We start from the raw sequence: 117,251 nt of genomic DNA on the forward strand, positions 1-117,251 counted from the left end.
CCTCCGGACAGAATTCTCACAGAAAATTCGTTAAGCATGATGATGCATCATATGAAAAGTGCTGTTTCTCTCTGCGTGGTCTCCTGTCTTCACTCCTGAGAAACTATTTCTTCAGTTTTGTGATGCCCACAGGAAAGTGCCTCCACCGTGCAGGGCCACTCTGAAAAGATTCACTCCAATGAGAGGTGGGGTTTTTTAACCTTTTCATTATCATTTATCTTGAAGAGTTTTCTGTAATAAAATTATTTTCCTAAGGATTTCAGAAAAGCTCTTGATGTATCCCACCTCAATGAGCTTAAGAGCTGGAAGGCACCAGAGAGACATCACTATCTCCCTCATTTCACAGATGAGGGAACAGAGGCCCAGCGAGGCCACGGGACTGGCAGACATCTCACACGGCAAGGATAGCAAAGCTGGCGCCACAAGAAAGACTGTGCTCTTCTCTGCCATACTATAGCCCCGGGTGCCAGCCACCATCTAGACACACAGTGAGAAAGACGAGTGGGGACACAGCCGAACAGGTACGTGAGTATTGTAACTATAAGCAAGAGTGGCTGGGAATAACACATCTATATTTTAACATCTTTTCCAAGTGGGGAAAAGGAGAGAATGCCTGCCAATAGAAAGGCATTTTTGGACCCACCAACGCTGTGCAGATCTGAAAAGGAAATTACTCTTTCTTGAAATATTATACTGCACTTAGCCACAAAAAATATTAGGCTGCATCGCTACACATCCCATTTGATCAGCCACAACAGAAATGATGGTCTTCTTGGTTGGCATGTGTGCACTTGGAAAGGCAGTCTACAGGAAAACAAGATCAATAAAAATTAGACTTTAGGTTGTTTTATCCGTCACACAAGGAAAATGCCCATGGCAGTTTCCTTTTGAAGAATTAAATGAGAAATCCTTAAAATGAAGTTCTAAATATATCCATTTACAGATGGAGAAAAAAGACAATTATATTCCAAACATCTAAGTCTCAAATACACAGAGTTCTGATGAACAGCCGCGTCATAGTACACCAGCCAGAGCGCATCAGCATGTTCCCCAATCATCAGGAAATACACATCCTACTGATTTTATAATTCACGGTTCCCTTTAATAAAGGCTGCTTCAACATTCCCCCCAGGCCCACTAGAGTCTGCCAGCAACACATTTCAGCTGGAGCTGTCAGATTTTCCAAAAAACCTTCTTTTTATAGAGAATGTAGGCAATGAGCACCCAAACAGCAGTGGCAACTATGTTCTGAGTTAGATGTTCTTTGTGTGACTGGTTGTCCTGCAGCTTCCACTGAAAGGGGAAGTAGTTCTCAAACACCTCGTGGCCAACGTACACCAGAATAGAGTTCATTCCTGGAGGAGAGATACAGAAAATAATATTTTCCTGAGTCACATCTGATCTATTTAATTCTTGAAATTTGACTTTAGTCCAATGAAAAATAACAAAAAGCACACACATTATTGGCTACTGCCCAAAATAAGTAATGCATATCTTAAATACTTAAGTATAAGCTAGATCAAAAATCAGAAAATAGGGCGCCTGGGTGGCTCAGTTGGTTAAGCGACTGCCTTCGGCTCAGGTCATGATCCTGGAGTCCCGGGATCGAGTCCCGCATCGGGCTCCCTGCTCGGCGGGGAGTCTGCTTCTCCCTCTGACCCTCTTCCCTCTCGTGCTCTCTATCTCTCATTCTCTCTCTCTCAAATAAAAAAAAAAAAAAAAAAAAAATCAGAAAATATTTATAATGATGTAATTCTTGATTAGTAAATCTACAAGGAGAGCCAAAATCATGAACTTATCTTTTCTAGACCAGAAATTTGAGGTCAGAAAAATGTAACTGTCACTAGAACTGGAGGGCTGAAGTGAGTCACTGAAATGACTGGGTCTAGGGCGCCTAAGTGGCTCAGTCGGTTAAGCATCCGACTCTTGGTTTTGGCTCAGGTCATGATCACAAGGTCCTGGGATCTGGCCCCGAGGTGGGATCTATGCTCAGTGTGGAGTCTGCTTGAGATTTCCTCTCTCAGTCTCTCTCTCTCTCCTTCTGCCCCTCCCCACCCTGCATGTACATGCTCTCTCTCTCTCTCTTAAATAAATAATCTTTCAAATCAACTCTGAGCTTAGAGGTTTGTTTACCTGGGTAGAAGAATGGGGTTCCCGTCCACAGTCCCTTCACATCTACGATGGGGTACAGGATAAGCAGGATGAAGAAGGCAAAGGAGCTCAGTGTGGTGACATACGAAATGGACCTACAAGGCGAATGAGGTGTTTCAGGGCTCCTGAGGAGTATATCCAGCATCAGCAACATCGACCCAACATTAAAATTACTCTGTTTTCTGTACCTACCACAGATTTTTGTTTATTGGAATAAAGCCTTCATTTTCGGAAATTTTCGTCAAAGCAACAGAAATAAGCCCCTACAAAAGGGGGAGAAGGATATTAGTTTTTTTTACATTATCTCAAAAAACAACTGTGTTTCAAAACTGGAAAATATGTTATTTAATTACTTAGGGAGGGCTGAAAATTGTGTCTTATATTTTATTCTTTTAACTGGAAAACTATTTTCAAGATGCATAACTAAAAATATTCTCCAAAATAAAACTCTCCAAAGCATTCTCTTGAGTCGAAGGTAAACTAGTAAATAAATTAGAGAGGAAACGTGAGGGATAAAATGAACAGCCCAACTTTCAACTCTCCGTCACCGGGAAATCTGGAAGCGGACTTCCGAAAGCTGTTACCCTGCTCTTCCTGGCCTGGCTCCCCACCGGGACCCACACTATTTCGTCACATTCCGGCTGGCCGTTAGGCGGCAAACACTCTTACTTATAAAGACATTTGCCTAAGAAAATAAACCTGAGAGTTCAGGTGTGAAGATGTGTTCCTCTCCTCCGCTGTTCTGGTGGAGAATGTAACTCCTGTGCTGTGGTCACAGCTGCTGTCCAGTGCTGCTGAGCGTTTTCTTTCTTTGAAACATGTATGGACGGGATTTTACCAGTTACTTACTAGAAAACAACACCAGGCAGTGAATCTGATCAGAATGTCTTTGGTCTGATCCTTGTAATACAAGAGTATTTTTCCTGCCTGGAGAAGAAAACACAGATTGACCAAGAGAACTGCTTAAAGTATATTCGTTTCGTGTTCATCCACTGTCCTAATCACTCAACAGACAGACTCATCTGCCAGGCAAGCTGCTAGATGCGGGGATTACCGAGAGGAATGGAACGTCACCCCTGCCCTTGACGGCTGGCCATCCTAGGGAGGATGGGAGGAGACGCCAGGGAGGAAGTGCCGTCCGGCTGAGGCTACGGGCAGGAAGGGCATCCTGGGCAGAATGGAACAGCATGCACAGAAACAGGTCAAATGGCTAAAAGACCATGCGTCCCTGAGCTGCAGGTCAGTGAGACAGGCTAAAGGGTTGGGAAGGGCAGGAAGGTGGGAGGCAGGTAGGTTTGTGGGTCTCACTGGTGAGGCATGGGCTTTCTCCCGTGCGTGAGAAGGAGCTGAGGAAAGTCACTTCTGCCCCACCCCAAAAAAACAGTAAGAAGGGACCAGCTCAGACTGGCCTGCTGGACGGCCCGGTCTGGCAGCAGTACAGAAGAGGGACCGGGACAGTACAGAAGAGGGACCGGGACAGAAACAGAAACAGTACAATCTGGACTTTGCCTAAAATCCCTTGAAATTAGGAATTAATTTCTGAAAAACATCAAAGAATAAGAAAATGTTCATAATAATTTCTAACTAAAGCTAAAATTTATGAATGTTTTCTATGTGCCAGTTCTTAGAATTTTACATGAATTAACTCATTCAATCCTCTCCACACCTTCCTGAAGTAGTTGCTATCAGAGCACAGAGGGATAAACATGCCCGAGGCTACCCAGCTGGAAAGTGGTAGAGCAGGGTTCAAGCCCATCCCGTGTGGCCTCAGGTCTGCACTCCTAACCCTACCCCAGGCTGCTCTTGTGGCGCAGATTCACCCCTGCAGATCTGCAGATGCAGGGATTAAATGAATATATGTGAAAGCACCCACTGTGAACTATAAAGTGCTACAGAGGTGAGTATAGAACAGTATTTCTAAATCTGAATCGCCAAAACTTACATGCCTTAGACCTGCACTACCCAATATGGCAGCCACTAGCCACCAGAGACTATTTGAAATTAAATTTAAAATTTCATTCCTTGGTCATACTAGCCACATTTCAGGTACTCAAAAGCCACATGGACATGAATATTTTCATCAGAGCCTTCCATCAGCTGCTTTACATGCTTTTCCCCCCCCCCAATTAGCTCTGCTCAAATAGTAGTTTCAAACACCAATAAGGAGAACTTTAGGGGGGAAAAAAATCTAGACTGCTCAGAATTTTAACAAATTTGCATGTGAGATAAACCAAGAACAACCTGTATTGACTTTGGCATACAATATGCATAACCTGAAACCATACAGAGTGTGCACAAAGAAATAAATGTGACAAGAGGGGACACAGGGACTTCCCAACACCACCAGTACGCAAACATTCTGCACACTCCAGCAGGGAGACCTTTTACCCAGAAACTACTCTGTCTCCATTGCTAAAATAAGCCATATAAACAAGGAGAATTGCGGGGGGCGGGGGGGAGATATAGGAATTATACCTAATTATTTCCATGTGCTGAATTTTAGCAATTTCTAGTTCTGACAATCTGTCACATGTAACAGAATTTATTAGACCATAGAAGGTATGTTTCCAATTACTTGTTTTAATGAAATAGTTTTTGAATTAGTGATGAATGAATAATCATGAACTGTCAGAAAAATGTACACCCTAATGAAATGAACAAATACCTGAATTCCTAAAAATGCCATCACAATGGAGTTGATGGTCCCTAAAATTCCCTCTGGATCATAGGCCACCTCAGTGTGATAAAGCACCTTAACAAAACAGAAAAAGAAGGCAGAACTCACCATGAAATGCATGCAAACAATTCGGAGATCAAATACAAACCTGAATACACTCCAGAATTCAATGTTTTTCATTTTTACTGCAGAAATTCATGGACAACTTGTGGGGATTATAGGCAGAATACTTCTAATCAACAAAGTGTGGGGTGTGTGATACCAGAAGGGAACACAGAGCCCAGGGATGAGCCATGACCCAGAGCAGTCACTTCAACTTCAGGGGCCAGTGACTTGAGGCATCCCTAACCGGTTCCAACACTGCGCATAATACCTTCCTAACTGTCAGGTTTATTCCCTTTGGTCAACCCTACTGTAACATCAAAAAGCTGTTCCTGGGATGCCTGGGTGGCTCAGTTGGTTAAGTGTCTGCTTTCAGCTCAGGTCATGATATCAGGGTCCTGGGATCGAGCCCTATGTTAGGCTCCCTGCTCAGCAGGAGCCTACTTCTCCCTCTCCCTCTGCCCCTCCTCCTGCTTGTGCTCTCTTGATTGCTCTCTCTCTCTTAAATAAATAAAATCTTAAAAACAAAAACAAGAAAAAAGCTGTTCCTTTCTAACTTTCTTTATGGCAAATAACATTTAAAAATATATCTGTATTATTTTGTTATAAAACAAACATTCATGTAGAAACTGCAGACATTTGGCAATGGACAGTGGTGGATCCCACAGTGCATTACTCAGATATCCCCCTGCCCACCCCTCTCAGGACAAAAGTATTCATTCCCTGAGCTGGTAGAAATATTAATGGCCAAAAGCTCTCAGCCAAGTCCCTTTTCTGGATCTGTCCTTGACTAAAGAGAGCTGCCTCTCCAGGAGTCACACTCCCCGGCTGAGGGCAGTCCGCATCCAATGGCCGGATGCCTCACTCCAATTCAGAACAACTCTAAAGCACCAGTCTACCCCCCAGGAGATGAGCTAAGGCCTTGTGTGACTACCAGCCAGTCCAGCTACCCTTTCTGCCCATTCCTGCTTCCTCTGATCCCCAGCAGGGGCTGATCCCAAAAGGACGGCCTGATAAGCTTCCTGCACACGAATCTCGGCCTCAGAGTCTGCGGCCAGGAAGTCTGACCTGAGCCACAGGGAAAAGCACGCCGCCACATGCTTGATCCACTGCATTTGCACTCTCAAATCCAAAGTAATGGATACACACGGCCCCATAATAAACATTACATTTCCTAACTCAGCGAACTTTTCAAATAGAAATTAGTTCCCATCATAGTTTGTTAAATGGACAAAGTCTCCAGTTGGCCAGCCCTTTCTGTTTTCCTTCACTTCAGAGGTCCCACGGGTCTAGCTCAAAGTGCAAGTGAGGCTCACTCACAGCCGAAGAAGGATGCTGGTAAATGTGGTCATCACCCAGAAGCAGGCGGTCAATGTAGCCAGCAGCTCCTCCGGTACAATTTGGATACTTCCCCAAATCTCCAATGCCACCAGGGCCGAGATAACCACTGGGAAAGTGAAAACACGTACTTAATTGACAAGACTTCAGCGGGAATAAGGCTTATCCTGGCAACTGTTGCAGCCCAACAAGGAGCCTCAAACACGGAGACCCCTCGGTGCCATGCACTCCTCACCGATGCTCTTCTGACTTGACTACTCCCCACAAGCTAAGGTGGGCAGCCCAACTTCCCTTCAAACAGACCCGGAAAAAGCCTCACAGAGACATTCCTCTGGACATACACCAAACTCCTCACCCATACACACAATGCCTCAAAGGAGAAGAAAGAGTGAAACCGAGTTCCTCTCCCTCGGGAAATCTGCAAGCTCTCACCCCAGAAGCTCTGACTTGACAGAAAAGGACATGCAAAAAGGGATTACCTCCGTGGGCTCACTTACGTAGGACATCCAGGAACAGGCAAGAAGAATGTCAAGCCCAGCCAAATGCTTTCCAGCATCAGAATGAAGAGCCACTGGGGCCAGCTGAAGATGATGTCTCGAAGGGAAAAGCAGCTTCTCTCCTGAGTGAGGGGTTATAAAAAAAAAAAACATAATATGAACTACATGTAAGTAGAAGAGGAAAAAATATGCAGTAAATGTATTCAGGAAATTCCTGGTGATTCTTCTGTTGGCCTTTATGGGAGTAATACAAAAATAGATGCATGTTTATTTCATATATATTATGTGGTCTACCTGCCCCTCTCCATGAAATATCATAGTAAAACATTAGTTAAAAATATATCACTGGATGGGATGCCTGGATGGCTCAGTCAGTTAAGTGTCCAACTCTTGATTTTGGCTCAGGCGAGATCAAGCCCTGCACCTGGCTCTGTGCTCAGCATGGAGTCTGCTTGGGATTCTCTCTCCCCCCTCCCTCTGCCCCTCCCTCCACTCATGCTCGCCCTCTAAATAAATAAAGAAATAAAATCTTAGGGGAAAAAAAAAAGAAAAAAGAAATCACTGGACAATTCTACTCCTATACCCAAGAGAACTGAAAACAGATGTTCACACAAAAACTTGTACACAAATATACATGGAATCTTTATTCATACTAGCCAAAGAATGGAAATAAGTCAAATGCTCATCAACTGATGAATATATCTAAAAAGTGGTACATTCATAAAATAGAGTATTATTCAGCAGTAAAAGGAATAAAGCACCAATACATGGCCCTTGAAAAATATGCTACGTGAAAGAAACCAAACAGAAAGGCACATATTGTATAATTCCATGTATATGAAACGTCAAAATAGGTAAATCTACAGAGACAGAAAGTAGATGAGGGGTTGCCTGGGGCTGGGGGGGTCGTGGAGAACAGTGAGTGACTGGCAGTGAGTACAGGGTTTCTTGTGGGGTAATGAAAATGTTCTAGAATTGGGTAGTGGTGATGACTGCACAACTCTGTGAATATACTAAATATCATTGAATTGCATGCTTCAAACTTGTGAGTTTTTTGGTATGTGCAATATATCTCAATACAGGTGTCATTAAAAAAGCTAAAATACATTTTAAAACATTGGGGAGGGTATGTACTATGGTGAGCGCTGTGAATTGTGTAAGACTGATGAATCACAGACCTGTACCCCTGAATCGAACAATACGTTATATGTTAATTAAAAAAATACATTTTAAGAAAGGAAAATGAAATTTAAACTTTTGGAGCTGTCGTGACTGAAGGAAGGAGGAGTACAGCCCACCTATTCTTGGTGGCCCACCCAAACCCTCACTCCATTGTGGGGGCGGCAGACGAATTCTCCACAGATCTTAGGTCCCATGTGACTAACCAAGCCTGCATTCATGTCTAGTCTCACTTCACCTCAAGAACACCCACAGCAGAGGGTACACATACAATGACACAGCGGACAGAGCAGGTAAATGAATAATCCAATGCACTCCAAGGACATATAACCAAGCCATCATTACAGGAAGAGCCAAGAAAATCTGGGGTTCAGTGATGAATCTGCTAGTTACATATACAGAAAGGAGCTAGAAAATAAATTCAGCAATATTAATTTATTAAGGACCCCAAGTGGAAGAATTTAAACATTTCTTCCTGAGTTTTTCTCTCTACTAGGGGGAAAAAGCTCCACCTGCGTTAATTCAACAGAGCAATTTATAGTAAGATAGAAAGCAATTGTGAAAGAAGTGAGGCTCTCACATACTTCCCACAAATAAGAAATATGAAATAGCCAAGGACAGCCACAGACGATACTGTCATTTTCCTCTACCCTACCTTGGCGTTTTTCCTCCAAGTTGAATCTTCACAGCATCTATACAGATACTGAAATGTTTTGTGAGTTTTCTATATATCTTGTACTATAATGCCCCCAAAGACTGAACTAGCAATCTAGATGATTCTGATATTATTTAATGCCATCAAAAAGCATTTGATTACTGGACATTTAAAAATTTATTAAGAGGGGAGATCTCATGTTATGTGTTTTTTTCCCCATAACAGAGAAAAGGATTGGTGTAAAGACTAAAGGAAAATAACTAACTGAAGGAAAAAAGAATGTACTTGACTAACAGAGTTAAGGAGTCTACTGAGATAAAGTACTGTGCTCAGAACTAAAGAGGGTTCTGAAAATCATACAGTGATTCCCACCCACCCTCAACCCTGTGTTTAAAAGCAGATTTCTCACCGAGGCACAACTTTCAGGGACAGGTTTAGCAAAGATGAGCTCTAACACAGCAACCACAAAATAGGTCACCCCCAGCCTCTGGAGCACGCCAGGAATTCGCACCTTATCCCAAGACACTGCAGAAGGCACAAATTAGGTGAAGTGTTAGCCAGCTTTCCTCCTCCTGCCCAAGACAACATTATTGTTTTCTAAGGGGGAAAACATACCTCCATTGCACTTAAGTTGCTTTCTAGGCTCTTGGAGATAGGCATAGGGGACTTGGCTCAAACTCCCAGCAGGAAGTGGCCAGCTGGGACACGGGGCTAAGAACACATGTGTTCCTTGGGTGTGAGGTAAAGCAAGGACTGCCTGGGCCCTGAAGTTCCTCTCCTGGCCCTTTGTCGTTCTGCGTACGGATTCAAGCAATTCTCACATCCACCCGCAACTTGCCTGGCCACCCAGCACAGGCCACCAACGGGACTCTCCCTATCTTACAGGCTACATGGCTACATCACCGGAAGAGTGTGACCATGTAATGAATCCTACAATGTATTCTCCTGGGAGCAGTGGCCCACTTTTTGGAGAGGCATCAAATCAACTATTATGTGACACCTTTCCTTCTGACCCCAACTGGAAGTGACCTCTACCTCCTCCCAATGCCTACTCTTAGTGCTTCTTGTCCAAGGGGACCATCTGGCTATTGTCCAGACAATTGTGTCCTGTTTTGCTAATGCCACTGGAAGCCCCTTGAGTACAGCCAACTACTGCCTTCCCTGACCCTGATGTGGGTTCCAAGCAAGGGGTGTGTGTCCTTCCCTCAGCCTTCCTAGCTCACTCACACTGCTAAAACAATAACAAAGATATTCCTTCCCAGCAACCCAGCAGCATACAGGCGATGACAAAGGTGGATTCTTGAACTACCACACAATCGCCTGATTATGAAAGTCGATGAATCCAAAGTGGCAGGAGGGCAGGGTCTAGAACCAGGTGACCTGATCTGGCTCTACTACTCTGTTGCTGCACTTAGAAGAACCACAGAAAACACTTCAATCTCTCCGGGACTCAGAGTCTTCCTTTGTACAGCAGAAGGGTCTGAATGGTCTTAGACGCTCTTCCCAGGTCTGAAGTCCCAAGACAGTAACAATAATGCCCGAAGTTATACAAGCAGGTATACATTTTTCTAATAACTGTTCTTTTTTGCAGGTACCTGAGATGGAGGAATTATATTTCTTTTAAATTACGACATGTAGCTTCCATATTTCAACCGGAATGTATACTAATAGTGGGGGGAAAAATACTTACATGGACCAAGGCAATAATTGGGGTTCACAATGACCACTCCTATACAGATTAACAGGAAACTCCTCCATGCAATTTTCCTCAGCAATCTGAATTTTGAACATCCTCGCTGCAGTATGGAAGTCATTGATAGAAAAATTGAAGACCCCATAATAAAGACAAACCTAGAAAAAAAGACAGCTATTAAGAGGTGGTCATTTCTAGGGTGGGTTTTTTGGTCTATATATCATTAATATTTTATAATCTACTACATAAAAGAAGCAATACATGATTTTTCTAAAGTAGCCAATTATTGAAATAACACTGAAGGAAGAATCAGAACATAACCCTGTTGGACTATAAGGTTTGTGCACCTTCAAGTCATATCCTAGAAGGAAAATTCTTCAGGGCTGACTGCAATTTCCAAGGACAAGTCTCTCATTTATTATTAAAGAGAAACAATGATAAAGATGCTAGAATCGAAACAACTGGACATTCCGAAGCATGCCCTCAAAGTCCCCGAGAAACAAACAACACATGTCAATCATTTCTAAATTCACTCTTTCTCCTGAAAGAAAAACGAAAGCTAGATTACTTTTTCTAATTTTGTCTGAGCCGCATACCTTTCTTCCCTTTTACTATACTAAATTAACTCTTTTTTAAAAAAAGACAGAATAGCAATCTTTCTGATGATTAAGCGTGGGGTTAATAGAGGTGAGAGTTTGCTCTTGCTACATTCCTTGATGTCCTCTGGCTTCCTTTCTTGGGGTCACCTAATTGGATAAAAGTGTCTAGTAACAGGAACGGGAACACATTTCCCATAGGGAACCTCGTAAAGAATATACATAAATGGGGAGCCTGGGTGGCTCAATCGGTTAAGCGTCTGCCTTCGGCTCAGGTCATGATCCCAGAGTCCTGGGATCAAGCCCCGCGTCGGGCTCCCTGCTCAGCAGGGATTCTGCTTCTCCCTCTGCCTTTGCCCCTTGTTCATGCACGCTCTCACTTCCTAATAAATAAAATCTTTTTAAAAAAAGAATGTACATAATTACCAGGTCTTCAGGCATGTAAAACTTCCTCCTACCCAAAAACCATCTCAAACTAGAACCCCAGCTCCCCGACAAGAAACCCTGAGTTCCTATTAGTGATGAAACACAAGGAACTAAAGACATTAACCAATAGCTAGTACTACCTCCTAAAGATGGACAAAGTCACTCAAAGCATCACAGGCAAAGACACAAATCCCACATTGTACAGGAATCAGGGTCCCTTAACAAGGTGAACAAGCCACAGATGATCAGAGACAGAGTGCATCGCTCCTGTATTACTTTAAATTTTAATTTAATACTATCATTGCCCTGTTACATACTTATCAGAATCTCCTGATGCCAATATACTACACTTCTTTTAGGAAATATGATTTTTATACTTATTTTCAGGATTAGTGGGATTTAACTACATATTCAGAATTTATGGTTTCCTACAAGATCCAGGATCTTGTATAGCATATCTACAATAACAAAATGTTCCCTGTGAAATCACTCATCTTTTATATGCAGGTTTTAGAAAAGCCCTATACCAAGTATAAGAACTATCCAGTAACACAACTTTTGGAAGGACCTGTGAGCAACATAGGCCGCACATAGTTCTGCGGCCCAGAACTCAAGGATGGTTTCAGAGAAAGGCTCCAGCATCAGCTGGACACTTGGATGACCTATGGAAGAGCTGGTGGTAGACTGCAACTCACCATGGGAATACGAGGTCAGCCACTGTCAGTCCTGGAGAATAACACAAGCACAAGAATAAGGAAAACGACTCTAGAATGTAAATACTTCCTAAATCTAGAATGGCTCCATTATATACTAATATATATGGAAAGTAAACTCACATAGAGAGTTCACAGGAAAACACTGTGAAAACACACAGACGCTCCCTGGGGACTCTGGAACCAGTCACCAGGCCTGAGGTATTTCCTAAGAACATGACTGGGCATGGGAGAGCCAGAGTAGAAGTCTGGACAAGTCTCTTATCTTCAAGCTGTGGTATTCAAAATCCATTCTTAAACCAACTACTGAGTCAGATTCACAGCCGTTACTCAGCACCACTCAGACCAACCTGAGTTCAATGGCACCCTGAGGAGGACCATGAGTCTTAGAAGGCAGAACTCCCATGTGGCTGTAATAAAAGGCATATCTAGAATATGACAAGAATCATTTACAACTAAATTCTTAACGGCTCTGCAGAGTCCCACAGCCCTGCAACAGAGACTTGGGCAACCATGTGTTATCACAGTGAAGCATTACAAGGCTACAGCACACGAAAGCAAGAACTAAACAAAAGGGTGAACAGTATCATCTAAAGGTCAGTCTGTGGGGGCAGGAGATCAGCACTCAAAGGACGCTGGTGGGGCCTCGTCTCTGAGCTCCTGAGGGGATGCTGAGAGATGCTCTTGTCCACACTTCTCTGAGGGGTCCTACGTAAGCAATACTACTTTTAGGAAATATCTTACCATTCCAACTTGAGTGTTTGAAGTACCAATATTTTCCTCCTCCATAATTAACGAAGACCATGAGGATGAGAGCTATCCTGTAAAGCAGCAAAAAAGCACACTTTCAGGGCTTGCCCATGTGACAGGGAATGGCCCAACGATAAGAGACACACATACTGACAGGGCAGTCACAACACAGATACACTTAAAGAGCAGGAAACTATTATGTCTAATCACTACAATTAGGGCCCTACACAAAGACCTTCTGTTGCCAACATTTCCAACATGATTTCTTTTTTTTTTTTTTTTAACTAGGCTCCACATGGGGCTCGAACTCACCACCATGAGATCAAGACCTGAGCTGAGATCAAGAGTCAGACGTTCAACCGACTGAGCCACCCAGGTGCCCTCCAACATGATTTCTTAAGAGAAATTTACTGACACTGAACTGTGTAACTTGAAAACAAAGCAAAACATTTCCAATCACTCAATTCTGTGCTAATTACTTAGATATTGCAAGTTAAAGAACCGCAGTAGAAGGCATACAGTCATTAGAGCTAAGGGCTCAAATCATGCACCCTCAACTCTTTATTAGGGCAACACTCTCATCAGTTACCTCAGTGTGCTTCTCTGTAAGAGAGGGAACACGCCCACAGGGACCCCCGGGACCAGTGAGGAAAATAATCTATATCATGGCGCCTAACCAGTGCTTGGCACATTTTAGGCACTTAATAAATGTTAGTTCCCATCTATCTGCAAACATCTCATCTCCAAAAGCGGCAATGGGAATAAAAAAAAAAAGAGGAGCAGGGACACCTGGGTGGCTCAGTCGGTTAAGCTTCTGACTCCTGGTTTCAGCTCGGGTCATGATCTCAGGGTTGTGGGATCGAGCCCCGCATCAGGCTCCACAGAGGGTGTGGAGCCTAAGATTCTCTCTCACCCTTTGCCCCTCTCCCCATCACTCTCCTAAAAAAAAAGAAAAAGGAATACGATAAAAAAGACTCTGAATATGCTACTATTTGATGCTAATTCTGTAGGATACTGAAGAATGAAGCCTTGAGTGTGTCATTGCAGTTATCTGTGGGGACTCTGGAGCCCAACTCCTGGAGTCAGATCCCAGCCGTCCCACATAGTCCCCGAGTGACCTCGGGCACATTACTTAACTCTATGGCCCAGTCTCTTCACCTGTACAACAGGCATATTAAAAGTATATGCCTCACAGGATTGTGAAGAGATTGAATAAACTACAACAAGTAAGAACAGTGCCTGGCACAGGGTGAGAATTCAAAAATTCTTAGCAATGGTTATCATTATTGCCTGGTTTCCAATATGCACCCCAGGAGCACTCAGTGTCTGGGAGGCTGGGATAGAATTATAATTATTACTGGAGTTTTAAAGCCCTCCATGAGGGGTGCCTGGGTGGCTCAATCAGTTAAGTGTCTGCCTTCAGCTCAGGTCATGATCCCGGAGTCCTGGGATCAAGCCCCACATGGGGTTCCTCACTCAGTGAGGAGTCTGCTTCTCCTACTCTCTCTCCCCCGTCTGGTACTCTCTCTCTTTCTCAAATAAATAAATAAATAAATAAACTTCATAAAAAAATAAAAAATAAAAGCCCTCCATGGGCAGAAATGGAAGGCCTAACACCAACATGTTTATTTTCAGCTATATGGTTTTATACTTTATTTTCAGAGTTGGTTCCTGGCCCTCACTCTTCTACCTGAACTCTAAAATAACAACTTGCGGGGCGCCTGGGTGGCTCAGTTGGCTAAGCTTCTGCCTCTGGCTCAGATCATGATCCCAGGGTCCTGGGATTGAGCCCCACATTAGGCTCCCTGCTCAGCAGGAAGCCTGCTTCTCCCTCTCCCACTCCCCCTGCTTGTGCTTTCTCTCTCACTGTGTCTCTCTCTGTCAAATAAATAAAATAAAATGTTTTAAAAAATAATAATAAAATAAAATAACAACTTGCTGGAGACGCCTGTATGGCTCAGTCGTTAAGCATCTGCCTTCGGCTCAGGTCACGATCCCAGGGTCCTGGGATCGAGCCCCGAATCGGGCTTCCTGCTCCACAGGAAGCCTGCTTCTCCCTCTCCCACTCCCCCTGCTTGTGTTCCCTCTCCCGCTGTCTCTCTCTCTATCAAATAAATAAATAGAATCTTTAAAAAAATAAATAAAATAAAATACAACTTGCTGTAGGACTCTGGATTTGCTTCCCAGAGGGCCTGATATTCAAGCTGTTTTGCTAGCAATGGGGAAGGGCCAGGCCTGATGCACGCTGGTGTTTCATTTGTCCGATGGGGGAGCCGGTTTGCAGATGGATGGGGAGGCCCCACCCGTGTGCTGCTGCCTGCCCACATGACCTTAATTCGGCAGAATCTACCTATCAGTGGAAACTGGTTCTGGCCTCAACCCTTGATTCCTCTCTAGCAACTTTATATTTGCTATCATGACAGTTTTCAAGTAAAAAGAGGCCACTGATTTATTTTTTACAGCAAGAAGTCCTGCCTACCCTACAAAATAAAAGATATGTAAAATACCAAAAAATGTGTTTATGTGTAAACATGTAATCCTAGACTACCTGTGCCCACAATGTCCCAAGGGAGCCCCACATACCCCCTGAATGTGTCTACGCAGCGGAGGCGCGGCGTTGCAGTGGGCGGACACCATGCTTCCAGTTGAGCATCACCACCGATGGAGCCTGCCCTGCTTGGAGACCCCAGCTCCTTCAGAAAAATGGGGAGAGAAACATGCCAGTTGATAATACTACTGAGTTAATTTCAGTTTTCTGTTTTTTAGGGAAGAAATTAATAGACAGAAGAGCTAAAAATCATTGTCCTGAACAATCTTTTAATTTACTTTTGTAAAGATCCCACCCAGAGGTTTAGTTTTTCACATTTGATTTTTGAGATGTCTGCTGAGCCACGCTGATGAACGACCACAAAGAACTGGTCGATAAGTGCGTCTGGTACAAGAGTATAAGCAAATATGTCCATAAGTGGACATATATATGTCCGTAATGAATTTACTAACAGAAGTAGTATGTTTAATCACCATAGGAGGCCATCGATTTGTAGATTTCATACTGATGGCTCTATTCTTTTGTTTTTATCTTGACACTCTCTACTTAACTGGATCGATTCAATAGTGCTGCCTGCAGAGAGAAAAATGTCTCCACACTGTGCATATAATGCAACCCAAAGTTCCAACCTCACCAAGAAAGAGAAGCGGGACGGTACCCTTCACCAGAGCTGAAGAGAATGCTGCCTGCTCTTTACTAAGGATACAGAACACACGACAGACCTGGCCTTCCACAATATAAATAAGATTAATTAAACCAGATAATAAAGATTATTAAATAGGGAATTACAAATTCCAAATCTAGAAAACCACCCAGAGCACACATGATGCATTCTAATAACTCACAGAATTGATAAGACGATCAGTTTCCCGGGAATTAATTGCTTTAGAAATCCAATTATGAAAGTCATCCAAACTGTAAATAAGTAAAAAGTTCAGTTAATTTATTTTCTTTGGCAGAATTTTCAAAACGATTGGATACTGTATTGAAAGAAGATTCATTTGAAGTTCATACTCTATACAAGTCAAAGAATTAAACATTTTAAAGTGTCTTTAAGTGTGGTAGATCTTACTTCATCCACACTCCCACCCCGTCCCCTTGCCTGCCCTTAGATTGACTATTTTAAAGAATCCCAAGCATGATATTATTTAATCCATAAATACTGAAGTTTGTAGCTCTAAAAGATAAACAGCCTCCCTTTTTTTTAACACAACTGCAGTTCCATTATTACATTTTAAAATATTATCAATAATTCCTTAGTATCACCAAATAGCCAGTTCAATCTCTGTCTTGTAAGTTTTTTCGCCAGTTTAATTGTTCAAAGCAGTCTCTAAACATCACCCACGTATCTAATTCATATATTCTTATTTCTTCTCTTTATTCCCCACAACTCACTCCTATTTCTACTTTATTCAGCACTGGTAACATCACCATCACATGAAAAATATTAAAATTGAGACATCTAAGGAAGGGCGAAAGGAGAAAATAAGATATTTAAAAATTGAAATTTTAGAAACGCACATAATTTTCTTGAACATGCTTGTCCTCCCAGCAAAAGGAGAGAGATCCTGTATTCTTACTACCGCCTCAGATTTTGTTCCAGTTCCGACATACCCGAACATCCCTGGACTTCCGGAGGCATGCTGGAAAGTGCTGGGGCAAGGGACAAGGGCTCCTGCTTTGCCAGCAGAGCATCCCGCCTGCAAGGCTGCAGAGGCAGAACCTCACACTACAAGGAGTTTCAACTCCACAGTGGAATGAGGTGGGATTTCTTCCCTTTGCAAGAGCTCGAGATCAGCTACCAATTACTTTAGAAAGCAATGCCATAGATCCACTGATATTAAAAGGAGCAAATGAAAACACTGTAATAAACTGGAATAGTATTTGCATCCTATCAAAAGATTGACAAGATAATCTTGATTCAAACAAACTCTTCTGCTGAAATTATACTCTGCCCCTAAAAAGCAGTTCGGTTAAAAATGTGCTTCTGAAGAAGATAACAGGAGAGGAAGAAAAGGGGAGTATGTCAGAGGGGGAGACGAACCATGAGAGATGATGGACTCTGAAAAACAAACTGAGGGTTCTAGAGGGGAGGGGGGTAGGGGGATGGGTTAGCCTGGTGATGGGTATTGAGGAGGGCACGTTCTGCATGGAGCACTGGGTGTTATGAACAAACAATGAATCATGGAACACTGCACCAAAAACTAATGATGTAATATATGGTGATTAACATAACAATAAAAAATTAAAAAAAAAAAATGTGCTTCTGAGCAAGAAGTAGTCCTTTTATCCTTACAGACCCTTGTATTTCTAGGATGCACAAAGGGAGAGAGTCAGAGTGCGTGAACTCCCCAAAGCTGCTAGGTTCCTTCAAGGCGGCACACTTAAAAGACTAGGTTTTCTTCCTCCCAGTTTGGAGACGGCTCACCCATAAAATCTTGTGATCCTTCCAGACCCTAACAGGTTGTACATGTAAAAATTCCGTCAATTTTACTTCTTTAAAAACATGAAAGAACTTTCCTTTGAAAGGTGATCTGCCAGGCCTGGATCTATGTGACTTTCTTTTTCTTTCCCCATCTATTCATTCACTTGCTCCAGACTCGTTGTTAACCAGGCAGAGAGACAAGAAAGAATCCCCTCGCCAAGCTGCCAGTCCCAACCAGGGAAAAGCAAGTGCACGCCAAGGTCCAGAGGTCCAGCACCCCATCCTCCATCTCTGCTGCCCGATGCCTGGCTGGCAGGAGCTGGGAAGCTGGGCCAGAGGGGTGGCCTCAGAGCTCAGAGCCGGACAGGAGGAGAGGTAGACAGCAATGCACAGATGCCTCCTGAGATCAGTCCAGGCCACTCCCACTCAACTGCAAAAGCAGGCTGTGAGATCCTTCAGGAAATAAGGACTTCTCAAGCATTTTCTTCTCTGTTTTCAGCCACTGGGGAAGATTGAAGGCAAAGATCCATTCGAACTAGGTGATCATTTCCCTGAAGTCAGGGACCATCTCTTATTCAACATCAATCCCTGATACCCCGGGCTGGAACCAGGCATGGTGGACCCAATAAGTATTTACTTAATCAAAGAATAACGGTCACTGAAAGGATCAAACCAGCCTTCCTGGATATATTTTTTCTATATTCTACTTCCCCCAATTGTGCCCCCCCTAACATCTGCTTACCTCAACAACAACCTCAGAAAGGATACTGCAATGATGAGCGCCACACCAACAAGGAACGCAATACACACAGCTATAAAAATCAAAAGAAAACACCCTATCACCAAAATGTCATCCTAAGCATCAAAGCTGTCACATCACTACATTTAATCTGTAAATGAAAAACGCAAACAAAACAAGTGAGGGAAAACCTTGTATTCTTCTGCTAACTTTCCTATAAACACTTGAGAACATTCATCATTAGGGGAGTGCTCATTTTCATCATGAAAAATATCAAACATGCATAAAAGAACAGAGATTTGCATAATAAGCCCACGTATACCCATCACCCAGATTCTAGAATTATCAAGATATTGTCACTCTTGCTTCTTCTGTTGCTACTCTGCCTCTGTGTCTTTGCCCGAGGTATTTTTAAGCAAATCACAGACGTGTCATTTCCTCCATCCATCTTCAGTATATATCTCTAAAACACAGGCCTCACAGAAGATGTGTTGGCATCGTGCAACCCGTGACATGGCCCACTGAGGAGGCTTCTGGAGTCTTCTACCAAAAATGCATGCCCTCTACCTAGGTGTGAGGAAATAGCGAGCAAGTGCAAATGACAAAATAACTGGCCGGTCCTCTTCAAAAGTGTCAAAGTCACGAAAGACAATGAAAGGCTGCAGGAAACTGACAATTAATTGGGCTGTGGGATCCTGGACTGCATCCTGGACCAAACAACTGGACTTAGAAGGGATAACGGGAGAAATCTGAAAAGCCTATACATCAGTTAATAGCACTATGTCCTGGTTTTGATCATTATATATGGGTAACTGCACTATGATTATATAGTTTAGGGGTTTAGGGGAAACTGGAAGCTCCTTTTTTGCAATGTTTCTTGTAAGTCTAAAATTATTTCAAAATTAAAAGTTTCTTTAAAATGGGTTTTATTATATAATCACCATGTCAGTAATAACTCCTCTCTGGCTAACAGAGTCCATATTCCAATTTTTCTAATTATTTCAAAAATGTTTTTTGTAGTTAGTGTGTTCAGATCAGGATACAAACAAGGTTCACATTTTCTATTTGCTCATTATGTCTCTTTAGTTGCATTCAGACATAAGCAGCCACTGACTTGTTTGAAGCAAGTCGTCTATGAGGACGTCTCATCTTCTAGATCTGTCAGTCAGCTTCCTCATGGTGTCACTGAACTTGTTCTATCCTCCAAATGTTCTGCAAATGGGCAATTAGCTGTAGAGGCTTGACTAACAAAGTTCAACTTTTTTGGGCAAGAATGCTTCACAGATGGTGCCGTGTCTTTCCCACTCCCCACATCAGGCTGGGGAAAGTGTGGCCCTCCCATGCCAGGTCTTCTTTCATGTGATGGTTTCATCCACTCATGACTTTTGCCTACATCAGTTCCTTCATTAAGAGTTACGAAATAGTCTGCCATTCTGCCACATGTATTAGCTGGAATCATTCCTTAAAGAATTTACCCTCATCATCTCAGACTACTTAGTTATCCTAAAATACAATTAAAACAAGAAAGGCAGGATAAATGCTTAGATCCTTCCTTTCAATTAACAATTTTAAGTCACTCCAGTTATCAGGTGTCCTTGTTACCTCCTAAGGCAACCAAAGTATTGTCTTTCTTTAGGGAAGGGGTTCTTTCTTTTAAGTTTCATAAGAGACTCATTGGTTTTTATAGATTCAATGTGTTTCCATCAATTACATTCATTATTCTTTTTAATGCTTAAACTGGCCCATGTTGGCCCTTTCAGGTTGGCTCTTCCATTCTTTTGACATGACCCTATGGTCTTCAAAAGCTTCACTGTGAACAGTACTTATTAATGTCACTGGGATTTATTATCTTATCGAATGGGGAGGCTCAGACTGACAGATTTTCTTTTTCTTTTTTAAGATTTTATTTATTTATTTGAAAGCAAGAGACAGCACAAGCAGGGAGAGGGGCAGAGGGAGAGGGAGAAGCAGGCTCCCCACTGACCAGGGAGCCTGATGCAGGGCTTGATCCCAGGACCCTGGGATCATAACCTTAGCTGAAGGCAGACGCTTAACTGACTGAGCCACCCTGGCACCCCTCAGACTGACAGATACTCTTCAGTGGAGTTATTGAAGAATGAACAGTCCTTAATCTAAGGGACTTCTGGGCTGTCCCTGTAAGACCCATACAGGGAATACGATCCTAAAACAAGGAAAGATACTTGACAGTCATTTGCCCTATTTCTAGTTTCTTTCTATTGCATTAACTTTTTTTGGCTTATTTATGCTTCATAATTAAACTAAATAACATCTATGAGAATATGTTGATCATACAATTTTCTTATATATCACATAATTTTCTTGGTATACACCAATGACACAATCATTATAAATATACCATAACTAAGTAAGATAGATAATCCAGGTTTTAAAGTACAGAGAGTGTTATAAACAGTACTCAAAAACTAAAACCTTTAAAACACAAATTTAAAAAAAATCAACAAAGAGCATATACGTACGAAGGTTACTGTCAATTGGATTCTTGTTGATAATGATGTCACAAGCAATTTCATTGACTCCGTTATGGGTGTGCTTTACCAAGAGTGAATAGTTTCCAAATTCTCCAAATTTGTATTTCAGCCTATAAAGACATGGTAAAATTAAGAAAAATGGTTAGATTAGGACATAAGGAGTTGGATTACGGTAATGTCATCAAGGCAGAGTGTGACAGGCATTCCTGAGGGCAGACTGGGAAAGATATTAAAAAATGGTTTTTTTTGTTGTTGTTGTTGTTTTTAAGATTTTATTTATTTATTTGACAGAGAGAGACACAGCAAGAGAGGGAACACAAGCAGGGGAAGTGGCAGAGAGAGAAGCAGGCTTCCCGCCGAGCAAGAAGCCCGATGCGGGGCTCGATCCCAGGACCCCGGGACCATGACCTGAGCCGAAGGCAGACGCTTAACGACTGAGCCACCCAGGCGCCCCTAAAAAAATGTTTTGAAGGAATGAAAAGCTAAAAATCAAATAGGGAACAACCAGACCGAAACTGCAGGCATCAGTAGGGTCACATCAAAGCAGGTACAAACCTACAAACTTCTTTCTCTTCCAAGGTGTCATTAAGCTGCAGGAGAGATCCATGCTGGGTGCTCACTGCCCCCGTGGCAATGCTAGGCTTCCCGGGTTTCCCACTCCAGGAAACATTTACCAGAACCTGAAACAAGCACTGTACAACAGAAACACAAGCAACTGTCAGAGGTGTCTGAAAGGCCGCTGCTTGTTGGTGCACATGAGTTTCCCCCTGAACTCCTGAGATAACTTTTCCATCATCCTTATAAAAAAACTTAAATTCCAATAACTTAGGTAAAATTTGCCTATATCACTATATGTAAATTTTTCACATAATTAACAAATACAGCATATACTGTCTTGCATTCCATTGTTTTATATATTACCTACAAGTAAATTTCCATGATTTCTTCAAAAGCTTCCCTGGGAACAGTACTTATTAATGCCACTGGGATTTATTATCTTATCTAATGGGGAGGCTCAGACTGACAGATTTTCTTTATTTGAATTTTTAATGGTTGCATTATAATCCATTAAATACTAAAATTGTGAGTATTTAGGCTGCTTTCAAAGCTGTTTTATCTTTTTGTGTATCATTTATATAAATTATGTTTTTAAAGACATAATATATATAATTATAAATAAATTATATAATTTATATAAATCATATTATATATAATTATATATAATTTATATAAATTATCTTGTTTTCAAAGATCTACACATGATGTTCTTATTCCTTTAAATTCTTTCCCTAGAATACATTTCCAAAAATGAGGTTACTGGGTAAAAAATAATCATTTTATTAGGGGTACCTGGGTGGTATAGTCTGTTAAGCGTCCAACTCTTGGTTTCGGCTCAGGTCGAGATCTCAGGGTCATGGGATCAAGCCCCGTGTTGGGCTCTGCACTCAGTGCAGTCCGCTTGGGTTTCTCTCTCCCTCTCCCTCTATGCTCCCCCTCAAATAAATAAATAAATCTTTTAAAAAAAATCATTTTAATGGTTCTTGTTACATGTGGCTGAAGAGTACTCAATAAGAAAAATTACAGTACATTTGTTTCTCATTAGACTTACCAGGATTTAAAAATCATTCCTCTTTTTGTTCACATACTAAATATTTATGATATCACAGCATTAAGATTACATTTTAAATTATCAGATTAAATAATTCAATATTCTTTTGTTATTTTATATGTCTTATGGTGTGAACCATCTCTTAGATACAAAATCCCCTTGAACATAATCTTAGAAATATGTGTTCACATATTGCAATATTAAACTTTTAACTATCTCAAATATTTCCCCATTCTAGTGCTTTCCTTTTCATCAAGTAGGCTCAGTTGGTTAAGTATCTGACTCTTAATCTCAGCTCAGGTCTTGACCTCAGGGTCATAAATTCAAGCCCCACACTGGGCTCCACCCTGGGCATGGAGCCTACTTAAAAAAAACAAAACAAAACAAAATCATCTCTTGACTCCTTTTAATTTTTCTATCATTTTCACAGGCAGGAAGTGACAGAGGAAGGATTCGGTCAGGCACTCTGCTCTTAACCAGTCCATTCTACCACTTTCTGGACTGGTTCAGTTTACCAGTTTAATCCTTAAACCCTAATGAGCTTGACCTATCACAGTCTGATGATAGTGAATGCTTATTTCTTACCACAGTTTTGTTTTGTAATTTCTACCATCAGTTTTTTTTTAAGATTTATTTATTTTAAAGATTTATTTATTTATTTTAGAGATACAGAGGAAAAGGAGTGAGAGAATCCACAAGCAGACTCCCCAGCTGAGCAGGGAGCCAGATGTGGGGCTCAATCCCAGGACCCTGAAATCATGACCTAAGCCAAAATCAAGAGTCAGCCACTTAACCAACTGAGCCACCCAGGCACCCTTTTTTATTTATTTTAGAGACAGACAGAGAGCACGAGCGAGAAGGGCAGAGGAAGAGGGAGAGAGAATCTCAAGCCGACTCCACGCTGAGTGCAGAGCCCAACGGAGGGCCCTATCTCACTACCCTGAGATGGTGACCTGAGCCGAAACCTAGTCTCTTGCTTAATGGTCTGTACCACCCAGGCGCCCCCTACCATTACTTTCTATGTATTGTAGGGGCCCATCTTAATTCTGAACCTTTTCATTTGGTGTGCTTCTGTTTTAGTATTAACATTTCATTTATTATTTATGCAAATGCTAATGCCTGACTGGCCCCCCTCTATTCCCCACATCTACCTCAGGAAAGAACAATGTATGTCTTTTTGTTTTTAATGTATTCTTTTTAAGTACAACAGTCTCATATTTTAGTATTTAATGTTATTAGTCAATGTATTTATGTATAACTTTTTCCCAAAATTTGAAATTAGTCACAATATTTTAATACAAATGAGTCTTATTTTTATGCAAGTTAATCCATTTGTATTTGTTGCAATTTGATGCTCACCCTGAATTCCTTCCTCTACTTTTATTGTCTTCTTTTGTCATTTATATATTTTCCATAATGTATATTCTTTTTTAATAATATTTTAAAGACACAGTAATATTAACTATTATGTTTATCATACTTAGAGCAGGTTTTTACTTTAAAAAATGAAATGGCCTTGTTTATTCTAATTTATGTCTGAAAATAATTAACAGTCAAAAGTCACAGATCACCTTCATAGCAATGAAAGCCCAGGATTCCTGTCTCCCACTCCCTGCTTCTCCCTTCTTCTTGCCACCTCCAGATCCCCTGAGGAATACTGTTCGGGAGGCTAAACAGCAATTTTCTTTTTCTTTTTTTTTTTTCTCATTTACATCTTACTTTTATTTAGTCAGTTATAATGATTACTCATAGTTAACATTACAATACTAACCTTCCTCCAATTTCTGACATATTATAGGTACCTCTAGCTGTCTTGAAGCTATGAAATCGACACGTTTTCAATGTTTATGTGTTTTTCACGTGTATGTATCTTTTTTTTTTTAAAGATTTTATTTATTTGAGAAAGAGAGAGAATGAAAGACAGAGAGCACGAGAGGGAAGAGGGTCAGAGGGGGAAGCAGACCTCTGCTCAGCAGGGAGCCCGATGCAGGACTCGATCCCGGGACTCCAGGATCATGACCTGAGCCGAAGGCAGTCGCTTAACCAACTGAGCCACCCAGGCGCCCTCACGTGTATGTATCTTAAGTGTTTCTACTTTAAGGGAAGAGAGATAAAGAGGAAAGGGAATTCTCAATTTAACCAGATAACTGATTTCCTTCACCTGTAAGTCCACCGTTCTCAGATATTTATTCAGTTTACAAAATACAAATTATTATAATTTGCATTCTTTTGAATGTGTGTCTCTATATTTGCTTAAAGATTTTTAAATTATCATTAATGTTCAGAATTATTAAGAGGTTATGTCTCGACAGCATTTTCAGGTTTTTAACCTTTACAGGCTCATAGTGTCTTTCCAGTTTCCGGGCTAAGGTCTTTTTTGCAATTATGGGACATTTTCTACAACTATGTTTAAGTGCAAACTCTACCACTCCTTTACTCATTTTCCTAAAACATAATTATCTCCATGCTCTTTTATTTTTTTGGTAAAGATTTATTTATTTATTTATTTATTTATTTGAAAGAGGGAGAAAGAGAGAACATGCACGCAGTGGGGAGGGGCAGAGGGAAAGAATCTCAAGCAGACTCCCCGCTGAGCGTGAAGCCCTATACGGAAGTTCTCATAACCCTGAGATCATGACCTGAGCCAAAATCAAGAGTCCGACGCTTAACCGACTGAGCCATTCAGGTGCCCACATGCTCTTTAAATAAATTAGCAATATTTTTCCTGAACTAGTCTCATGTAGCTAACTCTTCTGTTTTTTGATTCTCTGATCTGTCACCAGCATCACTGTTTTGTACCCATGATTTTACTTTTTTTTATTCTAAAGATGCTTTACTTGACCTATGGCTAACACCCTGGCAATGCACTCTTTTTTCCCCCTCAACTTGTTTTTCCATAAATTTTAGGCCATTATTATCTTTTTAGAAGACATTTTGCTCATTCTCTGAATTATCTGCAGCTTTGAAATTCAGTAATGTTTTCAGGTTTCTTTTTAAGTCCTTCTCATAGGCTGATATATCTTTTGTCTTTGCTATTTTTTTAACATTATAGATTTTCTTGGCTTCACATTACTTTATAGAGCTCTCGATGGGCTTAATGAAATAAAGGAGGGATCACGTATTGCTTCATCACCTCTTCAGTTGGTACCCATACTGGGGATTCTTTTGTTTGCTTTGTAAAGCTATTTACAGTAAACAGGTCCCTATACAGACAGTCCCTGACTGACAGGGATTTGACTTATGGTTTTTCAACTTTATAACCATATGAAAGTGATATGCATTCGGTAGAAATGTACTTGGAATTCTGAATTTTCATCTTTTCCTGGGCTAGATATATGCAGCAGGACCCTCTTTCATGATGGTGGATGGTAGCGGCAAGCCAAAGCTCCCAGCCAGCCATGCAGTCATGAGGGTTAACAACTGATATGCCATAGGCTAGTATAAGTATTCTGAGAGCATTTAAGGTAGGCTAGACTAAGCTATGATATTCAGTAGGTTAGGTGTTTTAAATGCATTTTCATCTTACAGTATTTTCAATTTACAGCGGGATGCAACCCATTGAGGGAAAACCTATATATTAAAATTGCTCCCATGGGGAAGCCTGAGTGGCTCAGCTGGTTGGGCATCTGATTTAGGCTCAGGTCATGATCTCAAGGTTGTGAGATCAAGCCCCGCCTCCAGCTCCATACTGGGTGTGGAGCCTGCTTAAGATTCTCTGCCCCTCCCATTAAAAAAAATTACATAAATAAAAATTTTAAAATAAATAAATTAAATAAAAATTCCTCCTCTGAAAGCAGTACATTCTAATGCTCAATTTGGAAATAGAGAATATTTTATTTTACATAGAGGAGTAGTCTTGTACTTAAAAAGCAACAAGGTCTAGGAGTTGTACCTTCAGATAAAATAAATCCTTTATCAATAAGCAAGCAAAGGAGAAAAAAAAGGAGATGCAAAAACCAGAAAAAGACTCTTAACTATAGAAAACAAACCGATGGTTACCAGAGGGCAGATGAGTGGGCGGATGGGGGAAATAGGCGATGGGGATTAAGAGTACACTTCATGAGCACTGAGTAATGTATAGAATTGTTGAATCAGGGGCGCCTGGGTGGCTCACGGTTAAGCACCTGCCTTCGGCTCAAGTCATGATCCCGAGGTCCTGGGATCGAGCCCCACGTCTGGCTCCCTGCTCAGCGGAGAGCCTGCTTCTCCTTCTCCCTCTGCCTGCCATTCTGCCTACTTGTGCTCTCTCTATCTCTCTGTCAAATAAATAGATGGAATCTTTAGAGAAAAAAAAAGAATTGTTGAATCTCTACATTGTACACTTAAAACTAATATTAGCACTGTATGTTAACTGTATTGGAATTAAAATTTAAAACTTAATAAAAATAAATACATCCTTTATCATCAGGAGGGCAGATCCCTGGAATAAGTGTCATACCTCAACCTGAGCCTGCCAGTTGTCCTCACTACCTTTGTCCTTGGAGAATACCCAGGTGTCTCACTCCTTCTTTCTCTGGTCCAGCAATGGGGTTATGCATCAGGCAGAGAAGTGAAATAAAACATCGCTTTCACTCATCACCAAGAACTGAGTTTTTAAAAGATGGGGAGGGGAAAAGATAAGAGACTGATGTTGCTCACTGCTAGGTATTCTCCCTGATTATCTGTCTTCTGATTCTTTCTACAGTCTATTTGTTTCCTTACCTATAAAACCGAAGTGAACATGTGAAGGGCTTCAGGTATGAGAGCATTAAGTAACATTTCAAACAGCCCCAAAGCAAACAAAATTGTGAGCATGAACATAATACCTACGTGATAACAGTGTTCGGAATTCCAGAAGACAGTCAGGTTTATTCCGCGTAGTTCATTGTGGATGAGCAGCAAAGCCTGGTCCATCTTCAGGTCTACATGCTTTTTTTTATCTAAGTCTGGTAAGAATTAGAAAAAAAAAGTTTTTAAAAAACAGACAAAGCATCTGAAAGACACGTTAGAAACAAAGGGCACCTGTGTGAACAGCGGCTTCACAGGCGTGCTTCTCAAATGCCTGCACTCAGGGGCTCTGCAGTCTCTCGTCCCTTACTACACAACTGCACGACTATGCACACATGTGCACACGCACACACACACACACGTGCCCTTTTGCACACATGCCTCAACTACAGACAAGGATTCTGTTAACACCATTCACATCCTGTGTGTAAACGGACCATGTGGGAGTTTATGTTCATCACATGCTAAAGTGTGAGGGGCATTGAATTTACTAGTTTCACATATCTTCTATTTGACAATATGCCAATCTCATGAGCTGGTATTTTCTCCATTTTGCAGATGAAGAAATTAAGGCTCGAAAAGATTTGATCATTGCGCATGGCCAGAGTTCTGTGAAATCACTGTGTGAACCCAGTTTGTGTGGTTCCAAAGCCCGAACTTTCCTGGACCATATTACTCCACTCTGAGTGCAGCTCGGGAGATGCCAGGATGCCCGGTCAGCAGGGCTCTGCAGGGATCTGCACACCCTTTAAAGTTGAGAAGCTCTGTCTTCTATCACTTGGGTTTGACTTCTGAATCTCCTTCTGGTTTCCACAGCAGATTTCAAGTAAGAAGAGAGGATGAGCTTCAGTCTGAAGGGAGAAAGACCTGCTGCTTTGTATTCCCTAGGCTTAGAGCTCACCACTTTACTAGATGCTCTTTGGATGACCTAAAGACCACGACCATGAACATTCTAAATTTCACCTGTCGACTTGGTAGGCAAACAAAGAGAACTACTATTGGGTAAAGTGAAAGCAAAATGTTTCATTTAGACCAACATCCCCGTTTATACTATTATATGAAAGAGAAATTAATTTGCCCTCTAGCTTCTAGGACAGAAAAGAGAGAGGGAAAGAAAGAGATACTATTTAATAACACAATGAGACAGGTAATAATCTAGGCTCTTTTTTTTTAAGAGGGAGAAGCAGATTCCCCACTGAGCAGGAAGCCCGACACGGGGCTCGATCCCAGGATGCTGGGATCATGACCTGAGCCGAAGGCAAACATTTAACCGACTCAGCCACCTAGGCGCCCCTAATCTAGCCTCTTTTATTTTGTAATATGAAAGCTTCCTTCAGGGCTCCCTGGAAAATCATGTGAACAGTTAATTGGTTAATTCAGGAAATTCTTCACTGTGGCCAGTCTAAATCCCTCATTTTATTTTATTTAAAGATTTTATTTATTCATTTGAGATAGAGCATGAGCAGGGAGAGAGGAAATTCCAAGGGGTTTAGCAGTCCTGTGCAAGAAACAGGGATGAAGACCAAATATATATTTCTTCATATAAACCACAGTTTCTCAAATTCTAATAGCGTGTACTTCATAGGACCGCTGGGAAGGCTACGGTTGACAATATATGTAATGCGGTTGGCAGAGAATCTGAAGCAAAGCAACAGTTCAACACATGATAACTATAACGTCCAGGCCACATCCAACCAACACAGAGCTTCATCGGGGTTAGGGATACATGGTTAAATATTTTCCACCGTTGTTTCTGCTTTTTTCATGTACTTCATTTCCAATTCCTTCCCATTGTAAGAAGTGATGCTATATACATCTAAAATTAACATGTTCTCCTTTTGACATAGTTCCTTAACTTCCAGGAGTGAAATTTTATAGCCTTTTAAATAGCTTTTGCTATGCATTGCCAAGTTCCTCTCCAATTCAGTTGTGCTGATTTATGAGGACACTGTGGTGACTTTTGCTCCCAGGGGATACAAATTACACACCTGAATGTGCACCAGGCCCCAACAGCCCTGTGAAATAGCTCCTGATGTCTCCATTTTCTGGATGAGGAATCTGAGGCCTGGAGAGGTCAAACAACTTGCCTCAAGTAACCCACCAGCCACCAGGACTTCACGCTGTGGCCAGTCTGACCAGCACCTGACCTCTGTGATCAGTCTCCTGAGGGTAAACCCTAGAAGCTAGGCCAGTGATTGTTAGCCTTTTTCTCCCTCACTTTTGAGCCTGATGTATAGAAAATATAATTTCCTTACTGCGTTAGGTTAGAAATAATGATTGGCAAGCTTGAAAATGTTTTCCAAATGTTTACCATCAGTACTTTCCTTTCATATTAATTGTTGGAATGTTCATTTAACCACTTAACCCCCATTAAAAAGGAGATAGCAGGCCCAGAATGGAGTCACATATGCTAAACCCCACCCAGACCTAAGACCTACCCTAACCGCTTCTTCAGCTTTGGCCAGTAATGGGGTCTTCAACCAGGCAATATGGAACTTCCTGTCAGCATCAGGAGGTAATCTGCTGATAGACCCTTTCTGTTCCCCCCCAGGAAGGTCACCTTGCTTAAAACAATGCAGTTTGGGGGAATAATTTCCTTTTTCCTCTCCCTCTCTGCCTTTAAAAACCTTTCCTTTTCTGCTGCTCAATGAAGTTCCTTTCTACACTATTTGCTAGATAGGAAGCTGCCCCATTCATGAGTTGTTGAATAAAGCCAATTTGATCTTTAAATGTACTCAGTTGTCTTTTTGTTATTTAACAGACTTGGTGGCAGCGGTGGGATTGAAGGAGACTTCCGATGACTCCAGGGAAAATGAGAAACATGGGCATGGTACCCCACAAACACTCTTGAGTTCACGGTCTCGCTCACCATGGCCAAGTGCCATGGGTAAGTTCTCTCTTGGTTCTGTGCTCTGCTCTCTGTATCAAGCCCTCGAACTAATTGCCTCTTCAGTCCACAATTCCAGGCTTTTTAAGTGGAAAACTCCAGCTCCTAATCTCGTCCCAAGTTCAATGTGGAAACTGTTGGAAGCAGTGCACAGTTCCGCACCATGGGGAGCCCCCAGTCTGCAACCCCCATCTGCTGGGGACTGCTGGTTCAACCCTTTCCCCAGCCCAAGACTCCACAGGGACTGCTGGTGGTGCACACAGGGCCTTCTACTGGCCATTCCACAGAAATTTCCAAACCCGGGATTTCGGTTCTGTTCTCAGATTCCACACTGGCAAGTGCCGGCATTTTAGTCTGCCGTTCTCCACTGGGAATCCTTCCCCAGATTCCATGTCTGTCGGGAGCAGGTGCAGTTCTCATTTGTTTGGAATCAGTCTACAGGCCCCATTCTTTGAGGTTTGCTGGTTCAACACTTTCCCCTGCCCCCAGTTCTTCAGTTACGGCTGACGTCCACAGTTTCAGTTCCTCAGATACTACTACTGGTTGCTGCAAATGTGCACATGATGGAAAGGTTAATTGTTCATGGGAATCAGGGAGGCCAAAAAAGCCACAAAAATTGGTAAGCACGAGTCAAGCATTTAAAAGCTGTTAAGAGTGCTCACCACTTAGCCCAAAGACACCTGAGTTAGGACGAGCTAGTCACAGAACCAGTAGGGTTGACACTAGGTCACCTGCCAACCTCAAGAAAAATTCTGTATGATGAAGTATAGCATGAAACACCACATAACCCCAGCCCCACAGCATATCCCTCTTCGGTATTAATCTGGCTCTGAGAAACTCAAAGGCCAAGCTAAAAAATAAATAATAAATAATAATAAAGATAAAGATAGGATCCTTAATTTCTGAAGAGTGAACTGTGCCACCATCTGGCACACTTGCTTATTTTATGCCTAAGAACTGTTGGTCCCAAAAGCTATAAATATCCACAAAAATGGCAAAATCGTACTAACGACAAGCTAGAATTACAGTGGCCATTTTGAGTAATGTTCCAATTAGATCAGCTCATTTAAGAAGTGCAGTTAAAAGTAAGGATTCCCAAATTAAACAAACAGAATGTGACACATAATTTTAATTGGTATGCAGAAGCCTCCAAAAGGTTTCAAAATGGCAAAAGAGCTCCACTAAAATATTTATTGTAAAAGACTAATGAAAAATTAAAAAACAAAAGAGGTACCTAAAACAAAAGGCTACAGAACTGAGTCAATCCCTTGCTGCTCCCCCATCCTCCTTTATCTGAGTGCTCATTCTAGTTAGCCTCTCTCTGAAGTAACTTTACATGACCATGAACAAAGTCAACCAAGTCTATGATCTTACAGGCATCCCCACATGTACCTTCAAAGGAGGGGCCCCCGTATGAGCTCCTCTCAGAGTTGGCAAGACTCAGGGATTTCCTGATAAACTGCTACATTATTCCCTTAAACAGCCAAGGGAAAACTAAAATTAAAAAACAAAACAAGAGGGATGTCTGGGTAGCTCAGCTAGTTGAGCGCTTGCCTCCGGCTCAGGTCATGATCCCAAGGTCCTGGGATGGACCCCGCATCAGGTGTGGAGGTTGCTTAAGATTCTCTCTCTTCCTCTCCCACTGCTTCACCCCCACGCTTGTGCGCACACTCTCTCTCTCCCTCAAATAAAAGGGAAAAAAAAGACAAGACTAAACAGAAAACCTTCCCAAATTCCAGTAAATTTCAGAGCTACAAACTCTCTGCTTTAAATCCCGTTCACAGCCTACAGATAGGATCCCGGAAAAACGGATAGAAGCTGGCTAAGTCCTTCTCTAAGCTAAATGTGGGAAAGAGAAGCATTCCCACATAGGTGGGTGGATAGGTCAGTCCTTCCACATCCAGACTATAACCTGAATCTTTGAGGAATTAAGAGCAACTGTCCTTTTCTTAAAAATCTTTACAAAACTAGAAATGCACATGGAGAGGCAATTCAGAGTGAACGGATTCCTTTCACTAATCTCCAAGCCTCCCCTTGTTTATCTCAAAAGGCTTGTAAATTATTGTCCTTAGAAAACCAAAGTTCTTCTTGGAGGAACTTGCATTCTTTCGCTGTGACTTTTGAGATGAAAATATCAAAAGTACAAACTCTGTGAGGTAATTCTTATCAGAAGTATAATGAAAGGAGTAATTTAGATAAATGAAATTTAGATAAATGAAAAATCATGTATCTTCTCCACAAATATTAGTAGAAAAAACTTTAGTCATCTGAGCCAGTAACCTTAACTTATTCCATCTGCCAGAAAAAAGTTAGGAACCAACTGTTCTTTTGTAAACTAGTGAGTTCTGCATTATCCTGTCTCATGGTAAAAATTGTAAAATAAAAACTACCAGGTTTCTGCTTGTATGTTAATGTCTGTCTGTCTGTCTATCTATCTATATGTGTGTATGTGTAGATGGGTGACATTTTCTACCTCTGGAAAATTGCTAAATTGCTAAAATTAATTTGTAAAATTTAACTGGCTTATAAATTAAGTATTTCTAAATCTCAGAAATCTAACAGAAACTAACTCAAATGCTTTTTCAGGTTCATATGATCTAGGAAGACATTTGGTATTAAAGATAGTTTATGTTTGTTGGTTTAAATAGATATGTCTTTAGAGTTTTCAACATTAAATACGACACTTTTATCCTAGCCAGGTTTCCTCATCAAATATGTTCATATTATCTGTTACTACATTTGTCAACAAGAGACAGTGGCTGTCTAATGTCATATTTGAGTTATGATGTTTTGTGGGTATTCTAACCATAATTGTTAAGAACGAGTAAATTGAATAGATAGAAGTAGGTAAAAAGTTTTTATGTGAACTTTTTAAGTCGTTTCCCCAAATCTTTTTGGTAACCCTGAAACCTTAAAGTTTTGCTAAATTAAGTTGAATTCACTGAATATCCAGATCATTTCCAAATAAGATAAAATGCTGTAACATTAGTTACTGAATATAGGCTTGACCACTTTTTGCTTCCTTTTACCGAAGAACTGAAGATATTTGAGTCTATTAGTAAACATGCTTCATGCCACCCCGAGAAATTTTCTACAAAAAAAGCACATTTCTAGAAGTCATGACATTTATAAGTCTGCCTGAAAGAGGACTTCAGCTGCCTCCATTTTGACCTCAAGCTTTCTGTTGGGTTCTTCTTTCCAGCTTGTCCCTTGGCTCAGGGGGAAGACCCTGACAGCAAAGCATCCTCTGCAACATCCTCCTCAAGCAATAAGGACTGCCCAGAGCCAGCAAGATACCACCCTTGATTGACTCGAAGACAGTGGTCGACCAGAACTTCACTGCCCAGCTGCAAGCACCCACCGACCTTTGCCCCATATTTTCTTTCTATAAACCTGGAAGTATTTTCGGCACTTTGGAGACAGTTTTTTTTTAAGCTTTTATTTATTTGACAGTGAGAGAAAGAGCGCAAGTAGGCAGAGCTGCAGGCAGAGGGTGAGGGAGAAGCAGGCTCCCTGCTGAGCAAGGAGCCCGATGCGAGGCTCAATCCCAGGGTCCTGGGATCATGACCTGAGCCAAAGGCCGACGCCCAACCAACTGAGCCACTCAGGCGCCCCACGGAGACAGTCTTTGAGACGCTGGTCTGCTATCGTCCCCGTGCTGGTGTCACTGAAATAAGTCCCTTTCTTGTTTCAACACCACTCCTCTCTCTGCCTGTGGATTCTGTCGACAGCAAGTGGCAGAAGCTGGTCTGTCCGGGACTCCCAGTGCCAGGCCCTCTTGCACCCCCTGCCCTGTTATATGCCAACTCAGAAGGCTAATGTAAAAGATAGTTCATGACTATTTACTTCCTAAAGTTCCTAAAGAACTCTAATTAATATGCAGGATCAAAGCTACGAGAAATAATAAGGGAAATATCTCCATATGCAAGAAAAGTAGGATGTGTGCTTTCACGAAAAGAAGGTATAAGGAATGGAAATGTATTTTTGTTGAAGGAAAAAAAAGGAATCCTGTCCTAAAATCAGGGTGGTTTTTTAAAGAGGGAATACATAGGGCAAAATCTGATGATAAGAAAGAAAGTTGTAGAAGATTTGTGGAAAAGGAATCTTTGAAAAGGAATTTTAATGTGTAATCGGTCTAGCTAAGATTAAAATGAATCTTTAAAAATGAGGGTTTTCTTTTTAATTCAATTAGCCAATATATAGTACATCATTAGTTTCAGATGTAGTGAGGTGTTTTTTTTTTAAAGTAATCTCTACGCCAACGTGAGGCTCCGACTCATGACCCCGAGATCAAAGAGTCACATGCTTCACCTACTAAGCCAGCCAGGCGCCCCTAAAAATGAGTTGAAATATCAAAAGTACACTGGTGCAATATTAGAGTTTGGTTTTTCTCTCCATTAAAAGGACAAAGTTCTTTTAGGTTACTGGTCTGCTCTTAATATATTATAACCAAAAGTTTTCTTCATCTTTAAAGATGTAATCTGCCTAGAAAACAAAAATTCTGTTTTGTGGGGCACCTGGGTGGCTGAGTGGGTTAAGCGTCTGCCTTCGGCTCAGGTCATGATCCCGGGGTCCTGGGATGGAGCCCCTCGTCGGGCTCCCTGCTCAGTGGGGAGCCTGCTTCTCCCTCTCCCTTTGCCTGCCTCTCTGCCTACTTGTGCTCTGTCAGAAAAATAAATAAAATCTTAAAAAAAAAAACTTAAAAAAAATTGTTTTGTTTTTATCAGGTCTCTAGTTAGAAAAAAAAAAAACCAGAGTCTTTTCAATATTAAAATAGCTACGGCTTTGTGCAACTATTTGACTTTCTGTATTTGCCTATGAAGTCTTTGTTACTTGGTGAAATGGAAAACTAAGCATTGTTTCACAGTGATCTATGATCCTATTTAATTTAGTACCCAAATCTTCTGTTACCTTAACAAACTTCCCCAAAATCAAATTTTTTTAAATGAAGTCTTCTTGACCTTGAACTAGCTTTGGGTTTTCCAGACGATCCCTTGGAATATCTCAAAGGATTTGTTCTCCTTGTAAAAGGGAAGATATTTAACTAAATAGGCTTATCTGGTATGTTAAATTACATAGGAAGCATTGTCAAACAAATGATGCTAAACCTTCTTCGATTATACTTGCAGGGATATATGTTATTAATAAAAGTGTTCCAGAAACTGTATGAAATTCCTGAAGATCCAATAGGTATTGATACAATGTTAACACTTGTAATTCTAGTTACTATATGAAAATGTACTCACAAAAATAACCAAATTGCCTTGTCAATTCCATTGTAATGAACTTTTATCAGATCTTTAACAACAGGCATTTTTAAGTCTTTTGCCATTTACAGTTACTGTTCTACTCAGATGCTTTTACAAAAGCTTCCTGCAAATGTGATTCATCTTCAGAGAAATTCATGGAAAAGAATCTGACAAGTACTCTAGACTACGGGTTTCTGATCACTTTCTGATCATGCAACTGAACTGGGTAAAAATTTCCAGAACTATGGGGCGCCTCGGTGGCTCAGTTAAGCATCAGACTCTTGGTTTCAGCCCACTTCAGGTCATGACCTCATGGGTCATGGGACTGAGCCCTTCCTTGGGCTCCTCATACAGGGGGAGTCCGCTTGAGAATCCCTCCCTCTGCCCCTCCCCCAAGTCACACGCACATGCATGCACTCTCTCTCTCTCTCTCTAAAATAAATTTTTTAAACCAAAGGGGGGCACCTGGGTGGCTAAGTCGGTTGAGCATCTGACTCTTGGTTTCAGCTCAAGTCATGATCTCAGGGTCATGAGACTGAGCCCCACATCAGGCTCCCTGCTCAGTGGGGAGTCAGCTTGGAACTCTCTCCCTCTCCCTACTCAAGCACACACTCTCTAAAATAAATAAATCTTAAAAAAAAAAAATGAATTTCCAGAACGAGTGGAAAAACAGTATTCAAGTAGGACAAGATTTAATAACATGGAACTAAATGAGCCAAGGAGGATGATAATGAATCTTTAGGACTTCTTGTTTAAAATGCTGCTGGTTCTCTAACGTTTTACTTTTCCAGATTTTAAGAAACCTTTTTCTCTTTTCTCTTAAGGTATCAACAAATTGGTAAGATATACCTTTGTGAGCAAAGATGAGACATTTACTTTTTCTCCCTACCTAATTCCTCCAGAATTTGAAAGCTCTTGGGTATTCTTCTCATAGCCATATTGTTATTTACAGAGATTCAGTGAGTCTGATCCTTGTAACCAGACACCACTGGAAACCTTGGCTAAAGCTCTGACCAGCATGTCATATTTGAGAGAGAGATGCATAGACTCAGATATGACCAAACAGCTTTAAAGAACTAAGGCTGAAGTGAAATGTTGGGACCCGGGAGCAAACAGTCAAGAAAGAATTCCTGAGACATCTTCAGTGCAAAAAGAATGGTTTTATTAAAGCATGGGAACAGGACCCATGGGCAGAAAGAGCTACACTGGGTAGTGAGGAGTGACTGATTCTATCCTTTCAAGTTGGGAGTTGGTTAGGGAATAGCCCAAGTCCCGAAGGAATTTGGAAGCAAGGCTTCCAGGACCTTGACGGGCTAGCTGTTGTCAGGATAAGGTCATTTACTACTGTCTAGTAAAACCTTAGTCATGAGACTCTTCAGATGGATTATCAGTGGGCCATATGTTTAGAGGATGATTGCTAACACGTATCTTGGCAGGGCAGGTAGAGCTAAAGTAAGTTTCTAAGGGATTATGTTTAAGATTTACAGGATCCTGGAGGTGGGGCTAATGTCAAGCTAAGGTTGCCTTTTGCCTCTAGCAAAGTATTAACATTGAGGCAGTTGAGTTCCTGGAGGAAGGTCACTCTGCCTGTCCCAAGTACTTGTCAATAAGCTATAAGTTATAGGGAAGTTTAATTTTTTTCCTGTATTTCTTTTGCCTTTGTTCTCTACATCAAGGTTGACTTTGCAGAGCTAATAAAGCCTCTTGGAAAAATTGACCTAACACCTTGCTTACAAGGTTCCAGCAAAGTAGCATTAAAAAGAGCTTATATTGGGGCACCTGAGTGGCTCAGTCAGTTTAGCAGGCCACTCTTGATCTCAGTTCAGGTCTTGATCTCAGGGTCGTGAGTTCAAGTCCCACGGTGGGCTCCACACTGGGTGTGAAGCCTACTTAAAATTTAGAATAAAAAATATTAATTTTAATTTTTTTTAAAAAAAGAGCTTATATGGTCCAAAAATAAATAAGTATTTTTTTAAAGAGGGAGGGGGTGTCTGGGTGGTACAGTCAGTTGAGCATCCAACTCCTGGTTCTGCCTTGGGGTGTGATCTCAGGGTCATGGGATCAGGCCCCGTGCTGGGCTCCACACTCAGCGTGGAGTCTACTTGGGACTCTCTCTGCCCCTCCTCCGTTTCTCTCTCTTATAAATAAATAAATCTTTAAAAAAAATTTAAAAATAAAAGAGGAGAGGGCAACTGGCTGGCTGAGTTGGTAAAGCATGTGGACTCTTGATTTTGGGTTCATGAGCTCAAGCCCCACAGCTTGCTTAAAAATAAATATTTTTTTAAAAATAGAAAAAAAACTATAACTAGCTTTTAAAAAGAAAGAGCTTATATGGTCAATCACTATTCTTGGTGCACTTAAGAAAATAATCAGGCAAAGTTTAATGCAAACAAATTAGTTTTGTTATTAAAATGAGGGTAATTATAGAGAGAAGAAATGTTTACCCCTTCGTCTGGATTAGATTCTAATCCTGTTAACTGTCTTTGAGGTTCTGTTATAAGTTGGACTGGATCCTGAATTATTCTAGTTTCCTCAAAAATTTGGCTCTGACTCTCCAAACTAATGTTTCTAATTTTCTCCCAGCCTTCTGATTTGAAATCACCAAGAACAAAGACTGCCCTTGAATCTCCTTGGAAGGGACTCCAGGTCCTCCTCACCACCCAGATGGCAGCCAGACCTCAGGGACTTAAGCCCTGGAAACGCATCTCACTGCTGAAGAAGGCTCTACCTGACATGTGGTCCTACACAAGCACCGGAGACTCCAAATTAAATTGAACAGGAAGAGGAGGAGGGCACATCAAAGTAGAGTGCTTCCTCCCAAGGTGCCAGATCAAGAATGCATAATTTTTTTTTTTTTAATGATTTTGTTTATTTATTTGACAGAGACAGACACAGCGAGAGAGGGAACACAAGCAGGGGGAGTGGGAGAGGGAAAAGCAGGCCTCCCGAGGAGCAGGGAGCCCCATGCGGGGCTCGATCCCAGGACCCTGGGATCATGACCTGAGCCGAAGGCAGACGCTTAACCAACTGAGCCACCCAGGCGCCCCTGTTTTGTTTTAATCTTTGTGAGATTCATAGGCCACAATTTCAAGGTTTACAGTCTTTAAGCTAGTCATTCTCTTCATTCCTTTCTGATGGTTCATGTATTAAGGAAATCATTTGCATGGTGGTTAGTGGCTGCAAACATGTATTGAGACCTTTTGAGAGAATATAACACACCAGGGAGACTACTATGATTATTACAAGCAGCATAATCCCAAGGTCTGGAGTGCATTTCAGAGACACTTGGGTCCCCAAGACCCAAACCAATCAAAATCAAAATCAACAAAGTCAAAGAAAGACCCTGTTGAAGGAGTCACCTCTGTAAGCCAGGTGGCTTGCTCAGTGATCTTATGTCCGAGTTTCAACTTCCCCAGAAGTATTAATTCAGATGCAGCAGGTTGGTTTGGCCATAGTTCAGATATCTCTTTTTTTGGCTAAAATATAACCAAGGGCTATCCTATTATTAAGAACAACTTTGGACAGAGAGTCTAAGGATCTTTATTGGGCAGCTATTGTCTTAACAATGGATTTTGCAATATCTTTAAGAGTTAAGGAGAGGCCCACAGTTAGATAGACTAAGAAGCATTTATAATGATAACCACCATAGACAAAGACAAACTCTTTGGGGGCACAAATTACTTCCTGCTAAGGTGGCGTGGTTAATGGATTCATTCACAGGGATTGTTTGTATTTGCCTGTTCAAGCCAAAGGGTCAGCTAGGTTTCCTCTTAGCCTAAAATAAAAAGTTGTTCTAAATTCCACAAGTTACCCACCTTAGCAGTGGCCTGGGAGATACAGATGATGGTGTTATCTTTCCAGGCCAGTGCCAGAGTAAAGGACAGAAAAGGAGGAAGAGTTTCATGTTTAGAGTATGAAGTCTTGGGGCGCCTGGGTGGCTCAGTCGTTAAGCACCTGCCTTCAGCTCAGATCATGATCCTGGGGTCCTGGGATCAAGTCCCGTGTCATCAGGCTCCCTGCTCCACGGGGAGCCTGCTTCTCCCTCTCCCTCTGCCACTCCCCCTGCTTGTGCTCTCTGTCAAATAAATAAATAATCTAAAAAAAAAAGCAAAAACAAATCAAAAAACAAGGTGCCTATGGATACCACACAAAGGATCAATAAAATTTCATGTAAAGCTCCAAGAACCACAGGGCTGAGAGCGGTGTTAGAGCCTTATACTTTGATCACACCTCTCGGTTAAGCTGAGAGTCTGATCAAAAGGTAGAAATTGTTAAAAAGGAGACATATGGCCCCAAATGGAATCACTTATGCTACACCCCACCAAGACTTAATACGTACCCTAACTGCACCTTCACCTCTCAGAAAAGTGACCTTTAAGCAGCCAACAGAACTTCCTCGTCAGCACCAGAAGGTAATCCACTGATGGACCCCTTCCATTACCCCCTAGGAGAGCATCCTGGTCTAAAAATGCATTCTTTGCTAATAATTTCCTTTTCTCCTCTCCCTCTCTGCCTTTTAAAACCTTTCCTTCTCTGCAGCTTGAGGGAGCTCCTTTCTATCTGCTAGATGATACTGGCCGATTCATTAATTATTGAATAAAGCCAGTTTGATCTTTACATTTACCCAGATGAGTTTTTGTTCTTTAACACCCCTTCCATCTTGAGGCTCTTCTTAGGATTTGTATCATTTCTTTACATAGCACAGATGTTAAGTCCTCTGTCATACCTGTCACGCCATGTTTTCAAATAGTTCTTTTTAGTTCCCCTTGTTCAGTTTTGATAGTTTTCATTTTCAAATTTATAGTCACTATTTACTGACCTTTTCCCTCTGTAATTGTTTTACATATCATCCCTTCATAGTTGGAATAAGTAATGCTTTTATTCATATTCCTAAGTCTTTAGTAGTGGGTTGAGTAAAGTTCTTGATTTATGCTTCAACTTTCATACGAATTTCAGACTTTAACAGGCCTTTTTTTTTTTTTAAGATTTTATTTATTTGACAGAGAAAGACACAGCAAGAGAAGGAACACAAGCGGGGGGAGTGGGAGAGGGAGAAGCAGGCTTCCCGCGGAGCAGGGAGCGCGATGCGGGGCTCGATGCGGAGCTCGATCCCAGCACCCTGGGATCATGAACTGAGCCGAAGGCAGACGCTTAACCACTGAGCCACCCAGGCGCCCCTTTAACAGGCCTTAATAATCATCATAAGGATGCAACTCCCAAGCGATCCACTATGACATCTAAATCGAACTTGATGCTCAGTTTCAAGAAAAAGCTGCCAATTTCTGATACTGATGACCTTAGAAATACCAGGGCAACACTCAAGGAGCATTATATTCAAAACAACGATTCTCTCCTCCTCCCCTGTCTACAGTGTCCTGATGAGGACATAACCCAGATAAAGTCACCTTTCAATAATGCCCGAGTAACTGTGCTGTTTGTATATTAGACTTTTATTTTGTTTCCAAATCTTTAATTTCTGGTTCTACCTCTCTGCTCATGAGTATCTTTGTGTGACAAATTTTCAAAGACATTGTCTTTTTTTTTTTTTCTAAGTAAACTTGGGTCCTCAAATCAAACGAAAATGGAGTTCTTAGCAGGAAGTTGTCCAGCCCAAACCTGGACTCCAGGTGGCACTAAAAGCCTAGCTGTCCTCTCAGCACAGCCTCATGAAGGTTCTGGAGTAGATCACTTAAGAATATTAATATGTTATTCCTCACTCCACAGAATTACTACTTACAAACCACCTTTTTCTAAAATAAATACCGCTATTAATTGGTGCTAAAATACAAAGAAAAAGCATTGCACGAGATCTGTCCCTGACAACTTATGATTGGCCTGATTACGTAACCTCTTAGGGTCCGTTTCCTCCAATACAAAAGGGGAGTAGAGGGGACAGAGTCAGGGGTGGGGGAGGCAGTAATACAAAATGTAATCTGCTAAGATGGTTTTTCAAAATTCATTTTGTCCTTGCCCTACAAGACTCTGTTTGGGAACAGGAGCATTCTGAACTACACGCACTGACGCCCAAACCCCCCTATTCTGATACAGAAAAGGGGATGGGGGCGGGGAGAGAGGCAGGGGATAGGCAGACCTTTCCCCAAACCCTGACCAAATAGTGTTTGGTTTGTTACAGTTGACTGATCCCACAATCCTTGAACAAAGCGTCCCCTGGGGAGGAGCGGGGGACTATCATCTCCTGGGGCCCTGGAATTCCCGTTTCGGGGGCTCTAGGGGAGTATTTTTCACCATTTCCCCCGGGGTGTTGGGGGACCAGGCAAATGAGGAAAACGCCAGAGGAGCTGAGTGCCCACACTCCCAGCCCCGCAGTAGAATCACCCGCAGCAAAGACACCCCGCGCCGCCCCTCCCAAGCCAACAACCGTGTGCCGTGGCTTCCCAGCAAACCGCAGGGCGCCAGCAAACCCAGGCCTCAACTGTCCCTCGCATCACCTTAGCCGTAAAACGTGCCGAAGGGCGCTCGAGACTGGGCTTCGAGTTTCGACAACCAGCTCCTGCGATCAACACCCTCCCCGCGCCCCGCTAGCTGAGTTTTTATTCTACGTCGGACGTTTACTCGGGAGTTACGTGCCGGCGCGGCGGGAGCCTTTCCCCCGCGCAGCTGCGGGTCGGGGTTGCGGCGCTGCGTGCCCCGCCACCACGGCCGCCTGGCAGAGCAGCGGCCGGGGCTCCAGCTTCCCAGCTTTCCCCCCCAGCGCACCAGGCCACAAGCCAAGTCCTCTGTCCTCTTCGCGGAACGGACTTCGTTTGCGCACAAGTCCCCGCAAACAGTAAGCTCGGGGAGGACTGGACATCGGATACACCCCTCTCTTGGCCAGCCCGTCTCTTATTTAGCTTTGCATTGGGGGAGTAACAGGTCTCCCCACCGAAGGCATTCTACTGTAAGACAGAAGTCGCCTGGAGACCTAGGTGCCCTGCTCGGGGCGTGCGGGCGGCCGGGGGAAGCGGGGAGGCGCGGAGCGGCCCCTAGGTGCCCTGCTCGGCGGCTCTCCCGGCGGCTCGCGGCCCTCCCGCGTTTCCCGTCGGGGGGGCGCTTTTTGGACGTGGGGGTCGGGCCCCTCCACGGCACCAGTCCCCCAAGGCCGCGAGGCTAACCCGCGCGGTGTCTGCGCCAACACCGAGAGACTCCCGGCCCGGGGGCGCACACTACAACGCAAAGGAAACAGAAACTAGTTCCGGAGACGGGCTTTTTCCCGAGCGCTCGCCCGCGGCACTGCCCCGGCCGGGAGGGGGCGGTGCGTCGCCCCGGGGGAGGGCACAGTCGCGCGGCCCGCAGCTGGCCGCGCCCCCCAGCGGAACCCGCGCGGCGGGAGCGGGGCGCAGCGGCGCGGTGTCCGCCGAGCCGCCCCGGCCGGAGCCGCGGCCCGCACTCACCTCGCGGCGGGGCGGTCTCGGCGTCGCGCTCCGGAGAGCCTCCGGGGGCCAGCAGCGCGGCGCTCAGCACCGACGCCGCCAGCAGCAGCGCGGCCAGCGCCCGGCCCGCGCCCCGCGGCCCGGTCATGCCGCCCGCCGCCGCCTCGGCCGCCGCTCCTCTGCCGCCGCCGCCGCCGCCGTGCTCCCGGGCCCTGCGCTTCTCCGCGGCGCACGGCCGCGCGCCCGTCATCGCCTCCCTCCCGGCCGCCGTCACCGCCGCCGCCTGACTCACCCGCGGGGGCGGGGCCGCCAGCGCTGGAGGGCCGGGGGGGCGGGGGGGGGCTGCCCCGGCGTCGGGCCGGGGGACGCGGGCACGGTGAAGAGCCGGATCCGCTCCCAGCGCGCCGTGTTCTTTGTCCCGCGGGGAGCGGCCGTCTGCGGCCCACGAGCCACGGCTCCCCGGTCTCTGGCCACTGCCCTGAGCCACAGTCTGCTCAGTTCCTGGGTCCAGTCACTCACCGTACAAACGGGCGTTCGTGTCCTCTGCCCCCAGTTCTGGAAATGCCATGGTAAGCAAGACAGGCGGAGTCCCAGCCCCCAAGGCGTTCACCCTCCAGAGGGAGAGATGCGCCGCCAAAGCCACCATGGGGTACCACCACTCTGAAGCTCGTCAGTCTCTGATACAAAGTTAGAGGCACTCCTGTATACCCGGGGAAACTGTCGTACGTATGAGACACGTTCAGTAATGCTTGCAGCAGGGTGCTGGGGAATTTCAAAAACCTGTAAACACTCTAAACGTCTATCAGTGGAGAAAATGGGTAAATTGTGGCATAGTATATACAGCTGTAGAAATGATCTAGGGTTACCTGTATCAACATGGATGAGTCACAAAAACAAGGTTGAGGGCAAAATGCAAGTTGGCACAAATAACCTTTGTAATAACTGATATGTAAAGGGTAAAGCCAAGAAAAACAATACTGTATGTTGTTTAGGTATATATGCACACGTAATAAAAGTATAGAGACATACATGGAAAGATAAACACTAAATTCAAGTAATGGTTTGGAGTAGGGAGGGAACAAAATGTCATCACAGTGGACTTCAGGGGGCAATGTTTCATTGCTTAACTGGGGTGATAGGCATATGGGTGATCCCTATATATATATATATATATATATATATATATATATATATATATATATATATATACATATTTTAAGGATTTTATTTATTTGTCAGAGAGAGAGAGCACAAGCAGGGGGAGCGGTAGGCTGAGGGAGAAGGAGAAGGAGGCTCCCAGTGGATGCTTAGCCAACTGAGCCACCCAGGCGCCGGCCCCCCATATTATTTTTTTTTTAAAGATTTTATTTATTTATTTGAGAGAGAGAGAATGAGAGATAGAGAGCATGAGAGGGGAGAGGGTCAGAGGGAGAAGCAGACTCCCTGCCGAGCAGGGAGCCCGATGCGGGACTCGATCCCGGGACTCCAGGATCATGACCTGAGCCGACGGCAGTCGCTTAACCAACTGAGCCACCCAGGCGCCCCCCCCCATATTATTTTTTTTATACTTCTCTGTATGTCTGAATTACCAATTTTTTAAAGCTACAATACAGTGCTTTGTACAATGAGTGCTATGTTGGTAGAAGAACAATATGCTAAGATAGCGTTAGTCTGGGAAGACTCCCAGGAAGACTGACATTTAAAGCAAGTTTGAGGGATGTTAACCAGGACAAAGGAGGAAGTGTTCCCAACAGAAAGAACACCCTTTGCACAGGCTCAGAGAAAGCAGGGCCCAGTGCAGGAACCCAGTGTGACTGAAGCAGAATTCTGTGACAGAGCTAGTCAACAGAATTGAGTTTGGGTGGGCACCTAGGTGGCTCAGTTGTTAAGCGTCTGCCTTCAGCTCAGGTCAGGATCCCAGGGTCCTGGGATCGAGCCCCACATCAGGCTCCCTGCTCAGCGGGGAGCCTGCTTCTCCCTCTGCCCCTTCCCCTTCCCCTTCCCCTGGTTGTTCTCTCTCTTTCTCTCTCTCTTGCAAAAGTAAATAAATAAAATCTAAAAAAAAAAAAAAAAAGAGTTTGGGCTTCTTCCTAAGGACCCTAGCAAGCTGTTGATGAGCTTTAAGGTGGAGAATAACTTTCAGGAAAATAATGGTCATGGACTGTCTCACAAGGTCAGTCACATTATTTTTCTCAGAGAAAACATGCCTCTATGCCTGAATGTCAGAAAAAAAAATCAGTTACTCCCTCTTTCTTCTTTGCCCCACTGTTCAGAATCTCAAGACTCAAGGGACAGTGCTTTCTAAGCCGTCTGGCAAGACCTTTGCCAACAAGTTGTCTACTGTCCAGCCGCTGCTTATGGTCCCCACAGAACCAGAATGGGCCACAGGGGCCACTGGATATATGTATCCTTCTCTCTCCTCGCCTTGTGGACAGCTTTTTCAGCTTTGTCCCAATCCTCCATGGCCAGGAGAGTCTGGAGTTGCTGTCTTAGAGCAGCACTTGGCTGTCTAACTGGAGCACCCTTCCACCAGATACCTCATGGCTCCCTCCCTCACTTTATTCGGGTCTCAGCTCAACTGTTAGCTTTTCAAGGAGGCCTTCCCTATTACCTTTATCTAAAGCTAAAACTTCCTCTATCCCTGTATCTCATTGTATCTGCTTTGTTTTCTTTGTTGTACTCATCTCTACCTGACATTATAATGTATATTTGTTTATCTGTTTCTCTTGCACTAGAATGAAGTCAAGAAGTTTGTCCTGAAGGCAAGATCTTCTCTGTTAGGCTATGATGCACTAATGAAAAACCCCTAAATCTCTTGGCTTATCTCAACAGAAGTTCATTTCTTGCTCACATTTATGCCCAGTGCTTCATTCCAACAGGAGCTTCTACCAGTCCTGCAAGCAGTGGAAACATAATGTACCAGATCCCACACTGGCTCTTAAAAATCCTTCCCTGTGACTTGCATTCACATTTTACTGTCCAAAGCAAGTCATATGGCCACAGACAATGAACATGTGCAGGAAAAAAAAAAAACAAAAAACAACCCACAGGAGGAAATTCAATACCTATCCAACTCTCAGCAAACTAGGAATAGAAGGGAATTTCTTCAATCTGATAAAGGGCATCTATGAAAAACAGCACTAACATGACACTTGGAGGACTGAATGCCTTCCTCCTATGGTCAGGAACAAGGCAAGATTGTCTGCCCTTACCATTTCTACTCAACATTGTCCTGGAGGTCTTAATCACTGCAAGAAGGCAAGAAAATGAAATTAAAAGCTTACACATTGTATTTATTCAGAGATGGCATGATTGTATATGTGGAAAATCTTAAGGAATCTACAAAAAAAAAAAAAGCACTACTAGAAATCCTAAGTGAATTCAGCAAGGTCACAGAACTCAAAGTCAATATACAAAACTCTATTTTTATATTCCAGACATAAACAATTGGAACTTGACATTTTTAAGTAGCATTTACAATAGAGTTTTTTAAATGAATACATAGCAGTAAATTTAATAAAACTTAAGACTTGAACATAGAAAACTATAAAACACTGATGAGGAAAGTTAAAGAAGACCTAACTAGTTGGAGAGAAATACCATCTTCATACATTAAAAGAATCATTGCTGTTAGGATGCCAATTCTCTCCAAATCAATCAGTCCCAATCAAAATTCCAGCAGGTTGTTTTCATTTTTTTTTGTTTTTGCATGTGTGAAGAAACTGACAAATGATTCCAAAATGTATATGGAAATGCAAAGGGCCTAGAATAGCCAGAATTATTCTGAAAAAGAACAAACTTGCAGGAATTGAATGAACTTCTGTTGAGATAAGCCATTTTCTGATTTCAAGATTTATTATAAAGCTATAGTAATCAAGATAGTGTGCTTTTTTGGGGGGGATGCCTGGGTGGCTCAGCTGGTTAAGCGTCTGCCTTGGGCTCAGGTCATGATCCCAGGGTCCTGGGATCAGGCCCCGCATCGGGCTCCCTGCTCCGCGGGAAGCCTGCTTCTCCCTCTCCCACTCCCCCTGCTTGTGTTCCCTCTCTCGCTGTGTCTCTCTGTCAAATAAGTAAAATCTTTTAAAAATAAAAATAAATAAAATAAATAAAAATTTAAAAAAATAAAAAAGATAGTGTGTTTTTGGTGTAAGGATAATACAGATCAGTGGAATGGGATAGAGAGCCTAGAAATAAACACACAACTGGCTTTTCACCAGGTGCCAAAGGAATTTAATAGGGGAAAGGATATTCTTTTCAACAAATGATGCTACAGTTAAATGATTCACCCTGACCCTTACCTCATACCACATACCAAAACAAAACAAACCCCCACAAAACAAACAAACAAATAGATTAAAGACCTAAACATACATGCTGAAACTATAAAACTTCTGGAAGAAAATATAGAGAAAATATTTATGACCATGGATTAGGCAAAGATTTCTTTTTCTTTTCTTTTTAATCCCCTCTGTATAGTGTTTATTAAAAGAAGAACCAGTTAGATATTGGGTGAAAGATTTCTTAAATAGTACATAAACCATTTTTAAAAAATTAAAGACCCTAAAAAACACACAAAAACTAAAGACACTGTCAAGAAAAAGAAAAGGAGGGGCGCCTGGATGGCTCAGTCAGTTAAGCATCTGCCTTCAACTCCGGTCATGATCTCACGATCCTCCGATCAAGCCCAGCATCAGGCCACAGGTCCGGCTCCCTGCTCAGCAGGCAGTCTGCTTCTCCCTTTGCCCCTCTCCCCCACTCCTGATTTCTCTCTCAAGTAAATAAATAAAATCTTAAAATCTTTTAAAAAAAGGTATATACTATATTGTATGGTTCCATTTATATGAAACTCTGGAAAATAAATTCTAATCTTTCTAGGAAAAAAGCAGAGTTCTATCCTGGAGCCAGCAGAGGGGGAAGGGCTGAACATGATGGGACACATAGGAAATTCCAGGAGATAGAAATGTTTTGTGTTTCATCTGTAGGGGTGGTGACATGAGTACATAAATGTATCAAAACTCATTGAGGTGTGCCTGGGTGGCTCAGTCGGTTATTTGTCTGCCTTTGGCTCAGGTCATGATCCCAGGGTCCTGGGATTGAGCCCCCCGTTGGGCTCCCTGCTCCACAGGGAGCCTGCTTCTCCCTTTCCCTCTGCCTGCTCCTCCCCCTGCTTGTGCTCTCTCTCTCTGTCAAATAAATAAATAAAATCTTTATTTAAAAAAAAGTCACTTTTCGGGCACCTGGGTGGCTCAGATGGTTAAGCGTCTGCCTTCGGCTCAGGTCATGATCCCAGGGTCCTGGGATCAAGTCCCACATCAGGCTCCCTGCTCCTCGGGAGCCTGCTTCTCCCTCTGCCTCTCTCTCTCTCTCTGTCTCTCATGAATAAATAAATAAAATCTTTAAAAAAAAAAAAAAGAAGTCACTTTTCAAGAAAATAAAAAGACAACCAATTAAATGTGAGAAAATATTTGCAAATAATATATCTGATAAGGTACTTGTATACAAAATATATGAAGAACTACAACTCAACAACAAGAACAACAAAACAACCTGAGTTTAAAATGGGCAAAGAAAAAAATGAGGGAAAGGGTCTGAAGAGATATTTCTTTGAGAAAGATACACAAATAGCCAGTGAGCACAGGAAAAATAATGCTCAATATCATTAGTCATCAGGAAAATGCAAATCAAAGCTACAATGAGCCCTGTTCATAGATTGGAAGGCAATATTATTAAGATGTCAATGCTACCCAAAGTCATCTACAGATTCAACACAATATCTATCAAAATCCCAATGGCATTTTTTGCAGAAATAGTAAAGGCCATCAAAAATTTAGGTGGAATCATAAGGGACACCAAAGAGCCAAAATAATATTGAAAAAAAGAACAAAGCTGGCGGTTCCACATTTCTGGATGTCAAAACTACAAAGCTATGGTAATCAAAACAGTGTGGTACTGGCAGAAAGAAAGATATAGACCAATGAAATGGAATAGAAATCCCAAAATCAACTTACATATTTGGTCAAATAATTTTCAACATGGGAAAGAGCAACGTTTTCAACAAATGATGTTGGGGAAATTGGATATCTACATGCAAAAAGCCTAGAAATTGGACCCTGTCTTACACTGTCTACAAAATTAACTCAAAATGGATCCAAGACCTAAATGTAAGAGCTAAAACTATAAAATTCTTAGAAGAAAATATAGGGGAATAGCTTCATGACATTAAATTTAGCAGTGAATTCTTAGGGATGACACCAAGAGCAAAGACAACAAAAGAAAAGATAAATTGGTCTTCACCAAAATTAAAACTTGTGCATCAGGGGACATGATCAGTAGTGAAAAGGCAACCATGGAATGGGAGAAAATATTTGCAAATCATATATCTGATAAGGGATTAATATCCAGTGTATATAAAGAACTCCTACAACTCAACAACAACAAAACAAGCAATCCAATTTTAAAATGGGCTAAGAACTTGGATAGGCATTTCTCCAAAGAAGACATACAAATAGCCAATAAATACATGAAAAGATGTTCAACATTACTAATCATTAGGGAAATGCAAATGAAAACCACAAGATACCACTTCATATGCATTATGATGGCTAATAAAACAAACAACAACAACAACAATAAGCCCAGGAAATAACAAGTATTGACAAAGATGTGGAGAAATTGGAATCCTTGTGTATACTGCTTGCAGGAATGTAAGATGGAGTAGCTCTATGGAATATAGTATGGCAGTTCCTAAAAAACTAAACCTAGAATTACCATATGATCCAGAATTCCACTTTTGGGTAAATACCCAAAAGAAATAAAAGCAGGGACTCAAAACAAATATCTGTACACTCATGTTTATAATTGCATTATGTTGGTGCAGGGACTCATGGAGGTGGAGAGGGAGTTGATGAGTTAGTGTTTGTTGAGTACAGAGTTTCAGTTGAGGAAGATGAAAGCAGGTTCTGAAGATGGATGGTGGTGAGGGCTGAACAACAATGTGAATATATTTAATTCTACAAAACTATATATTTAAAAATGGCTAAAATGATAATTTTTTTGTACATTTTACTATAAAAAGGGAGGGGTAAACCATCCTAGAAGAAAGCTATTTCTATTTTACATAGAAGAATTGAAGATCTGGGAGTGCCTGGGTGGCTCAGTCAGTTAAGCAACTGCCTTTGGCTCAGGTCATGATCCCAGGGTCCTGGGACTGAGTCCCACATCCAGCTCCTTGCTCAGCAGAGAGCCTGCTTCTCCCCCTACCCCCCACTCATGCTCTCTCTCTTTCTCTCTCCCTCTCTAAAGTAAATAAAATCTTAAGAAAAAAAAAAAGAAATGAAGATCTGTGAGATAATTTTCACAGTTAAGGACATTCAAATTGCAAGTTTGAGAGACCACCTCTAAAAATATATTAAATTAAACCCACCCCAAAGAAAGACCACAATAAGATGCCCATGTCATACCCATTAGGGATGGCTATAATCAAAAAGTCAGCTAATGTAGAGAACTCTGAACTCCCACATGTTGCTGAAGGGAATGTAAAGTGGTGTAGCTTCTTTGCAAAATAGTCTGTTTAATGGCAGTTCCTCAGATGATTAAACAGAGAATTACTATATGACCCAGTAATTCCACTCCTGGATGTATAGCAAGAGAAATAAAAACAAAAAATTTGAATGCAAATACTTTACCAGCATTATTCATAACAGGCCAAAATGGAAACAACCCTATCTATCAATGGTTTAAGGATAAACAATATGTGGTCTATCCATGCAATAGAATATTACTTGACCATAGAAAAGAATGAAATAATGATACATGCCACAATTTGGATAAACCTTGAAAACATGCTGAGTGAAAAAAGCCAGGCACAAAACTCCACATAGTGTATGAGTCCAATCATATGAAGTCTAGAATAAAGGAACTCATAGACATGGAAAATAGATTAGTGGTCACTTAAGGGTAGAGGTTGGGAGGAATGGGAGGATAGGGGATTATAGCTAACGGGTGTAGGGTTTCTTTTTGAGGTGAGGAAAATGTTCTGATTCTTTTTCAGCTTTATTGAGGTAAACTGACAAATAATTGAAAATAAAAGTGTATATGTTTAAAGTGCACAACATGATGATTGGACATATGTATACTTTGTGAAGTGATATCATAATCAGGTTAATTAATATATCCATCACCTCACATGGGTACTTTTTTTCCCCCCCTTTGTAGTGACAACATTTAAGGTCTACTCTCTTATAAAGCTTCAAGTATGGGGCGCCTGGGTGGCTCAGTCGGTTAAGCATCTGCCTTCAGCTCAGGTCGTGATCCCAGGGTCCTGGGACTGAGTCCCACATCGGGCTCGAATCTGCTTCTCCCTCTACCCCTTCCCCTTGCTTGTGATCTCTCAAATAAATAAATAAAATCTTAAAAAAAAAAAAAGCTTCAAGTACAGTATAGTCACCATGCCTTATATCACATCCCCAGGGCTTATTCATCTTGTAACTGAGGCTTGTACCCTTTGACCAGCATCTCCCCATCTCCTCCCCCCAACCCCCCCAGCTCTTGGTAATCACTACTCTACTCTCTGTGAATTTGATTTCTTTAAAATCAATATTCCACATACAAGTGAGATCATGCAGTATTTGTCTTTCACTGCTGGCTAATTTCACTTGGCATAATGTCCTCTAGATTCATCCCTGTTGTTGCTGTTGTAGGATTTCCTTCTTTCTCATGGTTGAAAATGTTACATTATATGTAATATATATGTTACATGTAGTTTGTTATGGTTACAGTTATAGTTATATATAGTTATTAATGGTTATACACACACACACACACACACACACACAATCTTCTTTATCCATTAATCTGTCCATGGATGGACAGCTAGATTGTTTCCATATCTTGGCTATCATGAATAACATTGCAATAAACAGGGGAGTACAAATATCTCTTTTGAGATACTGTTCTTGTTTCCTTCAGCTATATACCCAGAAGTGGGCTCCCTGGGTCATACAGTATTTCTGTTTTGAAAAAAATTTTTTGAGAGATAGAGTGCAAGCAGGGGTGGGGGGCAGAGAGAATCTTAAGCAGGCTCTATGCTCAGCGCAGAGACCAATGCAGGGCTCAATCTCACGACCCTGAGATCTGCACCTGAGCAGAAATCAAAAGAGTCTGACACTTAACCTACTGAGCCACCCAGGCGCCCCTCTATTTTTAATTTTCTGAAGAGCCCCCACACTGTTTTCCATAGTGGCTTCACCAATTTACATTCCCACCAACAGTGCACAAGAGTTCTCTTTTCTCCACATCCTCACCAACACATTTTATCTATTTCTATTGTCTGTTTTATAAAAACCATCCTAACAGTATGAAGTGATATCTCACTGTGGTTTTGATTTGCATTTCCCTGATGATGAGTGATGTTGAGCACCTTTTTATGTATCTCTTGGTCATTTGTAGATCTTCTTTGGAGAAATGTCTTTCAAGTCCTTTGCCCATTTAAAAATCTGATTATTTGATTTTTTTATTTATGTATTTTGGATATTAACGCTTTATCAAATACATGGTTTGCAAATATTTTTGTCCATTCTGTAGGTTGCCTTTACATCTTCTCAATGGTTTCCTTTGCTGTGCAGAAACTTTTCAGTTTGTTGTAGTTCCACTTGTTTGTTTTTGCTTTTGCTGCCTGGGCTTTTGACATCATATTAAAAAAATCACTGCCAAGACCAATGTCAAGGAGCTTTTCCCCTGTTTTCTCCTAGGAGTCTTATGATTTCAAGTCTTACATTTAAGTCTTAAATTCATGCTGAGTTCATTTTCATGAGTGATGTAAGACAGGGGGCCATTTCCATTCTTCTGCATGTGCTGGTCCAGTCTTCCCAACACCATTTATTGAAGAGACTCTCCTTTCCCCACTGTGTGTTCTTGGTGCCCTTGTCAAAGCTTAGTTGACCATATATGCCTTGGTTTATATCTGGGCTCTCTATTCTGCTCCACTGGTCTGTATGTCTGTTTTTATGCCTGTTCTGTACTGTTTTATACAAGTTTTACAACATAGTTCGAAATCAGGAATTGTGATGCCTCCACCTTTATTTCTCAAGATTGCTTTAGCTATTTGGGGTCCTTTGTGATCCCATACAAATTTCAGGATTTTTTCTATTTCTCTGAAGACTGCCATTGGAATTTTTATAAGAATTGCATTGAATCTGCGGATCACTTTGGACATTTTAACAATATTAATTCTTTTACCCCATGAACACAGGGTATCTTTCATCCACTCATGTCCTCAATTTCTTTCATCAGTGTCTCATTATTTTCAGTGTACAGGCCTTTCACCTCCTTGGTTAAATTTATTTAAGTATCTCATTGGTTTTGATGCTATCGTAAATGGATTGTTTTCTTAATTTTCCCTTCTGAGTTTGTTAGTGTATAGAAATGCAACTGAGAGTAACGGAAGCATCAACTCTGTGAAGGATAGTTGCTGGTGTCTTGGTCTTCCTGGCATCTTTACTGCCCTCTGGTGAGGCTACTGTGGTTTCTGCAATGAGCTCCCATAAAGAGAACATAGTCTGTTCCAGGCCTCAGGCACCAGGACATGCTTAGCTTCAAAAACGACAAGTTGGATAAGAGTGTCCAGACCAAGAAAATTAAGGCAAACCTTCACAATGGAGTATGTCAGCACTGTAAAGAAGTTCTTGAATGATGTGCAAAACACAGCAAATACAAACCATTTTCAAAGCCTTAAAAATGTGTTAAATGTTTACAAAATGAAGTATTCTTATAACGTGCAGACCATGTGTCTGTGAATGTGAAGTTCGCGCAAAATGTGTAAAAAAAGAAGATACCATTATTCTGTTTAATAAAGAAACAGAAAAGGGGCATCTGGCTGGCTCAGTTGGCAGAGCATGCGACTCGATCTCAGGTTCATGTGTTCAAGGCCTATGTTGGGTGTAGAGCTTACAAAAAAGAAAGAGAAAGAGAGAGAGAAAGAAAAAGACAAAACATATTGAAAATAATCTAAATTCCAACCATAGAAGAAACTGCAGAAGAAATGAAGATGATTTACATTTTGAAATGGAGCTATACAGACACAGATGACAATAAACTGATTAATATAACTATATTAAAATTTGAAAAATGAAATTCTGACCAACTTTTGATTTTAAGGGTTTTACAAAAAACAAAAACAGCAAAAAAACACAACACAACACTGCTAAACCCTAATGAGGAAATTGGAATAGCCTATAGAAAATAGGCAAAATTTATACATGGACAGTATAACTTGTGTATGATATTTGAATAATTATAAAACTTTCATCCAGAGTTTACTTATAATAAAGTTCAAAGTAGCATATGTTAGAATGAAATGAACATTGAATGCCAAAACGAATATGAAGCATTGTATTGTAGTTCGTGGGAATTATTTAGAAGAATAGACTACCTAACAGCAAACTAAGACAGAAAAGCAAAATGGAAAATGTGGGTGTACTTGCAAGAAGGGGTCCTGTTGACTCGGGGGTTTTGGGTGCAGAGCCAGAAATTTCAGTGGGAGGTAAACCTCTTACTTGGGATACAGTTTCTCTAGACAGAAATCTTCCAGTCCCCTAACTGGTGTCACAGTAATACACCTGGCTGTGAGCATGGCAGGGGAGGAGTTTGTGGAGTGGAGTGGAAAATGCCAGTGAGGGGTCTTACCATCCTTTCTGTAGAGTCTCAGGCAGTCCCTCCATTTTCATGATCGAATCTTAGATATGTTACATCTGGGGTTCCCATTTAGCTCTTTAGTGTGCTTTTCCCCTAGAAATTGTCTTTTCTTCCCATGAAGCATAGAGAGGTGGTATCCTGTCTATACGTCAGGTTTGTGAAGGCAGTCTGGAGTCTAACTCTTCTGTATAGGAACTTTCAACCAATTCCTGTGGCTTTCAGCCCACTCCTTACTCTCACCTTCCAAGGAAGTTGGCCTCTCCAATTTTAGAGCCTTTCCAGAATTCTGAGGCACAAATGGTCTTGCTTCATGTTTGGCCTTATGTGGCTTATACCTGTTTATTTCTTTACTATCATTCTGACTTGGTTTCAGAAGGAAGCAGAGATAAATGTGTGTGATCCATCTATAGTTAAACACATGATAAACATGATAAAAACCAACGGTCTCCTTTTTTTTTTTTTTAAGATTTTATTTTTAAGTAATCTCAACACCTGACATGGAGCTCAAACTCACAACCCCAAGATCAAGAGTTGCATGCTCTAACAACTGAGCCAGCCAGGCACCTCCCCCAATGGTCTGCTTTTATTTATTTTTTTAAGATTTTATTTAGGGCGCCTGGGTGGCTCACTCAGTTAAGCCTCTGCCTTCGGCTCAGGTCATGATCCCAGGGTTCTGGGATTGAGCCCTCGTCAGGCTCCCTGCTTAGTGGGGAGCCTGCTTCTCCCTCTGCTCTTCACTCAGGCTCTCTCTCCCTATCTCTGTCTCTGTCTCTCTCTCTCAAGTAGATGGATAAAATCTTTAAAAAAAATACAGGATTTTGTTTATTTATTTGAGACAGAGAGAAAGGCAGAGCGCAAGCGGGGTTAGGGAGAGGGACAAGCAGACTCTGTGCTGAGCATGGAGCCCAACATAGGGCTCAGTCTCACAACCCTGAGATCATGACCTGAGCCAAAATCAAGAGTCAGATGCTTAACGAAATGAGCCACCCAGGCGCCCCTTAAATTAAGAGAGAACATAGCTGTGCCTACCCCCCTGGAAATTTTAAATGATAATCTGCAAGAAAAAATCAATTTACTTGGTTTTACAGGAATATACCATTATTTAATGTGAACTATACACACATACTATATGCCTGTGTTTTATGATCCATGTAATATATGGTCACTTTACATAATTGAACTATATTAACTAGTAGTGATGGAGTGAATCCTGACATAATTATGCAAATACTAGTCCTTAAATAATCCAAATAGTCCTGGGGAAAAAATTATGAAATCCCTATTGGAGGGACATGGTGAGAGCCTTATAAAAGCCTAAGCTGCGGGCGCCTGGGTGACTCAGTCGGTTAAGCGACTGCCTTCGGCTCAGGTCATGATCCTGGAGTCCCGGGATCAAGTCCCGCATCGGGCTCCCTGTTCGGCAGGGAGTCTGCTTCTCCCTCTGACCCTCCCCCCCTCATGTGCTCTCTCTTTTTCATTCTCTCTCTCTCAAATAAATAAATAAAATCTTTTAAAAAAAAAAAGCCTAAGCTGCCTAATCTGAAAACAAAATAAGTAAAAATTAACCCTCAAAAATTTACTCATAAGAAAATTCTAGCACCTGGAACAGTTTGAATTGATTTTTGACAATTTATGACTTCCTTCCGTTTCTAAGAACCCATTTAAAAGATTAATAACAATTGTCAGGCTAAAGAAAAAAAAAAGAACACAGTCTAGCATAGGCTATAGTTTACATATTACACATATAGTTTACCCTTTATTTTTTTTTTTAAGATTTTTTATTTATTTGACAGAGAGAGAGACAGCCAGAGAGGGAACACAGCAGGGGGAGCAGGAGAGGGAGAAGCAGACTCCCCACTGAGCAGGGAGCCCGATGCAGGGCTCGATCCCAGGACCCTGGGATCATGACCTGAGCCAAAGGCAGACACTTAACGACTGAGCCACCCAGGTGCCCCAGTTTTTTACCCTTTAAGGAAAAAAATAAACCCAAGGTGAAGGGGGTACTCTGTGAGCTTCAGATTTGAGGTCCAGAGTTCCTGTCCTCTTTAGCTATCTGCCTATTTCCAAATTTCTGAATATAACCTTTGGCAATGATCCTGCTGCCTTTAGCCACCCTGTGGCTACAAGAACTTCTGGTCGTCAGAACTGCCTTTAGGGAGGAAAAAAAAAAAAAAAAGAACTGCCCTTAGAAACTTCGAGGGTCAGAGGTGATCCTGGAGCCCAAGAACACTCTAAAGGGCTCTCCACAGTCACAAACTAGTCCTGTCCATATATTATACAACAACAACAACAAAACTCCAGAAAAACTGTGCTCTTTTCATAGGCACTAGGTCCTTTGCAGAGGTAAAAATACAGTACTGTGCCTTATCCATGTGAAATACTCCATAACCAATCACTTGGAATTGGGAGTGAATGAATCAGATTTTCTTTCCAGAGGATTTAATTCCAGGTAGTAAAACTCTGATTCGTGCTTAAGGTATAAATAAAACACTACACTTGGATGCAGTGCTCTTGCTGACTTCCTTTCTCAGAGTTCCGATCCCAAACTGCATTGTCGAGCTCCAAAGAATCTGTTATTTCCTTCACTTTGTTTATCCTCACAAAACATTACAAAGGGGTAGGAAAGCATGATTCCACATTTTAAATTACCCTTAAATGATCAAAACTCAGGTGAGAATAGTGATTACTGAAATTGAGTGATGTTTATCACTCGGCATCAGGGAAATACAAATCAAAACCTCAATGAGATACCACCTCACACCAGTCAGAATGGCTAAAATTAACAAGTCAGCAAACAACAGATGTTGGCAGGGATGCGAAAGGAGAACCCTCCTAAACTGTTGGTGGGAATGCAAGCTGGTGCAGCCACTCTGGAAAACAGTATGGAAGTTCCTCAAAAAGTTGAAAATAGAGCTACCCTATGACCCAGCAATGGCACTACTGGGTATTTACCCAAAAGATATAAATGTAGTGATCCAAAGGGGCACGTGCACTCCAATGTTTATAGCAGCAATGTCCACAATTGCCAAACCATGGAAAGATCCTGGATGTCCATCAACAGATGAATGGATAAAGAAGATGAGGTGTATATATACAACGGAATATTACGTAGCCATCAAAAAAAAAGAAATCTTGCCATTTGCAATGACATGGATGGAACTAGAGGGTATTATGCTAAGTGAAATAAGTCAATCAGAGAAAGACAAGTATCATATGATCTCACTCATATGAGGAATTTGAGAAACAAGACAGAGGATCATAGGGAAGGGAGAGAAAAATGAAACAAGACAAAACCAGAGAGGGAGACAAACCATAAGACTCTTAATCCCAGGAAACAAACCGAGGGTTGCTGGAGTGGTGGGGGGTGGGAGGGATGGGGTGGCTGGGTGATGGACATTGGGGAGGGTATATGCTATGGTGAGTGCTGTGAATTGTGTAAGACTGATGAATCACAGACCTGTACCTCTGAAACAAATAATACATTATATGTTAATTAAAAAAAAAGAAATTGAGTGATGTTTATTTTTAAAATAAATAAAGGCGGGGGGGGTACAAAGAGGACCTTTCTGCAGAGAGCTGTGGCAGATGAGCTCTCCACCTCGCTCCCAGCTGCACGCGTCTCCTTTGGAAACAGCCCTGTGTTCTGTCTCTGCTGAATCATTAACAATCACTGGATGCCCCCAGAGGCTTGGAGTGTTTGTAGCATCACATGAGATAATGAGAAAGCCCATTATAAACCTATAGGTCGGTGGTTTGTTTTTTTAACATTTGGAATAGGTAAGCAGGGAGAGAGCCCTGAAGACTGGCTATGCTTTGAGAATGGCTCACCTCATTGGTCTCCCCTCCTGATAACACTTCTGCGGAGTGCCAGGCAGCTAATTGGGCAATGAACTCCCCATCTCGGCTTTAGCTAGGCTATAACTTGCTCTTAGGATTTTGCAGTTCTTTGGGTACTGAATTATGTCTGAGCACAAGCTAATGACTGAACCCTGACAGGCCAGATCCTGGTTGGCATCTGGGACTGGCATGATGAAGCATCGGAGAGAACTTAAGAGAAGCACAGTGGAGGAAATGGCTCCCACTGACGCTCTCATTTTAGAAATCAGTTAGTCTGAGGCCACACAATGAATCAGAGGAGGGGCTGGTATTAGAACTCCAGTCTTCTGGCCCTAACACAGTGCCCCTTCCCCCACACCATGCTGTTTATTTTAGCTCTACTGTCAATAGTTCAAAACAAATTTGTTTAGCCTGATGATTTCGCTCCAATGCAAAGTCCAAAAGCAAAGAAAAACCCTCATACAAGATTTACATCATGAATAGGGTAATACGACCAACAACTCCACACAATAACCACCTACACCAAGTGAAGAGTGTCATAAGGGATACACAGCCTTGGCACAGAGGTGGGTTTTTTTCCCTCAGCTTTATTGAGATATAATTCACATACCATAAAATTTGTCCTTTTATACAATTCAGTTACTTAATACATTCAGAGTTCTACATCCATCACTATATAATTTCAAAACATTTTCATCACCCCAAAAAAGAAACTCTGTACTCACTAGCAAGAGTACTCCCCATTCTTCAGCCCTGACCCCCTGCCAGCCACTAATCTACTTTCTATTTGTATGCATTTGTCTGTTCTGGACATTTCATATAAATGGAAGCATATATACAATGTGGGGCCTTTTGTGACTGGCTTCTTTCAATTAGAATGTTTCCAAGGTTCACCTATGTTGGAATATATATCAGTACTTCATTCCTTTTCATGGCTGAGTAATATCTTATTGTATGGATATACCACATTTTCTTTATCCATTTATCTATTTACCGGTTGATGAACATTTGGGTTATTTCCATCTTTTGTCTATTATGAATGTCACTATGACTATTCATGTGCAAGATTTTTCGTAGACAGACAGGTTTTCAATTGTCTTGGGTAAATACTTGGAGCAGAATTGCTGGGTCATGGCAACTCTATTTTTAACTTTTTGGGCAACTGCCAGACTGTTTTCCAAAGCAGCTGCACCATATGACATTTCTACCAGAGCGTTCCAATTGCCCACATCCTCGACAACACTTGTGGTTGCCCACCCTCTTGATCACAGGCATCCTGGCTGGCTGCGGCAGAGTTTTTATAACAAAAAGTGACAGTTAAAATACTCTAGGGAAGCATATTCTCTGATCAACCATATGACCCAATCAGCCCCACAAGTGGTAAAATAGGACATAATACTAGTTATACTGCCCTATCCTACTGCTTGTAGTACCCTCCCTAACAGTTAAGGACGGTGGCTCTCAAAATGTAGTCCCAAGACCAGCAGCACCAGTTAGAAATGCAAAGTCCCAGACTCTGCACCAGACCTACTGAGTCAGAGACTCTGCAGTGGGACCCAGTTCCCTATGGTTCTGGTGATTCTGACACCTGCTCAAGTTCAAGGGAAGGCAACATCTGTTGCAGGGCATCTTTGCCCCCCAATGTCAGCTTTAACCACCTTATTAGTGGTGATTAATACACACCAAATCTACAAATGAGGATGACAGTGACCAAGAAAGAACTTTCTAAAGGATTCCAACATGCAACTCAAGTGGAAGGGTTTGACATTTTCCAGTAATGAGTGATATTGATATAAATTGTTCACAATAATTAATTCTGGACACAGAAAACCTAGCTGGAAGGTAAACAGGAATTTCATAAGCACCATCCAAGGCAGTAACATAGATATAATTTCCCTCATACTTGCTGTCCTAAATATTCCTTGTCCATTCAAAACTTCAAATAGCATGCTCTCATAGTTCTTTAGGTTTTTGGAAAGAGGATGGCATAAGAATTTCACATTCGTTAAAATAAACATTTAAACAATCATTTAAAATACTAAAGATGGCCTCAACAATGCCGTGTGAAACAGATTGCAAATACTCCTGTGGCCCTGGTCATGTTGATTACCACCTTAAAAAATGAGAAAAACAGTTCTTTGGAAAGCTACTGCATGTTTCTTTCATATCCTGCCATTTAGAAACCTTTTCTATATACATATCCTATGAGCTTACAGACTCAGTAATTAGGGCAAGAAAAGCGTCTTTGTCGCTACATTTTTGTTACTTCCTTCAGCTATGGCTAGATTCACTGATTCTCTCCTCTGCAGCCAGGAGTGATCAGCGTGAGAGAGTGAGGCCGGACTTCAGCCAAAACCAGTGTGCCCTCAGCAGCTTCCACCCCGGTCCCCGGGGGGCGAACACCACTCACGTGTGCATGTGGATGCAGAGGAAGGACCTCTCCGTCAGAGCAAGAATTGCTATAACTCTTCCATTTGTTCCCTAAAACCTGTCCTTCACTGAGAAGGACACTGGTTTCTATAGCATTTCTCTTGTCTGGGACATCACGGTATCTCTGAGTAAATTCAAAACCTTCTTGTAAGTGTCTAGAATATCCTGTGCCGTGGGTCGCTCTGCAGGAGTCTGGCTCTTACAGGCTTTATGAATATCAAACAAATGAAACCGGACCATATCGCTCCCTTCAACGTGCCCCAAAAGGAAACTAGAGATGTCTGGAATCTTCCAGATGTCAATCTTCTCATCATAGGAGGGCATGAGGTCATCATCAAAAGGCATGTCTTCCCCATAGGGCCACAGCTGCTCTGGAGCCACAAAGTCCCCGTGCAGCTCCCGGTGGCCACACTTGACCAACGTCCTGGAGCTGCGGTTCACCAGGGGCAAGGCGTCCAGGTCGTTCACCACGAGGCTGAAGTTACTGGTCAGCAGATACTGCGACAGCGTCTTGGGCAGGTCGCTGGAGTCACACATGACCCGCGTGCCCAGGGGGCTGTGGTGCAAGTAGTGGATGATGCTGACATAGTCCACGGCCATCTGCAGCCTGCGCTGCCACGTGTTCACGTTCTGGTACTTGGAAAGGTTTAGCGTTGCTTCCAGATTGCTCAAGGAGCCCAAGGGGTGATACTCGGTCAGGACGGTGTTGTCGTCCTCACAGTAGCCAAGCAGGGTGACTACGTGTTTACTCTGCAGACCTTTCAGCATCTGCAGCCCATGCAGGAAGTCGTCTTTCATCTCCAGACTCGTGAGCCGCGAGAGCGCCACTTTGCGCTCCTTCCACTCAGACAGAAAGACCTGAGACAAAGCCAGAGAACATCAGCCCCGAAACCGTCCCCTGTGTCAGTGAGCCCCAAGCCCCCCAAGTGCCGGGGGTGGGATGGAGAATGCAGAAACGAGGGTGACACAGACCAGTCCCGGAGAGGCGCTCGGTCTGGTTCCAAAGGCTCACTGATGAGCAAACACAGGCACCCAGTGCAGAAGGCAGGGCAGGCCCGGGATGGAGGCAGGTGAGGGTGCCGACGGCCATCGGCAGAGGGTGCTGGAAGGCTCCTGGGAGCTGGTCTAGCGGATGACTAGGGCTGGCAGGGTGAATGTGGAGAATGGGAAGTACATCCCCAGGAGAGGGGCCTGCAGGATAAAGGCATGGACTGGCAAACTGACCAAAAGCTCCAAACACCTGCAGCACAAACGGATGGTGTGGGGGCAGTGGGAGGGGAGATGACTGGGAAAGTGGCGTGTTGAGCCCAGCCAGCCCATCATCATACATCACACTATTACCTCCTCATCTTTCAAGGTAGCACAGTAAACCACAAACAGGAATCATTTTAGGTCACCACAACAGTTTTACGTGGGGTGTGGTTCTGTAAGAGCAGAAGCCAAAGCACCCCGCAGACTCTAGACCCGCCCCTCCTGAGCACCTGAACGGGACTGCCTTGGACTCCCCATTTCTACTAGCTAGGAAAGGCTTGCAGGAAGGACTGTAATTAAGAACATCAGACCTTTTGCTTAAAGCTCCAAAGAGAAGGTGGAAGCCTGCAGAAGAGAAGACAGGATCAGAAGCGGGGGGCTGGCTGCCCAAGCTGCATCTGCCACCCGAGGGCTGTTTCTCTGCGCTTCTACTTACAGTGAGTAATCAAGTGCCTATAACATCAAATCTAAAATCTATCAAGGCAGTAATCTGAAATAGATAAAAAGCTCTAGGAATAAAAATCTGGCACTACTTATAAAAGCATAAACTGGAACTTATCCATCCATCAAAAAATGGGGGCTAGTTCAGGAATGGCAGGATCACTCAAAGAGTAGGATGTGGTCAGCAAAATGCATAACTGACAGTTTTCACAGATAACAGTAATGTCACAAATGAAAAAGGATACACAAAATTCCCTTTATGTTATTGTTCTAACTGCATTAAAACAAGACAAAATTACATGGAAATCAAAGGAAATAGGCTAATGTTTCTCTCCATATGTTTTCTTCATATGATAAGATTCTGGGTGATTATTTTTTTCCTTTATGCCTTTTGGTATTTTCCAACTTTTCCAGAATGAACGTATATGATTTCCACATTTAAAAACACTTTTTAAGGGGCGCCTGGGTGGCTCAGTCACTGGGCATCTGCCTTCGGCTCTGGTCACAATCCCAGGGTCCCAGGATCGAGCCCCACATCGGGCTCCCTGCTCGGCAGGAAGCCTGCTTCTCCCTCTCCCACTCCCCCTGCTTGTGTTCCCGCTCTCGCTGTGTGTGTCTCTCTCTGTCAAATAAATAAATAAAATCTTAAAAAAGTAAATAAATAAAAATACTTTTTAAAAGAACTCAAAAGTATATCAAATGGAGGTAAGTTAAAGACCTGTGAAGATTTCTGAGAGGGGAGGTTCATTAATAGAAAAACCCAGGTACCCACAGCTGATCTTTAATATTTAAAAGAGAAATCTTTCAAGACCTTTTCAAAAACCCAAAATTGAGAAATTTCACTATGGATCATAATTTTTTTTTAATTTTTAAAAATATTTTATTTGAGAGAAAGAGAAAGCGAGAGACAGAGCACGAGCAGAGGGGGCAGGGCACAGGGAGAGGGAGAAGCAGACTCCCCATGAGCAGGGAGCCCGACGTGTGACATGTGATGACCTGCGGCATGTGGCTCAATCCCAGGACCCTGGGATCATGACCTGAGCCAAAGGCAGATGGTTGACCCGCTGAGCCACCCAGGTGCCCCTGGATCATAATTTCTATTAAAAAGTCATTTTGCTTGTATGCCTAAAACTAATATAACACTCTGTGTTAATTATATTTGAAATTTTTTAAAAGCCATTTTGCTCTGGCTACTACATTCACTGAAAGTTTCATGAATATATACATTTATTTTTCTATGGAACACTTGTCCTCATAGACCTGAGTCAACACTGATTTTGACACTTTAACACAAAAATCGTATTTTTTGTTGAGACCCATCACTTCCTTAGACCCACCTCCTCATGGTGCCCACCAGCACTGGCAGGTGGTTTCGGTATCATAGGCCCATTTTTCACATAAAAATAGTGATCACTCTAGGGAAGCAGCTACAATTTATTGATACATACATTAATTCAACAATAAATGGTGGGAGAAACTCAACCACAGGCTTCATGACTTCCTCCTAAACTCCTGTTTATGTCGATTTTTTGTGCCTCAGATAAATGAAAGATTATTAGATACTATTTATTATTAAATAGTATCAGTGTTTGGGATCACTCTCAAATACCTGAAACCTTCAAAGTCAAATATTTGCAAGTCAGGGATTGCCTAAGAATCATTTCTCAGCAATCTCTAATTCAGTTGCTTTATAACACTTTCTAAAACTCTTACTTAGAACAGTTTTACCTTTTTTAAAAAATTATAAAATTAATCAAGAATACTCTTCTTGGCAAAAATTGAAATACAGGAGATTTCCTTCCCCTGCTTTTACCCCCCAACCCAAAGGAAAGCTGTTAAGTGGTGGGTAACCTCCCAGACATTTCTGTGTGCTCCCATACGTGTTCACGTACGCTTTACAAATAGCATTTGAGGTTGGGGTGACATAAAATGAGATTATAACATACATACCATACTGCAACTTGCTTTTGTCATTTAGCTGATACCTCAGGCTTTCCTGTCTGTGTAAATATATAGATCTAAGTCATTCTTTTTAAAGCTGTGCAACATTTCACAGTTTGGGTATACCACCTATGCCAGGGAGGTTTTGCAGATGATCATTTCTTTCTTTAAGACTAAAGTATAATATAATAAAGATTCATTAAATTTGTCATGGATGCAGTCAGATGCATCAGGTTCTTTCTCCCAAGCAGCTCTATAATATTTAATATGATTTTATGTGATCTATTTTTAAAGACCTGACGGACACTTAAATTATTTCCCATTTTTTTTTATTAACAACTATGCTACAATAAATAGCCTTATATTCCCAACTCTGCAGGCCTGCAAGCATTTCTACAAGCTGGATAAGGAGATGAGCGACTGAAGACTAACCACGACCCTCCCAAGTCTGTACCGCATGCACTCGTTCCACTCTTGCATGAGCGGATCTTAGGTTCTACAACCTGAATCACACTAGATGTTATCAGTCTTTCTACTCTGTACCAATCTGACGAGTGAAAAACATTTTACCATTCCAACTAATTTGTATGTCCCTGAGACTGAGCACTTTTCATCTTTGTTGGCATTTCTGTAGGTCTTCTGTGGAAAGTATGTTCATTGCCCTTTATCCAATTTTCTATGGGGTTGTTTTATGCTTATTAATTTCTAGGAGCTCTTTATGTATTATCCATGTGATCCTTTATTACAAATGTAAAGGATACATTTTAGAAAATAGTTTGTGGTCTTCTGTAGTAAAAAAAATTAACTGTTATGTAGTCAAGTCTTCATAAATTTAACAAGTATTTATGATAAAAAAAAAAAAACTGAAATTGGGGCACCTGGCTGGCTCAGTTGGTGGAGTGTGCAGCTCTTGATCTAGGGGTTGTGGGTTCAAGTCCCATCTTGGGTGTAAAGATTATTTAAATATAAAGTCTTCAAAAAAAAAACAAAACAGAGGGGCACCTGGGTGGCTCAGTAGGTTAAACGTTTGCCTTTGGCTTGGGTCATGATCCCAGGGTCCTGGGATTGAGTCCCACATTGGGCTCTCTGCTCAGCTGGGAGTCTGTCTCTCCCTCTCCCTCCTCCTCATGGTCTCTCTCACACTCTCTTTCTCAAATAAATAAATAAAATCTTAAAAAAATACAACAAATAAATCCCTGCCACTATGAAATTTACATTCTAGTGCAGGAGGCAGACAATAAAGAAAATAAACAGGGTATGTATAAAGTATACATAAATGTGCTTTGAAGAAAAATTAAGCAGGGAAGGGTTTAAATATTAAATAGGGTTAGAGAAGCTCTCACTGGGGTGACATTTGAGCAAGACCCTGCAGGAGGTAGAGGAATGAGCCACGTGCTACCTGGGAGGAACTACATCCCAGGCAGAAAGAACAGCAAGGGCAAAGGCAAAGGCCCTGGGGCGGCAGCATGCCCACAGACTGCCACATCAGTAAGGCCAGGGTGGCTGGAGTGGAATGAGCAAAGGGGAATGGAGTAGGAATAAGGATGCTATTTGACTTAGAATTTAATAGCAGTATTCTGGCTGTTGTGCTGTGAACAGACTGAAGAGATGGGAAGGGGGCAAGTGCGGAAGCAGAGAGCCCACTTGGGAGGCTACCAAAATAATCCAGGTACAGGATGATGGTGGCTTGGATGGAAGGAGGGGAAATGGGTAGAAGTCTGAGGAGTGGTCAAATTCTAGATTTCTTCTAAGTGCAGAGACAACAGAACTTGCTTATGGATTCAACATGGATGTGAGAAAAAGAGAGAAGTCAGGATGCTTCTTCCCACGTTGGTGGCCTGAGCAACTGGGCCAAGCTGTCATTAACCGCAATGCGGAAGAGAAAAGGAAAAGCAGGCAGAGGGGATGGTCTGGGACTCAGTCAGTGTGAGAAGCCTTTCTGACATCCAAGTGGAGATGTGGGGTAGGCAGCTATATAGAAGAGTCTAGAGAGTTCAGAACAGAGGTCTTAGCTGCAGATAAAGGCAAGAGGCTGAAAACCTCCAGGGAGTGATCATACAAGAATGACCCAAGGTTAAGAGGGATGAGGAGGTGGACCTTGCAAAAGGAACTGAGAAGTGGGCACTGTTATTTCATACTTTAAATACACAATTCAGGGGCGCCTGGGTGGCTCAGTTGGTTGAGGGTCTGACTCTTGATTTTGACTCAGGTTTGCGAGATTGAGCCCTGTGTGGGTCAGTGAGGAGCCTGCCTAAGATTCTCTCTCTCTGCCCTGCCCCCCACCTCGCTTGCGGGCACACCTGCATGTGCTCTTTCTAAAAATAAATAAATAAACAATTCATGTAACATCTGTTTTCCAGACAGCCTGAAGCATTAAAAATAGATCACATGAGGGCGCCTGGGTGGCTCAGTCGTTAAGCGTCTGCCTTCAGGGCAGGTCATGATCCCAGGGTCCTGGGATCGAGCCCCGCATCGGGCTCCCTGCTCAGGGGGAAGCCTGCTTCTCCCTCTCGCACTCCCCCTGCTTGTGTTCCCTCTCTTGCTGTGTCTCTCTCTGTCAAATAAATAAATAAAATCCTTAAAAAAAAAAAAGTTAAAAAAAATAGATCGCATGAGATCCTTCTAAATGTTACATAAAACTAGAGGGCTACAGAGTAATGTAAGATAAACAATCAAATCCATTCTTCTGACAGGATCCAACCCAAATTTTATGGCTTTTTAATGTACTATATTTTAATTTTAGAGGGAAAAACATGCAGTTATAAAAACACTAAAGTTACCTGTGATCTCTTAAAGTCATCACCATAGGCCATGGACATGGAATGACACATGAGGCCACACAGGGCGTGACCTGAACCATGCTTGGGTTGTCCACAGCAATATGGCTGGACCTTCTGCCTTCTGGAAGAATTGGTTCTACTGGAATCTTTCTTCTTCCTCAATAGTACTGTTGTCCCAATCCTCTCAGAAAATGGGCAGCCCCTTGAGATGTGGGTATTTCTGTCTTTGAGATGGCCGACGGAGTATGTACCTGGTTTTTGTTTTTTGTTTTTTTGAGAGAGAGAGAGACTGTGCAAGTGAGGCAGATGGAGAGGGAGAGAGAGAATCTTAAGCAGGCTCCATCTCACAACCCTGAGATCATGACCTGAGCCGAAATCAAGAGTCAGACGCTTAACTGACTGAGCTGCCCAGGCGCCACTGTACCTGATCTTTTTTTTTTTTTAATCTTTTTTTTTTAATTTAATTTAATTTATTTATTTGAGAGAGAGAGAATGAGAGATAGAGAGCACGAGAGGGAAGAGGGTCAGAGGGAGAAGCAGACTCCCCGCTGAGCAGGGAGCCCGATGCGGGACTCGATCCCGGGACTCCAGGATCATGACCTGAGCCGAAGGCAGTCGCTTAACCAACTGAGCCACCCAGGCACCCACTGTACCTGATCTTTTAATGTAATCTTGGATTTAAAAATCTAAAAGGGGGGGACCTGGGTGGGTCAGTCGGTTAAGCGCCTGCCTTGGCTTAGGTCATGATTCTCAGGCTCCCTCCTCCCCACTGAGGAGCCTGCTTCTCCCTCACCTCGCCCCCCCCGCTTGTGCTCTCTCACTCTCTCTCTCTCTAATAAATAAAATCTTTTAAAAAATAAAATAAAAATCTAAAAGGGATTATATGTTAACAATACTGAAATTAAAATTAAAAACTTAATAATACCTTAAAGTCTGGCATTATGATGCCCCCAGCTTTAGCTTTCTTTTTCAACATTCCCCTGGCGATTAAGGGGTCTTTTCCAGAGCTGGTTTGTTCCAGCTCTGTGAAAAATGTCAATGGTATTTTGATAGGGATGATTCAGGGTCTTTTCTGGTTCTAAAATTTTAGGACTTTGTTCCAGCTCTGTGAAAAATGTGAATGGTTTCTGATAGGGATTGCACTGAAAGTGTAGATTGCTCTGAGCACCAGAGACATTTTCACAATGTTTATCCTTCCAATCCAGGATGGAATGCTTTTCCATCTTTTTGTGTCTTCCTCAATTTCTTTCATAAGTGTTCTGTAGTTTCTAGAGTATAGATCCTTTACCTCTTTGGTTAGGTTTATTCCTAGGAATCTTATGGTTTTTGGAGCTACTGTAAATAGAATTGATTCCTTAATTTCTCTTTCTTCAGTTACATTGTTAGTATACAGAAATGCAACTGATTTATGTGCATTGATTTTGTATCCTGCTGTGTTGCTGAATTGTTGTATGAGTTCTAATAACTTGGGGGTGGAGTCTTTTGAGTTTTCCACATAAAGTATCATGTCATCTGCGAAGAGAGAGAGTTTGACTTCTTCTTTGCCAATTTGAATACCTTTTATTTCTTTTTGTTAGTTGATTGCTGAGGCTAGGACTTCTAGTACTGTGTTGAATAATAGTGGTGAGAGTGGGCATCCCTGACGTGTTCCTGACCTTAAGGGAAAAGCTCTCAGTTTTTCCCCATTGAGAATGGTATTCACTGTGGGCTTTTGATAGATGGCTTTTATGATATTGAGGTATGTTCCCTCTATCCCTGTACTTTGAAGAGTTTTAATCAAGAAAGGATGCTGTATTTTGTCAAATGCTTTCTCTGGATCATATGGTTCTTGTCTTCTCTTTTATTAATGTGCTCTATCACACTGATTGATTTGCGAACGTTCAAGTTATATTACAAAGCCATAGCCACCAAGACAGTATGGTACTGGCACAAAAACAGACACATAGATCAATGGGACAGAATCGAGACCCCAGAAACAGACCCTCAACTCTATGGTCAACTAATCTTCGACAAAGCAGGAAAGAGCATCCAATGGAAAAAAGACAGTCTCTTCAATAAATGGTGCTGGGAAAACTGAACAGCCACATGCAGAAGAATGAAACTAGACCATTATCTAACACCATACACAAAGATAAACTCAAAATGGATGAAAGACCTCAATGTGAGACAGGAATCCATCAAAATTCTAGAGGTTCTCCTAGGCAGGAACCTCTGTGACATCGGCCACAGCAACTTCTTTCAAGACAAGTCTCTAAAGGCAAGGGAAACAAAAACAAAAATGAACTTTTGGGACTTCATCAAGATAAAAAGTTTTTGCAAAGCAAAGGAAACAGTCAGGCAAACTAAGAGGCAATCCACGGAATGGGAGAAGGTATTTGCAAATGACATTTTGGATAAAGGGCTGATATCCAAGCTCTATAAAGAACTTATCAAACTCAACACCCAAAAAACAAATAATCCAGTCAAGAAATGGGCAGAAGATGTGAACAGACATTTCTCCAAAGAAGATATACAAATGTCTAACAGACACATGAAAAAATGTTCAACATCACTAGCCATCAGGGAAATACAAATCAAAACCACAATGAGATACCAACTTACACCAGTTAGAAGAGCCAAAATTAACAAGACAGGAAGTAAGTGTTGGCGGGGTTGTGGAGAAAGGGGAACCCTCTTACACTCTTGGTGGGAATGCAAGCTGGTATAGCCACTCTGGAAAACAGTATGGAGTTTCCTCAAGACGTTAAAAATAGAGCTACCCTATGACCCAGCAACCGAACTACTAGGTATTTACCCCCAAAAATACAGATGTAGTAAAAAGAAGGGGCACATGCACCCCAATGTTCATAGCAGCAATGTCCACAATAGCCAAAATGTGGAAGAGGCTGAGATGCCCTTCAACATGAATGGATAAAGAAGATGTGGTTCATATATACAATGGAGTATCACTCAGCCAGCAGAAAGGATGAAAATGCACCATTTGCATCCACATGGATGGAACTGAAGGGGACTATGCTAAGTGAAATAAGTCAAGCACAGAAAGACAATTATCATATGGTTTCACTCATATGTGGAACATAAGCAATAGCACAGAGGATCACAGGGGAAGGGAGGGAAAACTGAATGGGAAGAAATCAGAGAAGGAGACAAACCATGAAAGACTCTGAACTCCGGGAAACAAACTGAGGGTTACAGAAGAGAGGGGTGGGGGGATGGGGTAACCGGGTGATGGGTATTAAGGAGGGCACGTGTTGGGATGAGCACTGGGTGTTATACGCAACTAATGAATCACTGAACACTACAACAAAAACTTAAGATGTACTATATGCTGGCTAACTGAACATAATTTAAAAAAAAGTAACTGATAGGGGCGCCTGGGTGGCTCAGTTGGTTAAGCGACTGCCTTCGGCTCAGGCCATGATCCCAGGGTCCTGGGATCAAGCCCTGCATTGGGCTCCCTGCTCAGCGGGAAGCCTGCTTCTCCCTCTCCCACTCCCCCTGCTTGTGTTCCCTCTCTCACTGTCTCTCTCTCTCTGTCAATTAAATAAAATCTTAAAAAAAAAAGTAACTGATAAAATATTTCAACAATTTAAAAATGAATAAATAAATAAATAATAAAAAGATACACATGAAATAAAATTTACCAAAAAAAAAAAAAAATCTGGGGCACCTGGGTGGCTCAGTTGGTTAAGTGACTGCCTTCAGCTCAGGTCATGATCCCAGGGTCCTGGGATCAAGTCCCGCATCGGGCTCCCTGCTCAGCGGGAAGCCTGCTTCTCCCCTCTCCCACTCCCCCTGCTTGTATTCCCTCTCTTGCTGTGTCTCTCCCTCTCTGTCAATTAAATAAATAAATAAAATCTTTTAGAAAAAAAAAATCTAAAAGAGATAAATCTCCCACTGTTATCCTCAGAGAATAAGATCAGAGATGGAGAGTACAAGAGGTAGAAGGGAACTTTTTACTTTGCACTTCACCTCCTTCTGCATATTTGAATTGAATATAGTGCTTTTATAAATAAAGAAAATAAGAAAAAGCAACGGGTCAATCTGCCTTTCAGGGGCAGAGCTGCACACTGCTCCAGGAAATCCCAAACACAAACCAAAAATATACAGTCTGGGGAAAGAAGCGGGTGGCTGCATGCTCCCCTGAGGAGCAAAATCACTTCTGGTTGAGAACCGCTGACTTGAGAACCTGACTGAGGGTACAGGAGAGAGTGGACAGCTTCAGGGAGAGACAGCATGAGAAGTCATGACACCTGAGCTGGAGGGCTTACAGGTCTGATGGCCGAGGATGAAGAAATTCCGTTTGAGCGGCTCCTGTTTCCATAACAACTTATGCAACAAGACCAATAGCTAAGGCAAGGGGGAAGGAAAAGTCGCGGAGGGACCAGAGTAGGACCACTGGGCTGTGCTAAGGGCACAGCTGAGGTTTATGGTCCCACATGACACCGCAGGGCTATGGGACTTCTCTCTACCTCCAGGGCAACTGCTCAAACACAGATGCATAGCTGGGGTCAACCGGGTTTGGGGCTCTCCAGCCAGGCACGATGGAGAGAGATGGAAAGGAGCCGCTGCATCCGTTTGCACTCTCCATCAAGTAAATAAATAAATCTTTAAAAAAAAAAAAAAAAGCTACCTACCCAAAAATATATCCTTCAAGGTAAAGAGCAATTCTGAAAATGAAATCCAAAAATGATCTGAGCAGTAACACAGAAACAAGTGGGCGGCCAACCCCTCAAGGTCATCTCTTTGAAGGAGAAAGAAATCACCTGGGTGTAAGCCCTCTTCTCTATCCACATCCCTCCCTGGTGTTTTCTTCACATCCTAATGCTTTCAACATCATCCCAGATGTGTATTCCCACCCACCGCCCCGCACCCAAATGCTAGACTTGTACATCCAACCATCTGTATCTCCACGTTCATGTTCATTCAAAGCCTTAACATGTTCACCTCACGCACACACAAAATCTGTTCTTCTGGTCTTCCCTGCTCAGGTAATGACAACCCTATTCTTCTTGTTGCCTGGACCAAGAACCTTGTGGTTACCCTCTCCCTCTCTTACACCCCACAATGGATCTATTGGGAAATCCTACTGGCTCTGCCTTTAAAACATGAGCAGAATCCATTGATTTCTCACTAGGTTCACAGCTAACACCCTTGTCAAGCTGTGACCATCTCTCCCCTGCAAGGCCTAGCTAATCTTCCACCCTTACCAACGTCTTGATCTCCTCTCCACACATAAAACACCTTCTCTCTCTACTCAAATTGCTCCAACGGCTCTCCTGGTGTACCAAGCCCTGCGTGCCCTGGCCACCACTTGGCCCTTCTCTGACCTTGTGTGCTACCTCCCTTCTCATCCTGCCGTCTGGTCACACTGGCTCATTCCTGGTCCCCGAACAACCAGGCATGTTCCATCTTGGGGCCTCTGCTGGTACCCATCTTTCTTACTGGAACATATTTTCCCCAAATATCCACAGGGCTCACGTTCAGATCACCCTGACCACCTAGAACAGCAAGCCGTGCCTCTTTCCTTGCCCTGCTGTCTTCCCAGCACGTCATTAACATATTTTATTGCATATCTATTTCTTTCCTTTTTAGTTAAGATTTTATTTATTTATTTGAGAGAGAGAGAACAGAGGGAGAGTAGGAGGGAGAAGTAGACTCCTGCTGAACAGGGAGCCCGATGCAGGACTCGATCCCAGGACCCTGAGATCATGACCTGAGCCGAAGGCAGATGCTTAACCGACTGAGCCCCCCAGGCGCCCCTTGCATATCTATTTCTTATTCATTGTCTCATCCCCCAACTAGAAAGCTTCAACAGTCTTTGTTTAATTCACTGCCACAGCTCTAGCCCCTAAAATGAATGAATAAATCTTTAAAAAAAAGTTACCTTGTCCTATGGTTTTACTTTGCATAAAAATTCCTTTCCCTTCTCCCTGACTTCTTCATTTCCAGGGTGCCTGGGTGGCTCAGTCAGTTAAGCGTCTGCCTTCTGATCAGGTCACGATCCCAGGGTCCTGGGATCGAGTCCTGCATCGGGCTCCTTGCTCAGCAGGGAGCCTGCTTCTCCCTCTCCTCCCCACTCATGATGTCTCTCGCTATCTCTTGTCTCTCTCTTTCAGGTAAATAAATAAAATCTTAAAAAAAAAAAAACATAAATAAGATGTCTTCTTTCCACATTCATGGTACCCTAGTCTCCCAAAACAAAAGCCAGCCGTTCATCAAGCTGCAGGCCCGTGGATGCATTTTCTGCTCCTTCCCTCTTGCCAATCACTGAATACGTCTGCACAAAGGGACTTTGTGCAACAGTCCTTAACTGGCCCCTAGGGGACACTGCTGCATCGGTGGGCCTCAGCTACCACAGAACCGACACTGCACAAAGTGCAGCCAGCAGACACCGGCTGCCTAGAAGACAAGGGCTCGTGAAGCTTCTACCAGAATTCACCCCTTCGGTTTGTCTTTTTAAAATAAAAAGCTTTTAAAAAAGTCAATATAATACCATGATAGGGTTTGAAAAATAAGAATGAAAAAAACTGCCCATTATCTTTCACCATAGCACAATTTCTATTGTTTCTATATTTTTCTACATAAATTGCATTAATTTTGCAGTTGAAAATCGTGTATTGTACAATTTTGCGTTTTGCTTTTTTCACTCATCCTCGTAAAATTTTTTTCATGTTGCTACACAGGGCTCCTAAACACACTTAATGGCTACAGAAGAATATTCTATCAAGTGGCCGGACCATAATTAACCATTCCCTTACAGTAATTATTACTGGCTTTCTATTGCTGTAAATAACAAAGTACTCCTTGATGCACTTAGCTTTTTACTTTCCATTGGATTAGGATAAAGTCCCAGATGTGAGATCACTGGGCTCAAGGGTAGAAATATTTTGAGGAGCCGTAACCCATAATGCCAAGTTGCCACCTTGAAAGGCCACCCCATTAACACTCAGATGTTACCCGGCACTCACTCTCTTCACGGCTCCTTCCCCGACACGCTTCAGCGGCCTCACTTCGGTCCTCAGCTCCTCGCAGGACAGCCACGGTGAACAGTTTTTCATCTGTCCCATTCTGAAGTGTCCGCGGGGACAGTGAGTGGAGGCCGGCGCAGAGGGGGTAGGGGCGATGAAAACCCAGGCCAGGAAGAGGTAGAGGAGCGCGTTCAGGAGGGCCATGGGCAGCAGCAGCCCCAGGGCAGGGGGCAGCACTCTGCGGGGGGCGCCTCGGCTGCCGTCCTGGGCTTTCCTGCCCATGCCGCTGTGCTCAGCAGGTTCCTGCCACGTAACAGCAAACACGAAGTAACCACAGCCAGCTTTCACATCCGTGAAGGGGTTTGGGTGACAAGGGGTTAAAAGAAGGTACAGCCTCTCGGGCCTCTCTTGCCCAAGGATCCTGCATGCATTGGGGTCCTTATGAGGATTAAAGAAGGTATTGCTTACCAGGTTCATTCTAAATGCTCGGGTGTCGGCGTTCCCACAATCGGTGTCTTTTTATTCTCAGCCAGTCTGGGCTCATCCACTCTGGATTTGATCAGAAGGAAGGGGTATGTGTGTGTCTGACTTTGTGTCTCTCCCACAGCAGTTCACCAAAATGACAAATGAAAAATGAAAGCAAGCTGCATCTGTAGTCCCGTGGGGCCAGGACAGATGGGACAAAGGAGAGCAGTGGAGATAGGGTGGGGGGTGGGGGGTCGGGGGTGGGGGCGAGAACATGGACGGCCTCCTGAACCCAGCTAAGGAGTTCGGATATTCCTTGGAAGTATGTTTTTAAGAAGCAAGGCTACTCTTCAGCAGGTGTGAAAGATGTATTGGGGTGGAAGAGACGGGGTGAGGGCTCCGGCAGTAGGGTGGGGTAAGAGCTGAGAAGCACAGGAGCTGGAGAAATGGTGGTGAGAATGAAGAGAGGATGATCCGCAGGTGATCCTCGCAGCCAGGCACCACCGAGAAGGCTGACACAGTTCAGCTCCAGCACTGCAGGGCATGAGGCTCATGGGGGAGGTGGGCATTACTGCCTAGCTGTGGGGTGGCCGAGGGGCCTGGAGGGGAGAGAGGGCTGGAAGGACCCTGGACGTCAGGTGCTTGGCACTCAGGGTGCCTGAGGCAGGAGCTATGTGTGAACCAGAATGGACAAGGGAGATGGGCATACCAGTGTGTTCACTTAGTGTCAGTACTGGGACGGGTTGGGGACACTAGTGACAGAACTGACCCTGTGCTTCCTGTGTCTTAAACGACTGTCACATGAAGGGTTACCTTCCAAGAGCGTCTTCGTTCTCCCAGCTCAGGTCTCCACCCAGACACCTGGGTCACTCACGTGTCCTGGCTGGCCCCGGGCACTGGTTTGAAGATACTCTGCCACAAAGTACCAAAAAGGAGGTTTGCTGAATGAAAATTGCAACTGTGCACATAGACAAATGGCAATAGTTGCAATGGCCTTGCCTAGGGGCCCTGGCAGAGTCTGGGCGTGCCGGCAACCTGGAGCCCCAGGATGGAGCAGAAGCTGCCCGAAGTCCTCCGACTGCCTGGCTGCCATTGTGGAGCCCGGCCCGCTGGTCCGAGCTCAGAGTCCTGCATCCCCCCTCCGCGCTCCCCAGCCTCCCAGCCCCGCTCCCCCAACCTCCATCACTGAATGCCTGCCACTCATTCACTCAACATGCATGAAGTCGTTTCCACATGCTCAACCCTGCTCCAGGTCCTGGGGATCTGTGAGGAAATAAACAGATATGGCTCCTGTCCTCTTGGACCTTAGGGAGAAACCAGTGGAGGAGAGAGACAACAAGTAAACAAAAAAGCTCCTGCTTGTATATTGTGCTGAGCTTTCAAGGACAGAGACTAACAGAGAGGAGATGCCCTGGATGAAGCCAGCCCAGACCTCTCTGAGGATTCACGCTGAGACCAGAGGCCCGAGAGAAGACAGCCACGAAGAGAATCAGAAGACAGCTCTTTCATGCCTTCTCCTGGACACAGTAAACCCACCTGCCATTCATAGCGCTGGGACAACAGAGCGCGATCAAGCCAGCTGCAAAGCTCATAGAAAACAGCGTTTCTCCTAAGTTCACACTGCGGCTATAAAGTATCAGCAACTCCCTTCTCTGAAAGATGACCGCTTTCTTACTCACTGAGAAACTCTGCTCTCTGAAGCCCCAGGCTATCAGAAATTTTGCCACTCTAAGTCCTACCAGAATTAGGGAAGCATCCTGCTCCTGCCAGGGGGGGGGTGGGGGGTGGGGGGGGCTGTCCCTCTGACACAGGGAAGCCACCTCCACTTCCAACTGGGTGCAGAGCTGCAGAGAAGCAGGCTCCAGAGACAACACACATCTACGTGAACTGCATGGTCTCCCGGGAACCAGACCCTGGGGTCCACTTGGCAGTCCAGATCAGATCTTGACCTCTTTCCAGGCCGCCCTGCTTCACTTTGAGCCCATCAAAACATCACTTTCTTTAAATTTTGCCTAAACTCCACCTATCCTGCAAATTCTGTACTCTTTTCCTCTGAGAGGCCACGTCCCACCGCTGTGTGGTCTCACTCACTGCAATGGGTCAATAAACCTGATAGGTTCGTTCCAGTGGCCTAGGCCCCCTTCTCTCCAAACTCATGTCCCATCCTTCCCAAACCTGTCAGCTGATGACCTCGTTTCCTGTTTTCCTGAAAAAAACAGAAGCAATCACAGAGCCACAAGCCCCCAACACCTCACGGCAGGTTCCTGCCCCCCTCCCTTCTCTGCTGCAATGACAAGCTGACCTGAGCTCCCAGCCCTGTGCCCACGCAAACAAGACCCCTCCCTGCCTCCCACCTGCTCAGGATGCTGCCTCCGCCCTGCTCCCCAATCACTACCAGTGCACCCTAACTTCTCCCGCCATGGAAACACCCTTGTCACCCCACTGTCCCCTCCAGTTACTGCCCTATTTCTCTCTTCCCTTTTTGGTCAACTCCTTTAAAGACCATCTATGCTCACTATCTCCATCCTCTTTCTCTAGAACCCGCTGCTACTCCACCCACACTGACCAAATCGCCGTGACCTCGCTATTGCTGAACACAGCAGTCAGTTCAGTCCGCCCGGTGGCATCTGGCATGGCTGATCACTCCCTCCTTCTTGAAACGCCTTTGTTAGGAAGATGCACTCTGGCGGCTCCTCTTGCCTTTGACTCTAAGCTGCTGGAGTGTCCGAGGCTTGGACAGACCTCCGCACTCACACCCTGGACGATCTCGTCCAGGCTCGGGCTCGCTGTCCCCACCGGCTGACAGCTCCCGGCATAAAGCCCCAGTCCCAGCTTCCCCAGAATGCCACGCTTGCTAACTTGACGTCTCTACTTGGATGTCCAATGGACAATTCAAAAATAATATTTCTTCTCAACAGTAAGGGGCACCTGGGTGGCTCAGTTGTTAAGCATCTGCCTTCGGCTCAGGTTATAGTCCCAGGGTCCTGGGATCGAGCCCCGCATCGGGCTCCCTGCTCAGCGGGAAGCCTGCTTCTCCCTCTCCCACTCCCCCTGCTTGTGTTCCCTCTCTTGCTGTCTCTCTCTCTCTGTCAAATAAATAAATATCTTTAAGAAAAAATAATATTTCTTCTCAACAGTAAAACGACAAATAATTCAATCTGGAAATGGGCAAAGGACTTGAACAGACATTTATCCAGAGAAGATATGCAGATAGCCAAAAGGCACATGAAGGGATGCTCCACTTCATTAGTCATCAGGAAAATGAAAATCAAAACCACAACGAGAGCCCACCTCATACCCACTAGGATAGCTGTCATCAAAGAGTCAGGCAAGAATGAGTGGTGACAAAGATGTAAGGAAATAGGAATGCGTATACATTGCTGGTAGAAAACAGTCTGCAAGTTCCTTGAAAAGTTAAACATAAGTTACCCATGCAAATCCATTGCTCGGTACATGCCTAAGGGAACTGAAAACGTACATTCACATGAACCTACACGAATGTTCACAGCAGCATTATCCGTAACAGCCAAATAGTGGAAATAACCCAAAGTCCATCAACTGATACATGGACAAATAAAATCTAATACAGCCATACATGGAATATTAATCACCCATAAAAAGAAATAAAGCACTAGTACATGCCATAACGTGGATGAAACTCGAAAACTTGATGCTAAGTGAAATAAGGCAGACACAAGAGGTCACATATCGTAGGATTCCGTTTGTATGAAACGTCCAGAACATGCACACCCAGAGAGACAGAAAGTGGGTTAGTGATTGCCAGGGGCTGAGTGAAAGGAGGAATGGAGAGTGGCTGCTAATGGGCGCAGGATTTCTTTTTGGATGAAAATGTTCTGGAACTGTTTGTGGTGATGATTGCACAACATTGTGAATATACTAAAAATCACTGCACTGTACACTTTAAAAAGCAAACTTAATGGTATGTGAATTATATCTCAACTTAAACAGATAACAAAAATGCTTCCCAAACGCAACGTCTGCAAACCCTGGCTCTACTGAATCACTCCAGCCTCACCCAAGTCTCCCCCTTTCTTGACGCAGTGGCGTCTGCTCACCTGCCCCTCCGTCTTTCCAGCTACGCCCGTCGGGGTCATGACGGCGTTCGCTCACCTTTCCCACAGACTCCAGGCCCGTGTCTTTCTCTCTGGCCCATTCCCGCCTGTCTTCGGGGACTTCGACTAAAACTATGGTGACTTTTCCCACTCGGCCCTCACAGTCTCGTGGGCTTCCTCCAGTGGTACCTGATTCTTAGAAGGTGCCCTGGAGGAAATGGATAAAACCACTGCCTCTCTCTTCTACAACATTCAAAATGGCCAAGTATGTCTCAACTTAGACCTTAGGTCAAGAAACAGCACTTTTTTCTGTAAAGGGCCAGACAGTAAATATTCAGGTTTAGGGGCCAAAAGTTGAAATCCAGTGACGAGTGCATCACGGGACTTGTGGGGCACCAAGCGGCAGTGTAAAGTGATGACAGGCCACAAGCTCTCTGTCACTGTCATTCAACTCTGTCACCAGGGTGTGAAAGCAGCCCCCCACATTACAGAAACCATGAATAAAACTTTACTTATGGACAATGAAATCTGAATTTCATATAGTTTTCATGTGTCACAAAAGATTACTCCTCTTTTGATCTTCCCCCCAGCGTTTATTTATTTATTTCTTTAAAGATTTTACTTATTTATTTGACAGAGAGACACAGCGAGAGAGGGAACACAAGCAGGAGGAGTGGGAGAGGGAGAAGCGGGCTTCCCGCCGAGCAGGGAGCCTGATGCGGGGCTCGATCCCAGGACCCTGGGACCACGACCTGAGCCGAAGGCAGACGCTCCACGACTGAGCCACCCAGGCGCCCCCCCCACCACCCGCCACCCCCAGCATTTAAAAAGGTAAAAAGCATTCTTAGCTCACAGGTCATACAAACACAAGTCACGGGCAGAAGCTGGCCGACCCCCGCGCTGGGTGACGCCATCCCTCTGGGCCTGTTGCAGACCATCCTTCCGTCCTGCGCATTCCCTCCACGTGATCTCCCTCATGCACGTGGCAATGGCATCGGTTTCTAAGTCTCCACTGTGGCCCGGATCTTCCTCCCACACTTCACTCAGCTGGCTCACCGAGGCCAGGGATGTCCATAACTGAGCTCTGTCCTGCCACCAGCATACCCCTCCTCCAGCGTTCCCTCACTGTGACAGGCATACAACCTGCCCACTTGCTCAAGTCACAAAACAGGTGACTTGGTTCCGCCCTCCCCCAACCTCTAAACCCACCAATCACCACGTACAGTCAATTCTATCACCCAAACCTCTCTGAAATCTCACTTCTCCCTTTCTCGCTACCACCCTCTGGTCTAAACCTCCAGAATCTCTTACCTGGGCTTCGGCAACAGTTTCCTGCATGGACTCCCACTTCTTTCTCTTTTCCAGTCCATTCTCCACACAGCAAATAGAATTTTTCTTTCCTGAAATGTTTCAAGCATGGAAAAAAACTAAAAAGTAAGATCATGAACACCCCTCCAGCTTTGTCAAGTAACAGCGCATCATAGCTTTTTGAAGATCTTCTTTAAAGAAATAAAATATTACCTATATAGTTGAAGCCCCTGGGGACCCCTCCCAGTCCTATTCTGCTCCCTCCCAAGAAGTAACCACCGCCCACAAGCTGATGTACATCAGCAGTTCTCAAACTGCGGTCCCAGGACCTGCAGCAGCAGCATCTCCTAGGAACTTGTGAGAAATGTGAGTTCCTAAGTCCTCACTCCAGATCTGAATCAGAAACTCTCAGGTGAGGCCCAGAAATCTGTTTTAACAAGTCTTCCAGGGGATTCGGATGCATGCTAAAGCCCAAGAACCACTGGTATACAGAATTTCCACACAAACTTTTTATTTTCACCACCAGTATGTGTCTATAAATAACAGCACATAATATATGGATGTTTACAAGCTGTATACAAGTAGTACTGTATACATCCTTTGCAACTTGCTTTTTTAAAATCCCAACATGAGGTTTATGAGGTTTATCCATGCAGATACATCCAACTGGGTTTGCCATCTTCACATGTTTAGCTTTACCACCACCAGCAAAGTGAGTTTTGTACACACCTCCCTCTGCACATGTGGGAAGTGTCTTGCTGGCATACACAGGGTGATCTTTCTAAAGCACAAATCTGATCACTCCTTGCTTAAAACCAACTAACCGTCCTCCTCTGTCCTCAGGACAAAGTCCAAACTCCTATAAGGCCCCCTGAGCTCCAGCCTCTGTCCACCTCTCCAGACAACTCCCTGCACCCCACCCTCTAGGCCCGGAGCTTCCCTCCGTTCTCGAAGTTGCTCCTCTGACATGCCCAGGCTCTGGCATGTGCGTCCCTTCTTCCTCAACTGTGAGTTCCCAGGGGATTGCCTGCCTGCTTCGAGCACCCCTGTATCCTCAGCAGCTGGCGTACAGCAGGGGCTCAGTAAGAATGCACTGACTGCCTGATCACTCAGGACTCCTCTCTGCTGCTTTCGCACTTCCACTGAATCTGCTCTTTCTCTCTTCACGTACCTGTCCCCTGATACTCTCATCCAGCACCGCCTCCGATCTGAGTTCACCATCTTTTTACTTCTCAAATCCCCTTGCTGTGACCTTCCACAATCCTATCTCGCCACAGGTAGTAGAGTCAGTTTTCTATAGGGCCTGAAGCCTATAAATTTTTTTTTCTTTTGGAGGGATAGCACTTTCTTCATTTCCACACAAAGGCTGCCAACATCAGGTAGGAAATTCTGTAGAACTCTAGAAATTCATTATTTTCTAATCCACATTAGATCATTACTCAGTTACCCAGTTTTGTTTTGTTTTTTTTTGAAGATTTTATTTATTTGACAGAGGGAGAGAGAGCACAAGCAGGGGGAGCAAGAGAGGGAGAAGTAGGCTCCCCGCTGAGCAGGGAGCCCAACACAGGGGTGTGGGAGTAGATCCCAGGATCCCGGGATCACGACCTGAGCCGAAAGCAGACCCTTAACCGACGGGTGCCACCCAGGTGCCCCACACTACTCCAAAGGGTAGTCCTTAGACCCATAACCGACGGAGCCACCCAGGCACACCATTTAATGCCTTTCTTGTGGATCCAGAAGTTATATTCCTCAATAATCTTTCAATTATCCCTAAGCCCTCAGATCTACTTTTGAATCCTCAGAAAAAAAAAACCTCACCCAAAAAGTCAACTAACTTCGACAGTGTCAACCTCACACCAATTCTGTGAGGCATATATAATTGTTATTATTCCCATTTAACACATAAGAGAATGAGGTGAAGTGACTTAGCCAAGGTCACTAAACTGTACATGGAGAAACCAAGTTTTCTGGCCGTAAACTCACCTTCTTTCTCTAAAGCCCGCAACCCCTCAGGTGTTGGACCGAATTGAACATAGCATGGTCACTGCATGGGGTGGGAGAGAGATCTGAGACTGCCGTTTCTTAAAGAAATCTTTAGCCCACCCCAACACCTTGATGGGCCTTTTTCTTTTAAAGGCGTATTTCTGGAGTAGGCTGCCCAGGGCTCCGGATAGGCTGTATGGCTGAAGGAACTCTGCTGTCCAGAAATAAGAAAATGACACTGACAGTTGCTGGTTTGCAAGGAATAAAGATTGTGGGGCCAGTTGGGTAGGAGAAATTCAGGCACTATTTAGACACAAAGGACTTCTGACATTGATAGTTAAAAGTTGGTAATGGAAAAAACTGGAAACCACTGCTCTACGCTCACAGCTCATTTAGAAGAAAGAAAAGCAATAGCACAAAATTAGTTTTTACCGATTTACAGAATATTCAATTCAACCAGAGAAGAAACGAACTGGTGCCACCCAATATAATTTGGAATAGAATCCCATCTTGCCAACAGAACACAAGGCACATTAAAATAATTATTTTAAATATTTCGGAGGCTTACTTAGCCTTAAGGTGCTACAGTCGAGGTAAAAAGGCCGGAGAAGACAAGACTACTAAGCACACGGCTAGGCCAGCCTTTAAAAAGAGCGGCTCAGGATCACCCCGAGCACCGAGCCCCGCGCCTGGAGGCGGCTGGCAGCCGTGACCCGGCCCGGCACGAAGGATCCCGAGCAGGACAGACGCCGGCAGGAGGGAGCCGAAGCCCGAGCCGGGCCGGGTCGTCCGTCACTTCAAGCTGCAGCTGGGCCGGGGCGGGGGGCGGGGGGGACGCTCGCTGCCGGGGCCGGGGCGGCCGCCCGACAAGGGCAGGCCCCACAGGAAGCCCAGTCGCCCTCCCGCCCCGCGGCCCCCTGCTCTCGCGGGTCCGGCTGGGACGCTGCGCTCCCGCCCGCCGCTTCCCCGCGCTCCTCCGCCCGCCAGCCGCCCCCCACCTCCTCCCCCCCGCGCCTACCTGCGGCCCCGGGTCGGGCACGCGGCCTCCTGCGCCTGCGCGGCCGGAAACCAGCCCCCGCAGGGCGAACACTAGGCCGCCCCCTGGCGTCCGCCTCCCGCCGCGCTTCTGGAGGCCGGCGCGGGCGGGATTCCAGCCCAGGTGCGCCCACCGCTCTCCTATTCTGGCTTCTCTCCGAGCCGGTGAGGACAACGAGGTGTTGACCTATTATTGTTTTAGTTCGGACGCCAGCCTGGTGCTGGCTACGGTGGGGAGGAGCTAGAAGATCTAGACCTTTCAAAAATCTCCCGATCGTTGCAAAGCGGTGGTCTCCAAAGGGTAGTCCTCAGACGAGATGCGGATGCTTCACATCTCCAGGGAAATTGTTAGAAGGGCAAATTCTCGGCTCCATCCCAGACCTGGAGGCAGGTGGGGTCCAGCAACTTGTGCTTTAACCAGGCCTCCGGGTGATGCTGAAGCTGCTGAAGCGCCCCAAGGCCCTTGGTTTTTATTCATGATTTTGCATATGTATCCTGTTCTAGCAGAACTTGACTGTACAAGGGCTTTAGGTGGGTTTCGGGTGGAAGAAAACATCATTACCAGAACAGGTAGCATAAGGAGAAGACATTTTGAATTTGAAATGGAATGGTAGTCCAAGCTAATATCCAGTAGGACCTTACATCTCTGGGGAGGGGTGCAATAATAAAGATTCCCCCCATTTGTAGGAATTTCCTGCCTCAGAGGATCCTGTGATGCTTTAGAAGGGATGATCTCTCCAAGACAGAGAACATACAGAGAAAAGAAGAGAGCCAAATCTGAGCTCAAGGAAACTTAGATTTCAGGATTAGAAGAAGTGTAAAGAACAAACAAGCTATGAAAGCCAGTAAGGAGAGATTTCAAGAATAGGAAGGGCTGATTCCTGGTAAGATGGAGAAAACACATGAAAACTTTTCTCTCCCACCAAACACCACTATAAAACCTGAACAGAACTCATGGCACAGGGCACCTGGGTGGCTCAGTCGTTAAGCATCTGCCTTCGGCTAGGGTCATGATCCCAGGGTCCTGGGATCGAGCCCTGCATCAGGCTCTCTGCTCCGTAAGAAGCCTGCTTCTCCCTCTCCCACTCCGCCTGCTTGTGTTCCCTCTCTCACTATGTCTCTGTCAAATAAATAAATAAATAAATAAATAAATAAATAAATAAATAAATAAATATCTTAAAAAAAAAAAGAACTCATGGCACAACTATCTGGGGTCTCTGAAAAGCAAATATCTCCAGCTAGATCAAAGAAGAATGCCAGAATTGGAAGCCCCACTGACTGGTCATGATGTTATGGTCTTTCCTCTGGTACCCTTGGACCTGGCTCAACACAGCCCCAAACCTGGAAGTGAGCACTGATGGGCAGAGAGAGACCCTGGAGAAACTGTCTGGTCTGGCTCATAAAGCAGAAAAAGAAACTCTAAAAACTCAGAGACAGTGGAGAAAATTCTGGGTTTTTTTCCTTCTCCTTTTACTTCATTCCCTTGCACCCCAGCCTCCAGTCAATCCTGTGTCAGGAGCAGTGGCAGAATTAAAAATGGTGGGCAGCAGAAACCTGTAGGAGCCAAAACTCTGAAGCAGAGTCATCCTTTCCATTCCGTGGAGCTGCAGCTCCAAAAGGGCAGAGACAAACTTCGTTGCTTTTTGTTTGTTTTTCTGCTGCTCTGACACAATTATGAGAGTGGGTAGTTGCTCACCAAAAGTGGAAAGTTTCTGGTCAGAGGACCGAAATGAGAAGCCCCAGAGAACTGGAAAATAAAGGGAAAACAGTGCAAAGGGAGAAATTCAGGAAAGCAATCCCATAAAATTGTTTATGAACTCTAGAGCTCACCCGTGACCTGCACATCATAGATCGGATTCTAACTGGCATACCAAAGACTTTGAGAACTATGCTAACGGATAGCTTTCTGCCCAGGTCCCACACTAGCCACTGGGTGATGCACTCATGAGACAGATCCAAAGAGCACTGCAAAAGATTTGAAAACTGAACTGACTTTGGAACATAGCCACAGAAGGAGTGTTTGGAATGTATGACCCATACCAAACTATAGCAAGGGCTTGTTAAAATAAGAATATTGCCATTCTCCATAGGATTTAAACAAGAATCAGAGTCTCATGACATTCAAAATGCCCAGAAATACAATAGAAAATTACTAGGCATCTATGAAGGATCCAAAAACCTCAACTTGCATGGGAAAAGACCATTGACAGTCACCACTGATGAGATGAAGCAGGTTGGGATTATCTGACAAAGACATTAAAACAGTTATACAAATGCTCAAACAATCATGAACACTCTAGAAACAGAAGTTAGAAGGTACTGGTAAGGAAATAGAACTTAAGAAGAATTAAACATTTTAGAATTGAAAAATATATAACTAAACAAACTGACTTTATAGATCCAAGGGCAGAATGGAGATGACAGAGGAAAGTCATTAAATTTAAAGACAGATTAATAGAAATCATTTAATGTGACTAACAGAGAGAAAAAGAGGGGAAAAAATGAGCAAGACCTCAGGCACCTGTGGGGCAAGAATAAAAGGTCTAACATTCTTGTCATCAGAGTCCTACAGGAAAACAGGAAGTGCTAAAAAATATTTGAAGAAGCCATGGCTGAAAATGTACTGGTGAAAAAGTCAAGATTCAAGAAACTTATTCAAGAAGCTGAACAAGAAAGATAAATCCAGACACCCATACCCAGACACATCAAAATCAAATTGCTGAAAACTAAAGACATTAAAAATTCTGAAAGCAGCCAGAGAGAAACCTATAGGCAAACAACCATTCTAATGACAGATTTCTCATCTGAAATCATGCAGGCCAGAGGAAGTGGCACATTTTTCAAGTGCTGCAAGAATTATACACCCAGAATTCTATATCCAGTGAAAATGTCCTTCAGGAATGAAGATGAAATAAAGATATTCTCAGACTAAGAAAAAAATAACAAAATTGGCAACCAGAAGACTTACTGTAAAAGAATTGCTTAAAGAAGTTTCGTCACACAAAAGGGAAATGATACCAGAAGAAAACTTGGAGCATCAGGAATGAAAGAAGAATAAAAGAAATGGTAAATAGCTGGGTAAATATTTTTAAAGATTTATTTATAAATAATAATTTTAATAATAATTTAATAAAAATTTAAAAATAATTTTAAATAAAAATAATTTTTTTAAGATTTATTTATTTGAGGGGCACCTGGGTGGCTCAGTTGGTTGGGTGTCTGACTCCTAATTTTGGCTCAGGTCATGGTCTTGGGGTGGTGGGATTGAGCCCCATGTGGGGATTCCAACTGGGGGTTGGGGGTGGGGAGAGTCTGCTGGAGATTCTCCCTCTCCCTCTGCCTCTGCCCCTCCCCCCTGCGCGCACTCACTCCAGAGAGAGTGAGTGCGCGCACACAGAGTGGGGGGAGGAGCAGAGGAAAGAATCTTCAAGCAGACTCCCCACTGAGTGAAGAGCCCCATGTGGGGCTTAATGCAAGGCTTGATGTCACCGCCCATAAGATCGTGATCTGAGTCAAAACCAAGAGTCACATGCGTAATCAACTGAACCACTAATTTTTTTTTTGAGCTCCTAAAATGTTTGGCCGTTGAATGCAAAAAGTATAAAATTATCTGATGGGGTTTTTAACGTAAAAAAGTGTAACATTTAAGACGACAGCATAAATGGTAGAGGGTAAGGAAACCTATATGGTGATAAAGTTTCTAGAGTAACCACTAAAAACAAAATAAAACCAAACAAATCAGGGTGCCTGGGTGGCTCAGTCGTTGGGTGTCTGCCTTCGGCTGGGGTCATGATCCCAGGGTCCTGGGATCGAGCCCCATGTCGGACTCCCTGCTCCGCAGGGAGCCTGCTTCTCCCTCTGCCTGCCACTTCCCCTACTTGTGCTCTGTCAAAGAAATAAATAAAATCTTAAAAAAAAAAAATCAATTAGTAACAGAAGATAACAGGAAAATCTCCTAACATTTTGCAATTAAACAATACACTTCTGAATAATCCATGGGTCAAAGATGCTGTCTCAAGAAGGGAAATCAGAAAATACTTGAGCTGAATGAAAGTACAAAATATCAAAATTTCTGAGAACAGTTAAAGCAGTTGCTTGAGGAAAATGTATAGCAATTGCTACAGGTGAAAAGACAGCTGACATGTTAATTGGAAAAGGCAAACAAAAACACTGCATGTCACACATTCATGTAAAAAAAGAAAAGAAAAAGAAAATGTCTCTTGCTGATGTGTACGATATTCTGCACGATTAAAAAATACTGTCAAGTGTTTACCTCTGAGAACTAAGGGAGATGGTTGTGAATGAATGCAGGGAGAGACTTGTATATCTTTCTTTAGTGTTTGTCTTTTTTTAAACATGCATATGTTCCTCTACAATTAAAAAATACTAACATGAAAAAAATGTATATCACTAAAGGCTTAGACTGTGAAAGAAGGGTTTTGTATCAATCATATAACCTTTTTCCTTAAAAACCTAGAGAAATTTGCTAAGAGAGTAGTAGATCTTCAATGTTCTCACCACAAAAAAAGTGAACTATGTGAGGTGATGGGTGTGTTAACTAACCTTAAATGTGGCAGTCATCTCTCTATACACCTATATCAAATCATCATGTTGTATACCTTAAGCTTACACAATATTACTTGTTAATAATATCCTGATAGTGCTGGGAAAAATATTAGAATAAACCAGATCAAGTAGGAAGAAAGAAATAATCGGAGAACTCAGTGAAATTAAACATTTTCTATTATATATCTTAAAAAAAAATAAAACGCTGGTTCAGGGGCGCCTGGGTGGCTCACTCATTAAGCGTCTGCCTTCAGCTCAGGTCATGATCCCAGGGTCCTGGGATCAAGCCCCGCATCAGGCTCCCTGCTCAGCGGGAAGCCTGCTTCTCCCTCTCCCACTCCCCCTGCTTATGTTCCCTCTCTCGCTGTCTCTCTGTCAAATGAATAAATAAAATCTTTTACAAAAATAAATAAAATAGAAAATAAATAAAAAGCTAGTTCAGACCCACTGACTTGATGCAATTGCCCATTAATGGGTTACAACCCAGGTTGGAAAACACGGATTTTTATAATGTAACTTCCAGAGGGAAATGTTCTGGACTCTCTTGTCAATTTAAAAGTTAATATTTGGGATATAACCAACCATAAAATTGAGTTTAAGGTCTTATTAAAGCATGTAACTAGCCAAATTTGTTCTGCTTTGTGAAACTTTCCTGGCTCCATCAGGCAGATAATCCCTTCTGCTTCTTTGTTCCCAAAGAGTATTTCTTCAGTAGCCAATGAACATTTTCAAGGTACCAAAGCGCATAGCATGCTGTTGGCCTCTCTCAAAATTGAGGTGCCTGAGGACAGACGTGGTGGTGTCTTAGTATTTTCTAAATCCAGCTTTTATTAATGTGGGTAGTATCTATTGACATTTACCATATTTGAAATTTAAAAATTTTATTAATTTATTAATAAAACAATAAACCTATTACATGTTAAGAAAAATAACATCTTTTATAAAACCTACATTTTCCAAATTAAACAGAAAAATGTCAGTTCGCATTTTTGCAAATCTCTTTAGTCTAACTTAATAGAAGATATCTATACTTCTAAAATCTGTTGCAATATATGGTGTGTTGAAGGATATGAAGAAAATCCAGACTCGTACACACAAATATATAGTTGGAAAAGGAGTATTTTAATAGCTTTTTCAGAAATTGTGATACTTCTGATACTCTGACAGACACCCAAATCTGACGAGTGGTCATTTCTCAAAGGTTAGTTGCAATGCAGAATCTGCAAATTTATCTATGAACTTTTTGTGCTGATAGGTCTTATAATCTGAATGGAATGTTTATCTGTGTATGATAATATCACAGATTGGTCATTTGGAAAATATTCTTTCAGTTATTCAGTTCTCCCAAATGTTGACACATTTAAACAGTATCAACATTTTAAAAAATTATTCACTTTAATTAATACCATGTTGATTTCATTAGAAAGGTCTGTAGTAGGTATTAGGAAGCTGCCAGGCTTACCATGGTAGATTAAAAATTTCACTTGAAGGCTCAAATTTTATCATTGGCAACAAACATTCAGTTGTTTCCTATGGCAACCTGAAGTGACAAACTCTCTTCATTTATTTTTGAGAAAATGTATGCCAGCCATCCAAGCATGAATAACCAGTTTATCAATTGTTCTTAAAGTGGTGTTCCATGGAAAGTGACCTGTTTGGCCCCCTTCACAATTACACAAATGCTTTTCTTCAAGACGACCAAAAAGGTATGCTTTATGCACAAACCCATTCAATCACACAGAGTACTGAAAAGACAGAGTATTGTGAATAAAATATATAGTTACTGACCCATCAAAGACATTCTTCAGGGAATATATGGCAGTGAAGAGTACAGCAGCTACTAAACACCACTGCCTTGTCTTTGTGGTAAGGCACCAGCAGTTTCACCCACCATTGTTTTGCACCAGCAGTGCAAATAGCAACAGTGTTATTAGGCAAGTAGTTTTGAACTAGTAGACCCCTCCATGGACCACATGTTAATTAACACGCATTATGTGGGAAGGGAAGCAGATGTGCTTTCATGTCCAGTGAAAGGAGTGTGCTGCCAGGTCCATGTGTCCAGTTGCCCATTAGGAGATGGTCCTCACTAGGATTAGTAGCATCTAAAATCATTATACATTTAAATCCTAGAGCCTCCTCACCTGATTCCATACCCACTGAGCAATCTTTTGATAAATGAATTGCCACTTCAGGCAGAAAATGCCAAGTGACTAGGCTGATGTAACTGGTCTGCTTCAGTTACATTTCTCAATGTAAATTACACTTATTAAACAGTCTTGATGAGCTTTGAGTCAGCAATTCTGAATCCAATCAATTCTGGGACACTGATGAGGTAGTTTCTGAGAGTAAATGCAATTTCGTAACTTCTCTATTCAGTTTTTGTTCCTAATGACACCTTTGAGATTGTCTACATAGGAATGATACTTCATGACAATTTTAAATAGAAAATCAGTTTTTTGTCTAAAAACAGCAAAAACATGTAAAATGTTAAAAATATTATTTCCTAAATTCTTGAGAAGCCTATTCTACTCTATATAAATTTCTTTAGTTGTAGTTTGATGCTTTGAACACTGAACAAAACTTCTTTGTTGATAAGGTGAGATTATGTGCAGGTACAGAGAACTAACTTGTTCAACACGTCAACTCCATTCTAGCATGTCTTCCTGAATTGTAGAGGCCGAAAAGCTATCAACTACATTTTCCAGATTCCTTTGCAGTTAAGAGTTTTAAATGACATTTAGGTTCCTTCCAATCCAATGTACTAAAGTGAGCAAGGCTTTAATTTGGAGCTGCATTACGTGGGAAGGGAAGCAGATGTGCTCACATGGAATGTGGCAGAGGTGGACAGTCCTAGAGACCTAGAGTCCTAGATGACAGCCTCATTCAGCAGCTTCCTGATCCCAGAACAGGCAACAGCAATTTGATGGCCTAGTTCTATAGCGTGGTTTAGGGATATATTTCAGGAAGATCGGGCAATTATTCTGTGAGCTATCTATATACCTTAATAAACCGTGTAGGTCTAAACTATCTTGAGTAGATTTTGTTGAAGTCAGGAACTGACCAACTCACATTCTGGTAACACTTCCTTTCACATGATCATGTTTGTGGTTTCTGTAGTTTTATGGCAATATTTTCTTTCTCAGTGGCTTTTCTAAGCTGAGACAATGTCCCTTGTACATAGTTAAACGCTATTTTAAAAAACCAAACTACTATGTCAAGTTTTAGGATACATCTGTAATTTTATTACAAAACCATTCTTTTGGCATTAGTTGGTTACAGTGATAGCAAGATACTGTGAGTGTGGCAGAGCAGCTCTAATGTAACACTGCATTCCCTGCTTCCTGAACCCAAATTTGTTACCTTATACCCATTACATACAAGTTACCAGCGTTCATTAATGCTGCAAATCCTGACGCATATTCCCTTTAGGGAGGAGCTGATGCTAAGGGATTAGAGTAAATGTTGATAAGTCTACAAAAGTTCCTTCATGGGACTTTGTTTCTTCACCCTCCCCCCAAATTACTTCGCTTTAAAAGAATCAAATTACTAGTCTGAATAGCAGCAGCACCCAAGGAGCATCACACTTAGTTCTTGTTAAAAAGCAGTACCTGTGCAATGCACGTTTTACACCACAGGCAAAGGGAACGATCGCTTTAGTTTTAAACTCCTGCATTAGAGTCTCTTAAAAAAATAAAAGCATTCCATCGAGTTCTTCCAGATGGTGTTATTGCTGTACATTTGTTGGTGGGTCACTCTCTGTGCTGTGTTTGCTTTGAAGGGATCTTCCAATATATCTCCAATATTCTTTTCTTATAGTGTCCTTTTCTTTAGCTAGAATTTCACACAACTGAAAATGAAAAACAAAAATTCTTTGAAGATAATGTGTAAATCAATCTCTAGGGCAAATGCTTTTGAGCCAACACAGTTAAACTCAGATCATGTTCAAATGAGATACATCATTATAATCATACACTGTGTTCACTAGTGATGTGGGTTTTGCCCTAAACAGTGGAAACAGTCCTGCACTGAACTCTTGAGTGAACATGCTGAAAAGGGTATGAATATAGTGGCACTGGGCAGACCAAATTCTGAGATACCAAGAACAGCGAGTTCTACTGACTTACCTCTAATGCTTTATTAAGAATGTCCTCCTTGTTGTCACATTGGTTTTCTAGCATGTCTTCATAGATATCCACAAGAAAGGCAATTAGGTAGGGGGAACTGTGACTTGGTTGTAAATCAAGTAACTGATTTAACAGATTTGGATATTTGGAAAGACCACGATCCTGTAAAATCCTAAAAAAAATTATTCTCAATTTTGAGAAGGAAGAATAATAGAAAGATCATAAGAAAATGATCTCTGTAACACGAGCAAGAGAGGAGACTTATTTTGAATGAATGAAGTTGAAACTAAATGAAAATTTTAAATTATGTGTGAGTTTTATTATGGATAATTATGAGCTGAGTATAATTAGTTAAAAAGAATAATGAAACTTAAAAGTGATCATTTATAACTCAAACTGCAATACACAATTAAATCAGAAAATAAACCATCTTCTTAAAATTAAAAAAGTGAAGGAAGAAAACAAGCAAGACGTTTGTTTCTTCTTGAGATGGTTCCTTATTCTTTTAGCTCTCCAGATGTTATAGGCCCCAACCCTGGATATATCTCCAAATGTGACTGGGCTCCATACTTTATGTTCTTTGGGCCTAGGTTCCAGGGAGACCTCTAAGCTCGAAAAGGAGCCTGGTTGTGTCAGTAGCCAGGCAAGTGAAACTTTGTCAATTTAAGGAATGAGACTTTTAACAGGAGATCTCTAGAAATGAAAACCGAAAGGTCGGCTATGCATCTGTGCAATCTGCTTGTAAATAGTTTGCTTTGTCTTTACTATGTCCCTGGGCCAAACAGAAACTGTGTATATCCCATTCTTTGAGATAAAGACTATAGGATTCATAAATACAGTTATAACTCTATTACTGTTTAGTCATGGACTATTCCAAAAACTGTGCTGGTATGTGCTTGGGGGCTGAATAGAAGGCTAGAAGGCACCGTTCCTGGGTGTCACCATCTAACACTGGTACACTTAGATCCAGAAAAATGGATAATTCTTTAGTATCCTTTTGGAATCTGATTAATGGAATATATTCCATGATACATCATATTAGCAGGTGGTTTTTATATAAAACAATCCAAAACAACCTCTTACCCTTTCAAATAGTTCCATGCACTTTCATTATGTGGTACTAATTTGATCATTTCTAGAGTGTACCTATAAGAAAAAGACCACAAAGAAATATGTGTAATTTTAAGAGCAGTGCAATAGTTAGAAACAGTTTTAATAAGATTGTGGCACAGCTTGGATATGTGCTTTCATTTATCTTAGTGGGCTATGACTACTAGGTCTAGGTCATATCTAAATTAGAGAGAATCCTTCAAGTCAGCAGTTTTCAATTCATAGTTACATAGTTCCTCCCTCCTGTAAATTTGTAACCAATTCTGGCAAAGGACACCTAACTAATATAAAGGCTCAATTCACAACAGGAAAATAAACTGATGTGGAGGATTTCCTTTAATTTAGGCTTTCCCTTTGACGAAAATGTCAGCTAAAACAGGTTTTCCTTTTATTGGTAAAACAATCTTGAGAAAAAGTCTAAGATCTACTTATGCCCAATTTAAATCATTCAAAAAGGAGAACTATATAATCTTAGGAGCTGTAATAAAAAATAGCATGGAAATTCTATAGACAAAGAATAAAAATGAGAAATCAACACAAATGTATATTTCTTATATTCTGAAACAAGATTACTAGTTAACTGTGATGTGATCACCAGTCAAAATGGACACTCCCTTTCTTTTCCCTTTAACCAGATTATTAAGTACAATTTAGATCCAATTACAACAAATTCCAAGGCAGTGACAGAATTTAGCTTCACTACATACTTGCTCAAATGAGTAAGTCACTCACTGACTAAAATTTAGTAATCTTGGTTTTATTGCTGTTTTATTTATTTTTATTTATTGTTTCATTACTGTTACGATGGCATTTTTTTTCCCCAGAGAGTACAGTAGTCCACCTTTCTCCATAGGATAGGTTCCCAAACGCCCAGTAGACGCCTGAAACCAGAGTATCAAATCCTAATATATACCATGTTTTCTCCTATACCTCCATACCTATGATAAAGCTTAATTTATAGGCACACTAAGAGATTAACAATTAATAAATAGATCATAATATACTCATTGTAATAGAAGTTATATGAATGTAATCTCTCTCAAAATACCTTATTAGACTGTACTCACCCTTCTTGTGATGATTTAAGACAATGCCTACATGATAAGATGAGGTGAGGTGAATGACAGGCATCGTGATGTAGCGTTAGGCTCTACTACCTAATGTCTCACCACACATATGTCCTCAGGAGGATCATATGCTTCTGGACTAAAGCTGCCATGAGTAACTGAAACTGCGGAAGACAAGACTGCAGGTAAGGGAGGAATACTAAAACGATAAACTCAACCAGCACTATGAAAAAGTTTTTTCCAACTAATTTTACATAAACTAGTATTTCCAGTTATTTTTCAAACCATGTCCCTGCATGTTTTCACTAGGCATTGTAGAAGATTCTTATTTCATTTTGGCAATACCTAAAGAATTTTATTCATATACCTATGCACTAAAGCATGATCTATTTTAATGGTTAAAATATGCACTTTGAGGTCAGAGTGCCTAGCTTCTTTGTTTTTTCTGTTGTTGTTTTTGTTGTTTTAAGTAATCTCTATACCCAACGTAGTACTTGAACTCACAACTCCTCGGACTCACGACCCCAAGATCAAGAGTTGCATGCTCTACCCACTGAACTGGTTGGGTGCCCCAGACTGCTTAGATTCTAATCTTAGCCCCATCAATTATTATCTGTGTGCTCTTAGGCACACTATAGAACTACTCTGAACCTCAAGTTCCTTACCAAGTATCCCAGTGTTATGAAAATTAAATAAGAATTCCTGGCATGTAGTAAATGCTTAATAAAATGGTAATTGTTGAGGCCCCTGGGTGGCTCAATCGTTTGAGCATCGGACTCTTAATTTCGGCTCGGGTCATGATCTCAGTGTTGTGGAATTGAGCCCTGTGTTGGGCTCCACGCTCAGTGCAGAGTCTGCAGGAGATTCTCTCTCTCTCCCTCTAAATAAAATAAAATCTTTAAAAAATAGATAAATAAAATAAAATAAACGGTAACTATTATTAATAGTATGGCCATGATATATAAAATGAAAAAAGCAATGTGTATAATACCACTGCCTACGTTGCAGTGCATACATGTTTGCAAATGTACTTTAATAAGGTTTGGAAGGATCCACACTAATTGTAGCTCACTCTAAAGAATGGGGTATGGGAAGAGAGAGAATAAGAGATTTTGATGTTTTACTTTACACAATTCAGAAGTTTCCCCCTACAACTAGACTGTATTACTTTTATAATAAAAGGAAAAAAACAGAAAATAATCAGAAAAATCTATATTATTTAGAGTTAAAATAATCTGGTTAAACTAAATTCTAGATAACTACAGCTATTCTTAGCATTTTAAATATTTCTTTTACCTATCTTAATGGTATGATAAGCCTTAAGTATGGAAAATTCTTAGATTTCTTTTTTTTTAAACAATTTTTTAAAGATTTTCTTTTTAAGTAATCTCTATACCCAACATGGGGCTCAAACTCACAACCCCCGAGATCAAGAGTTGCATGCTCCACCGACTGAGCCAGCCAGGTGCCCGTGGAAAACTCTTAGATTCTTGACTGATTGTTTCTATTTGGTAATAAAAAACCAGTGATCTGCCTTTGAAAACTATGAGAAGTTTCCATTTTTCATTCTTCATACTCAACTTTCAAGTACCTTATTACACCTAACCTAATGAAGTATGCTACAGTAAATAAGGAATATGTAGTATTTGAAATCCCTAATTATTAACTGGGTTAATTCAAGGAAGAATAACCTGAAGCACTCTACCTTTTAGCAAGAAAGCTATTGAAATCTCTAAAGGATGACACTTTACTGTCCTTCAGAGTGCTTTTGTCCTAATTTTCGTAATAGAATACCAACTCTGAAATAAAAAAAAGTAGTATATAGAGGGCTGGATGATGAGTCTGAATTTTCTCTACTCAAGCCCCAGTATTTAGGTTTGAGAGTAATAAAATTATGTCAGTAAGTTCACTGTTACCCCTCAGATCAATACTACTCAATAGAACTTGCTATGATGATGAAAATGTTCTTTATCTGTGCTGCCCAATATGGTAGTCATTAGCCACATGTGGGTACGGAATCCCTGAGAAGTAATTCATATAACTGAGGAACGGAATTATGTGATTTTAATTAATTTGAACTTAAGTAGCCATATGTGGCTAGTGACTACCATATTAGACAGCATAGCTTTGAAGAGTCGAAGAGTAAAAAGAAAGCATGAGACATGCTTGAGGGGAATGTGTCTGCTCCAGAAAGAAGCCTACAGCAGACAGAGAGTTAATGCAGGACACTGGATGACAGACCTCTTTTCCTTTTAATTTCAATCACCAGAACCCTATATAGAACAGAGAAAAGCTAGCTGCCCTGACCCAAACCGAAGTAATAAAAAGGGAGATGGGGGCACCTGGGTGGCTCAGGTCATGATCCCGGACTCCCGGGATCGAGTCCCGCATCAGGATCCCTGCTCAGCAGGGAGTCTGCTCCTCTCTCTGACCCTACCCCCTCTTGTACTTTCTCTCACTCTCTCTCAAATAAATAAAAAAAATAAATAAATAAAACATAAAATAAAATCTTTAAAAAAAAAAGGGAGATGAAGGCAGATGGTCATAAACATCAGCTCTTCCCAGGAGCTGTTAAAACAACTTTTATTTTTTTATTTTTAATTTTTTTTTAAGTAAGCTCTAGGCCCAACATGGGGCTTAAAACTCATGACCCTGAGATCAAGAGTCACATGTTCTACTGATTGAGCCGGCCAGGAGCCCCTAAGACAACTTTTATGATTAAAATTATGAGTATGTTCTCATCAGGCTATAAAAACAATAAATAATATTCAAATCTAAAACAGACACTGAGACAAAATAGACAAAGTCAGAAAAGAGGTGGCTATTAATGTTTATGGATATTAATATTCATTCTAATTCAAAAAATTCTAGCACTTATAACAGCTTTTTGCATGCTAAAGCAGTAGTTTTCAACTAGGGATAGTTTTAACCCCACAGTGGACATTTGGCCATGTCTGCGGACATTTTGTTTGTCACAACATGGGGGGGAGTGGGTTACTGCTGATATATAGGGTGTAAAGGCTAGCAATGCCACTGCACACCCTATAATGTACAAGACAGCCTCCTACAGCAAAGACGTCCTGCTCCAAACCCTGCACAGTAGAGTAACATGGCTCCTGAGGACTATTATCTAAAGGACACCAGAATTTAATGAGATAGTTTTAAAATAAAACTTCCTAGACACTATGTGATCTGATTTCTTCTCAATCTGTGGTAGCAACAGTATTTCAAGAAACTTAAGACACTACAATGTAGAGGTATACCACAGTAGCTGTCCTTACAGACTTCACCTAAGCATTTTGTCCTGTGAGTTCAATGAGGGCAGGATCCGGGGCAGTCTTGGTCTTTGCTGGATCCCCCATGCCCGAGATGTGACAGGCACACAAATACTCTTTTAATGAGTGAACAAGTGAAGGGGCGCCTGGGTGGGTCGGTTGGTTAAGCAGCTGCCTTCAGCTCAGGTCATGATCCCAGGTCCTGGGATCAAGTCCCACACTCTCCCTCTGACTGCCACTCCTCCTGCTTGTGCTCTCTCTCTCTGACAAATAAATAAATAAAATCTTAAAAAAAAAAAATGAGTGAACAAGTGAAGGAGATTACTAACTGGACTTCTCTCTCCAATAGAGCACGATCATTGTAGCCAGTGGTGTTAGAAATTACGAAGTATCTTTGGTTCCAGACAGAGTTATTTCTCACATCCTCTTTAAGAAGTTGGTCTACATACTGCAGCTCATTATCCCAAAGTTTAAATTCCTAAGAGAAAAGAAAAAATATCCAATTAGAAATGTCCCATTACTTTTTTTTTTAAGAACAACCCCAAGATCAAGAGTCACATGCTCCACTGACTGAGCTAGCCAGGGGCGCCTAGAAATGTCCCATTATTAATAAAAAAAATAAAAATAAATAGGGGCGCCTGGGTGGCTCAGTTGGTCAAATGTCTGCCTTCAGCTCAGGTCACCATCCCAGGGTTCTGGGATCAAACCCCGCACTGGGCTCCCTGCTCAGTGGGGAGCCTGTTTCTCCCTTCCCCTCTGCTGCTCCCCGCTGCTTATGCTCTGTCAAATAAACAAAATCTTAAAAAAATAAATAAAAATAAATGAAATTTCAGCAAAGCTAGTGAAGCTAGTGAAGATGTGGGACTCATCATATATTTGGAGGGAAATGATAGTTGCAGGTCAAGGAAATGGAAGGGGAAAGAAAAGTCATCAAAGACAAGGGAATGGTCACAAAGAAAGAGAAAAATAAGGAAGAGAGAGCAAAGTAGCCTGTGATTTGGTATTATCTTCTTGAGAACAGTTTATATACCAAGAAACATGTTTATACTTAAACGGACCCAAGAAGTACTCTCTTGGGGACTAAATCACAGGCAAAAAAGGTATATGTAACTAAATGCTTATGCATTAAGGTGAAAATTTAGAGGGAGAAAACACCAAACTCAGAAAATGATTAACTATAGTATAGTATATTAACAGGATGGATTTGATATGAATACATAATATTAAGTAAAAGGGAAGTATTAAAAATGCACATATGATAAAATTACATTAAAATACATGTGGAGAAATATATACAATTGCACTTAGATACAAATTTTTACGTTATAAAGCTGTTTTAGTAAAAAAAATTATGGGCAGGAGAAAACCAATAAAGACAATTTAAAAAAGGAATGAAAAGTCAAAACTTACAAATGCTGCAAAAGTTGGGGATGCTAATTATGAAAAAGCTAATGGAGTTATGTATCTTTTTTTTTTTTTAAGATTTTATTTATTGGACAGAGAGAGACACAGTGAGAGAGGAAACACAAGCAGGGGGAGTGGGAGAGGGAGAAGCAGGCTTCCCGTGGAGCAGGGAGCCCGACGCGGGGCTCGATCCCAGGACCCTGGGATCATAACCTGAGCCAAAGGCAGATGCCTAATGACTGAGTCACCCAGGCGCCCCTGGAGTTCTATTTTTTATCTGATAATGGCAAAAGGGTAGAATTTCATATAAAAAACAAAAATACCAAATATCTTTAGAAAATGTATCCGTTTAATCAAATTTAGAAAAGCTTAAATTTTTAAGTAAAAAAAAATTTTGTTAACTGCTCTTGGTATAATGAATAGTGCACAAAGTAGCAATCACTGGAAAAAATTCACAGGAAACAACACTAGAATTGTTTGCTGGAATAAATAAATGCCCAGAGTGGGAGTTAGAATTTTATGCTAAACCCTGAATAACTGTTTTCTTCTATTCAGGGTTTAGCATAAAATTCTAACAAGTGGGCAGAAATAAAATACTATCTATTACTGTAAAATCATATTCCAAAGTTTATGTATGTAAAAAACCCCTGTAGGTGCCATGCCCTTGTTAATTAAAATAACACAGCTGTATTAGAAAATTACAACTACCTTTTCTATTCAATTTGCTAGTAAATATGTGATGCAAATTCAATCTAAAAAATACAAAAGTTACTATTCTTCTTCTTTAATATGAAACTACTTACCAACAGATCTTGAGAGATTACAAGATTAATCAGCATGAAGGATGTCAGGTTTTAATTAAGTATCTTAATAATTCTTAGTCATTATATTTTGTAATGATCTATATGTGTGTTTTCGTTCAGGAGTATACTTACAATTCAACAGTAATTTTAATTATTTAATTCAGTTAAAACAATCTGAAAAACATTTTAACAAGAAAGGCAATACCTGAATAACCCACTGTCGATGTTGCCAGGCATGATAATTCTTTGCATCCTGATTAAGAATATCAGCAATAAATTCAAGCTCCTGAGATGGATCTTTTAGCCATTCCACTAATACTCGCCTATGATGCCTAAAGCAGGGAGAAGAAAAAAGTTTTGTGTTAATGTATCCAAGAACTGAAGTATCAACTGCCTGTGTTGTACTATGTGATGTGGAGGGACACTCAAAAAACAGAAATTCACCTCTAATTCTCAAGATTATACTGGAAAGAAAAGATAACAAAGAAGAAACACTCAGAGGGAAAAATTCCAGAACACTAAGTAAGAGTTGAGAAACATAAAACAGTGATTTGTGTGTAAAATGAAATCAGATACTTACTTAGGGTTTAAAGAAGGTTTATTTCAATCTAAATCTGGAAGTAATCTTTTGACAACCACAAAATCCTGTCAAAGAATTTTGAAACATTCCCAGATGGCATAATCAGACTATAGGAAATGTGATACTATTTAATCAAGTATAGAAGCTCCTCTGGTTATAAATAGGCTTTTAACTTTTCTTAAGTCCACAGCATCACATACAAGCAACTGCTCATTCCACCAATTCGTGGGCAGAACTGAATTTGCTTCTACTCTGGCAAGTAGCTATGACAAGTTGCAAGTTTGTCAAGAGTTGTTTCTGTACTAGGAAAATGCTTCTAAGAGTTTTCTGTTGGGTTCTATTTTTATAATTTTTCTTAGCTGAAATATTTATAAAAATCTATTAGTGAAAATGTTTTAAAAGTCACTGTAGTGATGGCTGTACATATTTGTAAATATACTAAAACCACTGAACCATACACTTCAAATGGGTAAATAGACTAATGATGTACTATATGTTGGCTAATCGAATTTAAATTTTAAAAAATGGGTAAACAGTAGGGGTGCCTGGCTGGCTCAGTTGGTAGATCATGGGACTCTTGAACTTGGGGTCATGAGTTCAAGCCCCACATTGGGTGTAGAGCTTACTTTAAAAATAAATAAATAAACAAATAAATAAATAGGTAAATAGTATAATATGTGAGTTATACTTCAAAAAAGCTGTTTATTTAAAAAAATCATTAATATTCAATATACTAAAAGTGAGTAGGAGTGATGGGAAAAGGGGAAAGATCTGATGCTTAATGAATGAGTGAATGAATGAATGAATGAATGGAAAATTTAAAAATTCATCTTACAGAATATTAAGAAGGCAAGATACTACCAAGAGGAAGATCCTAGCGGGAAAGGCTTCTAAATTTATTTCAGAAATCTCCCAAGTTAGTGAACACTAGTAATAATTTACTTTTCTAGGTTCCTGGTAAATTCTGTAATTTAGGTAAAACTTAAGAATTAGGTCCTTCAGCATGTCAAGTTGACCCTCTTCACGACCACCAGCAGTACCTCCTCCTCCATCTCTAAAATAACAGCAACCACAGTAGCTTCCATTCAAGGGGTGCTCACTATATGCCGGGTACTGTTCAAACTCTATTTCTTTCCTATTTGTTCTCTGTCCTGCTCCATAACGCCTCTTTTTTTCCTCCACTGTGTTCTGTTCACCTCATCCATAATAATCCCTACAGTTTTGTCTATGCTAACTTAGGGCTTAGTTTCTAGAAAAAATAGACTCTGTAAAACACTGCACCATTGTGGTTTTCACACTGCACTGTAAGATAACTGGCTTTGTTATGTGCTTTCCCTGTTAGACTGTGTGGTTCATCTTTGTATCCCCGGCATCCCCCATAAAAAAATTTTGAATAAACAAATGAATGAAAGATCAAATACCAGAAAGTCATTTTTTAACACACTGGATAGAAAACATTTTTTCAGATTCCTTACTCAAAACTTTTCCAACCATATTATATGCTAATGTCAAATTTTTAAATAATAATAGCAGTACACATATTTGAGTGTTAACTCGAGGTTAGGCACCACTTTAAGCACTAAACATAAAATCATATCATTTAGGAGCACCTGGGTGGCTCAGCTGGTTAAACATCCAACTCTAGATTTCAGCTCAGGTCATGATCTCAGGGTCGTGAAATCGAGGGGCTCCTTGCTGGATGTGGAGACTGTTTAAGATTCTCTTTCTCTCCCTCTCCCTCTGCTCCCCGACCCTACTCTCCTCTCTCTTAAAAAAAAAAAAAAATCTCATTTAATCCTAACAACCCTATGAGACACGTAACATTAGCTCCAATGCAAAGTACTAAAATTATAAAAAAAAAACAAACAATTCCCTATAATCTCATCACCCACTAGGCAGGTAATATTAACATAATGACATATTTCCTTCCTATTTTCATCTTACCAAACTTGATAGTTTTTGGGCTGTTCCTCAATTATTGCAGTGATGTAGTTCATTTCCTCATGTAGATCCTTTTGAAGTGACTTTAAGAGAACTCTCCGAAAATGCCTATAGCAAACACCAAGCATTGTTTCATTACTCTACATAAACTGCCTAGCCACAGTATCTGATGAAGGTAAAACAACATAGTTAGACACACTTCTTTTTTTGGTAGATATTCTATATAACCAATAATTTAGCAATGTAACTGCATTTGGTTTTCCAAACTCATACAACTATCTGGTGATTGGAAGAATCAAGCATTTTGAAGTGAAACAGTGAAAGGCAACAAATGTTGAGAGAGGAGAAAAAGACAACTAACTAATGATTATTTTTAGGTAACACTCTGGTTACGAGTGTTCTATTACAGGAGAATCAAAGACATCTCTTTCCCTATAATATTTCCCTATATGGTACAGCTTGTTCGTTCAGATATATCACTGATATAATAAATTAATTCCATTACAAACATTATCAAATATTTTGTTTTCAGAGCCACCACAAATATGCTATTTATATATGAAACAAGTTTCTCTTAGTTTCCTCATAGGCAGAATCGAATCATTAAAAAAACCTTTTCTCTAATATATGGTGATTAACATAACAATAAAAAATTTTTTTAAAAGACTAAAAAAACCTTTTCTCTAAAAACATGATTATTAGTTCTGGTCTATTTTTACTTCAAAGTTTCCAACTCAATGTATAATAAAAGACAAACAGCTGCTTTAAAAGTATCCTTTAAAATTAAATGCTAAATAGGACAGATAACAGTATTTCTCTATTTTATTAGTTTAAGGAAAACTAGGCTTCATAAAGCATGGCCATAAATAAGCAGCTTATTTACATGAGTAATGTTATTCAGTATATTGCCTTTAAAAAAACAGCAAATAAACTTAGGAAATTTTAAAATACATTCTAAGTTACTTTGCGTTATGTATGGTCAGGAATTTCTTAAAAGATAAGAAAGTGCATATCAGAGATATAAAATGATGGAATATCATACTAAGAATTCCAGTGAAACATGGTAGATTAAATGAATAAGTTTACCCTGACACCCTAATAAAACCCCACAAAAATAATAGTAAGGGAATAAATAACAGTATAAACCACAAAGACAAAGAGAATTAGGAACAAACGGATATCAGAGCATTTGGAAGAGGTCAACAAAATTATGGAAAATGGTAAGCTGACAGACAAGTTTTAACTGACTTTGAAAAAGAAAGTGCTAAAAACCTGTCAACAGAGGAAGAAAGGTTCAGAAATCAGGTGTCAGGTATCCTCAAAATTGGGAATCAAATATGAGGTTAAAAACAGTACAAAATCTAGGGGTGCCTGGGTGGCTCAGTTGGTCAAGCGGCTGCCTTCGGCTCAGGTCATGATCCCAGGGTCCTGGGATCGAGCCCCGCGTTGGGCTCCCTGCTCAGTGGAGAGTCTGCTTCTCCCTTTCCCTCTGCCTGCCTCTCTGCCTACATGTGCTCTCTCTCTCTCTGTCAAATAAAATCTTTAATAAAAAAACAAAACTGCTGCACCGTTTAAAAAAAAAAACAAACCAGTATAAAAATCTAGAAAGAGCTCTTAACAGCCATGATCCCTCCCCCAACCTTAAGCAGAGAGGTGATGGCATCACTGGCCTGGTGTGAGATAACAGAAAAAATATATATAGGTCTCTGCCCCTGGTTCCTGGCACAGAGCTCCTGGAGCACTTAGAAATTCCTAAGTGATAAGAGCACTAGAAGCAGGGCACCTGGACGACTCAGTTGGTTAAGTGTCTGCCTTTAGCTCAGGTCATGATCTCAGGGTTCTGGGATCGAGGCCCACATCAGGCTCCCTGCTCAGCGGGGAATCTGCTTCTCTCTCTCCCTCTGCCCCTCACCCTGCTCATGTGCCTGCTCTCTAATATATAAATAAAATCTTAAAAAAAAAAAAAAAAAGCATTAGAAGCATTCTATTGAGGCAACTCTAGATGGGCTCCTTAGGTGGCTCCTGGTCACTAGGAAGACCAAACCTTGATCAGAAGCTTGGAATTATCAGTTCCACCTCCAGCTGCCTAGATAGAGGCTAGAAACAGAGTTAATAACTGATCGTGCCTACATGAGGGAACCTCCAAAGTATCCCAATACTAGGAGGGTTGGAGTTTCTAGGTGGGTGAACCTATCCATGTTCTGGGAGAGGACATATCCTCCACGAGGACAAAAGATCCTGAGCTTGGGACCCTGCCAGACCTTGCCCTATATATCTCTTCATCTGTAGCCTTTTATCACATCCTTTAATAAACTGGTAAACAAACATTCTAGCAAATTAACTGAACCCTAGAAAGGGGTCATGGGAACCTCTGATTTATAGCCCATTGGTTAGAAGCATAGGTGACAAGTGATTTGCAATTAGCCTCTGAAATAGGGGGCAGTCTTGTGGAACTGAGCCTTTAACCAGTGGGATCTGACGTTATTTCAAAGTCAGGTAGTTAGACAATGTCAGAACTGAGTTCAATTGCAGGACACACAGCTAGTATCAGAGAGAACTGCTTGGTAGGGGAAAAGCCCACAGCCATTTGGTGATCAGAAATGTCAGAAGTGAAGTGTTTTGTGTGAAAGTAAAGGAGACACACAGAAGGATTAACTGTGGTTCTTTCTAAAAACCTGGCAAGACACAAGTGGCTTTATTCTCTGAAAAAATCTGAAGCAGAAAGGGATACCAGACACAAGAGAAATACAGGGCAAGGAAAGAGACTAGAAACTGGGCAATTTAAAACACTGATATACTAAACAGCTGAGAACCCCCACCCCAACCAATCTTCCCCTGCCTGACCCCCCTAACTGTGGCAGCCAAACACATACTCCTCAGGCAATAATCAGATGACTCTTCTTTGGAGAAACAAACCAACCACAAGAAAAGATCTAGAATTGCTGACATGTGAAGATTTCGCACAAAACAGCCACATCTCCACTCACTAACCTCACAGTGAAGCCCGCCAGCTGACAAGTCCTGCCACATACAGAGCTTCCAATCAGGGTTTTTCCTACCTCTTCAGAGTTTGAAAGGAGAGTCAAGGATGTGAGAAAAATACTTACATGAAAGAAAGAAACCAAAACAAACACAAAGAGAAATGAAAATATATCACACATCTATGATTAAAAGACAAGATGCTATTAAAAAAATATTCAGAAAATAATAAAGAGCTTTAGAAATTAGTAATTTTTTAAAAAAGATTTTATTTATTTATTTGACAGAGAGAGATATAGCGAGAGAAGGAACACAAGCAGGGGGAGTGGGAGAGGGAGAAGCACGCTTCCTGCAGAGCAGGGAGCCCGATGTGGGGCTTTGATCCCAGGACTCTGGGATCATGACCTGAGCCGAAGGCAGGTGCTTAATGACTGAGCCACCCAGGCGCCACTGGAAATTATAAATTTTTGAGTGCAGATAGAAATCAGAAGATAAAGTTGAGGAAATATTTCAAACGTAAATGAAAAGACAAAGAAATGAAAATAAGAAAAAGCAATCAAAAACATACCACATATGACTAAAAAGAAGCATTCCAGAAAGAGAAAAAATAGGCAAAGAGAAAAGGAATTATCAAAAGAACATAAAAAAATTCTCTGGACCTACTAAAAAGGTTTAAACGAAATAACGGGAGTATTCTCAACAGAAGCTAAAGGAAATAGAAAACCAGTTTTAAAATTCTGAAGGAAAACAATTTCTACTATAGAATTCTACTAATAAAGTCGAGAAGAGACTAAAGAAACTTTTCAATATATCAAATCTCACAAATGATTTCGTACACATCCTTTTGAAAGTTCTCTTCTACTCAAGGATGTGGTCGATAAAATGAGAGAATAAATCAAGAAAGAGACGCAGGTCAGGTCTGGAGACGGGGGATCGAACGCATGAGCGAGCTTGAGACTAGATATGCAGCGCCTACACTGGTGAAAAAGAAAAAAAAGGAGCTGAAGGATTACCTGTTGTGTTCAGCAGTAATGACACATTTTACACATTAGCAGAGAGCTTGGGAGACAAATTACTTACTGGCACAAAGAAAACGAAACTAAACAAAAAAGGCAATCTGTTAAAAGGAATGTACTCTGAAATACTATAAAATGTGGGTCAGCATATTTAGAATATATAGGTTAACTTAAGAAAAAAATAGCAAAGAGTTCTTACCTCTGAGGAGGGGACACTGGTAGAGAAAAGGAAGGGAATAGAGGATGCCGTTTTTCACTCAGTCTCTGACTTTTAAACTCACAGTGTGAATTATTATTATGATAACAAAGTTTAGTTATGAAAAAGAGCCATCTGAACTAAAACATGAGACATTTAAATGGGGACTATTAATGATGAGTAGTACTTACCACACTGTATAATTGGCTGCATTTAACTCAATAGCATCCCTGGTTAGTTTAAAAGCTCGTTCACTTCTTTCATCACGCTGCAGGACAGCCCGGAAATAATCATAAACATCTCTAACTGGGGACAGAGCATACAACTGCATTAGGACTATCTTCCTTGTTTAAACTCAGCACTATAATACAAAATGCTGTTATATCTTATGAGGAAAAATACTGAATTTATATCATTTATAACAATAAGCAAAAGAAAGTCAAATGACTGTGTGAATGCCACCCTGAGAATGCTTTAGTGTCATAGCCATAATATATGTGCAACTATGCTTCCCGCTCATGTATGTACCGGGGGCTAGTGCCAGACTCCAAATCTCTGAAAGACATTATGCATTAAAGTAAAATTAAGAGTGCATATATTCAAATATATTCACTTACCTGGTTTTCCCACATTGTATTTTATCAGTTTCATAACTGAAAAAGCAATGTACACAATGGTAGAAAATTCAAACCGTACAAAAAGGTTCACACTAAACTGCCATTCAACTAAATTCCCAGTCTTTCTCCAAAGAAGCAACCACTGTTAACTGATTCTACTGTATTCTTTCAAATATATGTTCTAAATACATCATCCCATTTTTTACACAAATGAGATCACATTGGGGGCCTGGCTGCCTCAGTCAGTAGACCATGCAACTCTTGATCTTGGGGTTTTAAGTTCAACCCTCACGTTGGGTGTAGAGATTACTTAAAATAAAATCTTCACAAAGATAAAAAAATAAATGAGATCACATCACACTCTATGTTCTGGGCCTTGCTTTTTAACTCACACATTATTAAAGGTAGTGCAAAACTTACATACTCATTGACTCAACAATTCCAGTTCCAGGAAGTTTTCTTACAAATATACTTCCGTATGTATCCAAAGCATCCAAAGAAATTTACTGGAGTATTTGGTCACATAAAAAATTTTTAAAAGGCTGGTCTGATGGTAATGGGCTAATCAGAACTTACTAACATTAGTGTCACTAAAGTTGGTATACAACCCTCCACTGCTAAATTTGACTGGCTTAAAAAAAAAAGGAAATGAAAATTGGAAACAAATGATAAAGAATGAGCTAAGTCCATTATGGTACACCCTTACAATGACATACTGCCCAGTTGTTAGTATTGAGACTGCTCTGTTATGTACAACTTTGGAATAATTGCTAAGATTGTTAAGTGAAAAAACTCAGGTGCAGAGCAGCATGCTATTCATTTAGTTAAAAATATATGCTTATCTATGAATATACTGAGGAACAGGGATAAGAAGACATAATTTTCAACATTATTCCCTGTTACAAAGTGTACCATATTTCTTCAATAGCTGCAGAGCATTTCACTGCATGGTATTCAAATTTTATCTAACTCGTCCCCTATAAATGAATGTTTCATTCTTTTGCTGTCCTGAATATAAACTGTATACTATCCTGAGTATCAGTGTATACACATGTACAAATTCAGTGTCTCTACAGAATAAATTCCTACAAGTAGAATTACTGCATCAAGGTGATGTGCACTGTTGATGCTGACAGGTTTTGTCAAATTAAAGATCTGATCAATATATATACTGCCTCCCAGAATGTATGAATAACCTACTTTTTCCACATCCTCACTGACGATATCAAAATTTCTCATCTTTGCCAATCTCTTAACTGAAGAAACTTAGACTTTGGCAAATATTAACCTATTGTATTCCCATTTTCCACAAGACAAACTGAGGCTGAGAGAGATCAACAAGTTCACATTGGGTCAGTGTTCCTTGCAGACAGAAGTTAAACCCAAATCTAGGGGTGCCTGGTTGGCTCAGTCAATAAAGCATGTGATTCTTGATGTTGGGGTTGTGAGTTCGAGCCTCACGTTGGGTGTAGAGATTGCTTAAAATTAAATTAAATTAAAAAAAAAGTTAAACCCAAATCTAGTCTGACATCAAAGCCCATGCCACTAATCACGATGAACTAGTATATAACTGCAGCTGAAATGCCCTCATAACACAGTATAGTTTAAGGCAGAGAACAGATTATGCCACAAGACAGACTATGAAAAAAAACATGTGTTAAAACACTCAATACTTTTTTCCACAATTAAAAATGTATGTGGACATACTATGCTATTTTTCTTACAGTATACAACTTTTCAGCTACTGACAGTTTAAAAACTTTTAACGGGGATGTATGGAAACTACGTCAAAATATCCCTGTTTGCTTAACCATTCTGTTACTATCACATCTACATCACTCTTTTTCCACTATTCTATATAAAGAACATGGCATAACTTACACGTGAATGCTATTTTTTATTTCAGAACAGAATTCTGTAAGTGGGAAGAGAATACACAGCCTTATGGCTTTATATGTCAAGCTGATAGGCTCATAAATGAATCTGGGGTTACATAAATAGAATTTTATATTCATTAGATTTTTTTCTGTAGTTTTCAATATTAAAATATTCTTTTAACTAAATATTACACATTTGATATACTGTCATACTCAAAGTTTCTAAAACGTATTTGGCTTTTTTCACTCAACATTGTTTCTGAGGTCTGTCCATGTTATAAAAGATCTAGATCCTCTTAACGGTTACCTAGTATTCAACTGTATGATAATGTATACTTTATCCATTTTCCAAAACATAAATATGTAAGTGGCTTCCAACATTTTGCTTTTTCAAAAAATGCTGCAAATTATAATAGTTAATACATATAGTGCTTACTCTGAGCCAGACAGTTTTATTATTTTATATATACAATTTACTCACTCTATAAAGTACTGGCCCTTGAATGACACGGGTTTGAACTGCACAGGTCCACATACATGCAGATTTTTTTCAATACAGTATAGCATTATATTTTTCTTAGGAATTTTATAAGAGCTTTTTTTTAAAAAAATTTTTTGAGAGAGAGAGAATAAGCTGGGGGAGCAGGGAGGGAGAGGGAGAAAGCAGGCTCCCCATTGAGCAGAGAGCCTGATGCGGGACTCGATCTCAGAACCCGGGGATCATGACCCGAGCTGAAGGCAGACGCTTAACCAACTGAGCCACCCAAGTGCCCCGATTTTTTTTTTAAACTAAACTCTACCCCCATATGGGGCTTGAACTCATGACCCCTAGTTTAAGAGTCTTATGCTCTACTGACTGAACCAGCCAGGCACCCTTCCTTATGATTTTCTTAATATCATTTTCTTTTTCTCGAGCATAGTTTAAGAGTACAGTATATTATACATTTAACTACAAAATATGTGTTAATTGACTATTTATGTTATTATAGTAAGACTTCCAGCAACAGTAGGCTATTAGTAATTAAACTTCTGAGGAGTCAAAAGTTATACATGGATTTTCAACTGAGCAGGGAGGAGTGAGGTCAGCACCCCTAACCCTCATGTTATTCAAAGGTCAAGTATAGCTACTATTATTATCCTCATTTTACATAGGAGAAATAAAGGTATAGGTTAAATAATTTGTCCAAGGTTATAGAGCTAGTAAAATGGTGAAGTTAGAATTTAAACCAGTTGATCTGTCTCTGAAGTGTGTGTTCTTAACCTCCTAGTACATGTCTTCTGATGTCATATGCCAGAGCGCACCCAGAATGTATCACTGGAAGCAGTATTTGAAGGTTATACGATAGAAGTATTTTCCAATTTTACTAGATTAAACCAAACCCCAAAATGGCTAAACATGAAAATTACCATCTGAAATGTATGTATCTGTTCATATGCCCTAAGATCTGATATCGTACAATAGTTTTAATTTTTACCATTTAATGCATGGTTGGGGAATAACATTCCCATTTTATTTGTATAGTTTTCATTCCTAATGGTAATGGACATCCCCCATTAATATTAATAATGGACATTAAAAGCCAATGGAATTTTCTCTTCTGTAAACTATCAGCTCAAATACCCTTTGTCTATTTTATGTTTGCCTGTTTCCTTAACCTTTTGTAGGAATTTCTTGTAAAGTTCTGAACATCAATCCTGTATCACACGCTGTATCTTTTCCCATACTATTGCTTCCCTTTTAACTTGCTCATGGATGTCTTCTGTTGTACAGATTTTAAATTTTGATATATTAATCTATCAATTTTTGATTGACAGGTCATATTTATCCATCTTTTTCCTTTGTGGTTTCTAATCATGATATATTAAGAATTTTTGTTTAATCTTTTTCACCCTGCAAAAAAAGCTTTTTTAAATTATTTAAGCCCAAGAGAAATGTATGATTGTATCGGTTTCTCCAACATCTTTGTTATAGGTACGTAATGAATCTGAAAGTGGTTTTCATCTCTCTGAGGTTAACATCTCTTCACAGATATTTCCATTTCTTCTAATGAATTATCTCTCCATATCATCTCTCTTCATGGTGTGAAAGCTTTGCATTTTAATGCAGTTATATCTTCTGATCTTTTCCTTAATTCTGAATTTTACATCTTGCCTAATAATACCTTCTTCACCAAAAGAAAGAGAGATTATTCTTTTGTTCCTTGTATATTTACAGTTGTGTTTTAGAACTTTAATTCATCCGTAATTTATTTTCACGTAAGACATGAGATAAGGATATAATTTTACTTCTATCCAAATGCACAGACAACTGTTACAAAACCAATTTCATTAATCCATCTTTTCATACAACTATAAGATGTCCTTTTTATCACATATTAGGTTCCCATCTATACTGATCTATTTTTAGATTTCTTATTAATCTATTTATTTCTGCACCAGTTCCACATGTTATTTTTAGTAGTACATTTTTATACTCGATAAGTCAAACCTTCATACCATATTTCCTTTTCAAACATTCCTTGGCATTACTTCATAATCAAAAGAATACAACAGACGCTTTTTGTAAAAAAGGAATGATCGTGGATAACAAAGCCTTAACTGAAATGTGTACACACACACACATACACACACCACAGAGATTTGAGGATTATGAGGCCACCACAACCAACAGAAATCAGAATATATACACACACACATATAAATACAAAGCTAGCATTCCATTTTATTCATGTACCCTTTCTTAGAACAACTAACATTTGCATGACCTTCAATTTACAAGGCATTTTCATTCACATTCATTATGAAAGAATGATACTGTCAAAGAAAATAATCCACTCATTTTAATATCAGTATATGTATTCCAACTGAGCCTGACACTTCACTGCTGAAATATATTTCAAAACACCCAAGTTCCAGCAACCAAAGTTTATTCTACATAAAACAGTAACTCATTTATGTTGTATCTTGTGTGCAGATTAAACAGTAAATGGAAAGCACAATCACAAGTACCTATTACATACTATACTGTAGCATTCATTACTTATACTTAGAATATGTCCATTTTTTGGACAAAATAAAAGTTTTAACCATGAAAATGAATTATTAAAAAATGAGTATTGGCTTAAGTCATTTAGCTCTTTATTAGACAAAAATCTGTCATCTACCTAACCAGATAATTGTCAATTTCAACTCTGCTACTAAGTTTGACTTGTAGACCTTTTCCCAATAAAAAATAAACTTACATTTTTCACTATAAATGATCTGGACCACTGGGTTGGGGCCATCATTCTGTGGCACTGGATCTATATCAGCCCATTCTGCTCTGTCCCTGAAATACATATATTTTTTCAGTGATTGTATTCAAAAACATAAGAAAAAGAACTCTGGTGTTTTTAAAAATAGTGGTGGGGGGTGGGAGGGATGGGGTGGCTGGGTGATAGATATTGGGGAGGATATGTGCTATGGTGAGCACTGTGAATTGTATAAGACTATTGAATCACAGACCCGTACCTCTGAAACAAATAATACATTGTATGTTTAAAAAAAAAAAAAAAAGAAGAAGATAGCAGGAGGGGAAAAATGAAGGGGGGGAAATCGGACTGGGAGACGAATCGTGAGAGACTATGGACTGTGAAAAACAAACTTGAGGGTTCTAGAGGGGAAGGGGGTGGGGGGATGGGTTAGCCTGGTGATAGGTATTAAAGAGGGCAAGTTCTGCATGGAGCACTGGGTGTTATACGCAATGAATCATATGGTGATTAACATAATAATAAAAAATAGCAACAACCACACTTCCATTAATATTAGTAACTTATAAATATTTTAATGTAATCATGGTTGGATTTTTTTTCATGACCAAGTTTTGCCGTTTTGCTTTACATATTAAAACTTTTTTTTTTTTAGATTTTATTTATTCATTTGAGAGAGAGAGAGAGAGAGCACAGACAGGGGAGAGAGAGAAGCAGACTCCCCAATGAGCAGGGAGCCCAACATGGGGCTCGATCCCAGGACTGGGGGTGATGACCTGAGCCAAAGGCAGACACTTAAATGACTGAGCCACAGAGGCGTGCCAACATATTAAACTTTTACAGTAACATAAATTGAATAATCTGCCCATTAAAATAAGTTAATAAATCAATAGTTCTCAAATTTAAAGTTTTTATGTAAGTGGAGAAACATGTTTGCAGTAAGTACACAATAGTTTTAAATTAGAAATCAATTTAAATCATTGGTCTAATAAGACTTTTTGGAATTAGCATTTTAGAAAACTGAGTAACAATTTACTAAGAACTGACATTTTTAAAATCAAAGCAAGCACTATTAGTTTACTATACTGAGAGGTAGTCCAGGTGGTCTTTAGAGAGCAGGTTCTGAAATCTAATAACTGTCTGAGCTGGAACTAGGCTCTACCCCTTATCAGCTGTGTGACCTTGAGAAAGTTACTTAATCTCTCTGGGCCTCAGTTTCTCCATTTATAAAATGGAGATGATATTACTAACCAACTTTAGAAGGCTGTTTGGAGGATTAAGTGAGATAATATGTTAAGCACTTAAATATGTGTAATAGTAAGCACACAGTAAGTATATTACACATATATACTGTTAGTATATAGTATATAATCAATAAAAGAAATACACATTACCATGTTATAAATATAGCATATAATAAATGTATATAGTAAGCATTCGATGAATACGATTTCTCATTATCAATGCTAAAATAACATGGTGGCACCAAGAGGTGCCTATAGACATTTCTGTGCAAAATGCCCAGTATGACTAAATTTGCTTTAGCCACTCTTATTTATATTATTTTCCTTTCACCCATCTTTTAGTTCTCTATACTGATCAGCTATTGACAGCAAAGATTCTGTGGCATCCAGACAATCTTGAAGTTGTGTCCACTATATCAGAAGAAATACAAGGGAAACAATTACCTGAGGTGTGAGACTTAGAGCCTGGGGAAGTAGCATGAGAAAGGTAAGGCTGTCATTTAGTCACTGAAAAATCAGACAGAGCCAAGTGAAGCAGCTGAGTATTTTACAATTCAGAGAGGAGGTGTGAGGATTATGGGGCTACCACAGCCAAATTAAATGTGTAAAACAACTCCAGTAACAGAATCTGGATAGTGGCTTTCACTCATTCATAAAATCAAGGAAGGCAAATAAGCTAGCGAATGGGTTTACCTAGAACTACAGAAGAAAAAATAAGACAAAAGAAAAATAAGATACAAGGATTTCTCAAGTGTCTTTGCAAGTGCAATTGGAGGTAAGGAACTGGCATTACCAGAAAGCAAAGAACTTCTAGGGATGGGACGGGGGAGAAAAAGCAAGAAAGTTACAAAGTACCCAACTCTGCCTACTATATTGCACTTGTATTATGTACGAGGTGAGGTAGGGATGTATTACAGAGTTTAAGAACAAATACCTTTTCGGTCTTACAGCTTAAACTCGGTGCCTGTCTAATGGTAGACGCTAAAATATTTAAAGAAAATGCTGAATGAAAATGTCCCAGTCCTTAAAGATCTTATACTAGCTCTCTCCACTTTAACAGAACCACGGGAAGCCCTTACACCTTGTTTTTAAAGCGAGCAAATCGGGACCTTATTTATATTTAAATCTTATTTCCTGCCAGGCTATTAAACAGCACCCAAACCTTCGGTATTCAGTCAGATTATCAGGGTTAGCGCTGTGGGAGCATGAAAGAGAGCGGGAGATTTCTTAAATTCCTGAATCACACCTAAACAGCCTAAGAAAGAGTGCTGTCCAGCGTGTAGCAGGTTCTACGCTCTCTGATGTCTGGCCTCCCCTCTGTCTCTCGGTGACAGCGTTGGCCCCGGGAACAGCAACCCCGAAAAGAGCGCTAGGGCCCCAAGTGGGCCCGGACCCCGCCGAGTGCGCCCCCTCCACCCCGGCTGGCCGGACAAGGAAGCCGCGGAAACTTCGGCCGAACACGCCGAGGCCAAAAGAACCGACCCGGAACCGCCGGCCGGGTGGAGCACCCGCCTTCGGGGGAAGGGCCTCGGGTGCCGCGGCCCTGCTGTGGGCGTTACCTGTACAGGACATAGGTGGGCGAGTCCAGGCTCAGGAACCCGTCGTCCATAGGGGACGCCACCGCTTCTCCGGGCTCGGCCGCCATAGCTTCTTCCTGCTGCTGCTGGGGCGGCGGAGGGTGCGGCTGGGGCGGTGGCGGCTCCGGCTGACCGGACTCGCTGCCCTGCGCAGCCTCTCCGACCCCCTCAGTGGCCGCCATCTCGCCTCGGTCCGCAACGGAGGTGGCGGCAGCGGCGGCGGCCCCGCCCCCTGGGCCCCGCCCCTCGCTCCCTCCCCACACCCCCGCGGCGACCCACTTCCGGTTTTCTTGCTTCCTACCATAGAGATGCAGACCAGAGAGACCCGGGCGGTGCCCCAGCCCTGGAGGTCTGAGATGGGCTCCTGGCCGTACGTGAGGGAACGGCACTCTCTCTAAGGACTCCAGATTTCCCGTTCGTCGTTCCGTGTGTGGACCTTTCCGAATGCTTGTAGTTGATACTTCGGAGCGTGTTGGTTTTTAGATCCCCTCGCTATGGAGATGGTTCTCTCTTCTCTCGGACAGTGTCTTAGAAGCAGTGGTAAGGGCAGGTGGCCCACAGCTGAAGACCCAGGTCCTCTCGCTCGCCCCTATCTAGGGAACTGGCCTCCAGTGCTCCATATTAACCTTTTAAGAGCCTTTATGTTTCTTGTGCACACTTTTCTTTTGGATGATGAGTTTATGCCTCAGAATTTAATACAGGGTTTTTGTCTTTCGAAATTAAAATCCTAATTATACAAATACTATGTGTGTATGATATAGAAAAGGCAAACATTGATTTAACAACTGTTTACTGACTACTTATGTAGCTTGCTCACAGCAATGTAAAATAAAGTCTCTGTAGTCACGAAGTTTACATTGTAATGAAGGGCAACAGAATATGTCACCCTAAAATATGTAGGTATTCAGGACATGCTACTCCAAAATATGCTGCTTTGGTGTACTGATCATTTTTGAGGTGTAGGCACTTGAAAAACAGCAAATGAAGGGAGAAGCTTTATCTGAGCTCCCTTTATCTGCCTAAAGACAGATCCTCTGCAAGAAACTCAATTGTCATAAACCCCATTCCTGACAAATTTTGTCAAACTGTCCTATCGCCCATCTACTCTTAAAGGCACATTCATCTTTCCTAAAAATTTATTCTCTGGAGAGACCTACATTCCCACTTCCCTTTCCCTATTAAGATGGTATTTAAGCCTGAATTCTAAGCAACCTCAGTGGATTACTTTTTTCCTACGTGTCTTCCATGTATACATGTGAGGCATACATGTTAATAAATCTGTTTTTCTCTAATCTTTTATTGCAAGGGTCACAGCCAAGAACTTAGGGTGAGGGAGAATTATTTTTCACTTAGTCAGGAAGGCTTCTCTGGGGGGTATTTGTTTTTATTTTAATTATTATTATTAGAGAGGGAGAGTGCGAATGCAGGGGTGGGAGGCAGGGAGGGGCAGAGAGAGAGAGAGCTGAGCCTGGGTTTAACCCTTTTACATATATAGTTCCAGCTGATATGGTCAGTCTTATTCATGCCATTTTGTTTTGTGTTTTTTGTGTAATGTTTTCTTGTTCTTTCTGTGCTCCGTTTCAGCCCTGACTGAATTTTGTCTCTTCCTTCTTCTCTACTGGTTTGAACGTTATGCATCCATTTCTATTAATTTATTAATGAACATATTCAAACTTTTTTTTAAGAAAGGGAGGGGGTGAGGGGCAGAGGGAGAGGGAGAGAAACTTAAGTAGGCTCCATGACCAACGCGAAGGCCTGTGTGGGCTCCATCTCACAGCCCTGAGATCATGACCTGAGCCAAAATCAAGAGTAGGACGCTTAACTTACTGAGCCACCCACGTGCCCCTCTGGGGGCTGTTTGAGCAAAGACCTAAAAGAGGAAAATGCATGCCATGTAGCGCAGATAGGGAGTGCATACTCAGTGTGTTTTTGTACAGCAAGGATGCCAATATCACCAAAGTCCTGTGAATGAGGGGAAGGAATTGGCAGGTGATAAGGGTAAAGAAAAAGCCAGGGGCCATGGTAAGAATTTGAGAGGGGTTTGTGTGTGTGTGTGGTAATATAGTCATAACATAAAATTTATCTTTTTAATAATTTTTAAGTGTACTGTTCAGTGGCATTAAGTACATTCACATTGTTGTGCAACAATTACCACTATCCATCTCCAGAATTTTTCATCTTCCCAAATTGAAACTCTGTACCCATTAACTCCCCATTCCCTCTGTTAAAAAGAAAACCACAGGGGCACCTGGCTGGCTCAGTTGGTACAGCTTGCGACTTTTGATCTCAGGGTTGTGAGTTCAAGCCCCACATTGGGTGTACACATTACTTAAAAATAAAATCTTTAAAAAAAAAAGGGGGAAAGAAAACCATAGGCCCCAAATGGAATCATGTATGTTAAGAACCCCATGTCAGCAAGCCAAGACTTAATACCTAACCTAACTGAAGATTTAGCCTCTCTGCACACACCAACCCCCCACCAGGAACATAACCTTTGACTAGTCAACATGGAATTTTCTGGTCAGCACTAAGAAATTCAC

The 117,251-nt window shown here is 41.7% G+C and overlaps 3 protein-coding genes and 1 pseudogene across 5 annotated transcripts; 1 reads left to right on the forward strand and 3 right to left on the reverse strand.

The window, feature by feature from the left end:
* Positions 1–1,080: 1,080 nt before the first annotated feature.
* HGSNAT (heparan-alpha-glucosaminide N-acetyltransferase) lies at positions 1,081–43,542 on the reverse strand. 3 transcript variants are annotated; one of them, XM_027599036.1, is made up of 18 exons: positions 43,401–43,542; positions 27,418–27,533; positions 21,555–21,691; positions 20,988–21,109; positions 18,493–18,562; positions 16,171–16,240; positions 15,361–15,470; positions 12,772–12,848; positions 12,010–12,040; positions 10,290–10,450; positions 9,009–9,124; positions 6,766–6,887; positions 6,251–6,377; positions 4,817–4,903; positions 3,001–3,078; positions 2,344–2,414; positions 2,134–2,246; positions 1,081–1,355 (listed from the first exon to the last, which is right to left on the reverse strand). In XM_027599036.1, exons 1-18 carry the CDS (start codon positions 43,525–43,527, stop codon positions 1,174–1,176), a joined length of 1,917 nt encoding a protein of 638 aa, XP_027454837.1. In that variant the 5' UTR covers positions 43,528–43,542; the 3' UTR covers positions 1,081–1,173. The 3 variants fall into 3 exon arrangements, with proteins under 3 accessions (XP_027454837.1, XP_027454836.1, XP_027454838.1); XM_027599035.1 differs by lacking the exon at positions 43,401–43,542 and adding an exon at positions 42,903–43,131; XM_027599037.2 differs by lacking the exons at positions 27,418–27,533; positions 43,401–43,542 and adding an exon at positions 22,350–22,393.
* A 9,869-nt stretch (positions 43,543–53,411) lies between these two features.
* LOC113925674 lies at positions 53,412–53,613 on the forward strand (annotated as a pseudogene).
* A 4,520-nt stretch (positions 53,614–58,133) lies between these two features.
* Positions 58,134–83,173, reverse strand: POMK (protein O-mannose kinase). The gene is made up of 6 exons (XM_035726407.1): positions 83,071–83,173; positions 80,073–80,161; positions 75,502–75,600; positions 74,692–74,772; positions 74,224–74,526; positions 58,134–61,697 (listed from the first exon to the last, which is right to left on the reverse strand). The coding sequence occupies exons 4-6, from the start codon at positions 74,698–74,700 to the stop codon at positions 60,927–60,929; spliced, it is 1,083 nt and encodes a 360-aa protein (XP_035582300.1). The 5' UTR covers positions 74,701–74,772; positions 75,502–75,600; positions 80,073–80,161; positions 83,071–83,173; the 3' UTR covers positions 58,134–60,926.
* Positions 83,174–90,867: 7,694 nt separating this feature from the next.
* On the reverse strand, positions 90,868–114,953 carry FNTA (farnesyltransferase, CAAX box, alpha). The gene is made up of 9 exons (XM_027599698.2): positions 114,694–114,953; positions 111,885–111,970; positions 106,340–106,454; positions 101,961–102,065; positions 99,642–99,768; positions 97,559–97,707; positions 92,861–92,923; positions 91,778–91,949; positions 90,868–91,500 (listed from the first exon to the last, which is right to left on the reverse strand). Exons 1-9 carry the CDS (start codon positions 114,891–114,893, stop codon positions 91,378–91,380), a joined length of 1,140 nt encoding a protein of 379 aa, XP_027455499.1. The 5' UTR covers positions 114,894–114,953; the 3' UTR covers positions 90,868–91,377.
* Positions 114,954–117,251: the final 2,298 nt, after the last annotated feature.

Source organism: Zalophus californianus, chromosome 2, assembly GCF_009762305.2.
Source record: "Zalophus californianus isolate mZalCal1 chromosome 2, mZalCal1.pri.v2, whole genome shotgun sequence".
In the NCBI taxonomy this organism is placed as follows: Eukaryota; Metazoa; Chordata; class Mammalia; order Carnivora; family Otariidae; genus Zalophus; species Zalophus californianus.

Excerpts from the sequence above, each read along its gene's own strand:
- HGSNAT (XM_027599035.1), bottom strand. The coding sequence starts at position 43,131 with ATGACGGGCGCGCGGCCGTGCGCCGCGGAGAAGCGCAGGGCCCGGGAG. Across the intron at positions 12,849-15,360 it reads TGCGTAGACACATTCAGGGG|GATAGCTCTCATCCTCATGG; the intron begins GTATGTGGGGCT and ends GCTGCTTTACAG. Across the intron at positions 4,904-6,250 it reads ACCAGCATCCTTCTTCGGCT|GTGCTTTATCACACTGAGGT; the intron begins GTGAGTGAGCCT and ends TGTTTTGTTAAG.
- FNTA (XM_027599698.2), bottom strand. The coding sequence starts at position 114,893 with ATGGCGGCCACTGAGGGGGTCGGAGAGGCTGCGCAGGGCAGCGAGTCC. Across the intron at positions 111,971-114,693 it reads CCCACCTATGTCCTGTACAG|GGACAGAGCAGAATGGGCTG; the intron begins GTAACGCCCACA and ends TATGTATTTCAG. Across the intron at positions 91,501-91,777 it reads TTCTTAATAAAGCATTAGAG|TTGTGTGAAATTCTAGCTAA; the intron begins GTAAGTCAGTAG and ends TTTCATTTTCAG.
- POMK (XM_035726407.1), bottom strand. Across the intron at positions 61,698-74,223 it reads GGGAAGGAGCCGTGAAGAGA|GTCTTTCTGTCTGAGTGGAA; the intron begins GTGAGTGCCGGG and ends GCTTTGTCTCAG.